We start from the raw sequence: 141,811 nt of genomic DNA on the forward strand, positions 1-141,811 counted from the left end.
ACAACAACAACAAGTCAAACTTTCACCTTCCCTGACTAAAAGCACAAATTAAAATTAATTGCACAAGCTCTACCATTCATGAAATGGATGTTCTTCTACGGCCACTCATCTGAATCCTTGCTTCCTACAAAGATTCTTTCATGCCATTAATCTGAACTTGCACTGCATATGCTCTTTCTTGTGAAGCACAACGAGACACACAAGACCCGGGATCTGCCACAGTTTGTTATCGAGTTTGTAATATGCAATTGTGGGAATGATTATAATATCACCAACTGGATTTCATCTGTCCCTGAACATTCAAACAAGCAAGCTGAAATGAACAGTGACAGGAAAATGTTCTTGTTTGCACACAAATACTTTAACAGCTAGCAATTTCAGAAGGAGGAAAGTAGGAGAAAAATAAGTTGAAGGACAAAGAAACTCACATACTAAATTCTACAGAGAAGTTAACTCTTAACGACAAAATCATTGAGGCTTTCAGGATGCCCTTGAGAGTGGGAAAAGCAACCTAAAGAGTTAATTCCCCCCTCTGTATCTCTCACCCAGCGACCACTACTTTGCATGCCTTTTAAGGCAGCCAGGAAATTATATTAATTTCTTTAATGTGTGCAAAGCCATAAGTTCTTTTTTTAATTATTATGATCAAAATATTGCTTAAAATTAAAGGCAGCTGCATTTGTTTCTGACGGATATCATAATTGCAATTGTAAATTGGGAAATGTAATGTTTCCTGGTGCTGCTGTGAGTAATGGTTCTGAAATCATTATAGATAGGTAGATATAAATAAACCAAGAGATCTATGGAAATAGAGCAAAAGCAAGCTAAAAAGGATAATTAGCAGAGTGAATAGGCACAGAGGAGTCCAGAGCTCAAAAAAAACTTACAAATTCTGTGGAGTTCTGCACCTGTATTTGTAGCATTTTGTAAAAGAAAAGAAAATTCCCTCCCCCCCACCCCAAAAGAGGAAAAAAACAAAACAGAGTAAGAATTAGTTTGAACTGGGGGTTTACTGTGAAGTTTCTTTGCTGTGATCTGTCTTTTATCCCCTGCGGAGAAACAAATTCCTCCCCGTGGCACACTCAAACGTGGATGCCACAGCTAGAGTCCTGTTACTTTGGATTTGTCCTACTCTTGGGCTTGATCCAGGGAAATACTTACACATTAGGTGTACTTCTCTGGCTTTCACTGGAGATGGGGAGAGGAAAAGTGAGTGGTCTCAGGGTTCCTTCGTTGCAGGTGATGAAAAAAGAAGCCGGCCCTTTCAAACTAGCACAGTGGAGGATGAGCTGCCCCTTTTCAACTACTGCTCCTGAAGTGAAGCTGGGTTAGAGCTCCTTACCCCAAGACTATTCCTAACCCCATCGGCTGTTACCATCTGAGAGTGGGTTCAAGTGACCTTAAACCCCAAAAGCATTTGTATTCCATATGGCAATGGAAGATCTGAATAGATTCAGAAAAGTCCTGAAACTCCCAGCAAGGTGCAGCTGAGCACCTTTTCGTATAGCTGCATGTCCTCCCGAAATATGGCAGTCCAATTCTGAATGGGTGTAAACCCAGAGTAATGCACTACAAATAAATTAAACCCATGAGGTAAAAGACAAAGACAGAAACAGCTGTAAAAAACGTGGCTTGTATTTGCCCAGGCCAACAATCACCTTGTTAGACAGCAGAGGAAAGAAAAAAAGGTGAAAACTAATGACAGTTTTAAAATCTTGGGCTGTTTTTTTTTTCTTTGGGGAAAGAAAAATAAAGGTTTGCTGGTACTGATGTCCTGACAACTGGAAAATGGCCAGCCTAACAGTGATATTTATCAGTAGCCCCTGAGATATAACAAGCAATCGTGCTCCAGCTGCTTTATCATCAATAAACAGGGATGGAATATTAGAAACAGTTTTGCAGGTTTTAGAAAGTGAACACTGCAGAAGGAGCAGTTTCAAACTGGAGACCTCAACCTGGGTTTCCTGGTCTGTTTAACTCAGTTGTTTAACAGCTCCAGGTGGTGTTGCAACGTAACTATATCATGAGAGCCATACTGAAAATAGCGGACTGAACTGATGACTCATTGAGTAGACAAACAGATGGAAATGGGAAAGCAGTCAACAGCTGTACAAGACCCTGGATCATCTCCAGATAGAAAGAAGCTATCGGTGGACCAGCTGACCACAGGGTTGGAATTGTTCCTGGCGCATGCAGAAAGAGGAGGATACAAAGATCAAATATGAATTTGAAGATACTTGCTAGAGGTAAAATTAAAGGCACAGGAAACTGCAAAAAACTGTGGAGCTCTGATACTCTGGGATAGATCAAATTTGGCTTCTATGGCTACGGCCACAAAATCTGCAAGCGCAAATAGGGCTGAAATCAGTTAACATCTGCTGAAGAAATACATGTTCTTGTACTTTTTTTTTTTTGCTCCTTACTTGGAGCAAAACCAAGGGCCAGAATTTGACTAGCCAGGTGAAATTCCAGGAGAAGCCAGTGCATCCCATAAAGCTGATTACCAAGAAACACTTTTCCTCTACTGATGGAAGTTGGAGGGGGGACAAAGTTAGACTCTTCTCAGGATTCATTAGGGAAATGAGGACCATTCTTTTTCTTCTTCACCTCATAGAATCTCCTTCTGTAAGGATCTTCTAGCAGCCAGAAATGACTTCAACAAGGACACTGACCGATGAAGAGTCTTAGTGGATTCTATAAACAGACATTTCGGTATTGATTTTCACATACACAAAGTAAGTGAATTAGATGCCAATTCTGTGTGAACTGAGCTGTTGTCTCTTGTATACTGTGTCTTACTATCTGTGTGAATAGGTGTACAAAACAATCGGTGCCCCTAAGGCGAAAGAGGTGGAGGGGAGGGAGTACCGCTACGGAATTGAAAAGGCTGCCCAGTCTAGTCCTCTGCTATTGTCAACAAGCCCCTTAGGGAAGGCCTTTCTTAAACTCATCAGGCTCCTACGTAAAACCATAGGGAAATGAACTCAAACTACCTGATCACCATGGTATTGATGTGCATAGATATAGAGTAAACTCAGACATCTTAGCACGAGGGTACCAGAAGAGTGAGAAAGTGGTCGGTATAAAGTGAGCAGTGTGAAACTGGGCTCCCCTTTGCTTCACTGGTCTTTTTTGCTTGCATGAATCCAACCGCATCTTATTCTTATGCTTGATAAAATGATAAAACAGACATCTAGGTTACAAGCATCACCGTCTTTGGGCTAGTCACAATGACCTTTCCCTTCCAGAGCTTCAAAACTACCGTTCAAGATAGTCATCCGTCTCTGGAAGATGGAAGACGGAAGACGGATACATTCCACTGCTGTATCCCTTCCTGTGCTGGCCACATTTGACAAGGGCAGACCCAAGAGCCGTGACAAATGACATGACCCCATGCCATAAAGCTCTTTCTCCTGCTCCAGTCTTCATCATCACCATCACCAAGAAGAGTTTAGACACTGAAGCCAGCCCTTGTTTAATCTTTTGCAGGCCTGTAATGGCTCTGAACCTCCTGTCTAACATCACTCAGCATGACTGTTTAATTACAGTAATTAGGGAGCGCTGTAGAAACCTGCGCAGTGCGAAGGAGGCACTGCACTCAGGAAATGGATTCTCTGTCAGTCGGGTCCATTAGGGGGTCAACGTGCCTGTCATTTCCATCTCCCGTGGCAGGCTATGCTCAAATCTGGAGAGCTTGGGAGACCTGTCTGAAACATGCTGGGCAAGACCTATGTCGTAGGCAGGGGATGTGTAACTTTTCATTACTTTCCCTCCCATTCCTATGACTTCTTTTACGTTCCAAGTTCAGTACCAGCAAAAGACCACTCCTGGATTACTCTTTAGAGGACGACAAGGATGTTCTTGGGTAGAGAGGTGTCCCTGGGAGAGATGGAGACACGGAGGTCTCCTCTCCTATCATCATCCCCAATGAGAGTGTGAGTGCTCATCATAACTCTGCCACTGAATAACAGGGAGTCCACGCAGAGATTAGGTGGGACTCTACAGCTGGTTTGGCTCTCTACCCTGGGAAAAGGCATATGGAGAACTAACATGGAAGAGAAACCGTGGGGTGGTATCAGGAAAGTCTCACCTCAAATGTCGGAGCCAGGATGGCCTTTCCTGTCCATGGCACGTTAAGGGAGGGATTGGAGCCTGCCCTCAAAGTAGATGTTGTGATGTCCTTTTGGGGAAGTATCTTACTCCTGATTATATCCAGCACCGAAACAGGTTGCCTTAAGTCAGGCAGTGTAAAATCATCACTGTCCTGGCTATGAGTGGCTTCCTGAGACTCACAGCAATTCTATAACAGATTTGAAGCCAGATCTCCTGAGTGCTAGCACAAACCTTTCCCTGCATCATCAAACACATCCTTTTCAGTCCTGATCCACCCTGGCACATAGCCCACCTGCAAGTATTCCCTTGGCTGCTCTAACTCCGATAGTCACACCTGGTCTTCCCTGAACTGTAACAAAATGCATTTCACAGTGGGCCTAAAACAAGGGTGTTGACCTTTCCGGTCCTTCTGTGGTTCAGAAACACCTTCCCTGCCTGGCGTGACATCCTTGTAAGAGCACATGCAGCTTTGTTCGCACTTCAGTAGATGATGCTGAGCATGGCCAAGGGACACGAATTAGAACCTGCCCCCAGCCAGGACAGAAATATTCCTAGTGCCATACCACTGCACTGAGGAAGTAGCTAGCACTCTGGCTCTAAGTTAATGAACCATAAATTCCAGCTTAATGAGTTTTATACTGAGGAGAATAATTAATGTAATTAGTACTGATATGAAAATGATGGTACTTGAGCCTGAATTACAAGGAGGGGGTTGCTGGGGAGGGAGGAAGCTTGGAGAAAGCTCATTCATTCTGTGGAGCTGTTCACCTAGAGAAACAGGGCTGGATACATTCCTGGCACATTTCAAAACCTCACCTCCCATCCGCCATAAAGAGAAAGAAAATAGAGCATGACACACTATAGCAAAAAAGGGATCTGCCATCCCGGATGGCAGCTGAGATGTGGAATCTTTAATGCAGCTCTTTCCTGTGCTGTCCTTTAATTTGCAGCTCCCCCACTCCACTCCATACTCGTGCTTTACTGTCTGCCCACCGCTGCCTCCACAGTGCCTATCTTCTGCTTTTGTATGAAAAGTTCTTCATAAAGGTGACTGGTTCCAAGGATGAAACAACAGCTCCTTTGCTATTTAAGTATTTTGATACAGATTTTATATATTTAGTGTGGTCCAAGAGGCAGTAACAGCAGTATTTTAATTTTTATATGTATAGATCTATTCTATATACACATTTCTACATTCTTCTGTGTAGACATAAAGTGACGCAGCAGGGAGTATCCTGTTCTGAGAGCAGCACTGGTCATAGCACGTTTGGTATTGGAGGAAGACGCGTAGAAGCTCATCATAAGTGCTGATCCTGCTCGCACACCTGATAGAGGTGGGGAAATAAGAAAAGCTGCAACGTGTGTGTCTCCAAGCATCTTTGTTTGAGCAGGCATCTCTTCCACCTTATCTGTGCAAAGTGTCTCTGATGTTAGCCCGGGTGTCTGTGTGCCTTTTCAGCTCAGATGAGGAAAGCTTTAGCTGCATGGCAGTGGGAGTCAGTACAAATTGCACATGTGTTATAAGCTGCCATGCAGTGGCAAATCCAGATTTTTCTCTCCCATTCTGAAAGCAAATACAGTCCCAGGGGAGACGATCAGCTACAGAAATACCGGATAAACTTGCCTTACCTTGTGCCAAGCTAGGATAATGTTGACAACCGTCTGCTTTCGCCATCCTGTGCTATTTCTTGAATCTCCAGGCTGCCCTGGACGGCTCTGTCCCTGAGGATGAGTCCTGGCTCTCCTTGGACCTTACTGAGAAACCAAGAGAAACGCTGGCGGTCCCAGCAAAGCTGGCTGTGGTTTTGGCGGCTTATCTCACACGTGCCAACCAATGGTTTCCGACAACACTGACCTTTGGCAGCTGCTTACCCTGGCTGCGTTCAACCTAGGTGTCGAGAGAGGGAGACCCTTCACGACCCCCAGTCCTGCGTCCTGCCATTTGCCGGCCCTGGTCTGCAGCTAAATTGTCCCCAAAGGTCTTTACCCAGGGGCAGAGGCTTTCGCCGTGTGCAGTGGAGCTGTTTTATTAAAAAATATCCCGGGGAGCTTTCATTCTCAGAGTTAGTGGCTTGTGTTAAAAATTCCCTAATTGCATATTGATCAAATCCGTCCGATTGGGCACCTTCTAAAGTGCTAGCTCTGTGTTCGGCTATACTGGATTTATGTGCAATTCCTCTCCCCGCACACTGCAAGCTCCGTGTGAGCAGGTGCATGCACAAATATGTGTGTATATACATATATATACATATTTCTTTATTTATTTATTTATTTATATACCCTCCATGACCTCCAAGGGGTTTTAGCACGCTTACCAGGTCACACAGGTGTCCATGGATTCGGGCCTCACCTATAGCAGGATTGCCAGGTGTTGGCCCCAGTAGGGGCATGTGAATGGCTGTTTTCATGGTGTGGTTAGCTCAGCTGAGTAGGGTGGCCCTGTGGGGCAGAGGGGACCAGGGGCCACAGCCACAGCTGCCTCTGGGATAAGATTTCAGGTGGGACTGTTTGGAGTCCCTTCCACCCCAAACCCCTGCTCAGGGGCCTCCTCTTAAAGGGAAAAGTGCCAAAAAGGGGAAAAAGCAGAGCCTGGCAGGGAAGGGGCAGTGTATACCCATAGATGGGGCCAGAAGTGCCCCCTGACTGCAGAAGGAGATCAGAGCACCTGCAAAAAAGCGAGGCTAGCGAGGTGGGTGCCTCCGAGGATGGCTTCACCTGCGCCTTCCCTGCATAGCCGCTGGCCCAGAGGACCGGCTGCTTATGGCTCTGTCCCAGCACTTACGGCAGGAGGATTGAAGGAGGCTTCCCAAAAAGGGAACAGGTAAAATGAATGGTGTGAAAGGGGCATCATAACTGTGTCCGTACTGCTCTGCAAGCAAAGCTGCAACGGTGATGCGTTCCGGTCATCGCCTTGCAGGGCACCTGAACGCCGCTCTTCAGCGTGTATTGAAGCTGCATGTCCCTGTCAGTGCTGTATCCAATGAGAAATGCAACATGAAACCCAGATTAATCTAGCGCTGAGGACAGCCATGGCAAACAGGGCAGAGCTTAGCCAGTAACTCCTGGGACCCAGGAGGAAGGCAGGGGGGCCTGTGCGTGTGCGTACATTTGGGGGTGTGCAAGGGACGATGCGCGTTGTGAGCAACTCATAAAGAAGCCAGTGCTGGGAACAGATCAAACACACAACTTTCACAGCCATGAGAAAAGTTATTATAATTCTTTAATTCACTTTTATTTGAGTGCTGTGATCAGTCTTTTCCATCTGCAAGAGCTCTCGTGTCCATGCCACCACCACGTGGAGCGGGAGCTAGGACATTTCACCCCAGTGAGCATGAAGAATGGCTTCATGTCTCACACCACTAAGACACAGAAATAAAACACCAGCTCCTCCCACATGCCACTAGCTCACCGGATGCATGATCACACTCAACCAGTTTCCTCTTCAACTTGTTCAGCAGTTCACCCCAAACAGTGCTACGGGGTGGCTCTGTTCCCAGGAAAGGTATCTTTTCAAACCCATCTGCACCATGGCAGGAGGGGAGCAGCTCTCATTAGCCGTGCTGCGGCAGGATTTCTGTGCCTTGATTTCTGCGCAGGCGGCCTTGTCACGGAGCAAGCTGGGGCTGAGCCCCTGGCAGCAGGTCCAGCAAAGCTTGGGAATAGCCACGAGGCAAGCGTTGTGCAAGCGTGTGGGAAGGGAGAGGGGAACGAGGGCCCTGAATCTGAACCGTTTCTAAACGCAGCTTTGTAAAACCAAAACAACTGACTTGAATCTCGCTCTCGCTCTTTCTTCAGGTAGGGTTTTTGTCCCTTCCCCTAAGGTTCACAAAGGAATTTGGCGGTATGTGGAGCCTCTCTTCTGCCGTTTTTAGGGGACCAGCCTTTTTGGTGCCAATTTTTTAGGAGCAGAGAGAACGTAAAGAGGCAAAGAGAAGCAAGATATTCCTAAGCTTAATATATCTGCTGGCATAAGTCACACGACTGCTTTCAGAGGCTGAATTCTGGCTTTTCTTGCTTTTTTCCTTTCTAAGGAAGATTGAAATCCTTCTGCTCTGCTGAAAAGCACAGCAAAACCCTTTGTGGCAGCTCAGATTCAGAGCTGCACAAAGCAACTGGAATTCCTCTGTCTCTCTGCCCTCCCCTTCCTCATCAGAGCACTGTCCCCCTGCCCCGCCAAGGATGGCAGAGGAAACCACCTCTGTTCTCTGCCTCCTCTAACAAACATTTTACCTAGCTTGTTTCCTCAGGCACCTGAAGACCTGACCATAGTCTGCTTTTCATTTACATTTTTAGATCTGTCTGAAACTGCACCAGGCAAAGGTTTCCAATCAAATCTACGTTAATTGCTGCCATCCTGGCAGCATCCTGCTATTACAGGCATGCAAGCAGGGAAATGCGTAACAGACTTTTGCTTGTTTTTTCTCCAGGGTTGATAGTGTTGGGCTGACTCCAGGATGTCAGAGACCCCTAGGTTTTCCAATAGCTTGTCACCTTTCCAAGCAGGGTGACCAAAGGCAGATTTAGCGGTACAAAATACAGTTTCTTTGCTGGGGTGAACGTGTTGACCATGGCTTTCAAAGCAAACCGAATTTCCAGCTCTGTGGTAAGCAGAAGGTACCCCATGGTGTGTTGAAAAGAAAGCAAGAGAGAGAAATACATTATTTGAATCAAGGTGTTGCACTGGAGTCCATTGGTGAAAGGAAATGCGTGGCTGAATTCTCTGGAGATGGACAGAGAAAATGTGCATCCATATGACTCCAGAAAGGGTTTGGTCAGTCAGGATCAAAAAGATGGCATTTCAAAAGTCAAGTTTAATGCCCTAAGGCTATGCCTGCAGAGTCTGCTGACCTCTCTGGAAATGAGAGTGCTCCATCCACTAGCACCTACTGAAAGCTGCTGTGCCAATTAGAGGTATTGGCAATTTAAGGTTGGCCAGGAAGCGCATCAGTGCCCTTTCATCCATACCTCACTGCAGGAAGCAGTGCCAGGTAACCTAGCTGATACAAGAACCTATCAGTCCAGCAGAAATCACCTCCCCGTATTGCTCAGCCGTTTCCCACCACAGAGAGGAAATCACATCATTGCGGCCAGCTACCATGCTGTCTCCGCAGAGCACAAAGTGGCAATGTGCACCAAGAAGCAGGGGAAGAGGGCTGGGAAGTGTGGGTTCTCCAAGCGTGCATTGTGTGGCAGGCAAGGGGGTCTGTGCGCGTGGCTTCATCCCCACAAAGTACTATATTGCCTAAGTGAAGTATAAATCTCTCTTTTATATACAGGTCTATTTATTAGCCTGCAGGGAATCCACGAGGTAGTGTGAACACAGATGTGCTTCTCTGTGCAGGAAGAGGAACAAGCAGGGTGAGTCTTGAGGCTACTCAGGGTGATGGGAACAAAGAAAGTGCATAGAACAACTATAGCTGCTTAGAATCAGATGTACAAAAATAAAACGGTGGCTCAGTCTGTGGCATGGCAGGAGCTGGGCTGATAGCATCCAACACGGTATTCATGCCTCCCCTTATGGAGAGGCTTTCATCATGACAATAGTTTCAATTCACATTTGTACTAGTAGAACTGAAACTTGGTTTGGTGTCTGAGCAGCAGGATAACGTGTGCTTCCCTTCTCTCCCTCCCACATGCACTTTGCTCAAACATCCTCATGGTCTCCAGCGTGATGTTAAGAGTGCAACACCTGCAGAATGCAAAATACCCAACCCAGGGCAAAGGAAAGTAAATGCCCTTTTGCCAGGAAGGCACATCCCCTTGTTCAGAACTGTCCCAGACTTCATCTCTTCTGTGCCATACCTGGGTGAAACAGATGAAGGTTATCCTTGAAACCAAGCTCTTTTACAGGATTTTCTTTCCTTTTCTCCTCTTCCTCTTCTTTGCTTTTATACACATGTGTATATACATATATGTGTATATCTATATTTATTTTTCCTCTAATACAAGTGAACACAAATGCGATGTGGAGATAAATTCTCATATCTAAAAGACTTTGTGGCTGCAGGAATGTACACTTTCGCATTTACGCACCCACACACATTCCAAATATCAAAAAAATTGTAGTCCTAAAACTAAGATGCTTTAAAAAAAGTTAAAAGGCCAGATTCCTCTGTTGGCTTTATCCTTCATTAAGAGCAAGAAGATTACCTGAAATCATGATTTATTCTTCATATTCTGCCTGAGTTCACTTTAAAATTCCAATCAGCAGATGCAAGGAAGAGCGGAGGGGAAGCTAGTGGGGGGTCACGTTAGGCTTTGAAAAGGAAAATTAGAGATAATATTTTTCTTTCTAATTTTTTTTCCACTTGAGTTTCACTTTATAAGAAAGTTATTGAAAGGAAGCTTTGTGTGACTGTATTGGCTTCAAAATAAGTCCCCGTGCCCTCTGGATTAAAAAGAGCAAATCTAAGAGATTGGGAATGGGAGCAGGAGAGAAAAAAAGAAAGAAACAAAACCCCTAAACCATGCCCTTCTTTCTATTCTTGGGTTAGTTTTGAGCATCTTTCATTATAAGCATCTTATTATTTGATTCAGCAGTCTTGGCTGTTTTGCTCTTCGTAAATGGGATTTGCTATCCCCACAGCCAAAGGGGAGGCGGTTTTCTCAAAAGAAGGGAGGAAAAAAGCTCTACAGAGTTGGATTTGGGCACTGGCTGGGCTTTAAAACTTCACACAAGGTGGAACAAGGGTTGTGAAGGGATCCACACCTGGCCGCAAACAGTGTAGAGATTGATACAGGGGAGCCTATGGACATTTAATCAGGTTGGGCATGTCCCATCCAACACAGGGCACCTGTCCACCCATATATGCATGCACGCACACAGCCAACTTGGTGCAGGGGGGCCAGCATGAGAAAAGAAAGATGCAAGAGCTGGATGAGACATGGGCAAAGGCAGAATGTTCCCTTGAGCGTTAGCAAGCCAGGCAGATACTTAACCTAATCATGTCAATTACAGTTGCACCAAAATTTAAAAAATAAATAAATAAAATAAGCAGTGGCAAAGGGGGGATTTAAAAGGCCTTGGTTGTTGAGCGACAGGGCCAGGAGAAGTGAAAAAAAAAGCTTCTTCATTTTGCTGTGTCGACACTTTAAACATACTGTTCCTTAGGACAGATGTAAGGAGCCCGAGAACCAGGTGGTGGGCAGCAGAAGGAGATGTCAGAATGATGAGGGTAAAGATCTTGCGGGAGATCTGACAAAGGGGTATAGACACGAGGGATCTTCTCCAGATATCGATCTTCGTGTGAGTAACAGCGGGTTAGGTAATCACTCGCATTCGATATCTCTGAGTGACACTTTCCAAAGTTCTGCAAGTAGAGACAAAAGTCAATGGATTAAAAACTCTGGAATCACTGGCCATAAAACATACAGCTCTTCAGCTTCTTGCTGAGGCACACGTATAACAAGTAGGATGGAAAATTAAATAGTTCTGCTTACTGCTTCAGAAAAATAGAAATGCAGGTGATGAGTCCTCATATTTCACCTTGGACTGTTTTTGTCAGTAAGAAATGTTTGTCTCACTTCCGGAAATATCCATTCTTCTAATTAATATGTATATAATTTTGCATTTTTTGCCCTAAACCTGTCAGTGCTATGACTCTCTCTAAATATAATAAACAGTGAGGTAAGAAATAACAGCTTGTTTTCAGTCTTCCTAAGTCTTCTACACTTTAGTTTTGAAAAATCAGGACTTGGGCGTATTGTTAATCTAATCCAGAATCATGCTCTTTTAAGCAAAGGACACATTCATCTGGCCAGGGACTTTGGAGGTAAAATAAATTGTTGTGTCTAATATGCATCTAGTATATATGCATGCATGTCCTAGACTTTGCTTGTGTGAGCAGTTCCACTGAAAGCCTTGGGACCAGTCTTATAAGTCAAATCAACTATGGACAATGTAAAGCACTTGCAAGATTGAGAGCAACCTGGGAACCCACAATCTTCCCTCTAATGGAGTTTATTCTAATGGATACTTTGCAAAATCTGATTCTCTCTCTTCAAGTGCCAAATGAAATGAAAAGCCCTTGGAGTCCAAAGTGCTTTGATTTCTATTGAGATAATTTTGCAGAGGTGCAGCAACCGATACTGAACAAACACTGCTTGTACCAGTGCAAAAATCGCAAAGACCCCTTTCCCCGGCAAAGCTCAGTGCAAACAGCAGCAACAGGAAGATCAGAGGCAATCTCTGCACGCGGGGTATGTCTATTTGAGCTGAGGGATGCAGAGCTCTCCCACAACCCAGGACTGTGGTTCCCCAGAGGGTGGCAGCAGATGGGAAGGATTCGTGCTTGCTCACAGACCATTTCTTCTGGCTTGAAGCCCTGTGAGATGACCCAAGCGGGAGGAATATCTAGTGAGGACAATACTCTATGTTCTTGTTGTTATTAAAGTCAATCCACACTCATGGACCCCCACCAAGGGCTAATCTCTTCTCTGAGAGACAGCAAATCCATTGGAATCATCTTTTATCTGTGTGGTTTGATTTGGTCTGGTTGAGGCAAGTAGTTTTCTTGAGTTCTTCCTTGTTCTCTTTCAAAATATGAGAAACAGTCTGTTCAGTGAGGAGGACAAGGAACTGGCCCTCAGGAGAAAAACCCTGAAGGAACACAACAATCCACTCTGCTTGTCTGCTGCCAGTTCTTGGATAAATATTTCACTAGGATGCTTAAAAAATCATATAGAAAACAAAGTGTCAATAATGATTTATTGATGATTCAGACTACTATAAGAGGCAGCAAGCAAGTTGGAGGGTTGCACAGTCTTGAGGCAGTTTCAGGAACAGCATATCTAGGAGCAATGAAGGCCACTAGAGGATGGAAATTTGTCTGAGCACCAGCAAAACAGATGCAATGCTAAGGTTAATCTGACTTTCCTTTTCCTCTCCTTGGCAGAACTGTGTACCCCACTGCTTAAGCTTTTAAAAGGCAATGATCTTGATCTGGGCAGATAGCAAAGGGTCACATAATAGACCCCAGTCTAGGTCCGTTCTATTTAGAATTGCCGTGCTGTTTTTTCTGAAATGCAGGTGGGTCAGGCCCACACCTGCCTCATGAGGTTTGTGTCTACTTCTTGTTTTTTAATTGCAAAATGAAAAGAAAAAGAGGGACTGTGTGGCATTACAGCTATTTAACTGAAACGACCCAAGCTAGGGAGCATAAGAAAGCTGGACTAACTCTACCTTAGCCCCTCTAATCATGTCCCAGCTGGTTCAGACAACCTTGACATACAGCTCTCCCATTCTTAGGAGGAAACTATATTTACACAAAAGGTTTAGGCCTTTACAGATTTGCCCTATACCAGACACAACTCTGGGATGGGAAAACTGGGCAGACTATGGCAACACAGGCTACAAGGATGGAGACAGTTATTCTCATACGGGTTTTATTGCATAAATAGGACCCATACCATAAAGGAAGAAGGGAACAAAGAGCAGCTGATGGCTGTTTCTGATTGTTCTAGCTGATGAAAAAGGATAAAGAAGAATTACCAAAACCCAAGGAAAGTCTAAGCCTGCCTAGAACGCCTGAGGTTTTTTCCCCATGTATAATCTGCTGTTACATAGATCTCAAACACAACTGTTCTCCTTTCCATGCTGAGGGTGAGGGGAAGTAATGGGCCTACTCTCCTCTTTTTTTTTCCTCCAGCTGTAGTCGTTAATGGACAGCTGAGCTTCCTGATTAAAGCTCACCTGAAAAGGAAGTTGCTGTAATGTTAGAACTCAAGCAAGGTGTAGCAGGCAGAAGGATCTCCTGTCCAGGTTAGTGTTCTATTTTCTATTAAGTTGGACAGTGGGAGAATGTGGTCTTTGGGCATGCTGTGGGAAAGCATAGGGCTTCACACTGGTATGAGGACTCAAAATAGGAAGAGAAAGGTCTGATAGGAAAGAAGAATTCTTAGGTAAAACGAGTAGGCACCTTGTGCAGACTGAGCTGGTTGTTAACATCTAGCAATGAAAGAAGTAGGAGGAGTTGTGAGATGCTATTTCATGGGTTGCTTCTTTGATAATACACTGGGTTAGCCACGTGCATTTTTTCTGTCTGTTTAGCTGTTAACATGGGCATGAAACAAGTGCAGCAGAGCTAGAGAAACTCAGGGCAGGTTTGTCAGCACTTTGATCTCGTTAGGTTAATACAAACAAACTTGCCTTTTCTGTCTGTGTTTTGTGCTCGCTTTTCACAGTTGGGAGTAGGGCCAGAGCAGGGCAGCTGGAGAATGCAAGCATAGGGGTCAAAGGAAGAGAGTTCCCTGTCTCCTCTCACCTGTCTTCAGCATGTGAAGCCAGAAGTCAGAGGGCTCTTGCTTTGTTCCCTGATCTTATTTCTAAGTGGTAAAAGGGAAGAGAACAAAATTGGCCTGATGTTTATTAACATATTTAACAGCCGATGCCCTTTGACTTCCTTCCCCAGTCCCACTGTGACTTTTCCCAAATCTAATTTATCTTTAACAAAGTTTGAAATTAAATTAGGGATAATGAGCTAATTAAATTGAACCGGCACACAATTCTGCCACCTTCCCCCACCTAACTTCTCCCTCTTGCTTTTGTTTCCAATGCGATTCCATACAGTTCTTCATTATCTGGGTTACATCCTCCCCCCTCAGTTTTATTTTCAAGAACCTGATTAAAGAGGATGTCAGCAATCTATCCATTTCAGACAGCCTGGCAAATTATCTTTAAATGGTCTTTATTTGATTAAATTAGAGAGCTTTCATTTTTGCTATGACTTGCTCTCAACTCTCTTCCATCTCCCTATGCTCTTGGCTCAAGTTTTTTTTTTTCTCCTCTTTTCTTTTTCTTTTAGTCTCTCCATACAACTAGGTATGCTACAAACAGCTTTCCCTCCAATCTGACCATATCCCATACTTTTGATCATCCCTAAATAATAATAAGAAATGGGCTAGAAGTGAAAAATTCCTTGTCAGGACCCTGAGGATTCATGTGCTCTATTCTCTGGAAAATCTGAAGACTATATAACATGGGAGAAATAGACAGATATTACTACAGAAGGCTCAGGTTTCTGATTTTGCTCAAAAGCCCAAGGGCCACTTAATAACCTTTTGTGTAGTTTAAACTTGTCTTTAGTCCTGCCACATGACTAATCACTAGAAATAGGCTATTTTTCTCCACTTGGCCAAATCCTAGGTAACAAACACAGTGCTCACGCTTGCGTGCTCACCTACTGTGTTAGTCTGGTCCCTGGCAGGGAAAAGCCCCTGCAGTTCAGAGCTATTCAGACTTTGGGTTGTCACTACCCTAACCCTCTCCATCAGCAGGTTTTGAATTCTGGAATTTGGCACAAGGTGATGGACAGAAAGAAGTAGTTTTGGTGAGTGACAGCAATAGAGGACTGTTATCCAGTGGACCAGTCAGTGGGGCTGATGGGGGAGTTGGGAGATAGAAAAAATCATGGACACCAAAAATAAGAAGCACTTCATCATGGTATTGGAGACTCAAATCTGCATCCTCTCCTGTCTGTTTCTAAACTTCCTGCTCTGCCTTTTCCTACTGCCGTTCATCTTTGAAGTATGGCAACAACTTTAGGTATTTCTTAGCATGCTCACGCTCTGTGTTTGGCACCTAGTCTATACAGGAGCTCCTGGAATAATCACTGTGCGAGGTAAAGAGTAAGCATTAACACATAGGGGATAGGTGGGGAGCAGAGGCCCTGAGGCAGCTTGCTCTTAGGAGTGATGGATTTTTGTGAGGACAAAACTGAGGGCAGATTGGACAGAAAGGGAGGCTTAGTTTTGGGTTGAGAAGAAGGAAAGATTGAGCATGAGGAAAGCTGAAATTCCCAAAATATAGGGCAGGAAGCTATGATGAGGGATGAACACACAGACTCATGCAAATACTATTTATGTAGGAAACTCGCTCATGAAGTTACATTCCTTCTTACCTCATACTTTAAACTCTTTATCTCTCGCTAACTGTATTTACTTACCTGTCCTCTGTTCCTAGAATATAAACTACTTCCTTCAGTTATCTTAATCATTTCCCTCCATGCTGTTTCTCCCCTCAGCCCTCCTCTCTACCCTTTCAGAATCAGGGCAGGATTGTTGTTCTCATCTTGCAGATTGGAAACTAATGAGGAGCCATCTTGGTTCTTTGCTTTGTTATTTCTCCTGTAAATTGGAAAGAATGGGCTATTGAACTGGGGGATTTCCAAGCAACTTTGATAGGAAGGAAATGTAGGAATCAAAGACTGAATCAAGGCTGTTATGACTAATGGTTCTCCAGTATCCTCAGTTCAAAATCTGCACCGAAGTTGCACCATATCTGTAAGTGGTGCAGATTTTAGGAATTTTACTGTGGCATTTGGAAAGCAGAGCTGGTTGCTGATTTGCTAGGATCTTGGAGTCTATCTCGTGGTTTCAGCTATTCTTCTTGTAACATGGGCAAAAAAATCCCCCCCAAAAAACTAAGAGCAGGAGGGTGGACGTGAAAGGGGAGGAAATAATTAAAAAGCATAAAAAAAAAAAAAAATCACCCTGATCTGTGGTTTATCTTAGCAGGGAGATTTTGTGGCGGTAAGATTACACCTTCAAAGCACCATATGACTGGCTTTATTTTCACTTCAGAGAGACTGGGAGGATTTCCAAATTTGGATTGGGAGGATTACTGTCCTTTCGCTGACAATAAAATCCTCCACCCCCAGGAGGACAAGGCGAGACCTCCCAAGGTGGATTAAGGAGTGCTTGCCTTGTTTATAGCAGTGGGAATGGCCTTCCAGTGCAGCCTGAGAAACTGTAAGGAAGGAGGGCTGAAAGGATAAGTGAAAGGCAGCTGCTTTCAACCATGGCTTCCTCTAGGCACTCCTGCTGCAGCAACAGGAGCATATGCTGGCAACCAACCCCTTCCTCATACCCCAGCCTGGACATGGTCCAAAGGTTGTGCTGCAGGCATGGCATATGAGTAGGGGCACTTAGAGCACAAGGATTCAGCATGCCCAGGAGCAAGGGCTGTTTGCTGCCCTGTGTGAGATAGCTTTGCTCAGAGGATCACAAGCCCATTAGTACAGCCACCTCCTACGCACCCCAGACCAGACTGGTGTTCATCTCAGCAGAGGAGCTTCTGGCTGAACAGTGCATGGGGATGAGATTTCATCTTGTATCTCTTAGCTTTTAGGAGGTTAGTAATGCCACTGCCCACTGGTGACAGGCAGGCAGGTGCCTGGTAGCTGACCAACACCTCTTTCCAGCAACAGACAGACTCCACAGCCAAACAGAGAGAAGAAAAACTGAACCAAACCAAAACTTACTGTCCACTCTCGCTCGTTACGTCTACGAAGACCTTGATCCTCATTCTGGGAGCAGGGATAGGTGAGATACCGCAAGAGAGAGAGGTTACCGTTTGGATCCGGGCCAGGCCTGCTGCAAACACTTACCTAGGAAGGCCTCTGCTATAGCAAGGGAACTACAGGGCTCCTTCCAACACAGGAAAGCCAGGGTTCACAGGGATAAAGGCAGACTGAACTATCTCATTGCGAACCTGCAACCTAGGCATCTCCACTCCAGTGCTACCCACCTGATGGCACTGATGTTTCTTGTCTGGAATGAAGCACTGCTTCAATAGGACTATCCAGTGGGACTTTTTTTTTTTTTTTTAAATAATAATTTCCCTCCTGCTCATCCTTTTGCACTGAGCTGTTCTCTTCCTTCCCAAGGATGCAATTCCCTGTCTTTTCTTGTCTTCTTTCCCCAAACCAGCCCTTCTCCATTCCTGAGCTACTGCCTCTCTCAGTAGTCCTTCTCTGACTTATGCTGGGCAGCCTGCGATTCAGTGACCTGCAAAGGACCCCAGCTCTCCCTCTGCTTTCTTCCTCATGTTCCTGTCTTTCTCTGTGCCTCTTTGTGGTGCGTGCATGAGTGGGGCTGTAGCCCTGTTAAGCCCATGGCCCCTTCCTCCCGTTTGAAAGGCAGCATGATCAAGGGGAAGGAGCAGGGGAGAAGCTGCAATCGCCACAAATTAGGGAGCACGCATGGACACTGAGCAAGGGAGAGCTGCAGCTGAGGAGGGAGCTGCCAGTGTCATTTCCTTGGCCAAAGGCTGTTGGTCTCACCCAACATATTGGCTGGTTTGGGGAGACACCTGGCACTAAGAATATTTGTCACTCTTGCATCAGCAGTGAGGGAGTAATCTGGTTAGGGTTTTAGCTTGAACAGGAGAGCCAGACTCCAAGCTGTGTGCAGTCCATGGTCTGGGATAAGCAGTTCTGCTTGCCTGCTCTCTTCACGCTTTTTGGTGTCTCTTCAGTCCAGGGAGCCCAGCTCCCCGTCATCAGCTATCGTGTATGCTCTAAGCCCTGTCTGAAGGTGAACCCTTTGCTACCAGACTTAGCTCCTCAGGCACTTGCTTATAGCTGTCTTGACTCCCAGCTGTGTGAACGTCTCACTGCCGCTCCATAGAATTTGACTATAAAGGAGTTACCTGTACCATGTACCTGTACCTTGCCCATCGAATCGTAATTACACAGGCCCTGTTAATTTGTTGACGCTTTTCTGAATCTTCATGTCGCTCAGATCCCTGTGATGCTTGAATGTGTCTGGCCATAAACCATGCTGCTCTAGTTGGAAATGCCAGCTGATCTTTCAAAGGGCGTCAAGGGATCTGGGAGCGTGCAGAGGCTGGAGTTCAGGTCATGAACTGCTGAGCCCAGCAGGACCCCATCTCCTGAATGGGTGGGAAAGGAGAGCTGCTTCCCTTTCAGCTAGGGAATTGGAGGCCTCTACGCTTCAATGCCCTAAAAAGGGTAAGGGAGTGTAAGTAAGCCTAAGGACCCTGCTTTCTTTTGCAAACACCAACCTGCTCCAAAGGGTCACTGGTAGCTAGAGATGAATTAAAACTACCTCCTGTCAGTTCAAATGGAAGCTGGGTCCTAACTGGTCCCTGCCACAGGGGCTGAGCTTAAAGGAGCTTGGGGATCCTGAAACAGAGCGGTCAGAGAAACACATGAACAAAGGAAGCAGTTAGGTCTGATCTGTGTTCTGAGATGGAGAGCGCCAGAGGAAATAATGTTTCTCCCTCTCACAAACGTCTAAACAGATGTTGTCTGTATCTGCTGCAGACAACACAATCTCCTTTTTTTGCACACACCATCCCTCTCTTACTGCCTCTTATTCACAGGCTCTTTTGGACGCAGGAACCTTTACACGTTCCCATATTCTCTCACGTACTCTCCCACCTTGTTCTTTCACACATACACATATGCTCCCTCTTATCTATAGTCTCTTTCACACACACGAGCTCTTTTCCACCCATGTGCTAACCCCCACATTTGCTTTTCCTCGCTCACATTTACACGCTTGGGGAGTGAGCAGCGAGAAGTTTTTCTCCTTTCTGAGCAGAGTGGCCAGAGAGGATACAGGAAGGGCAGAGAGCAGACCTTTGAACAAGGCAACAATTTTTTTCAAACCTTGGGTGCTTCCGCCCTCCTCCAAAATCCTGTTCTTCTGCTGGGCACGCTTTTTGGGGCAGTGCTCTGAGGACCCAGCTAAGCAGCCTGCCAACAGGACACTTGTTTTTCTTCAGTGTCCTGGCTATGCAGTTGGACTTGTCACTGTTTGCAGTCTATAAGGTGCAGCTCTGGCTGACAAGCCAGGCTGTGGCTTTTCCAGGTGTTAAGGTATTAAGTGCTCCCACCTTCTAGACAAACAACCAGCTCCATTCCTTTTTTGTCTTGCTGCTTTTATTTCCTCTCTCTGTGTATCCTGGGTTTTTAGTACCTTAGTACCTCTAGGCCTCTCATTGCTTTTTCTCATTCAGTCCCCTTCTCTTTGCCTCCCCTATGTGCACTAAAGAGCTAGGTTTTCTCTGGTCCATCCTCCTTTTCTGCTGACCCCAGAGAATACTTGGAAAGTTTCTTTTAACATCTCCTCGTGGTTTTTGTCCTCAGCTTCGGCACGTTGTCGTGATGTTGCTTTGCTTCAGGCTGCTAAGTCATACAAAAAGCCCCCCTAAACCAAATCCTACACCAAGAGCTGTACCTTCCAAACCCACCTCACTTCTTCCCATGCTGCCAGCCACACTGGCTGCAGAGGGGACCCCTGTCCAGAAACCAAGCTGTTATCTCTTTCCCCTCCCACATACCTCACCTCACTGCAGAAAGAAAAAGGAAAACTCTGCATAGAGCATGCACGGAAGGCAAGACAAAGGCATTCTTGTTGTCAGCACCACAAGGAGGATGGGGTAGCAAAGAGACCAGCAGTCACGGAGCAGCATGCAGGAGGGCAAAGGAGCTGCAGAGAGGACAGACTGGATTGCAAAGGAGCCATTCCACAAGAAGGGAAAGCGATGCAGGAGGGAAGCACTGACTTCAGAGGAACATACTGAGGAAGGCAGAGTGTGATCGTATACCTTGAGGCCAGAATCTGAGGGGAAAGGGCCTAGAATGACATGCGCTAGCGTAAGTTTGGCTGGATGGTTGCATACTCGACTAGGTCTCCGCCAGCATGGATGGAGGTCCGAGGACTGGGTGACGAGGCCAGAGCGGACGTGTCCAGCTCTGCATAGTGGACATCACAGTCCTTGTTGCCAGAGTTCTGGAGAGAAGAGACCAGCAAGGCAGTGGGGAAACAGAGGGGAGGAAGGGGAGGGGTGAGAGATGGGAAACAGGGGAGTGTGAACAGAGGATCCGTGCCAAAGGCAGGGGGGTGAGTGAATGAGATAGGAAAGGAGAAGGAGGAGTATGTGAAAGGAGGGGGAGAAAGAAGAAAAGGGTGAAAAGGGAAAGGAAGAAGAAACAGTTAAAAAGAGGGAGGGAGGTAATGAACAATCAGTCAGGTAAAATCCCAAATCAAAACCGAGGTCCTAAGGGCATTGCTCCCCAAATCCACCAATATTTGGCCCAGGTTGGCAGGACCCATAGCAATAGGGCCCCATCTCCCTGTTTCACTGGAGCTGCTCCCAGCACCGCCTTGCTTCTCTGGGTTTCCCATTAACCCCTCTGGGATCAGCATTTTCCTCAGTCAGGGCCTGTTTTAGGGGTTCAGAGCTCACAGGATGCCTGAGCCTCAGTCAATTTGGACTTGGGAACTTGGGGTTTCATCACAGCAGGCTGGAGGTGAATACAGGATTGGGGGGCATGAGTGCAAATCACGGGGAAGGCTCGAGTTCTAGGTGTTGGGAAGGAGATAACTAGAGAGGATGGTGTCAAAACTATAGCTCCAAGGGCAGGGTAATGCAGTGGTCAAACACGTTACTATATGACACTGAGATGACACTGTTTGCCAAAGAGTGCTACCTACCCCGGTCTGCCTCTGGCTGGGGTCCTTTCTCTAGCTAAACTGTTTTTGTTTTGACATACCACCCCAGTACCCCTGGTCGTTGCTAGAGACAGACTCCCAGCCGGGCAGGCTGCTGTTTTGCCCTAGAGTGGGGGCTGTAATGTTCTTAAATGCTACGCTTTTGCACAAGGCTTGACTGAACACTGTTACTGCAGATTAACTATGCAGCATGATTCTGTCATTGTGATAACGTCTACTAGATGCTAAAAGCATCCTTTGGCATGAGAATATTTATGGGTATTCCCTCTTCAAGTGGGCTTGTCAGCAGGAACTGCATGAATGGAATATTATCCAATTTGTCTGATCACTTCTATCCAGACACATCTCCCACGCTTTGCAAATAATAATGGCCAGAGAACCTTGGAAGGTAGGATGGCCTGAGCAATGAGCCCCCATTGCTCAGAGGGGAAAATAAGTCACCAGGAGAAGGAATGATGTTTTATCGGGAAAGCTGTGGTGGCAGTAGCGAAGGTGCAAGTGGGTACCCTGCCTATGCGCCCTGTAGACTTTCTGTAATACTCTTTTCTAAGCCTGGTTAGCAGCTATCTGGTGTGTCTGGCAAGCCTCTGAGAAAAGAGTTCTCTCTTCCACATGAAAGAGCTCTCCTATTTCTTCATCCTCTTTCCAAAATGGCTGCGACACATGGAAATTATGCAAAAGGTGATTAATTTGAGAATGTTTCTCCTCCCTTTGTAACTGTCCTCAGCCATGTACCAGCTGTGGCCCAGCCATTTTCACAAGTCTGTAACCCTGTAATGAGCTGTTTTAGTGTCTGTTGCTGGAAAGGGTTATTCAATGAGCAAGTCTCTCTGACTGCTGCTTTGTTCTGTGGCAGGGCTTAGCTCCCTGCTATGTGCCTCTCAGCCATGGTGAAGAGGGGAAATAGGAACATGACTCTAGCTGGTGTTCCCAGTACCGAATCCCCTTGTGGGTGCCCAGCCAGGCTAGACTTTGGAGAACTGTGTGGCTTAAAGTCAGTCTCTATCCTGCCCTTGAGGAGATGACCAGATGGCAGTGGCAAGTTCTCTGCATGAAAGCTGTATATCATATAGCCTCTGTGCTTCCTGGCTGGATCTGAACTAAGCATCTAGGGACATCAAAAAGAATTGGTAATGGCAACACCAGTCTCAAACCTAAACCTATGCTCTGTAGGACTCTTTCTCCCTAAACTTTATATGTCAATATCCTCTATAGCCTCAGAGAAAGACAGACCAAGCCTTTAGCTTTTCCTTCGTTTGATGTCCATTTTGCCTCTCTCCTGTCCAAAACAGTGCTTCCTTTCACCAGAGGTATTCTCTCCATGGAGTTTGCCTATGCTCTGCCACTCTTGGGCTTGCTCCTGCTCCCTGCTGCTTGTTTGGAACAAAATTTATTACAATATCAATAATGTGACTTGTATACAAGGTCTAGCACTGCCACATGCAAGCGCTCTGTGTAAATCATCAGCATTGGCATCTTGGTAATTGCCCTGTAAACTGGAAGGAATTATTTTGCTGTCTACAGCAATGAAACCTTCCCTTCCTCCTGTGCAAATGGGTTTCGGTGACACACACACATTAATTACACTTGTGCAAATGGGTGCTGGTGACACATACACTGATCACACTTCTGCTCCCACACACTCTTGTGCTTTCACCTTTCTTGCTTACTCTCCCTCTTGCACCCAAATACACAGTATCTATATGAAAAATGCATGCAGCCATGTGCACACAGGGCACACTGCTGCTCTCTTACAAGCGTACCTTACCTTTTATGCTCACAAACACGCATGCCATCACTCAGACATGCATACCACTTGTTGCTGTGTTTGGAAACACACACACACCTTCTCATCACATTCACTCCTGATTAGATACCCTCACATAAACCAAAACTTTTGCCCCAAAAGAGCTCAAAGACAAATGCTGCAGGCAACTCTCTCGCCCACATGCACACCTATGTGCCTGTGTGTGCCCACTGCAGTGGCCTTGCGCATTTCTGTGCTGTCAGCTTTGTTTGTTTTATTTTACCCACACTTTGCAACACATAAGCATACGTATTTGTTTATAGCCTCTGACACGAGGCCCGCTATTGCTCCACTGTGCAGGCATCCCACCCCTGCAGACATACCCCATCCTCTCCTCTTCATCTGCCAGCACACATCCACATACATCTGCACATATATACCTGCGCACCTGCCTCATGGATTCCTGCCTTCCTCTTCCACCTGCCTCCTTCCTTTTCTCCTGGCTCTCTCCCATTCCCCACTCCTTGCTCTTTGCCATCTCTAATCACTTTCTGACTCTCTTTTTACTGCTGTGAAATTGTCAACCCGAGGCAGTGGCTTTCATGCAGCCTTGTGATGAATCTAGTTTATTCCGAACTACGAGGTTTTGCACAACTTGTTTAAAGCTGAGTGCTCTCACCCCATCTTCCTGCAGAATCGGTTTCCTTCAACTCCCACCTTTTTCACCACTCCTCCCAGGTCAAATCTCCAGATGAAGTGCAAGGAGAACAAGAATATCCTGCTTTTCTGTTGAGCCTTTTCCCTTCAAAGGATCCCAGAACCATCTGCACAACAGAGCTGCTGCGTACATCTGCTTCTGGGGTACAACTTGATAAATGGGAGTGGGACTATATCAGAGCAAGGTCGGCAAAGAGCCAGTTAAGTTGAAGGGAGTGCATTGCCCTGCTCATCCTGGTACACGCCCATCTCTCTGGCTAGGGACTATGCAGGTCTAGCTTGGCTTGTTCACTCCCCTTAGCGTGATGTTGGAGTGCAGATGCAGGGTCTGAGCTGAGCGTGCAGTGTTTAGTAACCACCCCTGTCCATAGGGATGTTCCCTGGAGGTCTCCATGCAATTCTACCCAGCCAGACCCTCCTCAGCATCTCCTTTGCTAGTCATGCACTAGAATAGCCTGCTGCATGCTCAAAGGGTAGTGTGATTTAGTGGGGAAAGGGAGCAGGCCTTGTCTCTTTCCTGTGGCAAGAAGCCCAAGTGTGGTGCATGTGGATGATGGGGGAGCCTGATACCTTTTATAGGGACTATCAGCCAAGTCCTTGACCAGAGGACAAGTCCAACTGAGAGCTGTGCCAGACTTGTGCCAAGAGCAAGCACAGCTGTGGCAGTGGTGGGCAAGTCAGCCAGACACCTCATCCCTACCGTGAAGGCAGTTTCTTCATGGGCCGAGTGAAATGAGGGCTCCACAGTCCATCACCTCTTGGCTAAAATCTCCAGTAAGGAGCAGCGAACGCCAAGCATGGGACATGGAAATGCATCTTCTCCGAACAGGATTGAGAGGAGCAAACTCTGTTCCCATGGTTACTGAGCAGCTACCCAGCAGGCCCGATCTCACATCACTAACTCTGCCACTTAATTAACTGACTGCTCATTATTTCCCAAAATGAGCTGCCTCCATCCTCCTGCCTGCCTGAAATTCAGCCCTCAGATGCTCTCTGCAGAGCAGCCCGTCTGCTCCTAGCCTCCTATCTTTCATTTAAAACTCACCCACCACTCAGCATTGGAAGGAGCTAGAGGCAAGCCCCAGGACTGAGAGAGGGCTCTAAAGGGAAGTTTTTCTTTAGGAACATCAGCTGCCTTTCGGTAGGATAAAGTAAATAGGATCATATCAGCACAGCTCAGTGCAGAACTGTGTCTGGGCCTTTCCATTACTGATGCTTTGGGCATCTTTCTCACTGCAGACTTCTGCTAGCTAAAGGTTACTGGGCCCTGTCCTTCTATTGTCTGTGCAGGAATACACATGAAAGGGTCATACGAGCATGAACTGGAGAGAGGGGAGTAATTAGCTGTGTTCATAGAATAATACCAAGTATGGTCTGATATTTATACTCCTTTCCCAAATGAATGGGTGGACATTGCTGAGATCTAAAGGCACTAGGGCTGATATGCAGCTCTCTGAACCACTCCTCAGGGAGGAAGAGTTGGAGAAAGCCCTGCAGCACTTGCACTGGGGTCCTGCACCTTCCGTGTAGGATGGGGCAGCAGTCACACGCTGTAGGGTGAGGGAAAGAAAGGATGTGGTCCGAGGCCTGGAGAGAGAAGGCTTTCAGTTTTTTGCTCAATGGATTGCTCTAATCCTACTTGTACTATGTTTCCTATGCTTTTGCCCTTAGATATCTAACCTTTTTCTTGGGCAGCCTCAGTCTTTGAAAAACAACCTTTCCTGCATGGCTGCTAACATCTCTCCCTGACTCTTAATCTCCCTGCTGCTGTTGCCTTACGTTGGCATCTCCCTATTTGAGGCTGAACAAATCCAGACAAAACAAGAGGTTTTAGAGAATTTGTCGTCAGTTGAGAGTCAAACACTGGCACGCTCTGTGCTGCAGATGATTGCTTTGTGAAGCTGTCTCTGCAGTGCACGCTGCTCTTTGCAGCTGAAAGAAGCAGCTCTCAAACTCTAACGGGGGCTCAGTAGCGGGAGGTAAAGAGTGACCAGGCTTAGCTGTCATGTATAAGTAAAGATGAGACTACCACAGGTTCTGACTGTCCTCTGATAGAGAATTGGAATAAGCAGGGTATTTTAATGAGGAATGACCCATAAACCCACAGTTCTAGGACCTATGGAAACTGAGGGTCAAAAGGGCAAGGGCTGAAGTGGAGTGCATGGTACTTGAGTGGTAGTCTGAGACCAAATGACTGTGGAGTCTGCCTTCCTCTAGGAGAGGATGCTCCTGGACTGAGAAGGTTGCTTGTCTACTCCCAGAAGATGGTTGGGGTCACTTGTTTTGTAGGGTGAGAAATTCCATGTGAAAGGCAATGAGGCTGGTGGGTAACGGTGAGGTAAAGCAATGCTATTAGTACCCTGATCTCCTTACCAGTTTGTCAGAGTAGGGAGAGGGCTCACCGGCTCCCATGTCATAGTATGGAGTCTGCAGAGGGAGTTTTTGGATTTCCTCCTCGTATTTCATGTTGTCTAAGTGAACAACCTGTATTAGAGGAGACAGAAGAAGGATGAGGAGAGCAAGCACTATCCTTCTGCCACAATTTGGGGCAACATCTGCTTCAAGTGAAAACATCACTGTCAAGGGCAGTGCATCTTACCTTCTCCCTTGCTCCTACCATATTATTTGCTTCCTGTTTTCTATTTCATTCTCATGCTCCTCTGCTCACTACTACCACTCATAATATTCACAATGGTGAGGATGCTCGAAAAACCCTCACACCTAAGAGGCCATCTGAACAGCTCCTCATTCAGATTTCAGCCCCACTTGAAAGGGAGTAAACAGGATCCAAATTACAGCTTTAAATTAGTGCCAGTCTTTGGGAATTCTGGGCAGGAAGGTCCTAGCTTCCTGGCCTTCAAGCTTAGGCCATGGGCTTGTTTGTGCCTGCAAACCCTATGCTCCAAATTTCAGGCACTGTGGGCCCTGCTGGGAATCAGTTTTTTTTGCCAGAAGAAGGAGCTTGTAGCTAGACTGGGGAGACATACCTGGATATCTTCTGCAGTCAGATGGCTTTTCATCTCCTGTTTCCTCTTTGGTGGAGGGGCAGGTTTGTGGGATGGAGGCAAGTCAGTTCTGTAGGTAAAGAAGTGGCTGCTGATTAGAGAGCAAGAGAGAGAGAGGTCTGCTTGCTTTGGTGTGCCATGACAGTCAAGATCCTGCATGCATCAAAATCAATGACAAGATTTGATTGTCTGTCACTGAACTGTTGATATAGTCATGTAGATTATTTTCAGTAAACCCCTCATGCCCTCCCTTTCACCTCAATTAGAATTGTTAATAGAAATAAATGCCCTCCTAGTGTTCTGTTCATAATTCCAAGCAAATCTCCGTGTCATATTGCAGATCCTAAGGGTGAAGTTGGGATACCAGTTTCCTGGGGCTGTTTTGGAATGGCTCCAAATCATCCCATTGGTGAGGGCTCATTTTATGGCTGTGGGGTACCAGAAAGTGTCTGGCAGTGACTGTTATTAATCAGCAAGGCAATGTCACACCCAGTTTGGGAGCTTATCTGGAACGGGAGCTGATGCCACAGGCTTCCCACTAGGGGTCTGAATCTTGCTCATACACGTGCTATGCCACGCAGGGAGGTTTATCCTGGACTCCTAATCAGGGGATCAGATTTTGCCCCAAAGCATAAGGATTGGCAGCCATTACAATCTCCAGCCTCGAGAATGTCTCTGCGTGTTCTGCTCATAGGCACAGATGTGTCTAATCCTTTTACAATACTTACTAAAACTCTGATCTGCTAATTAACTGGCTTTCCCCCCTCCTTCCTCTCTGTACAAACTTCACCAGATCTTCTGACAGAGCTACTTTTCTTGGCAGTCCAATGTATTCCAAGGTGGGACCAGAACGTATAGGGGAAGGGTAAAATGGGACCCAAACCTCTGCAAAACGTTGACTTTATGACTCTAAAGAAAAGAAATGCTATTAACTTTCGGAGGCTTTGGAGCAGACTCCACAACAGAGGCAGCACCTCTGCAGACTAGGGCACCGTTGTACTTCTGTTCTCAGTTAAAGTGCCTCTTCCCTATGCCTGCCTGGAAGACCGTTGTGGGAAGTGGATTGTCTGCGTGCATCTCTATCATAGGGCTGATGCTGTTGATAGCACCACAAGGTGAAATTGCCTTTTTTTTTTTTTTTGGTGCCATTCTGTCTCTCCTCCTGTTTTTTCCCCCCATGTTCCTTTTCTCTCTCTCTCCTGCTATCCTCCAGTGCCTTCTCTCAAATGGGATTAAATGGAGCACAAAACGTGGCCAAGATGTACTAACAACAACGAGGTGGGGGTTAGGGAAGATAAAAGGTACTTCTAGCCTTTGGACTTTCAGCGCCTTTCCTATTGAGGTGGGAAGGGAGCAGGTGCCCTTGAAAAGGCAGTGACAAGAGTGGCATGGGGTTTTTCAGGAAGAGGCCAGGATGAACACTTCTGAAGAGGGTTCTATTCATGCTGCATGCGCTGAACTCCATGCCACCAAATTCTCTGACTAGGGTATGTGCTGTGCAGCGTGGGGCAGAGCAAAGCAAGTACCTCTCAGAGATCATCACCTCTCCCTACTCTGTTATTGTCAGAAGTCGTGTCTTCAAGCTGATGCCATATGTGAGAAATGGGAATGGTGGGTGGATATGAATCCTTTCTGGACTCTTTGGGATACCATCAGAGCTGCTCAGGTTTTGTCAGAGACCCCTCTCTGACAGAATCTAATTCAGCCTAATTCAAGAGCCTGAAGCCATCTCTCTGAAAAAAGGAGGATTAGGATCTTCTCGTACTGCTGGAGGTGCAAGTGGCCGCTCAGCACGGCCCCATCTATGTATGGCTTGAGATTGGGAGCAAAAACCAGGCCACAGGGAGAACAGGTGGAGAACTGAGGGGATGGCTGGAAGCTCACAGGGGCCCTGCTTTCCCATTTAGTTCTGATCTTAACCTTTCCCACTTGTTTAGGCAAGCTGGTTTAACCAGTCCAGGTTTGGTGGAAAACATCATCCTGGATCTCCCCAACCCTATCAGTGGGAACAAGAAGGGCCACTTGTGGGAAGGGGTTAATAGAGTATTTTTTCATCCTGCGCAGAACAGCTGCACAACATCAAGGATATATTACAGTGAAAGCATAATCTGAGTGAGCATCATAGTGCTTCAGTTTCCACTTAAGGCTTGTGATAAGAGTTCAAAAATAGGCAAGAGTAGGATGGAAAGCAGTAGAGGAGCCCTAAGGAGCAGAGCCAGAGGCATGAGCCAGAGGACGGTGGACAGGAAGAAACTGCAGGAAAACCAGGAAGTTTGTCTGTTTTTGCTGTGTGCCAGTGTCTCTGCTGTCCCATCTAATAGCACCTGTCTCATCAGTGCATGTACTTTCTATGAGCTTGGAGCTACTTACAAGTCGTCGTCTGCTTCAGTGCGGTTCTTTTGTTGCCGCCTGTAGACAATAAATACTGTGACAGCCACACCGATGATGAGAACTGCTGCAATGACACCTCCCACGATCCCAATAATGCCTCCTGGGGCGCCCTGAGGTAGTGGCTTATCTGCAACACAGAGGGAAACACAGAAGAGAGGGTTAGAGCATCGGACAACACCATGAACAAGGCACAAAGACCAGCAGAACCGGGGACTCATGGAGCAAACACGCCAGCCTGCTCTGAAACTGCCTCAGGTAGTCCTGTCTGCAGACAGCTTCACAGAGGGAGACAGCTCATGCTGAAATGCGGTAGTCAGAGCTCAAGAGGGACGGAAATCCTGGTTTACAATCGCAGCCCTATTGAAATGAAGGACAGCTTTGATCCTTGGCTTTTCTAAACTAGACATTGATAGCAAAGTCTAATTTATTGAAGTGGAGCAGAGGTGCGTGCATGTCAGTCCTAAACCTTACAAAACAGATGACCGGATTGTAGGATTTAGGGACAAGGAGGGGTTATATTGTATGTTCCATCTCCTGCTTGCCCCGTGGCTGGAGAGCTTTGTGACTTGGGCCAGCTCCTCTGTGACTAATGTGGACCTCATTCAAAGGAAACCTATCCCATGGACTTGATGGGAAAGCACTTTGAAACATACGATAAAAGGATTTAATTTGCTCTACCTTCCAACCTAATTAAACTTGAAAACTAGCTAATTGGTACTTTGTACTTACAGCTCTGGCAGTGATGAAAGGAGGAGATAATTGGAATAGAGGAAGAAGGAGGAGGAGCAGAAGGGAAAGAAATCCAGGGGAGGGGAGGGAGACAGGGATGAGGGGGAAAAGGTGCTTTGTGGAACTTGTCTGTCACAGCTAATTCTTGTACTTTCCTTAATGTACTGGCTATATGAACCTTATCTGGCAACAAATATAGCCTTGATTATTGTAGTGGTAGCCAGCAGCTCTGCTAAACTGCTCATCCCGAAGACGTTAAAATGATACCCCTTTTACATGTGTGCATGTATCTAAAATGTATCTGCACCCATTCCCACGTACTTTTTGGGGATGAACATCTGCAACTTATTTCCACCCTACGTCCATGGATTCAGCACTTTCTTAGCTTGAAGGCTGGACTCTCTACGATATTAAGTGCAAAGCACAACTGCAGAACTGACTGTGCTGAACCACTGCCAACAGACTATTCCCAGACCTTACCTTACCGCCAGCCTTTTTCACCTTTCAGATTTGCTGCTGTCATCCACGAGTGAACTGAGGTGTAGAAACATTTCCCAGGGAAATCCTCTCTCTCTAGTCAGTACTAACAAACTGCCCAGCAGAGAACTGGCATGTTTACCGTATCAGTACAAAACACTTGAACTCCTAGCATCATGGCGTGCAGCCCAACCAGTGAAGAATTTGCCCCGGACAGTCTTGACACTGATCTCCTATGCCTTTCCTGGAGATTTCTAGGTGAACCTGCCTTTTTCTTGCCTCGCAAGATACTTCCATCAGTTGGCATCCTGCAGCCAGCCTTCCCCTGTTCCTTAATTAAAAGCTCAGAGCTGTGTGTCATCAAGTGGCAGGATGCTGTAGTCATCAGAACGTGAGCCCCCTTCCCGCCTCCCCCATCGGTGGCAGTCACTTTTCTCTTTCCTTCTCCATAAGTCACAGTCTCTTGTAAATAATATTTCTGCCTTGAGACAGCTCACTTGCAGCCACGCACAAGCAGACAGCTGACATATTACAATCTGATCCCCAGGACTGTATTTGAGATTGTGGCAGGGATGGTGACTGTTGTTTTTAAAAAATAATCTGCCCCTAATGGCTCTTTAGATGGCAGGTAGCGAGCAGAGAACATCAGCCTCCTGCTACTGCTGTAAATCGGTATGCTTATTTTGGGGGACGGGGGTGGGCAGAAGGAGAAAGAGGGAAAGGGAATAAATAAAAACAAAATGAATCTCTGGGAACTCGAATAGGGCTGTATGGTAGCGAAAGGGGTCAGTAAGACTTAGGGTAAAATGCAGCCATCAGTTTGTAAATGAGAGAGGAAATATAGGGCACAGGGAAAAGACAGTAAGGTGATGAGGAAGGAATGGAGGAGAACAAGGAGAAATGCAAATGTTCTGGGGTGTCTATACTTCAGTATACTTTTCTTGTCAAATTCTTAAGATTACAATGTGAACTTCCCAGTGTTGGTACCCAGCCCGCTCCTTTGGCCGTCTGGCTCTGGCAGGGTGGTGTGACAAGGCAGTACTTTCACATAATGGCAAGTACCAAGCAGTGAGAAATCCCTGTGAAAACAAGCCCTTCCTCTACATGTGTAGCTCTTTCCCAGAGGACAGGCTGAGCCATGCTGCTACAGGTGTTGGGTACATCACTGAAGGAGTCCAGCCAGGTGGCTGTGAAAGCCAACAAGGGTGGGAGCTGATGGGAAGAGGGAAGGACAGGAGGTGAGGTAGATAAATGGGAATTGAAGGTCTGGGGAGTGCAAAAGAGGGCAGAGGACTATATATATGTGTGTGTGAGTACATATAAATGTTCATATCTGTATGAGAGAGACTATGTATGGATTATGATTGGACAGGAGAAGAGGAGTTAGCAAGAAGGGAAGGAGAAAGACCTTTCCTTCTGCTGTCTTTTTCACCATCCCTTTTTTTCCCCAGCCCTCTTTCATCTCTATCCCCAGCTTTTTACTTCCTCCATCTCCCCTTCCGGGGAAAGGGATGTGGCTGGTACTTTTTGGAGGACTGCTTACCCAAATGTCTTGAGATGCCTTCTGACAGCCACTGATCTGTCTAGGGTGCAGGGCTCACCTGCAACCTATTCGATTTCCTTCCCTCCTCTGCCTGCATTGCCTCTTGAACAGGCAAGATGAGGAGCACCAGCAATGCTTTTCTGAAGGGCAAGGTGGCTGCAAGAATGGGTGTTGTAAGTGAAACAAGAGGCACGAGGAAAGCTTCAGGACAAGATTTTAAGAACTGGCAGATGAGGATTTGGTGGCACTGACAGGGTTTTTGGGCAGCCCTGGAAAGATACTTGTAAGGCTTGTGAATCAGGATCAGAATAAATTGGCAGGACAGCCCAGGGGCCTCCAGACTGGAGTGGGAAAAGGCTTTTCCAATCAAGAATGCAAAACCCCTTGCTCTGTGTCACGCTTGGATAATTTAAAGCTCTCCAAAAAGTTAGTGTGAAGCATCTGGCAGTGAGGCAGGTACCAAGGAACCCAAAGGGGCTGAACACACAGCTCGGTCTCATCTGGATGCCTAAGGGCTGCTGGGAACTCTTGTTCCTGCTGGAAATGGAATTAACTCAAAGTATTACAAATAAGGAGTAGAGGAGGACACCCACCCCCAGTTACAATGCAGTTTGGTTCATTACTTCGTTCTTCCACAGCTCTTCTGGAGATGGATGCGGATACAGAAAAGGAAGAAAAGTAGTTATTTCTCCATAAAGCCTCCTTGCCAGTCACCTCATGGTGAGTGTTTGTGTTTCCAAAACTCTTTACCCAGTAAAAGTCTTTCTGTTTTAGAGATGGAGAGTAAGGCACAAGAGAAAGAAAGTATGAGCTATTCAATGGTAGAGTCAAAAAGGGAAAAGAGGGGTCCAGGACCCCCAGCTAGGCCATGGGGCCCTCAGCTTTATCCTGTACTCTAGGAGTTAAAGATCAGTAGATGAGGGAGAGTGGATATGCTGCTGGTCATGTTGTGTGATGAAATATATGAGGATGATGAGTCTTACTTGCCTAGTCAGAGCTGTCGGGACTGAAAAATGATAAAAAGCCAGTCACTGCCCTTCGTGAGTCAGGAGACTTAAAATAACCAGTCAAAACATTCTGTTAGAGCAGGACTTCTAGTTAACCTGCCTGTGAGGCAAGGTGAAGCACGTTCAACCAGAACCATGTGGCACAAAGTTGACCACACTGCCAATGAGATGAAAATACTTCCACTGACCAAATCAATTAGAACATTTTGTGAGGTCCTGACCCTGTATTTCACCGCTCCCAATGCTCAGTTAAATCACATTCAGCAATCCGGTGCTGTCAGTTGTTCACATCTTCCCCCCAAAAGTGAAGAATGGCCACTGGAAAGAGTGAATCCAGAGACGTGTCAGGCATGACCACTGTTCACAATTGGCACATAGTTTCACGACACAACCTGTGATGACAAACGCCCTTGTCCAAACAGCCACAGGCCTGATGGCTCCATTTACATTGATCGAGTTGTGGCTCAGATTTACTGCCTCGTCCATGCAAACAGCCATGGTAGCGTTTCAAACCACCATAACAAATGGACGGAGCTGTCCACACGCGCCATGCCCATGGGGTGAAATAGTGCAGCTGCAGAGCTCTATAGTAAATAATAACAGTGGAACAATGAAGGCTTTGGAGAACCAGCTCACAGGAGAGAGAAAGAGAGAGATGTTGCTAAAGGGAACTTGAAGTGAGGCAAAGATGGAGAAACTGGAAAGTCTCCAGAGGAGAGTATGCCAGAGCATAGGAAATGACTCAGATGTTCTTGGTATAGGGGGAGTGTTTTAGAGAATTTTGCGAAAAGAAAGGAAAGAAGAGGCAGCATCTGTGATACTTTTGGGAGTAAAGTCTCTTCTCTTAAAGCCACTTGTGTGGCTGGGACGTTTTCATCATGAAGGAGCCCAGCTGTTCTTAGGATCAAGACTTAAACTGGGTTTATTCCATCCCTTCTGAGGGTCTATGCCTGTGTGGGATGGATTTTTTTTTGTTGTTTTTTGTAAAGCTGGAGTCAGCCAGGCAATTCTGCATTTGCTGCAGTGTATGCAGGTGTGATATTCTGCCTGAGCAGGTGGAGAGGAGAGGGTCTGTGGAGTGTGGTCCTGCAGGAATTGCACAGAGAGCTGTGACGATAGGACAGAGGTGCTGGCAGGCAGGAAGGTTTCATTCACACGAGAGGGCTGGGTCCCAGACAGGTACTGCTGTCTTTGCACCCTGACTATCCACCATGTATTCAGCTGCCTCATAGAAAGCCTGAGCCCTGTTTAATTGCTGAGGCACTAACCTGCATCCTCCAGATAAATCTGCAAGCTGAATAGGCCTCTAGGCCCGGTTCACTGCAGCTCTGGGTAAAGCTAGTTTGCTCAAAGGGAACTGCATGCCTTTCTCCTGTCTTTGCCACCTCCTTATGTTAACCTCATCCCTCAGTATTTCCCAGATAACCAGCATAACAATACACAGCACCTCTGATAAACCATTTGCTCAAGGATCTGCCTGCATCTGTAACCAATTGCAAAGTAGGTCGCCTTCTCTTTTATCCCCTCCCCAAACAAAACAAATCCCCATCTACTTCATGGCTGGCTAGCCAAGGCACTCAGCAGTGTGCTGCCTTGCTCACAGATACACGGCAAATCAACGGGAAAGAATCAGGAAATCGTGATTCTTCTCCTTTCTTTATGCTGGTAGGTTTGAAGCTCTTCTAGCTGCCAGCTTTGCTAGAGTCAATGTTACCTTGGTGTTCAGTTGCATCTCTGTTCAGAGGCATGTAACCCTGCATGGCTAAAGCAGATTGTCCCAGTATAATGCCAGCTCAAAAAGAGCCTGCCCGTGACCTGGATCACCATCCTGATCCACTGAAAGGGGTTAGTGCTTCCTGGACTTTTTCTGCCTCCTTGAAACTTCAAGCAAGACAATGAGATCAGATGATACATATTTATAATACATCCCGCCTGACACATTCCAGGGAGCCTGAGACACGGCAAGTTCACAGAGCTAAATTAAACTGAGTTGAAAAGCTTGGCAGAACAAATACGTTTTCGGTTCGGTTTTTAAAGATGAGAGCAGGATTGGCTAATTCAAGACACATTTCAATAGCATACCTACCCCCTGGCACAAGCTGATTCAGAGCCTCATGACACCTTGTGTTTGCAAAGGGTTAATGAAATGCTGTTCCCAGGAGAGCCAGAGCTGTGTGCTGGTAGAGCTGATGGTCCAAAGGATAGGATGAGCAGCAGGGCTTGGAGGGGATCTTAGGTCTGAAGGAGGAGAGAGGGGGTCGGTTTCTCTGGGGGCAATTCCCTTCACTGTGTATCTCAAGTATATCCCTTGTAGTAACAGCTAAGTATCCAGAGAACAGAAGAGACCGAGAAGGGAAAGATGCTGCCTGGAAAGCTGAGCAAGGGGCTTGGCCTTGCTCCATTGATTTGCAAGTGCTCCCTGCACACTGGTATGGCACTGGACCATTACTGTGTGAGGCTAAAGTGCCATCCTGCTCCTTCAGCAGCTGTACTTCCTTCATCTGATCAAGGCTGAGCCCACCATTTTCATGCCCTTCCTTTTGCCCTGGCCTAAATGGGGGCTTCCGAAGTAAAGGAGAAAAGGGGGAGCACAACACCCAAGTCATCTCCCCGCTAAACACCGCTTGGACCTAGCTCCAGCTCAGCTCCTCACCCCAACTGTCAGTGCAAGTGGCCAGGCTGCAAACTAAGGCTTATGAGAGCATTTTTCATTCAGGAGAATCGGATCCTGTGACAGCACAAATCAATGCTCTATGGTCAGTTTGCAGCACCACTTAACCCCTGCAGTACCCAGAACCAGCTCCACTACCAGTTGTTCATCAGGTGACCCACAGTGGGAGAAAAGGGCGGAGTTAGACCTCAGCATGGGGAGAAGGGGAAAGTTTGATTAGCAAAGGTGGCTGGAAGGGATTTCTGAGCAAGAGGAGTATCTGGGCTTGACTTGGTGATGAAAGTGTAGTGAGAGCAGAGAGGTTCCAGCAGCTTTTCCCAGCTCTATCTCCCAGGAACTCCTCCAGCCACAGAATTAGCTCAGGACCTCTACTGCTAGCAAGAAAAGGTTGCTTCTGGTGTGTCAGCTGAGGAGTCGGAGACACAGCCAGCCAAGCGAAGGTTAAACGCCAAAGTGAAGGCAGAACTGCTATTCTGCCTCTGTGCCCTAATATAAGTCAGGAGGAATTTTAAAAGCCATCACAGCCTCTCCAGCCAGGGTATTTGTTGATGTAACTCTCATTTATGTAATTAGCTGCCACACACAAGTGCCAAGCCGTCGCTCTGAACCCAGCTTTGCTGTTGTGCTGGGTTCCTGCCTCGTGTCCTTGGAAATCCTACCCCATTGCCACACACACAGCCAGCTCACCCCAAGAGCCAGCATGGCGAAGGGCGGTTAAACAAACAAAAGTTCCTGACTGCTCTCGGGGTTGTCCTTCCTCTTCCTCCCACAAGTGGGAAGCCCTCATGACTCCCAAGCCCCTCTGGGAGTGACCTGATAATCCCCTCTAATTCTTCTCTGCCCAAGCCCAGACTACTGGGTATCCCCTGCACATAGAGCGCCTTCTGGGGTATGGGTTTCCCACAGTCTGGGCACTAATCATAGCGTCCCTTTAAGGCCATGCCCATCTTGTTTTTCCTCTACAATTTTTACTAGCCCAACTAGCACTTAAAGACTTTGCAAACCATTCGCCCGTCTCTGATGAGGTTTTGGGAGAGTTTGGCGGCATGCCGTGCAGAGCCAGCCCTCCCTAGGGCGCCTGCCTTTGAAGAGCGAACCCAACTGCATGGATGTGCTTGATGTTAGCAGAGATTTCACACACATTCCAGCAAGGGCAATTGCTTTGCCATTCACCAGTGGTGGGGGCAGCTCAGTTCTGCCCACTAATGACCAGCTTTCTCCCTTTTCTCTCTTGCATGTGAAGCAGAGGAGCCGTCCTTGGTTAAGTAGCTGCTGGCTGGAAAAGCATCAGCATGTCTGGAATGCAGCTTTAACCCCTAGTGACCTCCCCTTGCAATTCCTGCTTGAGTCTCCTCCAGTTGCCTCTAGTAGGGATGCAGCTTGGGTAATAGCAATAGGAACAGGATGTTAACCCCATGAGATCCAGCAGGGGCAAGGACGGAGTTTTGTGGACTATCTGTTGTAGTGGGAGCTCCACTGCCGAGCCCTCTTACTGGGTCAGGTTTTCTTCCACTTCTGAAGCAAACTGGAAACATGGTTTGATAGCTTAGGAAGGAAGCCTTTTCTCTGTATGAAAGGGCAGAGCTGGCTTAGCAAAGAAGTTACTGTGCAACAGAAAGAGACAGTTGTTCAGGCAGGTGCAACAGCAATGCATTATTTGCAGCAGTGAGCCCCTCTGTTTGCACACTGTGCATGCTACATTCCTGAGCTTTCTGACTCAGCCAAGAAGTGTCTACATTAACTCTGAATTCTGTTATGTTCCCATCTCTCTGTTGCATTCACTAGCTCTAGCCAAAGAGGGGAATGGACTTTGTTCCTGTTGGCTCTAGTCCATCTCTCCAAATCCAGCATATGCCTCATCCTGCCCTCTCTCCACCCTGCTTGGTCCACTCAACGGGCCCCAGGCATCCCTGGCTTCCCTGAATCAGGGGTTTTACAGCCCAGTGCAGCAGCCTGAAGAGTGCCCCAGCCTACTTTGGGGGAGAAGATGGGCCCTGGAGTTATCTGACATTTCCTCTGCCTCCCAGCCCTTAATTTTAGTTCTACTTCATTTCCTTGCAGCTCAGCAGAGTAATGAACAATCAAATCCCTTTGGTAATTTATTTCTTCTGCTGTAAAGTTTTGTGGAGGTGATGACACTTGAAATTGCCTCTCCTAGAGGAATGAAGGGCCAAATCCTGATCCTCATTACACCCAAGGGTGTCTCTCTGGATCTTGGGAGCCTGCTTTCACTGGCTAGAGCAGAGCCTGGCCCCTAATCCATGTTTAGCCAGAGATAGAGACTGGCTCCCTTGACGAGTCCATTAAGGTTATGCTATTACAAGCAGCCACCAAATGAATCCTGTCAAATAGAAGGTGTAGGGATTACAGCTCAGACCCTTATCATTTGTGTTAATAGAGCTAATTTGCTCAAAAATCTTCAGCAGCACTCATGCGAACATCTCGGTCTCGGCTTCACCATGTGCTCTGGGCCATACTTACCTCCTGTTGCCTCCAGGATGCTTCTGCTTACCCCAAGGGACAACTGTATGTTGGCTGTCCCCAAAGAATGAGATCAGTTCCCTGTTAGCATCTGTGCAGGGGCACTGATTGAGGTTAACTTCAGGCACAGGGTATGCAAAGAGGGAGAGAAGGAACGACTCTGCTTCTCTTTCCTGTGGCCAAAAGCGCATGAACAGTAGAGTGAACTGAAGTGTAGACAGGGCTACAGTGCTCTTATCTTCCATGGTAACCCACTCCCTGACCTGCTCCGGGGCCGCATGTGACTGGTAGGCAAGCACAGCCGCAAGAGGAGCTCGAGGCTGTTGTCCCGAGCAGGCTCTCTGCCATGTGGCACCATCCCTCTGTGCAGCCCTCTGTCTCTCCAGCAGCTTCCCAAAAATCCTTGAGATCCATTAAAGTCCAGACAAAAGAATGACGCTGCAGCCTCCCAGTGCACAGAGGGAGCTGTCAGCCCTTCTGGAGTGATGGGCTGTTTCTCCGTCCCTCAAGGGGCTGAAGGTTGACGTTAAACATGCATCTTCACAGGGAATCCAGGCTTTAGTTCCATGCAGGAAGGCAGCTGCCTCAGTGCCTTGTCGGAGCTGGGGGTCAGGCGTGCAACGGGAATGAAAGTGTGTGATATTCAGGTGGCCCTGACCTGGATAGCAGAGTCACTACTTCCCCTCATGCTCATTGCACATACCATTCCCATCCAACAGCTCTGAGGGTGCAAACCACTTCCCCTAAGTCAGAGCTGTCACTGCGCCAGCACTGACATAGCAAAAGCAGCTGCAGCCTTTCCCAACCGCCCTGTGTTCAATCCTGTTCCAGGAGAGGGACCGTGAGGCAGAAGGTAGCTCAGCTGTTATTTTCCTGAACCCTTTCCTGATTTCTCTCTTACTAATGGCAACAAAAGACTTCTATCACACCTTCCATCTTAGTCTCTGAAATGTCTTGCAGGTCTTAGAGAACAGTCGCTATCTTAGTGTGTAACCACCAATATTTATCCAAGTAACTTTATTCAGCTGGGTATCTGTCAGCTTGCAGATGGGGAAATAGTCACAGTCGGAGAGACTGGCTTGTCAGTGACACAAAAACCCAGAAGTCCAGGCTCCTGGACACCTGCTCTAGCCAAAGAATGATGCTTCTCTTACTAAACCAAAGAGAAGCCAAGAGTCCTGAACTGTACGAGTCCAGCAAGGAGCGGGGGGGAATGCAAGACTGACTTCCTTTCCCTGTGTTAGGAATGACTTGTAGGACCACTGATTTTTATTTGGTATTCCCATCTAAATAAGGAAGTGACTTCATAAAACATCCTGACAAAGATCTTCATAGATAGCCTGTACGTGTTAGTCTTACAATCAGTAAAACAACTTTGGTTCAAAAGTACTTCATTCAGTGACTATGAGTGGAAATTAGAAATGAACACAAGTTCTCTTCCCCCAACCCCAGCACAGATCAGATGGAAAAGCTGGAAAGAGAGGGATCAGCTGGTATGAAAGAGAAGGTACGAAGGACAGGCAGTTGATAAGGAAGCTGAAGATACCGTAAGGAATACAACAGGAATAAACAGAATAATTTCAATGCTATATAGGCCCTTTACCACATGGAGACGGTCAAGAGGGTAGAAATGATTCAGAAAAGGCAGAAGACTGTTGCTGATCTATCTCTGGAGAGCAGTAGAAATTTGTGTCTTCTGAGATGACAAACTAATTTCCAAATGTTTGAGGATGGCAAGACTGAGGAGTTTGCTGGAGGCCAAAATAAGCTAGTGTATGGGTTTAAAGACTCGGCCATGGAGACCTCTAACTCACTATGGTTAGTTTTTAGTACTTCTTGAAGTAGTAGGTTAAATTCTAGAACACTGCTCACAGGGAATGACCTGAAAACCTGTAGACTGATTTGCTGGCACCAAAGGAAAAGCTAACACAGGATCCAGTTAATAAAGAATTAAATGATAGGAATGTAATCAATGCCAGTCTACAAGGTTCCTGGGAAATGGATCTTGTCAATCAAACACAATGTCATTCCTTGCCTACTAAACCAGTCATCAAACTAAGTGCAGATATGGAATAGAAAATGGATTAAGAGTGGCTAACTGACAAGTTTCAGAAGCAGCTGTCAAGAGGGAATCTCTGTCAGTGGGCATGTTTCTTCCCAGAGTCTGCAAGGGGGGTGGTAGTGGACCTGATGCTACTCAGTGCTTTCATCAGCCACATGGGAATAATAACCACCTCAGTGCCTAAGTGATCCCTGGATGAAGCAGTGGTAAATTTGCAAAGGAGCTCATTAGAGACTAAAGCCACTGTGGCACAGCCGTTGCAATATTCTGTATCCCTGCTGAAGCACACATACTTTTAAAAGGGAGAGAGGATCAGGAAGAGAAAAATGGAAAAAATGCTTAGATGCAGCTTTTCAATAAGTCTGTTGAAAACGGGCCTTAAAGGGTATTCCTTAACAAGAAAGAAACAGGCGCTAACGTGAAGCAGAGAAACTGGAGAACAAGCAAGGGTTGGGCATTGAACATATAGCCTTGGTGCCTGCTTCAGCCAGGACTCCCCGAGCTGACCCGAGTCCCAAGGCCGTGCTGTAACCACCAGACAAGCCTTCCCCATCACTTAATCTCCCTCCCTGCTACCCTAATCCCCCACTGCGTATCAGCCTTTTGGGCTTGGCAGTCAGCTGGATACTGAGAGAGGGGAGGTGACCCCTCTTTCTGATAAGGGGAGGGTTGCAGACGGTAAGGAAAGAGCATCCTTGGGTGGAGAGAGAAGCCCTGATGCCTCCACGGAGTGCGTAGGACTGCACCCTTCCTGCAATGCTGAGAGCTGCCAGAGCCTTTCCTCTGGGCTCTGCTCTTCGTCATCATCATCTCCCTCTATCCTGTAGCTCAGGTAACACTTTCAAGGCAGGTCCTCCAAGCAAATTTTTAGGTCAGTTGTAATTGGGAAACCTCGCATGGAGCTATAAAACATCAGTTAATATGCTGGAACTATCTAGTTAAATGCCAATTATAAAACCCCATAAGCTCCTCAACTCAAATATATTAATAACATAATTAAACATTTATTGCTTATGCAAATTAAAAGTTAAGTTAATCGGACATCAATGAAACCCCAGGAAGTGACCATTTAAGTAACTAATTTCTATGTAATTATGATTCTCTCCTATTACAAAAGTCCCCACGCCATTAGATCTGGACTGCTCTGCAGTGTTTATTCGAGCCATTCAGACTCTGCGTTCCCACTCCAGTATCCATTCACAAGCCCAGACAGCTGCAGCGTTCATATGAGCAGCCGTGGACCTCGCACAGCTGGCAGCAGCTGGCTTGGGTGCTCCTTCTGCTTGTTGCTCCTCCTCCTCCCACCTCCTCCTTGGCTAAGCTGCATAGCCAGAATTAAGTCTTCTCCAGCCTCTGCAGATTCAGAGTGGGTAGAGAAAGGGAGATGGAAAGGCACCTGCTGGGGATGGGGGATGTGAGCGTGTTTGTATACATCCCATGGGCAGAACTGTGCGCTGATGAGCAATATGCGAATTTAGTCCTCACCTAGCCTTGTCATGGGTTCCCTGCACACCTTTACTCAAGTCGTTTCATTGCTCTGCGTCACCCCCGAAGGAAGGGCACTCTTTTGCACAGCAGGGAAAATGTGGACCTCGGAGGATGAGTGTTTCATGATAGGATGAGCTCCCTGGGTGGATAAAACTGTGTGCTAGCAGAAGACTACTGTTCATTACTATTGCAAAAAGGTAATTGGAAGGGCTTGGATCTACAGCAGGGCGAGATGAGGCCTGGAGATGGGAAATGAAATGTTTCATTCCTTGAAGGATGGAGACATTTACCATGGCGAGCAGAGTCTATGAGGCCAGGGCTATACGGATGGGTTCCCCCCCTCCAAGTGACAGGCAATCAGTTAAGCCTAGCAGGTGTGAAGTTGGCAATTTTATTTTCAAAACTGTAAGATAAACAGGATGGCTGGGGTTTGAGAGGAACAGAGAGGTAAAGGAGAAATTGAAACATTCAGGCACCTCTTTCCATGGGGCTAGCAGTAGTTCGGAGGCAGATGGATGGAGGGAAAGGGTTCACTCTGCATATCCCCAGATATACCAGCTGCTCAGGCACTAGGCTAGAAAAGAGCTTAACAACCAGGTATCTAATAAAGAGAAACCTCTTCTCCTTCCAAAGGATACTTCCTTTGATCTCGTAGGATTTAGCTAGCACTGAACTGCTCCTCCTGAGCTCATCAGCAAACTACAGAGCAGTGGTTTTTGCAAAGGGGCAGAAAGGTATCTAGTGCCTGTTCTTCACCCAAGCCATTTTCATCCCCAAATCCCACACAGTTCAGTCAAAAGCCCACATTTTTTCTTTGGGGATTTGGATTTGGTGCAGCAACCATGAAATCTATGGAGAAGGGAATGTCCATAACGCTCCTTGGACTGGGCTCAGTCAGGTTTGAGGCCAGAACATTCACCTCAACTGCTCAATCTAAGGGAGCAACTCCAATGGCTGGTAGCAATAATAATTATTATCTTTTGATAACTCATCCCCTGGAGAGTGATATAACATCTTGAACCTGTATTTAAAACATGTGCACATTTATCATGGTGTATATGCTTCTGCACAGCCATGTCTGACTCTCTGATTTCTGCTTGCCAATATGTAAAATTTTAGGAGTGCAACACACATCAATTTTTTTTTTTTTAATAAGTTGATCCTTGTTCTGCAAACATTGTGCAAGAGGAAGCCTGCATCTAAACAGGTCTGGGAAGGCTGTGAAGTGCTTTGCTTGGAGGAGGAGTCAAACAGCCCCCCTTCTCTTTCTGCCAGACCTAACTGAGGGCATCTGAGGCTCAACAGCACTTTTTCGTGTCACAGGGTCCCCTAGCTGTAATACATTTGCATAAAGCAATTTCCTCTAACAAGCACATTCATACAAATCAAACATAGGTTTGCAAATAATCTGAAAACATTAAGAAAAAAATTAATCAAATGTATTTGTTACTACAAACAATTCACCCAGCTCTATTCTAAACTGGCAGGTTTCTCTCACTTGTACTTTTCCAGTGATTCTGGACTAGCTCTAGGAGACTCAGTGGTACATTTGACCGGAGGTGCTCTGACTTGGACTTGCATATGCATTAGCGCTTACCTCTCAATGAATTCTAGACTGACAGTCAGATATTCCTGGACTGATGCTCTGTGACCTGACCTGCCTCCGGTGTCCTTACAGCTTCCAACACCTTCAAAGCCTCAGTTTGACATCTCCCAGGTACACGGCCTTTATCTGCCAGTTCAGTCTGCCATGCATGGGGATCCCTGGGGAGATCCACTGGATTCTGAGTGTTGGGCAAAGCCTTAATCCCAGCATACAGGAGATATCTCCTCCTCAGGTGTCTGTGCCCAGGAAGAGGTGATTCCTTGCTTGCACTTACCTATGTTTCACTCTCACTCGCTACAAATCCTACTTAGGCAGCATTAATCTGTGCGAGTGGAAATAAGCATAGCTGTATTGTAGTCAGAAAAGCTGGAAGTGTTTACACCAACTGGGAGCCCAGCTCTTTATCTGCATCATGGATAGTTCAGCCCTGGACTCTCAGGGCTGGATACTTCTCCCTCTTCTAGGGAGGTGAATCTCATGGTTTTCCCTCAGGGCTGGACTGGCCCTCTGCTGCTGGACCATGCTCAGAGCTGGGTGTACAGCCCAAGAGCAAACAGGATCCTCTCTTGCTCATCATCTCCTGCACTGATCTAGCTCCTCCACTGGCTAATTGCTGGCGCCTCCGCTGATTGACAGGGCTCTGAAGCTGCTTTCGTGGCCCACAGTGCTTGCCTGCAGAGATGTGGCTTTGAGAAGAGATCCAAGCCGTGCTGCCATTTTTCCATGGGCTACATGCATTACTGGCATTCCCGCCCCCAACATGTTTCTGTTTTGTTCCAGAGAAACACAATACTTAGGGGCACTGTATGGGAGTCAGGTCCCGATGTGTCCAGCTCTCTGCAACCTGAGCTGCCAAGAAGAGGCCCCGTGCAATGGGTTTTATCCATCATCGCTTAACTGTAAGACATGGCCTGGGAAATCAGCACAGTTTTTCCCTGGGGTGCATCCCAGCAGGACCGTGGGCAAAGGCAGCCCTTCCCGTCCTTCTTTCCCTCTTAGAGTCCTATCCCAGCTCTCCTGTGCTCTTTTTCTTTCCCCCCTTTCTCCCAAACTTGGTTTGCATGGCTGCACCAGCTGCTGCGAGTCCAGTTCGGTAGGATGCTGCCCCTCTGTATCGTGGTCTCTCCTAGGGCCGCTGACCTGACAGACAGCAGCTGAACAATGCTGTTCTGCCAACATCTGTTGTTACCAAGAGAGGCTGGCAGAAAAGGGAAGCTGAGGAGAGTGAAATATATGAACATGGAGATCCAGTCTGGGTGGTGGCTCAGGGCAGAGTCTTCCTGGCCTTTTCCCAATTTGCACCTGGAGGAAGCCTCCCCAATGCTATCTAAAACCCTTTCCAAAGTGATGTGTCCCAACAGATTCCCTCTTTGGCAGAGTGACAGGGAACTTGCTCCTTTTGTGTCATGAGGCTTGGAGGGAGTTTGTCAAGCAGCACGCAGTGCATTGATCATCCTACCCTGGTATCAAAGAGCTTCCTGCAGCTCTGGTGCATGCTCCATGCCTGCTTTGTTGCTGACAGGGAGTGCAGAGTCTGCACCAAACTGCTCCTTTCCAGCCTAATCCTGAACCCTTTCCTCTGTGTCCAGCTCATCTCTTCGTAAAGGAGATTGGTCCAAGTTCAGATTTGGGTCAGGATCCCACTCCCTCTGATGGCGAGTGCTGCATTTTGGTTCAAATCCATTGCTATTTCAAGGATGTTTTGCGATCCGAAAACAAACAGAATTAAAGCAACCAGAAAATCCAACAGCATCTGTCTTTATGGATTTACAAAGCCGCAATCTTACATGGCCGGGGGTGGACAAGAAGTCCCACAGGCTCAAAGCTTTGGAGTGAGTCTTTGCTGATCACTTGGAGAAAATTATTCTCCAGATCATCCATGTGCTGAAGTTGGGTGCAAAGATCCCTTCCCAGGAGCATTCTGCTCTCTAGGCCAGAGGCATGGCAAAGTGCCTGTTGACATCAGTGCAAGGAAGAGCATGCACACTTTCTCTGATCTCAAGCTTGCTTTCTCTCTCCCTCCCTTGCAAAAGAGTTGTCTGCCTTGATCCTTGGGAACAAGGCTTGCTTTGTAGCATATATTCACAGTCAGGACATTGGAGGAACGGCAAAAGGCAAACTGTTCTTCCCCTTGCAGGGGTTGGAAACTGAGATGCAGGGATGCAGTCTCACTGATCTTTCCTCCCAGAGGTCCCTTAGCATCCCTGCAGCATTTGCATGTCTTTGATGCATGATCGCCACAGTAGCCAAATGTTGCACAATAAGAACATCCTAACATCGTAGCATGTCAAACCAAAAGTGGGCCTAGCCCAGTATCCTGTCCCTGACAGCAGCTAATTACAGATACCTAGAGAAAACCTAAGAAGAGAGCAAGTGTGTATTGACACTTTTCCAATAGATCGTCCCATCTGCTATTTGTCTGCAGCTTAAGAACTTCCTGAGCTGGAGATAATGTCATAATGTTTAATAGCCTTTGATGGATTCTTCTTACATAGGTTTTTCTAAACTATTTTTAGCCCAGGTTAACTTTTGGTCTCAGCAGCATCCCATGACAAAGAATTCCACAGTTTACATGGATGGGGAAAAAAAAGAACTCCTTTCGTCAGCTTTGAATCTACTGTCCAAGAATTTCACAGAATACCACATAAGTCACTGGCAAAAAACAGTCAGCCGTTTCGTGTCCACCGTCTCCAGATCACTTATTGTTTCACAGATCTCTTAACCCTCAGCCTTCTACCTTCATCTGCAAGCAACTCCCATTACAAAATACTGCATATCGTGGCAACAGACCCAGGACTTTGGAAAGCAGATGCCATTTCTGCCAGTGTGACTCCCTCTAAAACCACCAGCCACAGGTTGCAGAATGACGCTGTCACAGATGCACAAAAAAGAGGAGAATGTTTCTTTTTTTAAAATTCTTTATTTATAAAAAAGTACATTTTTTTTTCCACAGCTGAGCCACTATTGTTTTTTATACAAGTAAAAGGAAGGGTGATGCAACACCCTGCCCACACAAATTATAACCATGAAAATGCCCCCCCTGGACCCCAAAACAAATTATTACAAAGGATGGAAAACAAAAAAACCCAAACAAAAATCATAAAAGTCTGTTACATTATTATTATTTTTATTTTTTATTTTTTACAAAAGCACTTACAACACAGATTACAAAAAAAAATGTGGGGTTGGGGTTGTTTGTCTGTCTGTAGTCCTTATTCCACAATGATAATTACAGCAAGAAGAAGAAAAAGAGAGATAAAATCACTGGAGTTAAGGAATCACACTTTTAAAAAAAATAAAAAACGCCAAAAAAAAAGAAAAAAACCCCAGATCCTCAATGAGAGTAGGTCCACAAGTGCCAGTTTATGCTAGTGGAGGATCTGACTCCATATGCTTATTACATTTACCCTCGAGTACGTAACATATGGAAAGTCACACTGGTCCAAAGTATGAACTCAACCCCCCCTAAGGCTTGGGTTTCCTTCCTTTGCAGGTGGACTGAATTCTTCTCCCTCGTCCCGCTGCAGAAGACCAGCACCATCTACCTCCAGCACCCCAGCCCTAGCTGTCCTCTCTGCAAGCTGCTGGCCTTCTCCTGGCTCCTCTGCCCAGCTGCCGCAGGACGGCCAGCCCTCGGAGCAGAGGTGGGCGAGTTTTAGGAGCGGTGGTGAGGCAGCATGTGGACCCAAGGCGGCTCACCCTCCCCTCCCTTACCGCAAGTTTTCCCCTGCCTCTCTCAAGGAGTTGCTCAAATCAACAACAAATTGCTTCAACTACAAAGGGGAGGGTAAGAGGGAGGATTTGTGAACCAGAGGAGGGTAAAGTGCTATCGAAAGCCACGGAGATTAAAGAGCAGGCATCAGTGCACACAGTGCTGGCAGTGTCCTCCTCTTACCACCAGGGACCACTGCCCGCAGCCCAGCAGAGCAAACAAAGACCCTGTAACTTTGGTGCTACAGCAGAAGTGGGAACTTTCCAGTGAATTTTAACCTGCTGGCCAAAGGCTTGCTCTCCTCGATCAGCTCACGCGAGCTCTTTGAGCGAAGCCCTCACATAGACTGCATGTTCAAAACCACGACGGTTCAAAGCTGTCTCTGCAGAACCTCCCTGGCTAGGAGAAGCCGAAACCAAAGTCTGCATCTCCAAACAGTCAAGCCTTTCTCAGGCGTTTCCAATAGCACCTCCTGTCCAGTTTGCACAGGGGTAGTGGAGTCTCTACCCATCACAAGTCAAATAGGAAATCATTAACCTTTTTTACCAGACAGCTCACCTGCAACATACCCTATTGCTTTTCCTCTTAGAAAATGTGGGCCTGGGATACCCCCCCCATCCTACCTCACCCATTTTTACATTATAATTACTTCTCAGTGCCTTGTGCAGCTGGCTAATGTGAGATATTTGCCCATCTCCTGTCTTTTTGAGCAACTGAGTGCTAAGCTGTGAGATGCCCTCCACTCTTTCAGCATAATGACCTGCAGCCCAAAACTCCAAAAATCTGTGCGCGTGTGCATGTATGTATGTGTGTGTGTATGAGAAAGAAACAGCAAAGGAGTCCAGCAGCCCTTGTTCTAATTGCATTCCTTTCTCTAATTGCTTAAAGATCAATCTTCTGAATCTCTCTCTCTAACCCTCCGTGATTTCTGCTGAACAGTTGTTTCTTTTTTGTCTCAACCTTTGGAAAATGGCTTGCTTTGTTTCTTATGTCTTTGCAATCAGTTTGGTGCTATCATTTGAGTTCGTATGATTTTTTTTTCCCAAAGAAATCTTATTTTTTTTTTAAATTTTTTTCCCCTGGCTGAATGAAATGATTTAACAAGAGGGAAAAAAAGATCTTGTAATTAAATTAGGGAAAATAACATCACTAGGGTGAATTGCAATGAATAATCCTAGACATAAGCCCTAGCAGGAAAACAGCTGGGGTGTTTTTGTACATTAACTACATGGTTATTTCGGGTTATGACACAGATGTGTCTGCTTCAGTACATCTCTCGTACAGGGGAGCAGCTAGGGGCTCGGCCCAAATTCACCTTCATTCAAATTTCCTTTAGTGGGCCATTTCCTGAGATGATGGTGAGAGCTGCAGTGATGTAATACAAGGGCTCAGATTGACCCAAGGCCACCTCTCTCTCGTCTACCTGTTCAGGCTTCCCCATCTACCTGTCTTAGTCTTGAAGTGCTACAGGTTTTGCCTCAAGTTGCCTTCCAGGATCAGGGTTTGGGAAGGGCAAAGAGAAAAGCACCGTGCTGATATGTCTCCTGCTGGCAAGAACCCAGTCAAGGGATCTGGACGAAGCACCTCCTTTCAAAGGGAGGCAAGGCAAATGTCCATGCCTCTGAGGCACTTTGCAAACACCCAGCCTCTAAGCAATGGACACTTCCCTGGGAGCACAGGGAGCGGTCCTTCCCCAGCAGAAAGCAAACTCACATACAACTAACGGGATATACAAGTTCAGTTCCAGCCTGAAGTGGGGCAATTTCCTGGATAGCAGCATTTTCCTAGCACCTAGCCTGAGAGAAGGCCAACTCTGTGCCCGCAGGCCTGAGAGATTATGGGAACGTGCTCCACCCTCACCCAAGGGATACCCAGGGGAGTCACCACACCATCATCCAGCTCCTGGACCTGGGCGTGAAGGGAAGGGTGCCGCAACAAACAGCTTTGATCTCCCAAAAGGCAGTTTCTGCTTGCTCTTTGTCAGGTCCAGCAAGGACACTTTACACCTCCTTAGCACCTCTGATCAAAGGGGAGTGGAGAAGCAGGGAATTTCCACTTAAGTCAGCCTGAGGGTCCCTTGGAGAGGTGGCCCAACTGGCCCAGACTGTGAGCACACCTATGTAGCTGTAAAAAGTGGGTCACTTAAAACTGGTGCCTTGACTCAAGTTGGCCAGCATCTGGCCCACCCAGAGAAAGTGAAGCACAGAGGGGCAAGTGACGCCGTCCCCAAGAAGCGGAACGAAGAGGAACAGATCCTTCCTCTCCCTGAGCTCTCAGTTGCCTGGTTGACAGCAGCATCAGGGTGAGTGCTGGGCAGACGCCAACCCTTTCACTCCCCTGCAACAGCTCCCAGGGAGCAGGATTTACACGGGCTTCAGTTTGGCATGCTTAATGAGCTCACTCTCCACATTCAGGTATAGACAGGTATCACCGTCTTCCTGATGCTAGTGGAAAAACTGATCTAATTACCTTCAAGGGCCCCCTCAGAGCAACTTAACCCAGAGAAGGGAGTGATACTGTTATTGTATCAAAGCAGCTCTCAGATGAAACATCAATCTAATTTTTTTTTCCACACATTTTTTCTCCTTCCTCACCGTAGCTTAAGGGCTAATCACTTGGCCAATTACCACTCCAAGAGTCTCTTGGCCAGTTAGCTGACCTTGCAAGGGACAGCCAGAAGCAAACCGCTGCACAGAGGTGGCATTTCTTTATGGCTATGGGGGGCAATTACGCTAGTGGTGTGATGCTGAAGGGCCTAGGGATGAGGAGGAGAGGGAAAGGACTACTGAACCTTGAACTTGCAGAGTACCTCACTTCTATGCCATGCAACACTAAGGATTCTTCCACTCCAGGCTTGCCCAGGTCCTGGGTGGAAAATAATCATTTGACCCTTCTTCTGAACCAAACTAATGAGCTAATGTGGCCGGGCTCCTTCCTAGACCTGGTGCACGGGGTTCCTGTCCCGTAGAGCAAAGAGTGTGATTTGGCACAAAGTACCCATATACAGGCTCTAGCTTGGAAGTACCATATTGCTCCTCTGCCTCCTCTTTTTCTCTGAGCCACACCGTTTTATGAGCCCCCTTATGGCTAACTACACAGACAGCACAGGAATGGGCAATGAATAAACTAAAGGTGACACATCTCAAAAAATGATACCTGTAAGTGCAAGGCTAACAACTACCAAAGCATGTTTCCTAGGCCGTCTTGTTCATGTTTCCTGCAAGCCATACCATAACTCAAAAACAGTCATGCTCATCCTGTCTTCCCCCAGCCCAGTTTGCACCATTTGCCAAGCTTTGCACCCTTAATCTTTAGCGGATGACTTCACTGTTGCCTGTGCCTCTGACTGGCAAAAGCCTAGGATTTGCCTACAGTCCCTACTGTGCTTCACCCATGCAAGCACACACTCACCTACTGGGTAGCTAACTTGTAGGCAGCTCTTATTTGTGTTTCAGATATACAAGATGCACTGCCTTATGCAGCCATCCCCCCATCAGAGCGTGCTATGGGACTGCTAGCACACACAACCTCATTTCACAATGGCATATTTGCACAAACAGACCATGGCATCTGCCACTTCCATTTGCTGCAAACAAGGAGTGCGATGGACAGTTGGAGGCTCTGTCACCAACTGGTCTCTAGAGGCTCTGCAGGGCTGGCAAGGAGCTGGGACATCCAGGTCTCCCTGCTGCAATGCTGTGCATTCAATGCAATTTGAGTTTTCCAGGTCAGATTAGTGGCCCCTGCCCATGACTAATGCAGAACATGAAAGAATTTCGGCTGGACCCTGAGGATTTTCTAAAAGGTTGGTTTTTTTTCCAAATCCATCCATCTCCTTGCAGCATGTATCTGCGCAGAGGAAAATTTGCAGAGAGGGTCTGTGCCACCAGATTTCCACCCTGAGCTTGATCTTGGGTCACCCAAAGTTTGGGCTTTGAGACTTTGTCACAGCCCTTTTTAGAGCCCAGTTATGAAATTCGAATCTAAAGGATTATTCAGTTGGGAGCAGAACTTTGGTAGGAGTCATTTCTGAACTACGAACTGTGCAGGATCTGCTGCATACCCCAGTGTTAGATTACAGCAAGTCATGGCTAAGGTACAGTGCTTAGCAATGCTGCTCTGCCCTGACCCAGATTACAGGGTTCATACTTTGGTGGTGGGGGAATTAAAGCCGTAGGTATGCTGTTTTCCAAGGCACGAGAGAGAAGTCATTCCCTCTGCAGGTTTACAACATCCCCTGTTGATCAGCCCCTACTAGTAATCAGAGAGACGGAGAAATGTTAGAAATTTCATTTTTTTCATTGGGGGGTTTGCTCGGAAGTTGGGCAGGAGGTGGAAAAATGAGATCTCCTAAATCCATACACTATGGGCTTTCACATTTGGAATAAGGATGAACTTGTCCGGCATGGTCTCTGATACTCCCATGCTCCTGGCAGCCGAGGACGGACACGGGAAGGTTCAGCCGTATTTCTTAAGGTCCAGCCCAAGAGATCCCATGGGAATCTCTGTCTGCCCTGGTTCAAGTGGATACAAAACAGCCTTCCTATGCTATTTGGCTCTTCTGCCAGAAACCAGGAAGCACAGAGGGCTGGCAGGAACAGCAGAAAGATTACAGTATAACAATCGGATTTCCCATTCCCTTACACCACTAACACAATAAACGCAAGCTACCAAACGTGGATGGCTCAGGCTGAGTTCGGTGTTGTCTGGCCAAAGCACTGCACACTAAAGGAAAGCATCGGGGGCTGCGTGGGTCAGAGGTCTGGCCTTGACTCATCTGCGTGGGTCTGACTCTCCACCCTCCCCTTTATAGCAGGATAACTGCTAGATGCTATGGAACAAAACCCAGCCGCTGGGTAAGGCAGGGGGAGAATTAGTGCTGCTATTTTTAGATGTGCATGATAATACAGCTCAGAAAACTGGGGATTTCTTTCCAAACAAAAGATTTATTTATACATCAAATTAAAACACACACACACACGCACACACACAAAAGAAGGGGGGGAAAAAAAAAACCCCAAGCCAGTGAATCTCATTCGGATACGGTCAGTGTCAGAGCGAGGGCCCTGGCGTCTGGAATCCCATTTATCCACAGAGCAGAGATAGCAGCAGTCCAAGCCTCCCCGTCACAGCGCAGTGGCAAGAGGGAAGGAGGATAAGATCAATGCCCCAGGCTCGCTCATTCCCGCCCTATCTGCCCAGGCTTTCCTTAGAAGAGGGATGGGATATGGGGAAAGTGGCAATCAGCACAGACTAAGCAAAACCTCTGACGGCTAGGGTTGTCGGCTAGGGTTGTCGCTAAAAGTTAGAGACAGCTGCCCCCATGCTCTGACCCTCCCCCCCCCCCAAAAAAGGTGTAAACACATGACAATTAAGCCTTAGTGGTACAATAAGACCTAGGGGCCTGATCCAGAGCCTAGTGAAACCCTCAAAGACGCTGGATTGTACCCTGGGAGAAACTGCCCGGCGAGGCTCTGTGGGCCAGAGCTGAAGGCTGTGAGTTTGTGGTATCTGCTGGTCCCCTTCCCTTGGCACCGGCAGCAAGGTGTGCGCAGCGGGCACAGCGCTGCGTGCCTAATACAGCAGACGTGCCAGCGTTACCTGCTCCGTGGCCAGCAACAGCAACAATAACAACGACAACAAAAAGAGCCAGCACTTCTCTGAACCATCACGGGGGAAAAAAAAATGTCAGCAATAAATACTCCTCTTCTTTCTTTTAAAACAACATTCAAACAACGACAGAAAATGAAAAGCCAGGATGTGATAAATTGTAGGAGGAAAATGGTAGCTCTGTTTCCCTGCCCTGCTATCAGCCCGTGCACCTGGGGTTTGTTCTGGGGCTTCTTCTCCCCCGTCTCTCCCCATTTTCCTTTTACTGAGTTATTAAAAACTGGGGGGGATCTCCCCAGGCGTGCAGTGGGCAATGGGAACGCTACCCAAACCCCATCGAAAACAAAGCAAGCAGGAAAAGAAAATTCAGTTCATCTCATAACGGCACCTAAGTTTCCTTCGCCATCAGCTTTTCTGGCCTCTGTCCTTCTACGGACAGCCCACCTGACCCCTTCCCAAGGTTAAAAAAAGAAGACAACAACATACAAACAAATTCCAGTGTTTTCGGGGGTGCAGAAGTGGCAGGAAGAAACTCGGGGAGGGAAGTGGGGCGGAAGGGCAGTCTGAGACGTGAAGACACAAACGGAGTGTAATATACAGGCTGGGCAACAGTCGTTAAAGCAAATAGGAACACCTAAGCCACCGACCAATACAAACACCACAGAAGGGGACGAAAGTCATCGGAGAAATTAAAAAGCAAAACCAAAACCGAGAAAATAATTACCCAACCTCCCACCTCCCCTTTCCCCTCCCTCTCCAAAAAAAAAAAAAAAAAAAAAAAGAGATCCGTAAGCAAAGCTGCCCTCCTTGCCCGCTCGGCCGCCGGCCCCGTCGCCTCCGAGCCGGGGCAGCAGGAGCGTCCGCAGTCTGTGCCGGGCGGCGGGGTGCGCGTGCGGGAGGGTGCGAGCGCGCGTGCAGTGTGGGGGCGAGCGGCCCGCGGCCCGGCTGGCCGGGGATGCAGGGGCAGCGGGAGGGCATCGCTTGCATGAGAGTGTGTGTGTGTGCGTGCGTGTGTGCATGTGTGTGTGTGTGTCGGTGGAGCAAGGGGGGGGGCCGAGCTACACGTACCACTCCTTTTTGGAAATAAAAGATCCGTCGTTCTGCGAGACCATGTTCTCCGCTATGTCTAGCTGCTCGGGGTCGTACTGGAAGCCGAGTGTCCTTTCGTCGTAAGGTTCGGGGTGGGCCTCTCCCTCGTCGACCGTGAAGTACGGCCGCTTTGCATCCTCCTCGTATTTGTTGGGGCCACCCAGCTTGCGCTCGCCTCCCGCATCCTCATCCTCGTCTTCGTAGGTGCTGCTGCCCAGCGGGCCCGGCTTCTTCTCGTCGTCCGAGTCGTCCGGGTACTGGAGGTTTTGGGCCATGGGGGGGTGATGCTGCGGGATGCCGGCCTTACTGTAGCCGTTGCCGTACACGTGCTTCTTTGTGCTGTAGTCACCCTTGAAGGTGTGACGCCGGCGCCGGAGCACCACCACGAGCACCACGGCCACCACCAGGACCAGCGAGACTCCTCCCACTATGCCCCCAATCACGGGTGTGGGGATGTTCGGCTGCACCACGGATTTGCGATCATCGTTTGGAGACGGGGTGTAGGGAAATTCTGGGTAGGAAAAGACAGATGGAAGGGGGAACAGTGTCAAACCATGCGGACTCGCGCCCGTGCTCGCGTTGCCCTTTTGTTTTGTTTTTTTTCTTTCGGGTGGAGGGGTGGGAAGATGAGGGTAAGGAACAGGGAAGGGAAAAGTCAGGGAAAGGGGAGAAGGGCTGCATCCTCACGGGGCAGCAGCGCGAGGGTGCTCCACGCAGCACGCCTTGCCAAGCCGCATGCAGGAGCCCAGCCGGACACAAGCGCCGTTTCCCTCCCCAGCCCGCCTGCTTTCTCCAGAAGCGCTCGGAGCCCATCCCTTGAGCCTGGACCCCTCTCCTTTTTCTTGGGCGGCGTTTCGGGTCCAGCTTGCCAGAGCGTGCCGCCAGCCCCGGCGGGGCTCCCCTCCCGGGCAAGCGGACCCAACGGCGGCTCCGAGCTCTCCGAGTCCGTCCCGCGCAAGTCCGCCCGCTCCGGTGCCTCCCGCAGCGTCGCAGCCCTGTCTGACCCCCCCCAGCCAGTCTAGCGCGGGTCAGAAGAAGGCAGCAGCCTGTCGTCGTCGGTCCCCCCCCAGCCCGCTCCCCGCACACCATGAATTATTTGCGGCTGCATGGCGCTGCTCAGGGCGGCCGCTTGCTGCCGAACCCGCGCGCCGAGCCGGCCGCGCGCTGAAGCACGTGGATACGGAGCTCCCGCCGTTGCCTTTTCTTCCGTCATGACTGTGCCCTGCGCAGTGCCACTGCTGATGCTTATCTGGTTCCTACAGATACCCTGACCTACTTAAAAATAAATAAATAACTAAAAAGGAGAGAAGAAAAGCAATGGGAAAGAAGCTCTCTTCTCTTTCATGCTGCTCAGCACACACGTTTCAGCACGGATAAAGTTTTATCCAGGACTTAAATCACCTTCCCGATGCTCCCTGGGCACAGCCACAGCCCCTGGCCAAGCCGCTTTCCTTCACCAGCTGCCTGTGCAGCGCCGGTGTCCGGGAGGCACTGAGCACGGCCCTGCGTTTGGACAGGGGATGCCTGGTGCTGAAGGGGTTGATCCTGCTCCCCCCAGCCGTCTCCAGCACTGCTGAGGGGAGGCCGTAGGGCCCATCCTGCATAGTGCTGGTCACATTTCATTAACAGGCCATGGGGTGCGGAGCACCTTCCCGGGGCAGGGGGGGGGGGTTGATGGAAGAGGGTTTGGATTGTGGCCAGGGGTCCCCAGGGTCCCCGCTGTGTCCTGGCCCTCCGTCCCCGGCTGCGGTCCAGGCCGTCCAAAGCAGCGTTTGCTGATGGGCAGTGGGGGAAGAGAGGGGGGCAGAAGCGGCAGCCGTGTGGGCAGGCAGCCCTCTGCTCCCGCTGCCCCCCACAGCCCGCCCCGGGACGTGCCCCTGCCATGCAAACATCCGAGACGCTGGGTCAGGCCTCGCGCTCCGTTACACGGGGGAAGATCGAGTTGCCTGGCCCGAGGAAGCTGCTCTGGACTGACCCGGCGGGGGCGGAGGCCAGCGCCCAACAGCATCGTATGACCAGCATGGGCTGCTCCGGCCACGCTCAAGCCTGCTCCGTGCCTGCCCTTGTGCACCTTGCTCGGACCACTTTTCCCACACCCCGAGGCCTGTCTCCCAGCCCTGCTCACGGCTGCAAGCTCTGACTGCTGCCCTGCAGCCTGCTGGCCCTGGCTTTTTACCCCCGCTGCTAAGGACGGACACAGGACGACGAGCGATCTCAGCACACCCGCCCAGAGCAGCAGCCGGGACGGGGCGATGGGGAGGGAGGGATGCAAAGGCAGCAAATTCACATGGGACATGAGGCAGGCTGCTTCCTGCCCCCTCTTCACAAGCCTGCGGGACTCTGCTGCTGGCAGCCAGGCGTCTTTTTGCAGATTTTGGGCAACAGTACTGAATTAGGAGTAATCGTTGGCCTGATCCTTGGGGCGTAAGGTTTTGCTTGTGCCTGCGAGCTGTTTCAAACCATTCCTGCCTTTCCTCAGAATCATCCCAGCAAACATCATCCTGGTTTCTGCAAGGCTGACTTGCCTTGAGCAAAAACTTGTGAGTCTGAAACGGGGCAAACAGCAGCAAAGTGGGCAAAAGAGGATGGGGGACAGGCAGATGGAGGGCACCCTCCCGCAGCCAGAAGGAGGAGAAAGAGACTACACCGGCAGGAGCCAGTGCTGCCAGGCTTTTCTGAACAGCAGAGGAGGTTGCTTTTGTGCACGGGAGCAGGGGTGCCAGCACCCCACGCTGAAAAGACCCAGCTGTGGCACGCATGCCAAGGGGGAGAGGGAGGCACGGGCTCCCTAACTGATCCTCCTCTGCCTCCCAGCTCTGGAAAACAGACAGATTGGAGAGGGGAGGTCTGTCCATAACTTCAAAAAGAGCTTGGCCCATTTTTCCATTAACAGCCCAGGTTGCAGGCATGAAATGAGGGGAAAAATGGTTTTCTACCTCTTGCATACATATATATATTTTTCGTGTCCTTTGTGCTGCTCGCCCCCAGGATAGCACTCGCCCACATGCCACCCCCTGCCACTGCCAACGCCGTGGACACGAAAATTAACACGCCACTGTGTTGGATTTCACACGTTGCTCAAGGAAGAAACTATTTTCTGCTCAGAGCCCATCCCCAACCTCCTCGCGGTGCCCCAGTTCCCATGCCAGAGAAGACAAAACCGAACTGTGGGAAGAGACAGAGGGAGAAACAAGTTGGGAAGATTGCAAGCTAGCAGCCAGTCACCCCGCTCCCTACCCAAATAGTTTGCTCTCCCCTCGTCCGCCCGCCGCGCTCCCCCAAAGCCTGGCGAAGCCAGGGGCTCTGGGGGCGCAGGAGGCGACAGGGAGAGAAAATGGATGAAAAGGAGGAGGTAGTGACCCAGAAAGCGGAGGGGAAGGCCGGCCAGGAGCGGGGAAGGGCACCCCCGGGCCACTGCCGCTGGATGGCGGTGCAGACCACCGCCGGCCCCCGAGCTCTGCCCTTCTCGCCTGCGAGCCCCAGCCCGAGCCCGGCCCAGCAAACCCAGCGGCGCCGGGGGCTGCACGCCAGGATGCGGGAGCATCCTCCACCTCCGCCCGACACCCGAGGCCTGGTAGCGGCTGCGAGACGGAGCCTGGCGCCCTACCAGCCGGGCCCGCTACCTCCTTCCTCCACTTTCAACCGCCAAGTTAATTAATGACTCGGGACAGGTCCGGTGCGCCTTTGCGCGCAGCCGCTGCTGCCGGCCTGACGAAGCGGGGTTTACCCCCTCTGCCCACCGAGTTTTGCGTCTGGGGTGTAAAAGAGATGGGAACTGCAGCCTGGGGGGAAAGGGGAAAGAGTGGGGAAACGGAAGAAAGGCTCCTCTTTTTGGTTTGGAGGGGTGTGTGAAATGCTTGCAAACCGGTGCGATGCCTGAGCAGCAGCGCCGAGCGCGCTGGGGGCCCCATGTGAAAAATCCATTAGGAAGAGTCTGGAGAGAATTAAAGCCACTGTGAAAAGTGGACTGAAGAAACAGGAGACAGCGCAGCGGAGGGAGGGGGAACAAGCTAGGCTTTAATGCCAGTATAAAGAGCTTCCCCCCCGCCGCCCCGCTACCCCCCTAGCCCTCATAAAAACAGGGAGTGCTGTATGAATAGGAATTAAAGCAGCAACACTATCTCTCGCCTGCCCCGCTCTGCCAGCTGTTGCATTCAGCCCGGCTTCCCGTCCCCGTGCCAAGAGCCAGACCTCTCAGGGCGGCAGCTGGGCGCACGGAGAGACGAGGGGTCGCCCTGAGCTTTGCTCTGGCACTGGGCCGAGGGCACGTTTTCCCTTTGATCCCTCCACGCGAGGCGGAGGGCTGCCAGGGCTCCTGCCTCGTCCCTGCCCCTCCACCCCAGGGAGACTGCGCTGGCGTCCCGCTGCCGGGGCTGCGGATAGGCAAGGTGTCTTCTAGAGGAGGGGACCTGCTTTATCTGGGGTGTTTTCACCCTCCTACCAGGGCACAACTGGGAGAGGCATTCCCAAAGCAGCAGGGCTGGCAGCAAGCAGGAGCGTAGCTGCGCTGCTGCTGCAGAGACAAACCAGGCCCTCCGCAGCACAAGGGTAGCTTCAAAAATATGTTTTTTTAAAATCACATTTCTATTTGAATGGCCGTTTTCCAATAAAAATGAGACCTATGCAGATCATGCTGCCTGTCCATCAGTCCCTCCTCTAACGCTTTTTTTGAACCTTGCTGGCCAATTTCAGTGTTGTCTGACAGAGGAAAAAAGAGCCAAAATTATCCCTGTCGTAAAGCTCCTGGACAGAACTGGGGTGGGACCTCTTGCAGAGGTGGCACCTAAACCTCATTATTAGACATCAGAGAACCCACACACAGACAAGAGGCAATTCCCAGGGCAGGAAGCGCCCAGATCAGAAACAACATGTTTTAACACACTGAATAATTCTTCTATGAGATGTAAATCCACAGGAAACCTCCTTTCAAAAATACCCTTCTGCTCAGCAAACTGCTTAGATATTTTACAAGATACTACTTCCTGTGGACACATTTTGTTGTTAAACCTGAGCCGCATTTCCGTCCTTTTCCCTTCAGTCAGAAGGGCCAAGCAAAAACCCGGCGCCAGCCAAGGTCCTCACAGGAGCCTGGGGCCTTGAGGAAAATGCCAAACTCCATGGGAGTTTGCAATGGGCTCTGCGATGGGCAGCTGGACCTTCCTGCCCTGCACCCTGCACCCTGCACCCTGCACCCTGCCCCTGCCCGGGGTGAGCGGCAGCTCCCAGCAGGAGCCTCCCTCCCGCGGCACTGGGCATTTGGCCCTGGATCAGGTTCAGCTGCCGCAGCCAAATGAGTCCCTGGGGATATGCGCCCTGCAAACTTAATTTTTATGAGATGCTCATCGGTGCCAGCTCCTGCCTAGGGCTGAAGACACCAGGAAAGCTGATGGGTCCGTGGAGCTTCCCCGCTCCCAGCTGCTCTCCGCAAACGCAGCAGCGATCGTTATTTCTTTTTAAGAGACAAGCGAGCTGATGGCACCCTTTCCATGCAAGTACCGTCCACAGCAAATCATCCCAGAAGTCTGACCCGCTCTGTTAGACAGACTCGTGCGTGGGCAGAGGCAGGGAGATGCCTCAGGGCTGTGAGGTGGGCAGCCCCGTAGTGCTGCTGTCCTCTCCGTTTGCACCTCTGCACGCCGGCCATGGCAGCGCTTGTGGAAACGGCCTCCCCTCTCCCTCCTGCCTTTCCCTTCCTTACGGTGGGATTTCTGCTGCCCTTGTACCGGAGGGAGGTGGGAGTGGGGAAGCGGAGGCAGTGGGGGCGGAAAAACCACTGGAAACTAATCCAGAAGTTTAGCAGCTGTTGCCGGCATTTCAGAGTGCGACGGCTTTTAGGCCAGATGCCAAATGTGTCTTAGGTTTTAATCTCTCTGTCAGGTCACCTATTGCTTGTCAATCAAATGCTGCTCCCGCAGGGGCCGTTGGCACAGATGCCATCAGGCAGGTTGCAGTAGACACTCCTACCAGAAATCTGGAAGAGGAGCATCAAATGGACATCCCCCCCCGCCCGAGACTTCCCCTTCTTTACCCCCTGCCCTACGTCTGCCTACCTAAAGGAGCATGGAGCGCTTGCTGGCGTGGCCCGGCTCGGGCTCGCCACCCGGCAGGTGGCCTGGCTTTGGGTGCACCTGCTAATGGGCTTGGGGTTTAAGGCTTCCCGGAAAGGCCTTTCCCTTGCGCTCGGAGCCTGCAACAAAAGGGCCTGCCTTCGCATGGCAGAGGGCTCCAGCAAGCCCCACGGGCTGTTTGCAATGACCTTGCTGCGATGAGATCACTGGTGGTGTGTAAATAACTCCGCTGCAAGCCAAGCAAACAGGGGGCAGCCGGCCTCCCCCCCCTCGCTCTCCCAACGCCTCCTCCCCTCGCTGCCTCGCAGCCGCAGCCTCTCGCTTGGCTCTGAACCAGCCTGCTTGCACGTCCCGAGCGGCTGCAGCCGCCCTCCTGCGAGCAAGGGCACAGGGCCTCCAGCCGGGACACCCACCCTCTCCCCAGCGCACACGTGCACGGTATCGCCTTGAAATCTGGGGGCTGCCGAGGTGGGGGTACACAAAGGGAGCAGCCGAAGGAGCCCTGCGTATCTCGGAGGGAAGGAACCCCTCCCGGGCCTCGGGAAACCGGTGGGAGCCCCGAAGCACAGCAGCTGATAGCAGTAGTCATGTCAGCACAGGCTTTGCTCCCAGCACTCTCCCAGCACCACTTAGCTCTAGCACTGTGGTTCTCCTTTGGCTTTGAAGTTTGCCTGCTGCTTGAAGGCCCGTGGGGAGAAGAGGTGTTTTAACATCTTTCTCCCTGTGCTCGCTCTGGCTGCAGCCAACTCACAAGTGCACGACTGCACGCACAGATGTTTAGGTGTACACATGGGCACAGGTGCAGGAGCATGTATGTGTACGCAGGTGCACACAAACACGTACAGCCAAACACATCTCCATAAATACATGCAAGTGCACGCATGCAAGTGCACTGATGCTCTTGCGTTCATGCATACAGGTACCTGGCTGTGCAGCAGGGCCCCTTGTGCAGCCACGCAGGCTGGGGACGCTCATTGGCGTGTGTGCCAGGAAACAGAGAGGGGTCATCCGCAGACGTGTGTATGCAGGTGACCACGTCTCTGTGCAGGCCTGCCGTGCAGCCGTGCAGACATGCAGGGACACGCGTGCAGGCCCGGGCAGTCTATAACCAGAGCCTTTTGTTGTGCCATCCAACCGCCTCTAATAAATAGTTACATGTCACACTACATGGCTTGGCTGCGACTAACAAAGGTCCTGCAAGGCCAGAGAAGCTATTACAGGAACAGATTGCAGGAATAAAATATTAAATTTCCACTTATCAATCTCTTTCATGTGCTATAACTCTAATAGTAGCGCTCAGCCTTCTCCCCGTGAACAAATCGCCCTCCCTGCCAGGAGGGGAGCTGAGCTAACCCTGTGGTCCTCCTCTCGGGGCCCGGGGCTGGGAGGAAGGATGCTGGGGTGGCAGGAGAGGGAGCGAAGGTCTGTGTGTGTGAGAAAGGCACCAGGGCAGGCAGCAGGGGGAAGGTCACTGCAGGATTTTCTCTGCATTAGCCGCCTTTCTTTTTTTTTTTCTCTCTCCCAAGGCTGGCTGCTCACTAGATTGAACTCCATTTATTGCATGCAGCTCTTGAAAGAGGTTTTGTGGTCCACTGACAATCCCTAAATTGCCTGCAAGACCCAAACAAATGTACCTGTAATAGCTGAGCGAGGCCGGCTGAGCCCTCCCCAGCCCTGGCCTAATCGGTCCTTAGGGGGAACTGAATAAACATTTTCAGATCCCATGAATTATTAAAAGGTTTTTTTTTTTAAACTTGGTGGAGCCCTGGCCTAACGAGTTGGCTGCTAATCCCTCCTAGCGTGGCAGCTGCTGGTGTGTCCCTCCTTCCCTCTCATTTAACCTCAGCCCCACAATTCAGACCTTTGGGAATACATTCAGATTACAGGCAGGCATCAGTCCAAACTCATTCCCTAGAAACCTTGCCAGCCCCCGCTGTCCTTGCCAGCGCCGGGCAGATCCCGTGCGACAACGATGCTCTCTCAGTCCGCTGAAAAACCGCCAGGAATGGGGAGATGTGCTGAGGCCCGGAGGGGTCTGTGCCCCACGCGGGAGGACCTGCGCAGCCGCTTGGGCTACGCGGCTAGCGTTGCGCTGAGACGGCTGCAACGACTGCAGGTGGCAGCAGGAAAGATGGAGGGAGGACTGTGCTGTTTGAGAGCGTGTGGCCTGACAGAGCAAGAGACAGCAGGAGGCTGCGCAGATAGAAAGACAGCTAGAAACGGATGTATGGGCTACAACGGAAACGTAAAATGAAACACTGCTAAAGAGAGCCTGCTCGTCCCTACGTCTTCTGCAATATCTGTGATGAATCCTACCTCTTTCTCCTAAACTGGGGACAGAGCTGGAGGCTTTTTCTCTCTGATCACTATTTCAAATGTGACCCAAGGTGCTCGTTATTGTCTTGGATGGTTTTCTATTGCTGATGGGAAGCAAGTCTGCTCAGTTTGTACCAGGCAGTTGTCTGCCCTGTCCCAGCAATACTATGCCTTTGGTGGGCAACTCACGTGAAGTGGCTAGTGGCTGAAGGGATTTGGGCCATGACCACCCCCCTGGCTTCTGGTGTTTCAGCGGCGCTGTGGCAGGGCAGACGCTCTGATGCTGGGCTGCGGCTGCTCTGAACAAAGGACTTCACCACTCATTGACTAGCAAATGAAAAATCCCCCGGAGAAAAGCGTATACGAGGAACAACTCAGCAGGCAAGGATCCAGGACAGGAGGTGTGAATTAAAGGCTTGCTACAGTGATAATAATCATAAATAAATACTTGATAATTAGCATCTAATTAGCACATCTCATCCATTGACCTCCAAGCACTTGGAAAGAGGAAAATTAGCCTGGTTTCCCTATGTTACGGAAGAGGGGAACTGGAGACAACGAGGATGACAAATGTTATTGCTAATTTCAGGAGGTCAGCTGCCCAGGCCTTGCTTTTAAGCTAGCTCAGCACTCACCACTGCAGGAGAGCAAGTGCAATGGGGTTGGAGGCTGGCTCTTCTGAGAGACCAGCTTCGTCTGTCTCAGGTTAGGCAACTCTTCAAGGAACAAGTCATCTCAGAGAGGTGGCCTGCTGTGAGAACGGCAAGCCCTGTGGTTTGCCCTCTGCTAGACAGCAAGAAGGTCTAACAGTCCTGGAACCGGTGCCCTGAGCCTTTCAGTGCTTGCACGCTGGCCGAGAGCTGACCCAGACTGCTCCTGGGTTTTGCCAAGCCCTGGGAGTGCAGAAAGCGCTGCTTCTTTTCACCACATCAGCTCTGTATTCCCCGTGCTTTGGGAAAGTCCTTAGTCAGCGGACTGCCTCATTACCCATCCGTCTGTGAGCTAGCGGCAGGGCAGCACCCGTGCTGTTTGTTGTATTTGCAGGAGCCAGTCGCTCTCCAGACCACGGTGGCTGCGCTCTCCCTGGAGAGAGCAGGTCCGGGGCTGCAGTCCCCGCGGTCCCCACCACGGGCCCAGCTGCGCCGTGGCCTTGTGCAGAGCATGGTTTGTGCTGCCTGCCCCCTCGACAACAGTCTCATTTTGGGGTGTACGGAGAGCCCCCAAAGGGAGTCAGCGCTGAGCCCCAATAGCACTGCTGGCCTGTTGGGAGTCCAAAGAAGAGCACTAGTGAGTCTTTCCAGCCACCATCAAGTCTCCCAGCCGTGAAGGGCTGCTCAGTTGGCGGCTCCTTGCTGTATCTGCCGTGAGCCTAGAGCCCACGACAGCGTGGCACCTTCCCTTCTGTGCCACCAGCTCACTGCTGCAAGAGATACCTCCATCTCTCTCAGGAGACCTAGTCGCTGCCTAGCTGTCCTTAGCCTACTAATGACAAGTGTCATTCTTTTTACCTCCTAGGAGTGGGGTAAGTTCTCCTTCCCTGCTCTCAAAGCACTGAGAGCCACTTCTTTTCTGTGGTGATGCCTTGCAATATCCCTTTGTCTCTCTGAAATCAGGCTATTGCCATATATTATTTCCTCCTTTTGACCCATTTCTTCACATCACTTCTCTTTCTGATAATACCTATGCATATCCACATATCTTTTTCTCCTTCCTGTGGCTACCCTGATTTGCAAGTAATCAAATCCTTTCCCTCTGTCCCATATGACATCACATAACATCACTTCCCTGTTGCCTGCATCTTGTGATGTTACTCTTTTCTGAAGTCCAAAGCTGTTCATGTCCTCACAGCCTGCCTCTGAGCAATTTGTGACAGCCAGGTTAGCAAGTGCACAAATAGAGGATTAGAAGGAGCACAAATGAGAAATCGTCTGTGTTGCCTAAAGTCAGAACCACAAAACACCTGAACAAATGACTCGTCCATCTCATGCTTTACCGCCTCAGTGGCAGTAAGCCCTTGTCCTATTCCTTTTCCTGCCTTCCAACAAATTTCTCCCTGACACTTCTTAGCTTTCAACAAGTCCAATGATCTCTGTGAATCCAAAGCAGAAAAGAAGACGGGGGAATGAGATCAAACGCATCTTGGTGTAAGACAGAAATAGAGAATAAGAGGAAAGGAGATAAAATTCAAGCCAAATGAGTCCAAAACCAACGCAAAACAAAGAACTTCACTGCACACTTTGCATCAAGAAACTCCCCACGCCTAGAAAGAGAGGCTGATGTTCATGACAGAAGAAGATACAACTAACTGGTAGTTTGTCAGCAGCTCACACTCCCCTCTCCCCAGCATCTCCTCCTCTCTCTTACAGTGTACACCAAGTTTTTTCCTACCTGTGACATTGACTTCCACCAAGCCTGACCGTGTACCGATGGCATTGGAGGCTTCACAGATGTAGGTGCCGGCCATGCTGTAGGAAACAGGCCCTTTAAAGTAGATGGTGTTGTTCTGGATTTCCACGCTCCCTGGCAGAGTCCCGTTTGGCCTAGGGGGGAAGAAAGATCATGGCTGACCCCAGAGATAGCACTCGGGGGGGTCGAGAAGCATTGTACAGTGACGGTGACATGTTGGCTCTGCTCTTGCCCTCAGGTAGGTCCAGAACACAGTGGTGCTGGCTGGAAAATACTCATTAATGTTGTAAGGCTTTAAACCAACCCCCTGCACTGCAGCATTACAGGAAAGAGTGGAGTGTCTTCAGGGTAAATTTGCTGTATGATGAGAATCAGGTTGTTTATATGGACCCTCCTCAAACTCTCTACTGTAGTGGCCCATAAACCACTGCTTCAGAGCAGTGAAGTGCTGAGAGCAACAGCAGCTTGGCTGTTCTGGTCAACTTGCATTTTAGTTTTTTTTAACCTTCTCTGTGATTACCAGGGACATTGAGGTATAGGGATCACACACAGCCCCTTGCATTTGGTTAAGGCAGTATGGAGAACTTTCAGTCTATATGTTCTCCCCTCTGTAGAAAAGATACTTGGAGCCTTAAAGCAGTTTGGTTCCCAGCACAGTCTCCAGATGGGTGGTAGCTTAGGGTGAGATGGCTACATCATTGTTTTGTTTCAGCTGGCTCACCTCTGGTAGGCTCATTTCAGAGCATTTCTCCATCCCTGACTTTCCATTTGATAGACAATGCAGGAATGAGACACCAGCTTGACCCTGCTTTGCTTCAGTTTCCTGCCCATGTAACTCTCCTGTGCAGCTGATCAGCCCGTGTTACCTGCAACTCTAGCCTGAGTAGAGCACTGCTGATTTACAGCCCTGCTGTCTCTGGCCTGCCCATGTCAGAGGAGTCAGATAAGTTTAAAACTGGAATAATGCAAAACTGAGTCTGGAGATGCACAGAATACATGAACAAAGGCAGATTTAAAAAAAAAAAAAGAGACTGTGTTAGGAAAAGGCACACATGGCCTGGTTATTCTTAATTACTGAAGCAAAGTAAAGTAATTACTTCTCTTAAGCAATTAAAAATTACTCGAGTAATTCTTTCCCCTCCTCCCAAGAAAAATGTTCACATATTGTCAGCAATTTGTAGGAAACAAAAGGGAATCATGGGGTATAATTATGTTTGTAGAGAAGTGCCTAACTGCACGTGTTTTACATGTCTATATATACACATAGGCACATACATGTAGCAAACACATTATTCAGAAAAAGGGGCATTCTTTCCCAGCTATACCCAGCCAGCAATCCCAAAGCTGATGGAAAAACAGAGTCTCCTAATGTTGGTCCTCTGAGTGAATCCACAAAGTCAAGGGCACATCTAGAAACTGAGCACCTTGTAAGATGAGGCGGTGGGATGCTACTGCTTCCTCTAACGACTCCCCTGACTATTGCTCATTACCATCCAAACGAGAGGAGAGGAAACAGGGGCTGCTTTTCACCTTCCAGGCAGGAGCAAACTGTCACCAGCAGCAATTGCTGCCTGACCCCCAGCAATGGAAAGAGGCATATATGAGTATGTGGGTAAACTGATAAGCCTGGCGGCTATTTCTCTGGCTGCCCAGCAGGGTCCTGCCAAGGGAATGGGGAATCGGTTTGACATTGTGCCACTAAAGTGGCACTGGGGGAAGGAGAAGATGGCCTTGGATCTTATTGCTGTTCCTTACCTCCTTGCACCACCTCCCCACTTGCCTAGGTGGTTGGCAGCTGTGCAATTATCTATCAGGTTTTCGTCCCGTCTCCTTGGTCCGCCTCTGCCTCCCAGGGCCCTGCTCACAGGCAGCCTGGGGCCAAGAACAGGAGAGCAGCAGCCTGGGCTGAAAGAGCCAGGAGGCAACTCTGTGCCCCAGCTTTTTCTTCCTCCTTTCTTTCCCTTCTCTTTTTCCTTCAGTCTCACCTCGTCTCACTCTCTCCTTCTTTCCTCTTCTTTCACGTCCTTTCCCCTTACCTCCAGCTACACTCCATCTACCCTTTCCATCCTCTCTCAGGTCAATAATCCTATATTCAGTCCTAACTGACCCACCAAGCATGCAGACAGCGAGAGGTTTGGGAATTGGATCGAAACGCTATTGGGCTTAGAAGCCTATACTTTTTAATTCTATGCTCTCTCTCCATTTTTCTCTTCTTTCTCCCCACAGCTCCTTCTCAAAGAGAAGTACTGTACTCCCAGCCTCTTAACTGTAAGTTAAGAAACCCTTGTCAGGACAGCAGGCTGAAGACAGACAGAGAGACTCACACACAGCTCACAGAAAATCAATAGGAAAACCCTTCTTTCTAGTGTTAAAAAAAAAAAAAATCAGTCACAAAAGCGCGTAGGAACTGACTTGGTGCCTGGCCTAAAGATGCACTGTTCCCAAGAATCATTTCCGCCAGAGCTGGATTCACTGGCATTGCAGTGTGTCACCTTGGTGTCCAAACTAAGTGTTGTACTCAGACCTGCAAAGTCCTGACTCCTGCTTCCCCTGCTGTGCTTAGAGACTAGCTGGTAACTCACTCTCTCTCCTGTCCTGGGTTACAGAAACATCACCTGGCACCTGTTTACCTTGTGCTTTGGCTCTCAGCCTGCCCTCAGCATCACTATCATCGCAGGAGCTGGATACCCCAAATGAGATCAGGGGCTGCTTGGGCCCCTGGCTGTCACTATACACAGTGCGAGCGCTTCTGCCACAGAGACTCTGGTGCTCAGGCACCCAGCAAGAGCCCTGCATATGGGGAATAGCAGAACAAAGGAATAAAGTGACCTGCCCAAAAACAGAGACAAAACCTGTCTTCCATCCCCCAGCTCCATCTCACAGGGCTCGTGTCAGCTCAGTTTGCCAGCCCTGCTACCCCAAAGTCGCCTAAACTGGCATCTCTTCTGCCTTGGGTGCTGCAAGGGGCATCTTTACCTCCAACGCTTTCCTGGCAATGTTGTGAGGAGAGCCCCCTTGGAGTTTTAACTACAACTGGCAGAACCAACGGAGGGAGAGAGCTAGAGAGGAGAACTTAAAAAAGGCAAGAAAAACAATCCTCTTCAGACTTGTATTGTGAACAGTTTGATCTGGGAAGTGAAATGAGAGAGAATATGCCTGGCTCCTTGAAAAGCCATTCTGAGAGCCTCTTTGTTGATGACAAATGCTAGCTGAAAAGCAGAAAGGATCCATTTGATCTTTTTTTTTTTTTAAGCTACATGAGTGCTTATAGAAAAAAGAAAGAGGGAGAGAGAACCACCTCAGGTTCCATCAATTCTCATCTGACTCCCCAGATACCTCTTGCTCACTTCTCAGTCCCTTTAGTGTATTCAGCCAAAAGCTGAAATCCTGGTGGAGCTAGAACTGCTTCTGTTTAATGTCTGACATGTAGGGATGACTGCTCCAAAGGGGAGCTCCTAGTTATAGCCAGGGCTGATTCCAGGGAAAGATTTTTTCAGATACAAAGGGGTTTTGCAGTATTTGAACCCCTCTAAGAAGGGAAAGTCCTGGCTCTTTTTCTAGGTCTGCTACTGAAGCACTTAGTGATTCTGGGCAAATCGTTCACCTTACCACATCTCAGCTGCCCCACGTTACCAGGGGAGAATATTATTCCAGTGGAACTGGATGATGCCATGGGGAAGAACCAGCTGAAGGGTAGGGGATAACCACTGTCTGTCCCAAGGCGAGGCGGCTGTGTGGGGCTCAAGCCAAACTCCAGTCCCAGTTGTGTCAGCTTGAGGCTGTGGGCCTCGCGGAACTGCTGATAAAGCCCATTCACTCAAAACAAGCCCGCTATCCCCAGTCACTGCAAACACTCCACGGCCTCCCTCGCCAACACTGGCTGCCCTCTGGATGCGGCTGGCAGGGGAGCAAGCCTGGGGTAGTGAGTTGTTTGGATCTGACAAGCTCAACTTCAGAGGATGGCCAGGAGTGGGTGAGCTGGAAAGGCCAAGGCTGAAGGGAAAGAGCTTCCTTGTTTGCAAATTTAGAAATTAGTTTCAATCCTGCTTGCAATGAAGGCTCCCTAACAGGGATGTGCCAGGGAACCAAAGCCAATTCTGAGCTTCTGGAAGAAGCACAGCTCCAGCCACTACAAGGGTCCGGCTCTCCTCTCACATGTGCAGGTTTCACCTTGGAGGGACACCACTAACAGTCATGGGACTGGGCTCTTAGTCTAAGGATGGACCAGAAGACGACTGAGGTTTCTACAGAGGTTCCTCGATCCTGGATGAAGATTAAGTGTGCTGCTGAGGGTAGGAGGACTGTAGACCACTTACAGCTTCCATTCATAGGTGTGAGCTGGGGGGTTGGCATCAGATTTGCATATCAGCTTTACATCCTTCCGATTGAGAAACCAGTTGCCATCAAAGCCCTCAATAGTGACTTCTGGCTCATCTGCAAGGGGAAGAAAAGGATAGAGAAAGCAGGACAGAAAAGGAGAGGAAAGTTATGGAAAAAGAAGGAGGAGGAATTAAATAGGAGGAGTTGAGGGGACAGGGATAGGAGAAGGAGAGGGATTGAAAGGTGGAAAAGATACAGGACAAGGAATATGAGAGAGGATGAATGAAAGAGGGAAGGGGAGGAACAAAATGACATAGCAAAGGCAGAGAGGGAAAGAAGGTGTGAGAAAGGGAAAGCATATGATTATTCCAAGGGATTGCTTCATTTTCAACTCCCCAGAAAAAGAGCAGCACCCAACGCAACCCCGCCACCCAAGCAGCATCCTCCCTTTAGAAAAAAATCCTCTTTGGCTGGGCTTTATCCTCTGCCCCGGGGATCAACAGCGGAGCATTGCTCTCCAGCCCTGCCCATGCTCACTTACACTGTACGTTGAGGGTCATGCTGTCAGTGAAGCGGTCCAGCTGATAATTCACCACGCACATGAGCTGCTGCCGATGGGCCTCCCGGCTTGGCACCAGCCGGTACCGGCTGATCACTGTGAAGGTCCCGTTGCTATTCCGAATCTCCTGAAACTCTGCTTCCCCTTTGAGCTTGGTATCCCAAGTGACAGTGCTGGGGGGCTTCCCATTAGAGGAGGTGCAAGTAGCCACCAAGATCTTTTCTGTCCTGCCAGACTTAGCAATAAGTGGTCGGGTGGTGCCCTCCATCCGATTTGTGGGTTTGGCTACAAGGAGGTGCAAGAAAGGAGGAGGAGGAGAAGAAAAGGGCACAAAAGGATGGTTAGAAAAACAATGCTATCCTCTCTGCTCCAACACAAGACACATCCGGCACCACTGAGCCTGTGACAGACCTTCTGGTCAATCCACAGCTGATGCAAATTGGGGGGAAAGAATGGTGGAGATACACTAGATGCAGTGCTACAGAATGGAGTCATACCTTTCCTTCCATAGGTTTTCAGCCCTATGTTAGAGAGGAACTCAAACTGGAGAACAAGTGAACCATGTAGACCTTGGATGGGGTCAATTCATAACCCTAACTCATACCCTAACTCATACCCCTAAACTCCATGGAGGAACTCTCCTTGTGCTTAGGATCTCTCTGGCATCTTTTACCTCTGTTCACCTGACAGGCACCAGCACATTAAGCCTCATCAAACTCTCGGAGAACAGATCATTGTTATTGCCCCTACCTTAAGAGTTTGGGAAACAGGAAGTGATGTTCCTGGGATAGCTCAGTGAACCAGAGAGTTAATCCAGTCACCCTGCTTTCCCTGTTCTGCACCTCCTTATGGTCAACTTGAAAGAGCATTGTAGGTAAAATGTATACCCAAAATTCACCTCTGCCCTGAGCTCCCAGGACATGAGTCTCAGACTCCACCAGATCTCTTTAACTGGAGGCAATGGTTCACAGTAAAAAGTCCGTCCAGTATCTTACCCAGCACAGTGAGGTTCAGTTGACTTTCCCGGTTGCCAGTTGGGAAGGTAGCAAACTCACAGATGTAAACTCCTTCATCCTCCAGCTCTAGCCGAGAGAGTTGAATGGTGCCATCTTTGAAGGAAGGGTTCCGGAAAGTTACCCGCTCTTTGTAGGGAGACAGGATGGAGACCCCCATGGCAGGGTTGTAGATGGCCACATTTTGCTTGGAGCCATTGGTGGCTTTCTGCCACGTGACCTGTGTGATCTTCACATTGGGGAGCAGATTGGTGAAGCTGCAGTGCAGGACCACATCTGACCCGATGAACCCCGAGACGGTGTCATTGACTAAGACAATCTGAGCTTGCAGCCCTGTAATGACACAGAAAGACATGAATATATTTCTGAGACAGCGCAAGAGAAGAAAAGAAAGCTTCTTCAATATCGGGCCCATGAACTCCTTTATTCTATGTGCTTCTTCCTATCATGGCTGATCAAAGAACAGTTTATGGCTACATCCTGAATTCCAGCTGCTCCACATGCGGATTAGGCTGCAAGACAGTGCTCATTTCTGGCATCATATTCATGACCTATTAACTAGAGATCCTCCTAGCCCCATGGCCCCAGGTCTCTGCCTTCCTGTTTTCTGAAGAGCTGTCAAGCCCCTGAGGACCAGCTGATGCATAGTCCTTATCTATAAAGACCATTTGGGCCAACAGCAACCCAGGATGCCAATCTGTGGCAGCCCTTATCAGGGCTGACTGGGCTCATTGCAGTACTTTCTGCAACTGCCCTGAACCAGGGATGATAAAGTCTTCTTTGCAACAACTAGCACCTTCATTCCTGTTGATAAACACCACCACCCGCTTCCACTCTTGATGTTCAATCTCACTGGACAACTCTTCATCATGACCATCCTCAGTGCTCTGGAGCCAGCTTAAGGTTCATGATCACCAACAGGCAGAAGACTGGACAAAGAATACTTCCTTTCCTTTTGCCTTCAACTTTGGAAGGCACTAAATCAGTTATTGTAAATATACAGAAAGCTTGTGTATCTGTAGCCATACAAAGGCACAGTCATTTATCAGCACAGCATGTACTAACATATGTTAACACACACTCAGACATCCATTTAATCCTTCTGGAGGTGCATCAGGAATTAAATGAGCTGCAAAGACCAAGCAGACTAGCAGACTGATTTCAGACTAGCAATAGCTCCTTACTAAGAGTAGGATTATGGCAGTGTCCATACACTCTGGATGATCTGCCTGCATAACCTAGATCTTTTGTATGTGATTGTGGCCCAGAAGTGGCTGTGTTTAGGAAACTTCCATCTTGATATGGTGGAGTAAAGATGAAAGGTGCTGGGGAAAAGTGATGGCTGGTTTTCACAACGGCTACTCTGTCTCAGTTGATTCCTCCCCCAACAACTGGAGAAAAATGTCTCTCACCAGACCAACCCTGAAATTCATCTATGGCTGCCGCTGTGTCTTGCCCTAATCTGTATGTTTAGAGCTAATGCTCTAGTAATTATATAGCCAGTATTTATAATACAATGGAGAAGCAAAGTGGTGAGAACAAGAAAAGCGGGTTTTGCTCACCCCTTCTGGCAGAATGTGAAATTGGATGTATTCTGGGAGACAGAAGAAAAGAAAGAGGAGGTAAAGGAAAAAGAAAAGATGTACAAAGAGTGAGGAAGATGAAAGCCTGATGAAAGAGAAAGAGTTTGCGGAAAGAAAAAGAAGGATGGCAAGAGAAGCAGGACAGCATCTTCTAAATGAGAGGAGACAGAACATTTCTGAAATGTCTCATTTCAGTGTGATGACATCTGTACTGTTGCTAATCACCCCTACCCTATTCTTCCAGTGGATGAACAGGACCGCTGAGTGCAAGGCTAACATTAACTCCTCAGTCTTGGCCCCCACAACCCCAGAGATGTGCATTGTGACTTCTACCCATGAACATGGGCAAGAGAAATCTCCTTCCTGCATTTTCACAGGCATACAAGTGTTGGAAAATGCAAGTCTTCTCGGCAAGCTTCCGTGTAGCCCCCTCACTCCATGTCTACCGTGCTCTGTCTGACCTCAGTGCTGACTTCTCATCTAAGCCTCTTCTTTCTCCCCTCCTCCTTCCCTCCATGTCAAGCCTGTGACCCTGAGGACAAGCCTCAACAATCCAGCGTGCCCCGAGACGCCATCAGCTGACCACAGTCAGCAGCAATCAAGACCGAAACTCAGCCTCTAGAGCTTTGTGTGGACTTGCCCCCTTCCTTGAGTCAAGCCCTGGTTTGCCCCACACCCTGCCGCTGGGGCTGGGTGCTGAGGAATGTTTTCAGCGCTGCTTACAGCCACAGCAAAGCACTAGTGCCCTCATGTGCTTGCATGCATGAAGCCTTCAGAAGCTGAGCTGACAGGGTAGCATGTTGCCAGTCACAATGTGGATAGGGCCAGTACTGCCATGAATAACGTCCTTTCTGAAAATGGAGAAAAGTGATGTTCCTGCTCTGAGGTAGTCACAGCTGGACTGTGTTTTCCCATGCTTCCTGGAGTCATTGGCCTCAGGAAAAGGATGTCCAGGCAGTAAGACACTGAGTAACACCTTTCTGAGACCAGTGTGGCCTGTGTGTAGGGGGACCTGCTGTTCCACAGTGGCCATCCTAAAGAAATGAGGGCACTGAGTGCAGAGTAGGGCTGGACTGGATAATGCTATGCTGGGATTTGAGGAAACAATGAGTAGACGGGGAGAGGGGAGATGTCTCCAACTTGCTTTGCAGCATACTCTGCTCCTTCTACTCTGGAAGTGAGAAAGCATCTTTCAGAGTTGCCCACACCTGCAGAGGAGAGCAACAGCTTTGCCAAGCAGTCTGGCTCTCAAGTGTTTAGAGCCTTACAAAGCATGTGGGAGCTTGCTGGAGAGCAAAAGCAATCACGTAGCAAAGGCCCTGGGAACAACCTGCCACCCGTCTCACGGCTGCCTGGCTGTAGGTGTGCTGAGCACTCCCTCTTTCTACCAAGGCTGGAGGAGAGCGGATTCATCAGCACTGATCCCCACCTCTTTCATGAAGGGCCCATGCCCTGGAGCAGAGCCTGCCTGGGGCCGGGGCGACGGCACAGCTGGCTCCGGTTCCATACAAGCTCTGTGACCCCCCACAGGCCTCAGCTGTTCCCTTTGAACCACACTTTCAAAATCCCAATAAAATAGGCCACATTTGCAATGGGTTGGGTTCCTGACAGCAGGAAGTTGTGGCCGTGTGCCTCCTCGCAGTGCCAGAAAAGCAGCAGACAGGACAAATAGCACGGAGGCGAAGGGAAGGAAAGCCACTGGGTCCCCCTCAGTCGCCTTTCCAGGGCAGCTGGGAGGACAGCAGTGCTTCTCCCTAATGAGGAGTGCAGACAGGGAACACTGCACCCAAAAGGCTATGCCAGGCTTAAGGCCAAGGGGATGGGCAGATAAGACATACTACTGAGATGAGGGTGTTTTCAGCCAGCCTGACAAAGACAGTGTATATCACAAGAGAGAGATGAGTCCCGTCCCTCACTTCACATGCCCCTTCTTTCGTTTTCACTCAGCTCTTTCATTTCACTGGATATTAATGAAAGATCCTTGTAAAAATCTGGTGATTTTCCTTGACCTTAAGCAGCAACAACAATTTCCAGTTCTACCCTCCTGTGCTTACCCTACTCCTGCCATGGGATCGATGCATCAATGCAGACTGTACTTGGACATACATTTGGAAAAAAAACAGACTTTATTGCTTGTGACCCTGACCCTGATCTCTAAGCATCAACTAGACTCCAGAATGGTCTTGCAGAACCCTCCTCTTCCCAGGTGCAAAGAGGCAGACTTTCGGCAAGGGAAGAAGCCAGTGCCAGTTGAGGACTGCTTGCCAACAATAAAATGCTGCCAAAGCTGGGATTCAGGCCCTTACATGTAGCGGATTTAACAAAAACACATTGCAAACTTTCTAGAGGCTTCAGGGGAAAAGAGGGGGAAAAAAAACAGCCGAAGAAATAACAGCAACAACAAAAAAACACACACTGTGCGGAAATCATGTTTCCTTTCCAGGTGACTGAATAACTCATGGCGCTTTTGCAAGATAGGATAAACTCCTTGAGTTCTGCTCCTCCAAACCTCCCATTAGGGAAAATCACGCACCCACTGCTCTTCTCCACATCACAGCAATAACACCCATATCTAAAGGGATGGTGAGGAAAGGGCACAGGCAGAGTAAAGGGGTTTTGCGAGTTGCTGGATCAGTTTCCCATGCTCCCAATGCTAAATCAGAAGCCGGGGGCAAACTGACTCCTGTTATGCTCTTGGGAGTGTTTGTTTGCAAGGTGACTGAGCTGGGATGGCTAGTCTTCCCTTGCCCCGTTACATGCTCAATAATTCATCAGGGCAAACGCAAAGATTATTGAGGGCAATAAGTGTGCAAGCCAGGGAGAGAGGAGAAAATAAAATCAATGATTAGCCTCTGCAGAGGCTTGGACATATTAAGCAGGGTGTGTGTGTGTGTGCATGTGCAGTGCCGGCATCTGCCTTGCTTTTTCTTTGCTCAATGATGTGTATGGTCAGTATGAGAGAGAGAAGGCTTGGGACATATTCTGCCATTTGCAGTTTCTATGCCAGATCTCCTGGTGACCACCAATCCACTCTGACCCCTCCCAGGGGGCAGCCAGCACACGAGGAAGGATTAGATGTATAAGTTAAAGCATGCCAAATTGAGATTTACTCATTAGGGTTTTTTGCTGTTATTGTTGGGATCTTTAGGTTTTTTTTTCCTAGTAAGGGCCAAAAGCAGTAAAAGAGGCTCAGCTGAGTGCCAAAGACATGTTGGTGCCAAGACCTCATTAGTGGAGACTTCTGGGATTCTACTTCTTCACCTTGGCCTCTGAAGTGGTTTGTGTTGATGCCTTTCCCCACGATCCCAAGCTCAGATATTTACTAGGTCGTGCAAGGCCTTGGGGGCACTGCGCAGAACTTGTGATGCCCTTCGGCACAGGCAGCAGGCTGGGAAGGAAGGTCTGGCCTCCCTGGGTGTGAGAGGTGCTGGAGAGGGAATGGAATAAGTATGAGGCTTGCCTGGATAAGCATCTCAGTGTCTTGGATGGGCATGTGCAGCCAGCAGACCTGGCATGGTGTGAGTGCTGGGTGAGGATGGAAAAAGGGACTTTAATTTATTCACTCAGATATGCCCATCACTCTCTGACCCCTACTGAAGCACCCCTGACCTCTATGGAGTCCTTGTTCCCTCAACCCTACTTCAACACACTTCTTGCATGATACCAACCACCACAGGCCCTCCCAAAAGTCCCTGGTCAGGACTGCTGTTCCCTTCACTGGACAGTTGCCGAGAAAGAGAAGAAAGAACATGCTGACCCTCAAGAGTTTCCAAAATGTACAAGAGCCTTTCAGTGCCTAAAGGAGACCAGCTCCTAGCTGTTGACTTGTACTAAGTGAGGGGCATAGGCAAGGAGGCAGAGAGAGGAGAGAACTGGGAGAAAAGTCATAGGAAAGACACTGTAGGAGTTGTGCCACTATCAACGAGCAATAAGCAATCGAGCCGACAGGACACAAAGGTTTTGAGGCCATTAGGTGCTGTCTGGTTTACTGCCTTCTCTCTCTCTTCCTCACGGCCACCAAGGTGCACTCAATACCCCAATGAAACAGAGCAGGAGCTGATTCAGCCTAGGCAGCTGGTGGCTCTTGAACCGGGAAACCCTTTCTCCTAAAAGCCCTGCAGGTGCTGTAACATTTAAGCTCCCACACTTGCAGAGTTCTTGCTTCCCCATACAGAAAGCTCTGGGAATGATCTTCAGGCACTAGTGAGCTCTGTCACAACAGCAAGCCTCCAATCAATGCCTCTTTGTTACAAGCCATGTGAACTCCACTCTGATTTGCACAACCTTGCCTCTGCTGAGCCTCTCACTGATTTCCCTCTCCTGTTCCCTGATACGCATCTCACCCCAAGGGCATTGAAACAGCCTTTGGCAGCAGTGTGATGAGCCACCCTTCGGTGTGGCAATATCATGGCTGATGCAAATGTCAGAGGAATCAGTCCTAATAGTTTTTGCATTGCCTAGAACTAAACTGAAGTGGATATGGAGAAGGTTGCAATAGCTGGACCTCACAAAAGGACAAAGCAACGCATCATGCTTCAATTTGCAAAAGACCCTACACAAAGCATCTGATTTTGAGACGGCCTCTTGCCGTGCACCTTGAGTGTGAGAAATCCTCTCCTATACTTCAGATGTCCAAAAACTTTCAATGAGGAGAAAAATGGGACGGAATAGGAGCTGAAAACTTCCTAGCTGGTACTTCTAAACTTTCCTTCTGAAATTTCTGAATTTCTGTTTCAAGACCTGCCTATTTTTAAGTGGAGATCACAGTCCGAAATGCAGCCCTCTTGGGGCAGAACACAGCTAGCCACCAACAGCCCAAAGGAACACCGCAGGTGTGTTAGGCAGGGTGGGAAATGGGAAAGAAGATCCCATTCGCATCAAAAACCAGCAGGGGAATTTCAGGTTGCAGAAAGCAAAGGTTTGAGTTGGCACGTGGCCAAGATGTTGGGGTTAATACCTCTCCTCTTGCCACATAGACTTTGTATTGCTTGCCAGGCATTCAAATCACTGCTCTGCTGTTCTTCCAAAAGAAGTGCCTGCCTCACCCCACTTAGTCAGTGGCTTGCAGCTGATTGCAAAGACAGAGTGCTCTCCAGTGACTCACCAACATCCACTTCCCGCAGCAGCGGACTTTCACTGGAGGTCTCATTGCCATACGCTGACTAAGTTCAACTCCACTTTGTGTGTGGCACTTAGACACCAAAGTGACTACAGTGAGAAGGCTGAGATTCCAGCACAAGGGGAGGGGGCACCAGAAAGATGAGGAGAGGGAAAGAGATGTGGCAAGATTACGGCTCCTTGGTGACACATCTGCCCGTGAGAGGTCTGAGGCAACATGGTCATCCAGCAGGAGGACATTATGTAAAACTGCAAGCCCAAGCATCCCTGCCCCCAGCAGAGAGCTGGGAGCTTTATGGGAGATGACAGGAGATGGCAGCATGCACAGTGGCCCATCTGGCTCTCATCCAAATCCCACTCAAAAAGAAAGAATAGGCTTGGCTCCGGCTTGCAAATGGAAAGCACAGGGTCTTTTACTCTAGGTCACTGGTTCATATCTACAGCCAACACACAGTAGTGACAGCAGAGCTGTTATTATCTGGGGACTGGTCAATGGCTTGTACGGAGCGAGAGCTCTAGCCTGCCCTTCATTGGCTGTCTGCTGGGAGAGGACAATGCAGATGCCTTTGGGCATCTTTGGGATATATATATCCCATCTGCTTTGGGATAAAGCAAGGTTGCCTTCTGCTCATGCAGTATTTCCTCTTTGGATAAACAGAGTGCAAAGCAGCCTCAGGAGCAACTTGAATGAAAGATCTTTCCCAGGGGTGTGATCTACTGATACTTCCCTTCCTCTCTGTTAAGGTTTAAAGAGTCTACTTACCGTGCAGTCAATGGGATTCACACAAAGGCCCTAACCAAAACCAAAGTCATATTTGTGGTAGGTGTTCTTCATCTAAATAGATGAAAGAAAAACAGAGGCCAGAGTAAGATCACCCACAGATAGACCAGCCAGTGCGTGGCAGACGTGAACACCGGACTGAACCCCTACTTCTTGCTATCTATGCTTCAGCCTTGCAAATAGACTCAGTTGCCGCCAGCCCCCTATTTCCCTAGGAAAAGAGTTGCAAACCAGAGGAGTGGGAAGCAAACAACCATGACTGCATTTGCTCCTAGCTTTCACTCTTTGCTCTAACTCTCCTGACTTTAGCATAGCTGCTTTGCTGCACCCCCAAGTCAAGGGGAGGGGAACATGCCCCATGGCAAAAGCAGGAAGGCTGGCAGAGCTGCGTTCTCGCTGGAAGTGCTGACCCAGCACTGGGAAAGGCCTTCCTGCAATAAAGCTATGAAATCCCATGCTCAGCAACAAAGCACAAAGGCTCCTCAGTCACTGCAGAGGAGCCGGCTCCCGTTGCCCGTCCCGCCCTGCAAGCATGTCAGCTAATCCTTCAGCAAGAGCTGCCAGTTCCCACACACCTGAGCAGCGAACCAGACTGCCCCTTGCCTCTATCTGACCTGCATCATGGCTCAGTACTTGGCCCACCTACCCACTGATGCATCCTGCCCCTCCTGGCCTTTTGGACTGGACTTCACTCCAGGTCTTCCCCTAGCTCTTTTCCCATTGTGCACCCTGACCTACCCCTGTTCACTGACTGGCTTCAGAAGACTCCTATCTCCTTTCCCCCATGAATTCATGCTACTCATTATTGCTAAGCTACATTGCCCTTTTGCCCTCTCTACTTGCCTCCGTAACGCAGAAGCAAACTGGAAGACATCCCTCAACCTGGTCTGCAGTGCTTGTTTCCCTGACTTGTCCTGCCTCAGTTTTAGCCCTACAAATATCCCCACCCCTCTTCTGTCTCTCCAACATGGTCTCCACATCCTAGCCCACTCACTTTCCCCTTTCCGTCCCTAGCCACTCATTCCTCTGGAGCAGCACCAGGATGAATGTGTCCAGGATCATAATTCTTCAAGAAGGAAAAGCTGGCAGGTGGCCATGCGAAGGGAAGGGGAGACAAAAGAACAAGAAAGCAAAGAATCTTCTTCCCCCAAGTTTTATCTCATTGCCCTTCTTCACTAAGGAAAATCCTGGGGTGCCCTTGCTTGCCAACTCTGACCTGTAAACAAGGGGGAAAGCTGAGCCTGGACGTGCCTGATGACCTGAGAAAAAGGACTAGATTTGGAGCCAATTCCTTTTTGGTGGTTGGGTGGGGAAGCCAGGGAAGAGAAGAATGGTACAGCTGGAAAATCAAGTCTGGAGGAGGAGAAAGAAACTGAAACATTGAACAGGGGGAGACTATTTTAACTGAAACTGTCCTGGGACCTTATCTTGATGGGCTGAGTCTCCAAATTTACATGAGCGTTTTCTCTGCCTTGCCTCTTTCTTAGCCTGCTGTGCTACCCTAGGATCTTGTTCAAAGAGTCCTGGTTCAGGAGTAAATATCCTCACTATTAGAGGTTTCCCGATGCCAAGGAGGAGGGGTTTAACGAAGAGCTGTGAAGAGGGGATCAAGATAGTAATCCATAGAGCGTCTCATTTCCAAAATGAAGGAATGTCAGTCTGAAGAGATTCAACAAAAAACAAAATAAACCTAATGGCAAAGAAAAGCAAATCCTTCCCTCCTTGCGCTGACAGCTCAGAGCGGGAGCGCAAAACGGGAGCTCACAGGGCTCATGCCTGGTGGTGACTCACTCGCCTCCACAATGGGAACACGACAAAGCCGAAACTCTGCTGACTCAGGCCTGACTTCAGCGCCAGGGTTAATGGCTGGCAGCCCCGTTTTCTACTGCCCCCAACTTCCTCACCACCCCCTTATTCCCCCTGTCCCCAGTCAAATCAAGCCTCTTTTATCAAAGGGGCAGATGCCTAGTTTCAGGAAATTACTAAAGAATACAAATGCCCTGTTCTTCTATCCAAGGTATGGTGAAAAAGGCACCCCTGCCAAACCATGCTGGTATTGACCAGGCCTGAAACTTGTTATGGAAAAGATCCCAGCTCCTACTTTCCTGTAGTTGAAATGGATGCTAACCAATCACAGCTTTCTGACTACAGTCTTGCTTCCCTCTTGCCCTTCCTCTCATTATCCTTTTGGTATGCAATTCATTGCTGGATATTCCACAATTTCCTTGAGCTAAAGAGAAATGTTTTCTACAATTTGTAAGTGGGGATGCCATGCTCTGTACTATTATATTTTATCCCAAGATAGAAACAATTTTTTTTTTTTTTTGTGATCAGAACAATGTGATAAAAGCTCTGGCAGCTCTTGACCCATTGGAGATAGTTTGGAGATGGAAACTAGAAAAAAATCTCTGAAAACATGAATGCAGTCATGGCACCCAACATGCAAAAGCCTGACACCCTTCACTGACCAACTGCTTGTGTTTTCTCTTGTTATGTGTTTTCTCTTGCCCTAGAGATATTTATGCAGGAAACCTGAAGAGACTGGATCTCCCAACTCATCTGGGTTATTTTAGGATTCCTGTCCATGAACAGCAGGCTATAAAGAACAGCGTGTATATATCAACAAAAAGTCAGTGCTCCTGCCTGACTTCCAGCATGCTGCTGCTCATTTTTCTTATCACAAAGTCCCCTTGCAGGGGACTAACTTTACAGACTCCTTCTCCCCTGGATTTATGATCTCCCCAGTGCAGAGTGACACCATGCTTCAATCCTACCTGGGCCCCACCTGTAGGAATAATGCTGCGTATTTATAGAAAGCTTCGCATCTTCAAAAGGCTTTTCAAACATTGACTAATTAATCCTCCAACACCCCGAGAGGCAGGAAAGCATTATTATCCCTGCTTTCAGGGATGGGGAAATCAGAGGTGCTAAATGACAAAGAAACGTGCCCAAGGCCACCCAGGCAACCAGTAGCAATCGCTCTTGAGTGGCTTGGGTTGGATGTGGGTCTCTGCATATCATGGTGACAACTCTCACCTGAGGAAGAGGTGTACAGTGATTCAGAGGCATTTGTGCTAAGGCCTCACAGCTACACCCCTCACTCATGCAAATAAAGAAGGTCACCCTCATTTTTATAGCTGAGGCACTGAGGCACAGAGAGGTTTCTGTTCACAAAGCCCAGAAGAGAACCTAAGTTTCCAGGTTACCCATGTTAACAGCTAGACTAGAGGTTCCCAAAATGTGGCTTGATCTGCACTCAGCAACGAACAAACAGGCTGTGACGAAACCTACCAAATTTTGTGTTAAGAGTTACGAACGTGCCACAAATAATGAGAGACATTGCAGTTGTCAGTGACCCACTGAAACCTCGAGCAAAGTCAGACTCACTGTTCCAGTCCCTGCTGCCCTGAGGCGCTGACATGCACTTCAGGTTTGCCTCACCACCGCTTGCTAAGGCTCAGCTGGCACCTCAGGGGTGCAGAGCGTTGCCAGACTGGTGGCTGCCACTGCTCCTGCCTGGGTTTGGATCTGGCATGGCCAGCTACGACACAGCAAGAATGTCACCTCTGCAAGGACAGAGATCAGAACCGGGCACGTTTGGCTGAACGGGGCTGCCTTTGACCTCGGGGCTCACCAGTTGCACAGCACCTGGAAGGGATGAGCAGGGGGCAGCTGGGAGAAAAATTCACTCCATGTTGGACGGTGATGCAGTGCTCCTATCTGTTAAAGTCGCAGCCTCCATCCAGGCTGTCTCGGGAATGATTGCTGAGCTCTGAAGGGGCTGCACAGGTGGGGGCTTAGCAGAGCCCGAGCTTGTAAGGCTCAGGACTGTAAACAAGTGACAGGACCACCCATCAAAGGCTGCCTGTGACGGCCCCAATCATGAGCATCTGTAAGGGGGGAGGAAGGCAATAAGTGAGGGTCACAGCCTGGTGGGTAGACCTCCCACAAGGGGTCATGCTCCCTGCTTCGTCCTGCCTGGTACGCACATAGGTCTGGGATTGATGGGGCAGCAGCTTTGTCTTTCTGGGGGTGATAAGTGAGACCAAGGCAGTTAGGTCCACCCACTCCTACCAGCCTGGAAAGGTGAGGGCAGCCAGTGAGGGCTGACTGCAGTGTAAAGACAGATAGCGTTTAGTCCAGAGCAGAGGACAAGTCAGGAGGAGCAAGAATTCAAAGTGGCTTGACCTCTGCAGAAAGAATACGATTTGTCCTGCAGGAAGGAGTTTACAAAATAGGAACCAGATCACAGCAAGGTTTGCTGTACATTCAAAAATGCCTGGCAGCTAGAGGTTCCCTTTCTTTCTGCTGGTTCTGATTTTTTGGGGGGAGGGGGAGCTGACTAGATCCAGGAGAGGAACCAGACATTGCTCGCAAGTCTGCAAAATGGTGGCAGGCTGAAGAAAGGAAAAGGTGGTGCAGAACAAGGGAGGAAGGGAAGGAACAAAAGAGAAAGGGAGAGAGGAGTGGAGCCTCCTGCTCCCTTCTAGGCAATAAAGAAACCTAAGCCCCTTGTCTCAGCAGGCTGGTTTGGGGTAGGGTTCAAAGCATCTCAGTCAAACCAGGGGCTCTGAAGGGGCTCTTAATCCGAGCAGGGATTTGCACCTCCTGGCACTATGCAACTCATTGCTCATTTCAATTCAGACACCTCCCAGGGGGAGCAAGGCTTGCCCTTTCTGGCAGGGTAAACAGGGATAGCTGGGGACTTAGACTTGCAAGTTTTATATATACTTAGTGAAACATGGCAGGCATTGAAACTTCCAGGCAGAGAAACTAGCAACATTTCCATGCCTTATTACCCGTTCCCTCGTGGAGGGAGGGGGCTTTGTGCTTCCAGCTAGCCCCAGGAGGATTTCAGGTTGTGAAATAGCTTTCAAGGGGATTTCATGTTAAATGTCACCCAGGAGGTGGCATGACTTGCTGTGCTGAGTCACTCATCAGGCATTTTATGGCCCTAGTACAAAGCCAACCTTGGTTTCATCCAGCAGCTCATCCTGGGAGGCATTTCAGCTATGCATCATCCAGAGTCTGATAGACTCACCAGCCAGGATTTACACCGGTTCACTGGTGCTTGGGCTGGTGTTACGTGGACAAGGGAGTCTCAGTACTGCTTTCTGCCCTAGTCTGGGGATGCTTGAACAGAAAGGCTGAGATCTCAACAGCTGTGGCAGGAATCATGGGTAGCTACATGGCCTGAATCCCTACGGCAGGCTTGAATCACAGATTTGCTCTAAATCTAACTGTTCCCAAAGTTTAGTTTCATGACGGAGACAAGCCAGAACCACAAGGCAATCAGTTTCCCATAAAGTTCCGCTAACAATCAGCAGGATGGAAGAGGTTCTGAGGCAACATCCCGTTTCCAGCCTTATGCTGGAAAAACCAGGCCCAGAGATTGAGGGTTAAATAGCTCGGCTGGTGCTAGCTGATGTGGTTCACTGACTTTCATCATCATTTTATTGACTTCCACTGAAACTGCCTCAGCATAGGCTCCCTGTTTCCTTCTTGCGCAGTTATAAGCCACATTCAAAAGTTTGGCTATGTGGAAGGGAACAGCAGGCTGCTCAGCTGGGCAGACGTATTTGCCTCTGCGCCGCTGGGGGAGAGCTCCAATAAGTCATCCTGGTCTTCAAATACCATGAGGTCAGCTGCTCTCTTGGGATTTCTGTGCGTTCAGTCCTAGCTGAAACTGGGGAGTGAGGAAGTTGCCGCAAAAATGGAAAGCATGTGAAAAGAATTAGAGCTAGTGGAAAATTTTCCAACACATCCTATTTTTCTGTTGGAAAGCGCCATTTAGTCCAAGCCAAAACTATCCACTGGAACGTGCTGATTTTGACAAAAATTAATAAAAAAATAAAAAGCCTTTTGATAAGGTCAAAATGTTTTGTGCTAACCTTGGAACAGAATGTTTCCTTTTTTGTGGAGGTTTTTTTTTTCCATTTTAAAACAAAGGGTTTTTTTTCATTTTAAAACTTACTTTTTCACTTTACAACAACTTTTTATTTTGGACTCTCTTTTCTCTTAAATGTTGCATTTTAAAATACTGACCAGTGCTGCATCCAGAATGAAATGCTTTGGTTGTAACGCAATGGAACACTTTAGATTACGCCAAACCAATGTTTTGAAATTTCATTTCTGTGAAAATTTTCAAATGCTAGTTTGTGTCAAAGCAGAAGGAAGGCTCATTTTGAAACACCCAGTGTCCCCACTGCAAGCTCATTCTGCATTTTACCATCTCTCCAGCTGACCTTTTTGATAGTTCTCACATCCAGAGAGAAAGCATCTCCTGTCTGCCTGTGAATCTGCCCACCTTCGTTTTCCACAATCCCCTCTGAGCAGTATCTAGCTCCATCTGGACTCATTTTGTAAAAGTGCCATCCCTCCCGTCCCCAAGTTAGGAGTTATGTGAGGCCTGAGATCAATGCGAACAGCCTTCTGATGTTAGCCAGGACACGGGCAGGGGAGGCTCTGGCTCTGCGCGGTGCCCCTGCTCCAGCGCCTGTCCCTCTAGATGCACCCTGTCTTCTCCTCACTGCCAACAGACAGATTTGCTCCCACCCTCCACCTGCGTGATGTGCCCACCTCCTCCTCCGTCTGCTGTTTGTGTCTTCCCACTCACTAACAGTGACAAGGGAGACTATTTAGAAGGACTCATGTTCTTTTCAGATAGGGCGGGGATGGGGGGAAGAAGAAAGAGGACACAAACCAGGCTATTACATTTTTTAGCAGGCAATATATGGACACAGTTCCTGCGGAAAATTCTACATTTGTAACGATAAGCTTTACCCAAACTTTACCCCAAAAATGTCAGCCAGCACTCTGGCAGGATGAAAAAAATAGAAAACAGAAAAGGTCCTTCAGTTTGCCAGCAGGACTTTTCTATTTTCCCCTTGGAAAGCAGAAAACAACTGGGCAAGATATCTCAGCACCTGGTTGCATAGTCTAAAGGCTGAGCACTTGGCTATCACATGCAGCATCTGCTCTTAGATATGCGGCTGGGAGCCTCTAGCCAGCCAAGTGTGAGCTTCCTCACAGCAGTGCCCCCAATGTCAGCCAGCATTTCAGCTCAATGACCTTCCTTGCGACAGTGTCCCATTGCTTCACACAACAGCAGGCCCCGTCTACCACTTCCCATCAGGTCTGGAGCAAGACTGGCCACTCCTGAACACCGCAGCACCGCACAGTCAGCGCTCAGCGCGGAAGTAGCCCTGTCCCCTGTCAGGGAAGCACATAAGGTCGGGATGGGTGGTGGCCTTTGAGCCAAAACACTGGAGGCCAGAGCTGGGGGACTCAAGGGATGTCATAGACCTCCTTGACCTACTAGGCCAGGTTCCAGAGCTTCTTTTTGGCTGAGGACCACGGACCCCACTGCACAACCATGGGGGGCACAGGAAGGAGGAGCAGAGCTAGTCCCTAGGAGACAAGAACAGTTTGCCTGGGGTCCTGGTGCTCCACAGACGGAGAGGACAAGCCTGGCCAGGGTTTGCTGTTTGGTCCCAAGATAACCGGCATCAGCTCCCCTTGGTGCTTCACCACGTCCTGCAGCTGGGGTATGGGTTCCCCAGTATCCCCTGCCCCAGAGTTGTCACCCATCGTGGGCTTGGGAGCTGTGCCTGAATTGCTCACAACCTGCACGGCAGCTCAGGTGTCACTCGTTTTCCACCTCTGCTCTAGAGCAGCCACTGCTTGAGCTAACAGCTGTTAAGAACCATTTTTACTTGTTGCTTAGGTATCGACATGATAGATGTATCACAGCTGGATGCCTGAGCACCTAAGCAGATGGATGGATGGATATAAACAGAAAAAGAGAGAAGGGGATAAAAAGTCCCATCTCAAATTTTGTAAAAAAATCACCAGAACAGTAGTAGGGAAAGGCTTCCAGAAATAAGCAGATGGCTATTGGATGAACGTAAATGAAAACAAAGAAACCAGGGAAAAGAGATTAAAGGGAGCTTCTTAATTTCTCTGATCCATAATTCCCCCATCAGGAAAACAGAGTTAGGGTCATCTGGATGCCATGAGCTGTTAGTGACTGTAAGGTACCTAGATACTTTTGTGGGGGGAGCCATGAGGTAGGCAGCGAAAAAGAAAGATAAGTATATAGATAAACGTCATTAACTCCTATTACTGTGTGTGTTAGAGAGTTCAAAGGGTCACTTTTCAGTTAAAGGTATGGGTCTCAGAGGCTGTGTTTGACAGCAGAGACTTGTCTGTAGAAACTCTGAGAGGAAACAAAGTTGGGAGGAAAGAAGAACCCGAGTTAAGGCATGTTCTCGCTTTGTGTGACTACACAAGAGAGCAGAGCAGGGCATATCCTCCTGGCACGGCACAGTGTCAAGCAGCAATAGATTAACTTGCTCATTAAAAATTTTCCAACTGGAAAGTGGTATGGCCATTCTGGTAAAAGACTCCACTTGCACTAAGCAGCCTGGTTGATCTAAGGAAGGTGAGTATCTCTACAAGGCACAGCCTTGTGCCTTCCTTGTCAATATACCCACAAGTTGGAGGGAAAGAAATAATCTTTCATTAAACCCAAAAGCTAAGTTTCTCCCTGGTTCTGGAAAGGCACCTTGGGACTCTCCTGTTTCTGACATCGACACAGCACCAAATCTGTGACAGTCATAGGGAATAGGTCTTTGGACTTGAACCCACCTTCTCGAGCCCATTGCCCACACACAAATCAATAGTGTGGTGGGCAGACCAGTCCACACTGGAATCAGCCATGGAGGAATGCCAAGGTGATGGATCTTGCATCTGAAATCATCCCATGCCTAGCCCCAGCAGAATACACACACAGTGAGAAGGAAGAAACGGAGCACCAGAGGATAAGAATGATGTGCCTCAAAAGGAAACGAAGAGACTTCATTTAGAAGAGTGACACACCTTCATCAAGAAAGATCCCATCAGAAAGAAATAACACCCCTGAAAGCAAAAATAATTTCCCCTTTGCTGAGTTGAAGGCACAATCTTATCCCCAAGGCTATTTTCAACCCTGCGGGCTATACATGTTGAACAAGCCGTAAGGAAAGGACTAGGTTTTTTGGCTGCAGATCTCCTTAAGCAAAGGAATCAGACAGGAAATCAATAGGCAGCCCAAAAGGAAGAGGAAGTTTACAGCCATCAGAAAAGCGAATGTGGCCTTTTCTCTCAGAGCTTCCATATCCCTTAGGAAAGCATAAGAGCTTATACACAAGCCTGCACAGCACCCTTTGGGAGTCTGGACCTCAGGCCTGACAACTCACCGGCATAGTGCGAATCTAAAGTAATTGCATTGTCTGCCCTGGGAATACTTCCGAAACACCTGGGATAACTGAGACTTAGGATCCAAATTCTCCCACTGTAGGATCTAAAAATCCTCTGCTCCTCCACCTCCTCCTCTCTAGCTAGGATTTGTTTTTTCTGTTCTTTTATGCTCTCTTTCTTTCCATTGTTCTCATCACGAAATCGAGACATTTGAATTTGTCTTCCTTCTCTATCTTGTGAAATCCTTGTATTCTCCAAGCCTACCTTGCAACTAAGGAGTTCTCCAGACAGACAGTGAGGCAAGGGTCCCTTGGGCATAAAGACAAGTTATCTGCAGGCAGCTGTTTGGGCTGCAGGGTTAAGCCATTTTAATTACCTAGAAGCACAGCACCAGCCAAAGAATCATCAATGTTTAAAACAAGCCCTGCTGTCCCAGTGGGGCTGGATTGTCTCAAGAAGGCTGCCTGCTGATCTTCTGCTAGATTAAATTCTTCTGTGAGAGCTGATCTACAGCTTTATGGCAATGGGGAGAACTTATTTCCTGAACCCTAGGGTCCATTGTTTGGTTTGGATCAATTCCTGTGATCCCAGAGCAGAGCAACTGCAACCCTCCCCTCTGGATTTCAATACCACCTGCAAAATCCCAAGTACTGTGACTTCAGTAGGGTTTGAAGTTGTCGCCTTACCATTCATATCATTGCAGAGAGGCAGACCCCAGCTCTAGAGTGTTAAGAGATCACAGTTTGCCTTCTAGGCTGGGTCATGCCTAGAAAAGGCCACTGATGGGCTGGAGAGAGTGGATTTAGCATTTAGCACAGTACCCATCCCTAAAACTGGCATACAGCTTGTTAAGAGTGGGTGGTTTTTTCCTTTCCAAAGCTCGACATGCTCCTTGACAAACTGATCAGACAAAAACAACCCAGAACCACATCCTGAACTTTCCAGTGTGTTTTCTAGTTGTTGTTTTTCGAAGTTCGAAGGATTCTGATCACCTTTATGCCTCGTGGCTGCCTCTGCAGTCCCAGTTCAGGTTGGCACCAGCTGTGGAAATGACTGAACAGCTATTCTCATACACACTGGCCTCACGTAACCTGGTGCCGGGCCAACTACTGCCACAGTGGCATGGTTCAGGACTAAATGGGAATGTGGGACTGAGCTTTGCAAGGGGACCCACTCCGTCATGGAGAGTGCAAGTCAAGCTTCCCTGTCGAGAATGATGATGTCGAGAGCTGTTGAAATCTGGATAGCTGCCACGCACCCAGCTCCAGGCAGCCCAGAGGACAGAGCCACAGCAGCCTGCCTCATTCTCTAATCTCCAGTCACTGCCCCATAGAAAAGAGGAGCTGCATGATGGAGCAGACATTTCTGGGAAATGCCTTTTAAATGACTGTTAGATCAAATAAGCAAGGAAGGCTACACTCTTAAACTGTCCCACTGCTGCAGCACAGATCTCCAGACCAGCCCCACAAAACATTGATCCTATCTCACCCAACTCAGCAGGTTGCTTGCATCTCTGAGCGCCATCTGCCTATCTGGGTCCATCTGTCCCCATCCTACCTAGCCCTACCCAGCTCCTAGTAGTCACCCTTAGCTTCTGGTCCCCTCATATCCGTGCCATCTTCCTCACATGCCCTCAACGTACCCAAGTGAAAGAAACTGGCGTCTAGGTGTGTTTATATGCGGGCAGAGGGAAGGGAAGGAGCAGGTCTTTCTCAAGAGACTAAGATGGGAGTCAGCCCTGGATGACAGCTTTTCGCAGTACAGGGATGGACAGTTCCCTGCTGGCTGTGTCGCCCTGGCCCTGTGAAGTCACATAAGGAGGTGGCAGTGTTTCTCATCGGGAGCTCAAATGCCCTTTAGGTGGCACATTGTTCACAAAGGTGCCCTGTGCCACCTGCCAAAGGCTTGCAGGAGGTGATGGAAAGTAGGCTGCATTGCCCAAATCCCCACTGTGTCCTCTCCTGCCTCCTTCCCAAGCACTGTGCGGAGCAGTTCAACTCCTGACCATGGGAATCCAGTGATTATCTCCACTACGTTCCCTGGGGTAAACCTGCCCCATCCCAGCTGGAAGAGGCTCTGCTGCACAGACCCCACATGGAGTTGCCCTGCTGAAAAGAGCAAGCCTTCTTGGCTCCCTGCTTCCTTCCTTTCTCTCTCCAAGTCTACAGGTACTGGGAAAGTCACTGTTTTGGTCCCACAGGACTCAGGGTCTCCAGCACGTTTCTGCTCCTCTCTCACTGCCATGTGGCAAGCCGCACCCTGACCTCTTCGAGCTCCAACTTGCTTTTCCAACTTTGACTGGTTATGGGCAGAACATGCTGGGGCCTGCCTCCTCCTCCCCATCCCTTTGAACATGACACGTAGGCAGCGAAGCACGCTGAATGCAGCTGCACACCACAGGATCCAGCCCTCAGATTTTCATGTGGAAAAACCACATATGCATGAGTCACCTGGATTCAGTAGAGACAGGGCCTGCAAATGTTCCTTTTCTCCTTTGGGACAGATTTCATCCCAAAGTGCCATGCCTTCCTCCTCTTTCCCCAATACCTACCACTAGCTCTTGGGAAGGATAGGTTTCTCTCTGCTAGGCTGTGCCATGCTTTAGGAGCGGGATCTCAGACATCAGGGCCTCCTGGGAAGGATAGAGAGCTGCACTTAGGAGCTGGCATCTGAGCCAGAGCTGCCAGTATGTTCACACGGCCAAGTGTCTCTCCCCAGGACAGGTGAGGGGGAGGCTTTTGTGCAGTCTGGTGTCCCTATTGTGAGAAAGGGGAAGGGGCGAAAAGACGGGGGTATCTGGTGCCACAGCACATAGAGCAGGCAGCAAGGCTCCCTGCAGAGCAGCCAACAAGTTGTGGAGGCCTGGCATGCATCAACAGCATGCAAAGGTGCCTGCGTCTGCTCAAGGGTTCTCCATCCTCAGAACAGACTACCTCCCTTTTTCCCCTTTTTGAGACCACCTCTCCTCTTCATCTGCACTATCATCCCATTCAGGCACTCTGACCCTTCCTTCCTCTGGGAATATAGCTGCTCTGCTGGTGACTCTCTAAGGGATGAGGCTGAACTGGGTCTAGGAAGGCTCAGAGGTTTCTGCCCCAGCACAGGAGAGGCTGTCTGAGATGCTAGCACAGAGAAGGGTGGATGAGGAAAAAGCATTTAGAGGAAGAGGAAGTACAGGCTGTATTGTATACACAGACACCGCCTTTCAGGGCTTGGTTGCTCTGACTTCCACAGCCCAGCTAGAAATTTCCCCCAAAGGCCATTTTCTCAGCTGAAGAGGTAACAGAGATCCAACATAAACAACCCACCACGCTTAGCACATGGGTAACTAGCCCGCCCCCACTGCTGCCTCTCTTCCCCCTCAATGGAATTGAAGCTAGTGCGACACAATGTTCAATTAGGTTAATGACTAAGCTTGGATTTTAATTGGGATTCCCTGGTTTACTGGTGTATCTCCTCCTTTTGTTTTACTCCTGGTGAGGGTTTCTAAAAGCTGTCCCTGCTAATGGCTCTGATATCAGAAAGGTCTTAAAGGATCTTTAATTGTATTTAATCATCAAGGTAATTAATGATCCTTGAGCAAAATGGAGATTGCATCTAGAGTAGTTCCAGTTTTGCCCTTCAGCGTCTGTTGTGTCTGGGCAGAGACAACCTGCAGAAACGTGGAGGGGGGGGGAAGCGGAGCGAAAGACAAAAGGAAAGCAGAGAGGGGAGAGGGAAGGAAAGAGAAAGGACTGAAAGGAAAGGTTAACAGCAGAGAAGGAGCTGAATGGAAAAGAGGGAAGAGGAGAAACAGAAACAGTCCTATTCCTTCTCATCACCTTTTGTGAGCACTGCCTTGTCTCATGGCAGGTTCACGTGGTGCAGGGGGAGCAGGTCCCTCCGCCATCTGTTCAAGGAGCACCACGATGTTACTCTGCCTTTCTTGACCCTTTACTTTTTGGCAGGTATAGTGCAGTAGAAAAGGCACAGCTTTTTCTTCCCACCCCACGCTACGTCATGGCCCAGCTCTAAGTGCAAAGAGCTGCTCCTTCCTCCCCTTTCTCCTCTCACTGCTTAGCTCTCACCCAGCCTCTTCCAAGAGTGCCCTTGGATGGCCTCAGCAGTGCAGTTTTGTTTATCCAGCTGTGGATGGAAGAGCTTGAAGGCTGCAGAGAGCTCTGAGTGGGTACGACAACGGGGCAAGCGGGAGGCTGGCGTCCCCGCCTGGAGACTAGACCCAGGAAGGGCACGGATCCGGCTGCGTGTGACGTAGCGGGTGGACTTGGCCCTAGGAGCTCAGAGGGTGCCTCAACAGCTGCTCAGTGCTCAGGCTCCAGCAAGTTGTTCTGGTAGGACAGAATCACCTGTTTCAGCCCTTCCCCATTTTCACTCTCTGTTTCCCTCTGGCATCATTTCGCGCCCCTTTTTGCAGGAAGATGTTTCCAAAGTTCAAAACCCAGAAGGGTAACCGGGGAGCGCGGGAGCAAGGGGAGCGACGGGCAGCAAGTTGCAACATGTCCCTGCTCTCCCAGGCCTCAACCCTGCAACTCTCCTCCCAGCTGAGGCCTGCAGCCAATGTCTCCGTCTCTCTCCCCGGAGCACAGACAAAGCCTGTCCAACCTGTAACTGGGCTGCCTGCTCCAACTTGCCCCAGAAATGCAGCTTCAGTTGGAAATGTCAGCAGGAAAGCAGAAGGGCCAGGGAGTCAGTCCCCATGGCTTGGGACCTACCAGACAAGGGCCATAACAAACAGAGTTGTGCAAAGGAGGGAGAGGTGCACATGTCGGCAGGAGGGGTCTGCACTGGCTTGTCGAGGAATGTACTCTGGCTCCCAGCCCTAATGACAGGGGATGGTTTAGTGCAGAAAAGCCATTGCACTTGTCCCCTCCAGCCTCAGCAAGGGTGGCCAGGCTAAACGCACAGCTGCTCTGGTGCAGGAACTGAGGAAAGCTGCAAAGGTTGAATGTGAACCAGAGGGACCAGGGGAGATTGGGGTGGGATGATATTCAGAACTGCGCAAGTCCCCTGCAGAGGAGAAATTCAGCTGTCAAAGCAGGATCCACCTAAGAGGTTTTTTTCTCTGGTGCTTGTTTGGGTGGGCTCTCTACTCTGGAGCAGAAGTGCAGAGCCCTGGAATGGTGCTGGAATGAGTCTACTTTTATACTGGCGTTGTAAATTAGCCCTAGTGTGTCTTCAGATGGGACCCGAATCAGCTCTGTGAGCTGCGACTTGCAGAGAAAAACTGTTGAGCTGGGCTTGCATTTCAAACTGGGCATAAACTGGGTTTGCAGATTTCCTCAAGCTTGGAGCAGCCTGAAGTAAAGGTTAGGGGATGGAAGGGCACAGTTCCCCTCCAGATATTGAAAGCCCAGTCCTTCCTGGAAACCTTTCAACCCATTACCCTGAGAAAGGGATAGCGCAGAGCTAGTCCTGACTGGGAACCTGCCCCTTCCCTGGTTGGAACAAGTCTCCTAACCAGGCAGGTTTCAGCTTGCTTGAGCCGTCAGCTTGGCGGCTCTCATTTCTAGTGGTTTTTCTCCTTTATTACCTACGTATCTGCCCCAGGGCTTGAGAAAAAGCTGCCTCCCCTTCTTTGTAGCATTAGCAAACATGCCAGTTCCACTTGGAATATTTCATGCACAGGCCCTTTTCTCCCACGCTCACTCCCTATCCGCCTTCTCCGTCCGGCGTTCGGCTACAGCTACTGTGTCAGCTTGTCAGGCTGCGTGCATCTAGGTGCTGGCAACCAGTGCGGGCAACCAGTGTGCCTATTTCCCTCTGCTCTTCCCCCTCAAACCATAGCAAAACTAAGAAAATAAGAGCACTAGATGTGAGATATGGGTAGAGGCAGAGAGCTGGGAGCTGCAGGGGAAGGGGTGCACCCAGAAACAGGGGACATGGAGAAAGCCAGCAGAAATGCATAGAGAACAGGAAGGGAGAAAGTTACAGGCTGGTTTGTGTCTGTCCACAGTGACGGGCTTTACGAAGGGTGGCACTGAAGTGTCGGCAGAAAGGAAGGTTGGAAAACTGGGAAGGGGATCTGGATACAGCGTGCAGCTGCAACATGCCATTGGGCTCAGCCATGCTCATATAAAAACTCCCCTCGCCGCAGGCAGATGAGGGTGTCTGTCTCTCTACCAAGACTCTGATCCTGGGAACTGCTAAGCTGATTTCAGCAGCAGGGAGGATCTGGATCAATCCTCTCCTCCCTCCTAACACATAAGATCAGGCTGCCTGATTGTGTCATTTATTCCCCTGTAAACAAAGCAGCCAAAAGAGAAACCCAGCCCATAAATGAGAAACCTTCCTAGAGAGACAGCTCCCTGCGGAGCAGCCGGGCAGAGTAGGAGGAGAGCGGGGCCAGTGGATTCCTGCAGTGACCTCATTCGCGATGGGAGCTGCCTTGGGCTGCAGCCCAGGGGAAGGCACGGGGCCTTCCTCTTCAGCAGAGGTGGCAAAGCCTGAGACGTGCCATTGCTGGGGTGCCAAGGTGAACATCGATATGTACATACTGTACACGCTGAGAGGACCTTCTCTAGGGCAGGCAACCCCTCAACCAAGCGAGGGGGTGATCTGGCAGATGGAGCAGGGGGGAACCTGGCCAATGCTGCTATGATTATGGGTATGTTGCGATCACAGGCAGGCCTCCCCTTTTGCTCTAGGCATAATGAAAATACAGCATTGTCCCCGTTGGCCATGTCCAGTTCATCACCTGCCCCCCATAAACCAAGAGCTGCCCTTTCCCGGGGATCCCCCTCTAGCAGGTCGTGCAGTCCTACTCACAACCTGCTCTGCCCTCCTGCTTTCCAGCCTGGTGAAGGAGGGAAGAGTGAGGGTGAGGCTGGCAGTGGTTTCTGTCATAACAACCGTGCCTCAGCCTCTTTCCCGGGTGTCCTCCCATGAACTTAGATGGGGTGGTGTTCCTCCAGTCCCCTCAAGGCAGGCCACCTGCAGGGACCTTAGCCACAACTCTGCAGAGAACACAGACAGCATTTCAGCCCCTGTGCTGCAGGGCAGGAGCTGATCACGGCTTGCCACGTCAGAGAGAAAATGCCCCTTCAAGGCATATTACTTACTGTCCAATTCTCCTACTGCTAATACCAACCACTTTTTCCTGGTTGAAAGGCAGGAGCTATGCTCAAAGCTCATATCTGCAGAAGCGAGGTCCAAATCCTGCTGCCTGTTAGCAACTAGGTTATTTCATATCCCATGAAAGACAGGCTTCAAAGAGCTCCTACAGCTCATACTATCCTTTTGGGATGCTGGCTGCGGTGCTGGGTGACTTGGTGAGCAAGCCCCACTGATGACTCTAACCATGATCAAACAGAGGCATTTATAGTTGTCCAGTTGTCACTAGACCACTGCCTCCTGTAAACAGATGTCTGCAGTGAAGGAGATGCCAGCATCCAAAGACCCAGGAGATCCTGATGCAAAAGAAGGAGGTGCTGGGCTAATCTATTTGCTTTCTTCAACCGGTGTTGCAGTTTCACTCTGATGTACCAAAAAGTAAAGCTCCAGCTGCCCTCCAGCTGTTTCTGGGAGCTAGGGCCGGCATGCTAGTGTCAGGGTCCTGAGCTTCAGCGCATGCTTAGTCAGAGCCGTATTGCACCAAGGAAAACCCAGGCTTCGCTTTGGAGCAGCTCAGCATAGCTGCGGTGCCAGAGCCTGCTGGCAGTGGCTCTGCCTTCTCTTACGGGGTAGAGTGTGGGGGAGGCAAGCCGTGCTGGAATGGCTCGCCTTGGGGTCTCCGCCAGCACAGTGATTTCCCTCTTGTGCACTGAGGGTAGCCGACAAAAAGCTAGCTGCAAAGCTCCCCCTCCATTGCTCAGCCGTCCTTCCCAGGGCTCCCTCTGGCAGGAAGGACAGGGAAGCAGAAAGCCAGGCTCAGAAACGCACACAAAGAGGCAGGAGGGGAGCAGAGGGGAGTGCAGTGACTGGGGAGAGAGCTAGGGGCAGAGCAGCACAGCCCCTGCCTTCCAGTGCAAAGGCATCTGCATTCAAAGGGCACATGCTCGCACCAGGCTGCGTGCTGCAGTCTGCAGCCCAAAGCTGCCTTTGGGTCCTCACTTCTTGCACTGTCCTCATGCCAGCCCTCCTCTGCTCACACTTTCCCTACTTCATTGTCCTCCATTAGGCCTGCCTTGCATTCTTCCTATCTCTTCCTTTTCCTTTTTCCCCCATCTCCAGGCACTGTTTTTTGCTCTGCCCTCCTGACACCTCTGCGCACAACAGCATTTTCCTTCTCTGCCAAAGAGAGTGAACTGGCAGATTTAGTCCAGCAAAAGTCAGCAATAAAGTACAGGGAGCCGGGTAGATGGGGAAAGCTGAGGAAGCTCACTTGACCCCATCTCACTGTAGAAACTTTTCCCTGCTGACCCTGCCTTGAAACATCTGCACTTAATAAACCCGAATGCAAAGACTTCCAGCAACTGAAAGCACCACGGAAGTAGTTTCTAGCCGCAACTCAGAAAAGAACTCACACTGCCCTTGTCAGCTACTCGCCACCGAGGAAGGATCGGACCCAAGTGTCCTTGCAGTATGCAGAGAGCTTGTTTGAAAACTCATCTCAGTGCACTGCCTTTGTTCTTTACAAGGGGAGAAACAGAGCAAAAGATCTTGAGCGAGGCAGAGAAGTCACTGACTGCGTGTGCAGCTTACACCATCAAATCTAAAGGTTCAAGTAGATTTTAGAGGTCCAAGCCCTGATATAGTTAATAAGATGATGAAGAACAAAATGAACCAAGAATTTTTGAAGGGATCAAATCCTGCTATGGGCTATAATCCATGTTCTAGCTAATAAGGGGCAAAACGTTTCTGTGATCCATTCTTGCACACCAAAAATGGATTGCATCCCCTTCCGTTCCCATTCCCCTTAGCCTCCTCATCAAGGTGCTCCTAAAGCTCTCTAGGAAAAGCAGTCATCTTCCAGCTTTCTGGTACCCTCCTAAACCAACTAAATCAAAGCATAGAGACATTTGGGGAACTGAAGCACTGTCCTTCAGTTACGTGAAGGGATCTGCGGACCTGTGTAGCTAGTGGAGATGTTGCTGAACTGTGCACTGAGGACAAATGGCTTTTTCATTGATAAAGTCAGCGGCTGAAGCCAGGGCATTCATCAGTACGTTGTAGCTTTTGGCATCCCAGGGGATGGCAGGATTCTGCCTATCCCAGTATTAAATAACATGTTAACAAGAGCAGAAGCCCAAGCTGGAGTGCAAGACTTTCCAGCAGCTGAAAGTACCACGTAAGCTGTTGCCAGATGCACTCAGGGGACTTCAGCTTTCAGAGTCAACACCTCCTTTGATGAATGGAGAGCAACTTCTCCTGCAGTGCAGACACCAGTTTGCAGCCAGTGCACTGACTTTGGGTGTCCTCTGCAATACCACCACCTCGGTCCCAGCTACGAACACCGCACTGGGAATTATATCCAGTGAGCGCAAGCCGCTGAGAGGGAGACGATGGTTTAGCTTCTGTCCACTCATTTGTGCTCTGCCTTATGTTCAGCTTTTTGAGCATGCCCAGCCTGAGTACCGGGGTGCCCAGCTTGCCCCGAGCAAGCTGCGGGCTTTGCTCTTCATTCCCCTCCGGAGGCTCTTCAGCCTCTGTGCCGCAGTAATATGACTTTTGGTACAGCGTCATTGATGTGTAGGAACCCAGGCAAGCAGATGAATCTTGGTGAGATGTTAATTAGCTCTGACATACTAATAAATTAATAAATCTCTCATTTATTCTCCAGATTTAATTTCCATTTAATTTCCCATCCCTGTGTTTTCTCTTCCTGTCATATAAACATTACTAAAAAATGCTGGAAGACCCAAGGAGTGACTGGGGGGGGAGGGGGAGGAGGAGGCTCCAGGAAAGGACAGTCTTTCACCCTGTACAGCTCTCTGAGCATCTCCAGAAAATGATGCCAAGCTACTGAAATGGCTTCTAAAGTTGCAGGAGCAGAAAGGTGAGAGGAGAAGAAATGCTGTGTGCACACAAGCAGCCCCCCTCATGGAAAAACACAGTTCACACTGTGCAGTACAGATGTCTTCATCTGAGTTGGCCGTCTGCACTAACTGGATGCGGTCAATGGGGAGAAAATTCTACCGCATAATTCACCCATTCTGCATAAGAAATGTACCTTAGGCTGGATGAATCGTAGCCTGAAAGTGCCTATTTATTTCCTTTGATACAAAGGAGTCTGGATGATTAGCTCCATATTCCCACTCAATGTGAAAGTGAGGCCTGCAGGAACCTGCCCCTAACGAATTCAGGCCTTTCTCACCCAACCTGGACTAGAGGGAGGGCTCTGCTCATTCACCAACATATCCAGCAATGCTTGCAGCAGTTGTTCGGGGGACCTCGGCCTGCCTTTCCTAAAGGGGCTACTGCTTTCGGTTGTCTACCTGGAGACTATTTCATGATAGTGCTTTTTTTTCCAGAAATGACTTGTGAAGTGTGGGCCTCTAAAGGTTTTAAACTGGACTCCACGAAGCACAAATCACAAAGGGGAACATCAGCCTAACTTACCTCCTCCTCCTCCAGAGTCTCCTTGGCAACACTCCCTCTTGCCCAAATTTCTAAGCAAAGTGCTTGCCTTTTCTCCTCTCCCTTTGCAAACCACCCCTCTGTGAAAACTGACACTGCCCGTGGATCAAATTTCTTACTCATCACTTAAGGATGATGCATTTCAGCCCAACGCTCAATCCGGCCTTTGTAAAAGGATGCTTGGCTTCTCTCTCCCACCCCCTGCTGCCCTCCTGAACTCCCAGCCTGTGAGACAGAGGCGTTGGTACCGCAGCTTTATTTATCGCAGGGGACGAATTAGTGACAGTCTGATGCTGCAGGGACCTGGGGATGTTTCCCATCTCAGCAAAGAGAGGCACCCAAGTGGAGCATCCATTTGGTGGTAGCAGGAAGGGGGAGAAAACTTAGGATCCTACTGTGATCCATCAAGTCCTTTCCATTATCAAGGAACACATCCCCATCTTATAGCCCTTGAATGACCCCCTGAACCTATGCACAGACCTGCCCTACTTTGCTGACAACTCCTTGCCGGTGAGGAAGTGAGCAAGAACAGAGGCAGAAAGGAGGTTCATCGCTAAAAAAAAATCTGTGGTCAGAGCAGGAATGAGATCAAGGTCATTACAGAAGTACTATTTGTAATCCCACGCTCCCTCTCAACCTGCTCTTCCTCTGCACCCCAACACCAGCAGGACGTTCCTCTGATGCAGGTCCGGGGCTAAGCCAAAGCGTTTTCTCCCCTTTGTCGCTGTACTGAAGCAGAGGCAAAACCCCCAAGGAGCGGACGGCTGCAACCTACGGCCATAATCCCGGCCACATAGCGTGAGGAAAAAAAAAACAACAGCAAAAGGCAGCCCTTCCCTGCCCCCCTTCTCCTCTTCCTGCGGATGTTTATGGCCTAACCTGCCCAGGTAGCGCGGCACCCAGCCTCCCTCCCTGCTCCGGGCAGCAGCATCGAGCGGCCTCCCCCTCCCATGCACCCGCGCCGGATCCGGATCCGGCCTCCCTCGCATGAAGAGCATCCTTGAGCGCGGCGGGGAAGGGGGAGAGGAAAGGCTGAAGCGCCGGCCCCGGCGTGTACAGGGGGAGGGGAGAGATAGGCTGGGAGGTTGTTTAATCACTGCTCCCGCCATGAGCAGGAACAAAGCGCCGGGGCCAGGAATTCAGAGCAACCAGCAGCATTTCTATGCTGATGAGAGCTCGGAGTTGGATCCCGCCGCCTGTGGCGAATTGGAGTGAAAGTCGAGGCTTGAAAGGATGCAACTTTTATGTCCGATGAGCGTCGCTGGGTTCCAACACCAATCCTTCTCCCCGAGTTTTATTTTTAATTGACTCCTACTAAGCCAAAGTGCATGCTCATCCGTTCCAAACGGAACAGCTGTTGAAACTGAAAATCAGCATCATAAAGTGTGGACGTACATACTTTGCGGTGCTCGCTTAGTACTCGATTCCCACACCTCAGCAGCCTGCCCGGAACAAAGGACGCCTTGGCAGAGCGTTAACCCCCTCCTGCATCTCGCGCCCCCCCCTCGCACCTGGGCAGAGAGGGCTGCTGGCTGCATCCTGCGCTGCCGAGCGGCACCTGCACACTGACGGATGTGGCAGTGCCAGGTGACAGACTGGGAAAGGTCTGTCCCACAGGACCTTCACAACCTGTGAGGGATCTTACCAGCTTCTCCTTTACATCTCTGTAGAGCCTGAGATTTAGGATACCAGCAATATAAATATTTATAGGAAAGACCATAAAATCTGTCCCAAACTGTGCAGAATTCCCAAATGCCCATGTTTTCTCCAATTAAGGGGACATAAGATCACCTTGCTAGGGCAGTAATGCGTACCAGCTGTGGCCTGTTTCTTTTCGGAAATGGAAAAAGCCTATTAATATCTTTATTTTCAGCCTGCTGGTGCCTAGGACAGTGCTTCTCTGCCCTGTGCAGAGTTCTGTTCTCTTGGCTTCAGATGGGCCACTGCATTTTGTACGGCCTGAACAACAGATCAAGGAGATTATGGGGCAACTGCTGATTCTTGATGGCGGAGTGTGTCTGGCGTGATCTGCCTGTCCCGGTCCACTTCCTTCCTAAAGGCAGGAAGAAGCAGGTGCTCAATGCCTTTTGGCAACTGTGAAACCCCAACGTAATGAGCCCCTGAACAGCACCCCATCCCTGATATTTGCCCTGCTCCCCATTTTGCCAGACAGCTCACAAAGGTAGCGACACTTGTGTCAACTCCGTGCTACAGCCCCAGCAGGGAGGCTTTTGATCGACAGGGTCAGAACCCAGGACTCTTTATCCTTTGCATAACTGTCCACCAACAGACCGGCACACAAAATCCTGTTCCTTCAAAAACAAGACCTGACAAGGCACTGGCCCCTGGAGGTGGACTGCTGGACTTCATGACCTAATACAGTCGCTGTTTTTCAGCGGGCATGATGTTCTGATCATCAGAAAACAGAGCTGACATGCTGGTGCTTGGTCCCTCCCGCAAATAAACCATCCCCTCCTACACAATGAAAACACCAGCTGGCTAAGTCTTGGCCATCCCACTGCTTGTTCTCAAGGGACGATAATCCACAGACCTTGCGTTGCAAAATATACTGGAGAACCCCCACGGACTGCTAGACTCCAACAGCAATCCAAAGTTGGCATGGAAATGTTGCAACCTGGAGCAATTGAGATCCAACCAGGGAGCTGCACAGAGCAGAGGAGCAAGAGCCATCAGCCTGGATTCAGCCCTGTGCTAACAGTGTTGCGGGGTCTGGCTGGCTCAGAGCATGGGCAGGGCTCACTCATATCTCCCTGGAAAAGGACCTTGCAGCCTGAGGTGAATAGAGGGGATAGCAAATTTCTAAGGCTGGCATGCCAGCTTCTATTCCAAATCAGAGGATGAACGGGACAACAGAAACTCCACCCGGACCAGGACAGACGGGATGCTGTTGATCAGCTAATGCTGCTGCTGGCTTGGCACAAGGAGCATTCACGGATACTTCTCTCAACATGTTACAGCTCCCACCTTTCAGTTTAGCAATAGGCCCCTCAAAAGCCTGCCTGCCTCTGCTGTTGTCTGACCTTGGTGTGAAGGTGTCTTTACGTGAAGAGAAGGAGAGCAAGGATCCAGATGGTCTGGCCAGGGATTCCAGCCATGGATGCCTGCTGCAAACCTTTCTGTAGGCGTCCAGAATTGCTAATGGGGGAATCAAAGCTCATCTTTTCTCCTCTAGGCATCTGCAGCAGGGTATCTACGCCAGTGGTTGTAAAGGGCCTGGATTCCTAGTATCAACAAAGCTGCAGGAAAGATTTCCCAAGAAAGCTAGCTTCTACTTCAGGAAAGTACTCAGGGGGAACAGTAGTCAGCCACGTGAACAGATGGGGTGGGAAACTGCAAGGAGGAACAGGAGAAGGGGGAGTGAGTACAGACAACACTTTGCTAGCATGTGTCAGCAGGACTTTTCTTTTAAGGAGTATTTCTCATCAGGGGACATGCTGAATGTCAAGTCATTTCAGATGCTTTGGCCTTTATTAAGGTGGTTCAGTGGGAACTGAGCTGTTTAGAAAACCTGCCACTGATCAGTGTGCTAGAATCTTAAAATAATTGACAATTAAAAGCTGACCCAGAGCTTTTGGCAAAGTCTAACGCTATCTGCTTAGCTCTAAAAACAGAAAATGCAATTTTTATTTGTTACCAACCAAACAAATCTACTTTCAGACCTCTGATTAAATATTAACTACTTTGCACAGACCACAAGCAAGATCCCCAGCTATTTATTGCTCCAAAGGCAGCTGCAGCACGAAACAAACAAAACAAACAAAACCAGCCAGGAATGAACGGTGTCATCCACATCAACAAGTTTCCCGTGTGCGTTTGAGTCAGCGTGAAGCCAGGAGGCATTTAAGATCACGTTTCACTGGGCTCAGCGCGCAGGGACCCAGCACGGTCGCTGCCTTTCTCTCCCAGGCCCACATGCCTCCCAGCACCTACCGCTCTTCCCTGCACCGCATGATTGAACTGACTACAGGCCCAAATGCATCGCCTAATGACGTCAGTGAGCTTCACTTTGGATCACACTGCAAAACCTCTGTGATGCCTGCAGAGCTAATATCACTTTGGGAGGGTAAGCTGGTGACTGCCTGATTTATCCCCCTTTCATCCCCTTTTCAAAGCCCAGCTTGGGACCAGCAGAGGCCTGACAATGCCATTTAGAGACATACAGACAGAGGTGAAGGATGCAAGAGGCACAGCGCCCGGTGGTGGGACTGTCTGAGAGATGCTCAGCCAGTGCTGCGAACCTGCAGCCACAGAGGACGACACGGTTGCCTGTGCGGAGCTTGCTGCAACGCTTGGCTCTGGGCAGGGACAGCAAAGGCAGAAGTGCAGGACTTCAGTGCGGTTGTTTCCAAACCGCCTGGCTTGCCCGCCTGGCAGCATGACGGTGGGCAGTCGGCGTGCAAGTCTGCTCGCTGCTGTCCCCCCAGCAGCTGCCACCACGGTGCCAGCCCATGAAGTGTGCCACTCTATGCAGCTGCCCCTTGGCGGGGTTTCTCATGGGCTTAGAGCTAAGCAAGGTCTGTGGGGAGCAGAGCTGCCCTCCTTGCGTGCCTCCACTCAGGAAGGTATTTGCAGGCTTCCACGGCTAAACCCTGGCTGAGGTGGGGCAGCCCGCAGCACCGGCTGGGGCTTGTCCCATTAAGCGGCTAGGTAACGTCAACACCCCTTGTACACTCGATGCCATCTTTGAAGGCTTTTCCCCAGGCTTCCCAGTGCCATTCGATGCCCTAGAGCAACAGGACAAAAGGTGATTGTTCCCCAACCTATTTCTAATTATTATTGGAAATAAAAAAGCAGCTGTGCTCCGATTTGGGCCCTGAGCCAGCCCTGGCGTCCCTCTCCCCTCCTGATTTCACAGGCATATGCTCGGGTTTCTGATGCACAGAGATCAAATAACCCATCACTCAGAAGTAAGATATTATCCCCTATTACCAATTCAATGCAAAGAGTGCTCATTTTCCCAGATTAAAAGGCAATTAAAGAACGTCACTTTTCAAGGGGAGAGGAAACTGAAAAGAGTTTTTTGTGGGGTTTCTGTTGGTCTCTGGCAAGGAGGCAATGTCCCCATCAGTGTTTTCTGTGAGTTCTTTTCAAACCACATTGATTTTGCTCAGAACAGTTGGGGATTCCTGTCTGCAGAGAAAAAGAGAACTACGAAAACAACAAAATCTCAACAACTCATGTACTATAATGGAAAAAAGAAGGAAATTTTACTTGCTGGAGGATCAACGGTGTTTGTTTAACTGAGCATTTGGTGTTTGGGGTTTCAGACCTGTCTCAGGGCAAGGGAGCCCCACTCTCAAGGTGAAGAGCAAGCTCAGAAAGCCGGGAGAAGCTTCAAGCCCAGAACATGCTGATCCCCCACCGCAGGGAGGGCAGAGCCAGCAGGAAAAGGGCATTTGTTCTGCAAACAAGCAGCAGGATGAGTGCTTGTAAATCACTAGTCACACGGGAGCAGGTGACATTTACTCCTGCTGCACTGAGATCTGGGACACTGGGAGAGGGAAAAAAGGTGGTTTTAAGCCATCTTGACACTCTTAAAGGCCATGCAAGCCTCTGATTTCTCCTGTCCGCTCCTAGATCAGGTCAGAGAAGCCTCAGGTCAGTACTCTGCTTCCCACAGCTCTCACTGGGCCTTGGGAAACCAAGGCTATCTTCAAGGCAGCACACCCCACCCTGGCCCCAAATGCCTCCTATTGCCCTCCCGAGCTGGCAGCAATGTCCAGAGACATCTCCAGTGCAGGGGTAAAGCCAGAGACTAGAAAGTCTCCTAGCAGGGACTGCAACCAGCACAGCAGGACTCCACCACAAAGGTAGACAGCGATAACTCACTTGATCAATCCCATTTCCCTGGACTTAGTGGGAACAAACAAAAAAGCCTCATCCTCCAAAATCCCAGGCTGCTTTTCCTGCAGGTATCGTACCCAAAAGGAGCTCTGTCTGTCGGCCTCCTCCCGCCTGTTACTGTTCTACTTGCTGCGGCGTCTCCGACATGCACACACCGCTCATAACCCCATTTTCATCAGTTAGCAATCAGCTGCAAGAACACACCTCCTGGCCGCTGTTTGCCATTCCCATGCAAGCCCCGCCACCGCCACCGCCACCGCCACGGCGAGCGGCCCGCTATTGTTTCCGCGTCAAGGGGTGTTTAGTTCCTGAAAGGAAGGTGTTGAGCACCCATCGGCTTCACTTGATAGGTAGATGACCTCCTGAGGGCCCTTCCAACCTGAATCATCCTGTTTCTAGGAGGAAGCTGAACCAGTACAAAAACACCTCTGTCAATCTGTCACTTTCTGTTCATTTCCTTTTCGTCTGTCACACATTAGCCCTGAGTCCTACTGTCTACAGGCAGATAGTTACTTACTGTTTCCTCTTTTGTTTGCTTTTTAAAGCCACTTCCATGTGAATTATATACAGACACGCACAGATACATGCAAACACACACAAATAGCAGGGAGCGATTTCCGTCAGGCGCAGTTTTTGATCCAGGCTTCTTTTAAAGGAGGAGAAAGGCCGGGAATAACTTGCTCTGACCAGTGACTCTTCACATTAAAACCAAGAGCGAAACGCACCCCGTCCTCCCCTCAGTCGCATACCCAGGCAGGGCAAGGGGATGTGCCCCGCGCTGCCGCCGCTCTTGCCTGCTGCGCCAAAGCAGAGGCTGGTGCGGAGGCGACGCAGAGGGCCAGCTCGCGCCCGACGGCAGCAGCTCTGAGCCTGTTCGCCGGTCCGCGCTCGCCCACCGGCCAACCTCTTTCCTTGCGACCGCAGTTTTTGCAGGGCGAGAGGAGGGGCCCAACCACACGGTCCAGCAAGCAAGAACCCCAGGTCTCGCTCCCGCACCCAGCCCGTCGGAAACCAGCCCCTGCCTGACATCCCGAACTCATCCCTGGCTCAGCACCGCACCACTGACGTGAGCAGAGGAAAAGGGAGAGCGCGGGAAGCTGGAGGAGCCTGGGGAGAGCACTGCCAGGCAGGGGCGCAGGGAGGAGGAAGGGAAGCAGCCTCCCCCAGCACAATCCCTCCCTCTCCCCTTCATTTCCGCCTGGGAAAAGGAAGACTTTTCCTTGCATATATATTTTTCTCTTTTTTCCCGGCATTCCCTTGCTCGCCGCTCGCTAAACCTCTGTCTCAAGCCACTCCGTCACCATGGCAACGGGCCGAAAAGGAACAGATGGTCCCGGCCAGCCAAATCCCAACTAAAGAGGGAGCGGAGCGCGGGGGAGCGGGGCAGGGGCTGCAGCCCCGGCCGGCCTCCGGCTGCAGCAAGGCACGGCGGACCTCCACCCCAGCCCAAGGGCATCTTGCCAGGCTGTGGGGTCACCGGCCAGCGCTTGGGGCTGCGGGGACCCGGCCGGAGCAAATCTTGAAGCCCCCTTTAGGTGAAGGGGCTGCGGAGAGAGGGGCGGCTGGTATGTCGGATTTATCGCTGCCCGCCTCCGGGAGAGGCCACGTTTGCTTGGACATCCGCACACACCGTCCGAACCTCCCGGCCACGGGACCAAGGGGTTTTGCAGCAGGCGGGCTCCGGGGCCAGACCTTCCCCGTGGCAAAGCGAGCGGGCGCCAGGCTCAGCCCGGCCGGGGGGCACAGGGGAGCCCGTCTCCCAGACGGAGCAGACGGGGGGCCAGGACTGGGGTGGGCGAAGATCAAACTCAAGCCGCTCATCTCCCTGGGGATTAAGTGCCAAGCCTGCCCTCCGCGGGGCTTCGGCTCAGACAAACAGCGCCCGAACCTTCCTGGAGGCACCCGCGACTCCTCTCGAGCGTTTGCGCCAGGCATGTCAAAGGCACCCGGGGCAAACAAGGTGCTTCGCAGGGACGCAGGCCTCTTCTCCCCTGGTTTTCAGAGGTAGCTGCAAGGCTGCTACAACTGGGCGTATTCAACCCCAGAGCTAGCTGCGTTTTGAGGGGCAACCACCCCTTAAAGTTTACAAAGCCATCTGGATACCTGCAAGGGGCAAAAGATGTCGAAAGGAGCCAAGAACCATTGTTGCAAGGAGGAAAGAAAGAAAGGAAGGAAGGAAGGAAGGAAGAAAAAAGAAAGAAAAAAGAAAGAAAAAGGCAGCTTTTCCATTAGAAACCTAAATTTCTCGCACAGGGTGTCTCAGCTGCTTAGGCCCATGTTCTCCCGAAAGACCTAAAGCGACGCTGGTTCCTGGCGGAGCCGTAACCACCGTTATCGCACCTTACTGAGCTCCAGCCAAGTCCGGTGTCCGCGGAGCGTGGCCGAGCTCGGCAGCCCTGTCCCCGGACCCGCAGGGGCCCGACAGCCGACGCCTGGGGCGCCTTCGTCCCACCTGGGGACGAAACCAGTACAGCTCGGGGCTGAAGGCCCAGCAGAGGCTGGGAACGGGGCAAAGCGGAAAGCATCCCGGGGAGAGGTGGTGCGGAGCAGAGCGCGGCAGCGGCGGGGTAAAACCTCCGCTGCTGAATCGCGGGCCCTTCTCCCAACCGTTGGTGGGGATGGCCGGGCTCCCTCCCGGTCCGGATGGGGGTTATTCGCAGCATCCCTTCGTCTGCACTCCCTCTTGGGATTTTTTTTTTTTTTCTGCTGGATTTTTGGTTTGGGCCCCTTTTTGAGGATCCCCCGTCAGCCCTCTCCTTGGCCTCACCTAAGAGAAGGGAGTTTGCAGCTACAGCATCCCCAGCAGCGCCCAGGGCTGGCGTGAAGGCCCTGGCCTGGCGTCACTCCAGCGCACGCAGCCCTTTCCTCCCCAGCCCGACGAGCCCGGGAAACCCACAGCTTTTCCCTGCAGAACAGGTTCGGCGCCGGGAGCGCCGAGCCCGCTTCCCACGCGTCCGCCCGCAAGCCCAGCCTGGCCCACACCCTCCCCCTGCCCCAATATCCTGAGCTTTTTTTTTTTTTTTTTTTTTTGCTTTCTTCCCTGATCAAAGCTGCCTCCCCTCCCTGTTTTACAAACATTATTCAGCTGCTAGATAAGGAGCTCTGGGGCGGCTCTTTATTAATCCCACTGGAGGCAGAGAGCAGGCGGAGAAAAAGGCCTCAGCGAGGCCAGGACAGAGACCAATGTTCCACGAAACACCTTCACCAAAGAGAGGGATTCCCCCCCCCCCCAAAAAAAAAGTCCCACGGGAGGCATGAGTAATAATTGATAATTATCGAACTTTAAACTTCTCCATTCCTCTTGCGGTCCTGACCAGGATTTTATAATAACCCACCCAGTCTGAAAGGCTCCCAGCCTGGTTTGCCCAGGTGTTTTTGGAGAAAACAGACATAGCGCTGAGGTGGGTCTTTGAAACCATGTAATGAATCTGGTGACAGATCAAGGGACCCAGGGGGATGCAGACAGACCTCCAGGCGGGCTGCATGCAGCCACTGAGCCGGCTGGTTTCTTGCTTTCACACCGAGCTGCAGCACCTCGACTCCAGGCCTGCAGGGAGATTGCATACGGGTCTCCTTGCCCTTCCTCGGTGTACCTTGCAGCTCCCTTGGCCACAAAAACAGATGGCTTTTTGTGGCATACACTTTCCTAGGAAAGGGTTTCCCCAGCCCAGGAATACCAGAGAGACACAGGCATGCGGCTAAAATCCTCATCTACCCAGGACATGGACTAGAAGGTTTTTACAGCATAAAGATGCTTGTTTAAATCCATCTGCTGTCAGAGGCAACTCGAGTGAGTACTGTGTTACGGCTCACACGTGAAACAAGTTTAATGGTTCACAGGGCCAGTGTTTGCATTGCAACCGCTCCCTTCTTATGGAAGGGCCACAGAGTTTTCAAAGTGCTTGGGCATTACTGCTGTCTGCATCCTACAGCGGGGAAACCTGACCACCGTCCACACCTCTCGCCAGCCTTCAACCCCCCTGCAGATATCGATTGGAAATCAGGAATAACCCCAGAGCAAAACTAGTGGAGTGAGACATAAACAGGCTTTTGCAATGCAAACAGGCAAGGAAACGAATGGACCACATTCACCCTCTTCCATTAAGTCCAAACTTCACAGCACAAACTCGGAGCAGAGGGAAACGGGGTCCGGTGTCTGCACTGACATATTTGTATATATATCTGTGTAAAACAATTTCTCGCATTCTAAGATCCCCGGACAGGGAGCAGCCTGATCTCGACTGCTATGAAAAATGACAAAATAAAGGGGAGTCACCTTTCCCCGCGCCCTGCAAACGGTCTCCTGCTTGTATAGAGTAACGTCTGCAAGATCAGTTGTGCAAGGCACCATGCAAACACAGGGCAATATGAGCAGAGCAGAGAGAGACTGTAACCAGCAGCCTTTGACAAGGAAAGACGCGCGAGGTGAAGTGAGCTGGCCAAGGATATTCTGGGGAGCCAGTGGCAAAGCCAAAAAAATGATGCCAGCACTTCTGAATTCAGCCCGTCTTTACCGTCACCTCCAGGCCACTCTTTCCCTTTAAGTTAAAGCTGATTCACACCTGGTGGAAACCAGTGTGAGGCAGCAGGTATTCCCATTTCCAACAAGCGTGAAGGGTACTCTGCAGCCACAGCAGCAGTTGGGGTGTCAAGAATAAAAAATATATATATATCTACAAAGAATGGTTTTAACCTTATATTTCCGAAAGTGAACGTAGAGCTAGCGAAAGGTCTCAGATCAATATAACAGCAAAACCGCAAATTGGAGTCCTCCCCTCAGCCACAGAAAGGGTACAGCTGAGACAGCATCTGTCCAAACAGCCTGCCCGCAGTCTCTGCCAGCGTGCCTCAGCTCTGACCTTGACGAGCTGCCTTGAAGTGCAAGAGGGAAACTCCCCTTTCCTCCTTCCTCTCCCCTTCCCTTGCAGCCCTTGGCTCTTGTCACCCAACTGGGAGATCACCGCTCGCTTACTTTGCTAGGATTCATTCTGTCTAGAGAAGAAGCTGAGTCCTGACAAACTCAGTCCGCACACACCCTGAGAAGGCACGCTCTATCATGCAGGTAGAAAGCAAGTTGTAAGGGGCTAAAGGGGATTTTGCAGCACAGATTTGGAGGCAAATCCAGCCCTAGAGAGAGCTTAGCTACCAGACTGGGTCTGGCATTTCAGACTGTGAGGTGCAAGTCCCTGTTCACATCCTCCCTTATAAACAAGCCTTTCTTCTCCTCTCCTGCCCCACAGCTGTACATGTACTCAGCCCCATGCCCCAGGGACCTTCAAAGATTGCATTATAGGTTCTCCCCATACAAAGTTTGGATCGATACAGCTGTCAGGCTTTGGCCACATTACCCCTGCTAATTGGAATTACAATAGGCAGACTGCAGCTTTCACTCCATCTCTCTGCTGCTTGTCATAACGTAATCAAAATTTCTCTTGCTCTCTCTTTATCACGGACCGTGACGGGAGCAGAGGCACTGGCAGCCACATGGCCTCCGGAGAATATAGGTTCCTGTGGATCAGACCGGAGCTGGGAAGCTTTGGCACAGCGGTGAGAAAGCTGCCCTCCCGCACGGGCCGCGCCGTGGTTCCCCGGGGGCATCGCGGGATGGCCTGGTGCTCACCGTGGCAGCCCCTGCTAGCACGCTGCCTTCCTCCCACATCTCAGATTTGGGATACCGGGCCACCTGCTGCCTGGCGTTGCACTGGACCCGCTCAAGAGCCTCCTGCCCGGAGGTGCTCGTCCACCCCCTCAAGAGCAGGAGATGCCTCCTGGCTTCTGGGTGCGCAACCGAACGGGGTGTCGCGGGATGAGCAACGCTGCAGGCACAGGGTGCTGACGGAAACTCAGCAGGAACGAGGCAAAGGCGGGTGCTCGGACAGGAAGCTGCTCCTTGCTTAGCCCTATTGCCAGCAATGCTGAGAGAGCGTCTGCAGGCTTCAGTTAGGACAGGATCCCTGCCGCACTAGGTGCCGTACGGAAAGGTCTCTGCTCCCCACTGCGCTGACTCACAAACTCCTGCCCGCGTCTTGCTCAGCGCTCCCTGCCTGCGCGCAGCAGCCCTGCCGGCGAGAGAGGCCATGCATGTCTCGCTCGCACCAGCTCCACGGGCCTGGCTAATTTACGGAGCCGAGATGATACATAGCGGGCAATAGATACAGCATTTGTGATTTGCTGATCATTATCAAACGGCAGTAACGCAGGGCTGCATTAACCAGGCAGGGGAAGCACTGGCAGCCCTGACCTACTCGGCTCCCCCGAGACCGGCCGTAAACAAAACTTAAATAATTAGAGTGCTTGGGCAGAGATGCAGCTTCTAAGTATTCTGAGGCTCACGCAAATAAAGCAAATAAATTCTTGGAAGGTGCCAGGCTGGATGGGGCAGAGGGAGGCTCATTTTCCACATCACTTGAGAGCAGCCGTTATAAATCTCACTGAAAGATGCACCTCCCCAGGCTAGCGATATTTTTAAACTCTGGGAGAGAGGGGAAAGAAAAAATACATTTTAGTATTTACACCACAGGCGAAAAGGGTATTTAAGAATCAGGATACATTTTGGAAGTCTGTTCCTGCCATACCAAGAAAGAAATAAAGAATTATCTTTCTGCAGTGTGATAGCTAGAAGTATTAGCCCTAGAAAATTCATTCCTACCACCACCCTTCTGTTGTAGGCTGGGAAATCAGACTCCCAGAAGGCCTGGCGGGGGGAAGCCAGGGGATAAAGGCTCTTTCACTGGCAAATTGTTGGTTCAGTTCCCAACTGACTCAGTAGCAAGCGCAGATAAGCTCCTCTGAACCCTGACGGGTGATTCCTGCACCGTCCCTGCTTACTGGGATAAGGTCCCAGAGGAGCCGAGAGCGCACGGCTCTAGCCGGGGCACGCTTGTGGGAACAGCAGTCTCGCTCTGCCGGGCCGGGAGTCCAAGCAGGTGACGGGACCGGAGGTGCAGGGAGCTGCTGAGGGCTCTCAGCCGAGGGACGTGTCCCGTCCCTGGAGTTAGAGCCGGGGCAGAGCCCCACGTGGTGCTTTGTTTGCTGCAGCAGCGCTTCCCAGGCTTTCTGTGTGGCAAGGCCACCGGAGCCCTGGGGCAGGGAAAACCCACGCATTGGCTTGGGCAGAGTTGCCAGCCCAGTTTTTCGTTTCTGCTGCTTTCGTGTTCCTCCGGTTGGTTTGTGCATTTCTGTCCGTGTGCGGTGTCGGGAGGGAGGTCAGCTTCTCTTTTGGCAGTTACCTAGCAAAGCATCTGCCGTGGCTGATTCCAGGTCAAGCAACCCTGCACAGGACCTTTCTGCCACAGGAGGTGTGATGAGGTGAGCGTTCTCAGCCTTGCTCTCAGTGGCTTCCCAGAGGACCCACAGATAACCTGAACTCTACCGGAGCCCTGTCTTCCTCTGCAGCCACGACAGCTTTCCTCCTGCTGAACTCAGTCCTGCTTCTAATTCCTCCTGGGACTTCGGGCACTGGGAACATTCCCCTTTTTACAAGCTGCGCTCTGTGCAAGCCTCTCTCCTTCCCATCCCTCCCACCCCTTGCCAGGGCTGCTGCCATCCTCCCAACAAGATCCTATTCAGCCCGAATCAAAGGGATATGTGAACACACCCATCAGACATCAGAGCACCAAGCAAATCCCAAAACAGCCTTACAGAGCATGCTGTAATCACTCCCTCGGCAAGGAGATCCCAGTTAGTCCTCCCCCATCTCTGGGTCCTTGTCACTGAAACGGAGCAGGAGAGAGACATTTGGCAAGCTCAGCCCTATCGCTCGTAAAAACCTCTTCACAAAGCTTACGCACAGAGAGCTCCTAGCCTCCCGCTACTCCCCTGCAAGCCCCTTCCCCCCTTTCAGTAGGCAGCAGATGTTCAGAGGATGCCACAGAGATGGCATTGCTGCTGAGGGCCCTGAAGGCCTGGGTCTTTTTCGCATCCCTGCCTGCAGCTGGCAGGCAGCACCTGGGCTGGGCAGCAAGAGGGGCTGCCGCAGATGTCACAAGCAATAGCAGCAGGTCCCCTTGCCCTCGACGCGCTCCTCTCCCTGCTCCCCCCGGAGAGCAGAGAAGCCATGCAAGCCAAGGAGCGCTGGCAGCAGGCTGAGCGTGCCTGCACAGGGGCAAACACCAGGACAGAAGTGGCAGCCGGGAACATGTGTGTTGATTCACGTGCTGGTGCACATGAATAGTCTTTCATAACCATGGCCTCAAAGAGAAAGGCAAGAAGCCTCTTCTAAAGCCTTTCGTAAGAAACCACGTGCTTTTCTAATATGACACAATGAGCACAGCACTTGGCTTTGAAGTCGTGACGATAGATGACCCAGAGATTTTGATCCAGTCGGAGGCTGCCCTTTCTTCTGCATCTATCACCCAGGTCTCAGCCCCTTGATATACAAAAATGAATTCATCATTCCAAGGTCAACCGAACAGATCTCCAGCGTGTCCGGCTGACAGACAGCACCCAGCAGCATTGCCAGGGGAGCCGAGGGGTCTCGCGTCCCAGGGAAACTGTGGCAGCTGAGGCCAATTAGAGCATGGCAAGGATGCTGCGATGATCCGCATCCCTGATCCTCGACATCCATACATGGGCACAGCCTCGGTTCTCGCCTGCATCCGAAAGGCACTGCTCCCTGCAGCTCGGGGTCCCGAGCCCCTGTGCTGCCTTCAGTTCTAGCCCCCCCTAACAAGCGTCGGTTCTCAAATGACGCAGGTCTTGGCTAACTGAGCAAGGTGACATCAGCAAGGGGGGCAGTATGGCAAGGGAATACTGTATGCTGTGACCTCCTTGGAGCAGGGGTGATCTTTTTCCTATGTGTATGTGCAGCCCCTAAACTGGCTGTGATTACACCCTCTCAGAACCACCATGATCCATACTGAACGTTTCCTCTAGCCTTGGCACCCCCAGGCTAGGATGGCTGTCAGCACAGGCATCCCGGGGAGGCTCTGGCTCCGCGCTGGCATGCGAGGGGGTCTCGGCTTTGATTATCTAGCCCAGGAGAAGTCAAAGTGTAAAGCCCATTAAATGCCTCTCAATGAGAAGAAAGCAGCCCTAACTTGCAGCTTAATTTTGCAGTGAAGCCAGAGTATTCCTGACTCCAAGCTTTCCTTGGAGGTTTAATGCGCCGGTGCCACTGTGCACCCCTCTCCTGCGCACCCCCAGCATTCACGCTGGTGGGCAAGCAGCACCGGGCTGTCCCTGGTGCCACGGTTGTGGCTCCTCAGTCGTGAGGAGCCCTGGAGCTTTAGCACGCCAGGACACCAGGACCAGCTCTTCCTTTCTAGTCCCTGCCCAGTGGGAAGCAGAGGAGATATTTCAAGGCAGGGGGAAGGTCCGGCACAGCTATGGGTTTGGGTTAGGGGGTGAGTTATGACTCCACAGCGTGCTGATAACTCACCCAGCCCCAGACTCTGGGTCCAGCTGGCACATTTGTTTGGGCTGGTCAAGGACAGAGCAGGGTTTGTTCCTCCCTTGCTGTTCTCCCCTGCCCTGAGCGTGATAGCGCATCTTGCAGGGCTGCATAACATTGAGGTTTCAAGCTGCTCTGCACAGAAACCTGGGGAAGACTGTGACAGAGACCCTGACCTTTCTCCTGCCCTATCCAGCTCTCTGTATTTGCCTCTCAGTAATCCCTGTCCATCATATTAAACTGTCCCACAGGTCTAAAACTTCTGCCCATCACGGATAGTTTGTGACCCCTGGCTTTCCTAGGACACTCAGCACAACATCCTCTAATGACAGGCCCCTGCTCAGCCTCTCGGGTCCTGCTAGCCTCTTCTACCCACTAACATATGATCCTGACCCCACAGCCAGAAACCTGCCCCAAGACTGCCCCCTTGGGTTGCCCTGCCTGGGGATGGCAAATATGGCAAAATAGCCATAGGAAAATAGCCTCTCAGCCAGTAAGCTCCTGGGTCCAGGGACTATTTTGCCAGTGGATAAGGAATGAAACCCATTCCTGTCAAATGAGGGACTCCCAATGCAGAAAGTGGATACAGAAATCCATGTTCCCCCTGGATTTGCCTGATGCAGCTACTGACCCAGCACAGCCTGTGCTGATACGCTGTGTCTTTAGCCTCGCACAGAAAACAAGGCTGTTTATGCTCTCAGGTGGCCACAGGGTGCTCGACTCCAGCCCCTCATGTCCCACACAGACAGGCCATTGTGCTTTGAACCACTCTCGCCTGTTACCAGAGGAGAAACGCTGGATGCTAGCCACAGCTGCAAGCTGCATGGACCCTCTGTCACTCCTAGCTGTGCCGCCGGATGCCTCACTGTCACAAGAGGGGGGAAATGGATCTTCCAGGGGAAGGGGAAAGTAGACTCAAGATCAGCCCAGTTATGGGATTTTCCCATGGAGAGAGGGAACTGCTGAGAATAGAGGTGGAGGCAGAGTCCTCTTCACTAACCAGGCCTGGGAGCACCTGCTGCTCAGAGGCGGGTGGCCCAGCTGGTGCCTGCTGCATCAAGGCAGTGATGTGATGTGCAGGTCCTTCTGTAACGTTCCTGCATGGTCGGGAGCAGGTGGAGCCAGTTTGCTGTTTGTGCTCCCTTTCTACAGTTAAAAAGGCAGATTGGTTGGGAGTGGGGAACACAAGGTCTCCCTCTCTCTTTTCTTTCTTGTGGGGACAAGGAGAGTCATGCAGATTGTGCCTCTCCTTAAGCTCTTCACCCTGTGCACCTGTAGGTCTAATGAAGATGCATGAGTGCTGCTGCATGCCAGCCTCAAACTGGACTGCCTCAAAGCCAGAGAGGGAAGGCTTGGAGCAGAAGGCAGAGTGGATAGTGCTCAGAAAGGCTTTCTTCCTACATCACAACAAGTAAAGTCAAAGGAGGGTTAGAAGCCTCCTGTAAAGACAGCTTTGGATGAGGGGAATGGAGAAGAGCTGCTCTATCAAGCTGGGTGAGTTTCTCCTTTCCATCCCCAGCACCCCATGGGGAAAGTGCAGAGCCAGGAGACTGCGGGCCAGACTCCTCTCTGGCTGCTGTCACCCCAGGCCTGTGCTAGGCAGGGCACAAGCAGCCTCCCTGGCCTGGGACCCGCTGCCCTCCTGGTGTGGGTGAAGAGCAAGGTGCTGGAGCTGTCTCTCTCCCTCTCATGCTCATAGCTGCTGTTCATCTGCCTTGGGATTGTTGCTGGAGCTTTTATGACAACAGCCCCTGTAAATGGCTGCATCAGCCCCCAGGGCAGGAAGAAAGAGCAGGTGGGCAGCAAGGTGTTAAACTCCCCATGCTTCTCTGGGTGCCCACAGAGGTAAGGGACAGATGACAGAACTGACTGCTGGGAATGATAGACTTTGTGCCTGTGACTTTCACTTCTGCTTTTTACTAGTGTGACAGAGGAGGCTGGAAGCCCAGGCCAATGAACCCAGCGCAGAGGCACGGTGGAAGGACAGAGGTGTACCTGGCTGGCTCCCAGGGGCTCTCATTCACAGAGGCTGTTCCCTCCTCCCCTGGATGATACTTCTGCATTTGAATAGCTTAGGAAGGAGTTTCTTCTCTGCTGCAGAGCTGAGAGCTTTTCTCTGAAAAGCTCTGAAACCTGACTGGGAGGGTATGTGCGTGTGGACCGTGTCTCATCCTAGCCCAAACCAAAACCTTTACTGAGAGAAGCAGAGAAAACTGGAAGGCAGGAGAATATCTGGGGCTCAGCAGCAGCCAGGAGGAAAGCAGGGGGATACGCTGTGAGAAGTCGCCTTCCTTAATTAACTAAGTTTTCACCTGAAACAATAGGCATTACAGAGCCCTCACCGCAGCCACCAAGAGCTGCGGATTCTCCGTGCTGGGATGGCTGTGCTCTGGTAATTAACACAACAGGTGTCTCAAATGCAAACTGGGTCCCAGCTCTGGCAGCACCAACTCACCCTGCATCAGAGTTGCCCTGATTTAATCTGATGTATAGGAAAAGTGAGACTATCTCTAGGGGTTGCTCAGACTGGAGTGCCTTTGTCCCCCTCCCTCCTCTTTTTCTTTTTCCCCTCCCCCCACTCTTTGCACCAATAAGCCTTGTTGGCTTGTGAAGACAAATACCAAGCAAGAGTCACTGCAACATCAAGCAATGATGTTGCAAGACACAAACCCTCACTCAGAGGCCCCGAGGACTGTATCTGTCCATCTGAGGACTTGCAGACTCATCCCTGCAGTATTCACCGGTAGCCTGGCTTCTGCTCTGCCAAAGCAACTTTGCAGCTGCCCAGTCATCTGTCCCCCTGCCTTGCCTGTCTGCTGGCGGGGCTGTCTAACTCCCCAGGGTGCAGAAGGTGGAAAAGAGCCTTGCCCCAGCTAGCAATGGGCCCGTCATTGCTGTGCCTCCCCCTTCCGAGGGGCTGTCCCTGCGCAGGACCCAGCACCCAGCCTTAGCTGCCCAAGCAGAGGGCAAGGGGCGCTGATAGTAGCGTAGGCGTGGGAAGCAGGTCACGGCAACCGGCTCTTCTGGTTCCCTTTGTGATTCAGCAGAGGTGTGAGCAGTGCCCAAAGGATCCTGCTGTTGCCTCCCTGTAAACCCGGCGTTGGGGCTGGTACAACGCAATGCAGCCCAGAGGAGGGGCGACCCAAGCCGAGAGGTGCCAGGCTCTGCCAGCGCTGGCGTGGGGTCAGCCGCGCGTGAGCGTTTGCCTTGCGCTGGATGTGCTAATGCTCCTCTTTCTGTGCCATCTTTGCAAAGGCATCCACGTGCATGGGGCCAGGAGCTCTTGGTTGATTAACGCTCCCAGTCCAGAGAGCAAATAGCATTAACCATGGTCGTTCCCGGGCTCTGACCAAAGGGCAAACAGCCTGCTGCTTGTGGGCTGAGCTGCCTCTCCTTACAGCCTGTCGCCTCACCCACACTGACAAACACATGAGCTCATACGTTCACGCCAGGTTAAAACTCCACGGGTCGGTTCCCCTGCAACAAGCAAGGTTTAAGGAGAAAATATCAGCAGAAGACACGCTTTGGCTTCCTGAAATAGCCTGATGTTGTTGTTTCTGAGTGGTGGGAGGAGATAGAGTAGGGGGAAGGAAAAATAACAACCAACTGCTCAAATCAGACTGAACAAAAACTATGACAACTTTTTGCCCTTTGGAAGCTGCTTCAGGATATTAAATCAGCTCCTTGGAGTACAAGAAGGACCAGATCCTGCAGTGGCTTTCCCAGCACACCAGCGAGCTCTCCTGTCTGCCCAAAAATGAACCCTCTCTCCAGCTGCAGCCAAGCTTGACCTAAGGCCTGTGGGTCACTACAGCTCTGCCAATGCTGCTTTCAAACGCTGCGATGGAAAAACCATGTGTCAAAGCTTCTAACACCTCTCCAGCTCTCCCCTGCTGAGGGTCTCAAAGCACTTTGCAAAGAAAGACTCGCAGGCCCCTCTGAGCCCGAGAAGTAGCCCAGCAATAGCAGACAGGAATTTGTCCCCAGACAGAGGGGGAGTGTTTGGAAATAGAGGCCCAGATCTCTGGCTGCGGGTCCAAACACAAGATGAATGCCTCTTCTCTGCGTGGCCGCATCTCAAGCGGTACCGAGTTCCATGTCGGGGAATAAACAGACAGATTGTTAAGACTTGTAAAGCATAAATTTATCCCCAAGTGTTCTTAACCTCTGAAGATCAGCTGCTGAGTATTTTTCATCCCCTTTACTACATGGCTTTTCAATAGGCCCTATTCATGTTAATATCTTGACGCTCTAATGCCATAGCCTGACTTGATACCTCGTTAATGGTTCCGAATGGGCAGGCAAGCAGATTTGCATGGAAGGCTGCAGGAACCCTGAACTGAATTCGTTCTGGATGACTGAGCCGATCACATTAAAGATAATTTGTAAAGCAGATTTTTATAAGGGACATCTTACAGCTTTTACAGCAGGGAACTTCTATTTTCTTATCAGGAAAAAAAAAAGCTAACATTGTCAGAAGGGGGAGGTAGTATACATGGATGGGAACAAAATGAAATGGCATTGATCAGATGGGCATGAAAGGTTTCCCAGAAAGCAGGTAGAGGATTCAAAGCGTCTCCTGTCTTCTTCTCATCCTTCCTGGGTGCTAGGTACAGAACTGCATCTTCCAACAAAGTCTGCAGCTACTAATTCACTTATAATAGAGGATCCTTCGTAATTCCCCTCTTCCCTTCTCCTTCATAAGCAAGCCTGTCTGCATTCAGAGCTTATGTATGGCTTGTCATATAAATACCCTCCGCTGCTGTTGGCACAACGCATTGCCAACTTGTGGAACTTCCTGCCTCAGTACGGCATCCAGGCCTGCCGTCTCGTAAGGACTGTCAGTCTGTTGTGTTTCTGTGCAGCACCTAGCACAGCACTGTGCTGGGCTTTCGCTGCAGCTCTGTGATATGCCTGCAGTACAAATAAGTGCACGAATGAATGGAATGACCGAATAAGTAACACAGATCCGCCATTCCTGCAAATGCATCCACTGCTGAACTGGTCCAGCTGCGAGTCTCACCCACACAGGCTTCAGGGTACTCGGAGATCACCGACAGGGGTTGGGAAGCAGTATGTTCCCAGAGAGTTGCAGAGCTGGCTGCACCCTTCGCTTGGCAAGACACCGTTAGGTGCACCAAAGGCTTATCCTGGCAGAGCTGTCAGCGGGATGGTGCAAGACAAATGACTGGGCTACTGCAGAGTGGCAGGAGACAAGATTGCCTGACTGCTGGCAGCAAAGCCTTGCAAATATCCAAAAATAGAATAAGTGGGGAACAAGAGTCTGCTTTAACAGGACAAGGTGAAATGCCAGGCTGCCCCTATGGTCACTGCCTATGTCTCTCTTTGGTGAAAGCAACTCCTACAGTGACTGGGGGCAGGGGTAAGGGGATTTATTCAGCACAGTCACCACAGCATCATTCCCCCTCCCCTGCCTTTTCCAGGGGTTTTGGGGAGGGTTTCCTGCAGCGAGCTGCCTGGTGGAGGGAGGAGAGGGAAGAAAGCCCAGGTGAAGAACTGCATGGAAAGTTTTGAGCCTCCTTGCAAGGAGCTCAGCCAGGCACCTGCCTGCAAACAGAGGAGCGCAGGGAGCCCGAGGCTGTCCCTTCCATTGCTGCTTTCTGCAGTGCACAGCACATCCCTTTGTCCTGCAAATACAGAGGCATAGCCAGACCTGCCTTCTCTTCACTCCGTAACCTTTCTCCTCTCACAAAGTCTCCCTAGTCTCATTATTTCCACCCCCCCCAACCCATGCCCCATTTCACCCCTGTCCTCTCCTCACCCACTGTAGCTGGCCCATTCAGTCGCTCTGCTTTGTCGAACTCCCATGCTTGGTCCAGACCATTCCCTGCTGTGCAGCCACGAAGGGACCCTGGGCCCTGGCATTCACTCTGATAGCCCAGACCTTGCCACCTGCAGCCACATCTCTGAATCACAGCCCAGCCAGCCAGACTGCCCTTCTAGGCTGCTGCCCCAGCCGGGTCAGAGGAGGAAAGGGAGGCAATTCCACCCTGCCTTCACTGCAACTTCTCTCCAGCTGCAGACCCCCTCCCTCTGCAGGCACAGACTGCCTCTTACCCATGCAGAAGGCTGGTGTCCTGGCTCGGGGTGGGGGGTGGCACATGAGCTTGCTGCCGTGCACCCCAGACCCCAGCCATCAGGAGCTTAGCCTCAAAAAGGCAAAAATCGCCTCCCAAATACATTTCCCAGTTCATTCATAAACACTGTAAGGCTAGATTGTTGGCCCCCTCCATGTGAATGTCTGACAGCCGGCTCTGGAAAGCCCTCCAGGATAACATTAATCCATTCTGCACTGGAGCAGCATAAGAGAGTCCCCCCTGACCAGGGCACTTTGCGAAGCAGGTCTCCTACCTGCTTCTAACAGCTGTACTAGAGCCTCGGGCTGGACCAAGCTCTGGCTTGGGGACACACGGGCTGTTCTGCCACCTCCAGGATAGATCCAATGAGCTGAGGACATGTCAGTCCAAATCTTTGTCCATCTCCTTACTAGGGATGGTTCAGAACCAGGCAAGCCAAGGACAAGGGGGTCTGAAACCTAGGAGCAGTCCAGCCCCTCTGCAAAAGAGCCTGAGGGAAGCACGTGTTGTGTGCGTGCGTGTGTAAGGGATGTTCGCGATGCTGGACAGCTGAAGCCACCCTCTCTCCTTCCCAAACATCTGTGCTCATTACCCAGCCTTGTGGCTCCCTTTCCCGGGAAGCCTGGCTGCTATGCCTCGCTAGACGTTGCTCGATCCAAAAAGCAAACAAACCGCCTCAGCTCCCAGGACGCCGGAGCCCACTGCCTGCAGCTGCTTCCAAAACAAACGATCGTGTTGTTCCTTTCCAAGCCAAGGATGAAATCGGCCCCGACTCTCTTCCACCCTCACGCAGATGCTTCCACACCTGCTCCAGGCTCGGGCGCGCACCCCCCAAAAAGCCGATGCCGCCCGTCCCCGCCGCTGGCAGCCCTTCCCGCGCCCCTTCCCCCCCTCTGCCCCCCGCAGCCCTTCCGGGAGGCTGCCCCGGCCCTGCAGCGCCCCAAACGCCGCCGCCGCCCGCCCCCCCCCCCGGGGGCACCGGCCGCCCGGCCGGCAGCTGCTCACCTGGAGAAAGCGCGGCCGCCAGGATGCAAACTCCGATAGTCCACCAAGATGCAGGGCAACTTGTCTGCAGCTGTGAAGCCATGAGAGTTCCTTAGCAGAAATGGGCAGGGGTCGGTCTGGCAGCGTCGCTGGGCGCCCCCCACCCACCCACCCTCCCTCCCCGCCCGCGGTGATGTTCAGGTCTGCTTAAGAAAAAAAAATGTAGGTGCAGGAGGATAAAGAGGTGGTGCGCCCTGCAGGCAAGCCGGGAGGAGCAAGGGCGGCCGGAGGAGAGCTTCGCACATCCGCAGGGTCCCTGGGGCTCGGCGGGGCGCGGGGCCGCTCTCCGCGGGCGCGGGGCGCTCCGGCCGGCTGCGGGCGCCGGGGCAGCGCGGCCGCCTTCCTCCGGGAGCGAGCAGGTCCGCAGAGCCGGGCGAGTGAGAAGGGGAGGGGAAAAGAGAAAAAAAAAATCTGCAAACAGCCAAAAAAAAAAAAAAAGGGGAAAGAAAAGAGGGGAAGGAGGAGGGAAAAAAAAAAAAAAACAGGCGAGGAAGAAGCCCTCCGCGGGCTGCTGCCGCCGCTGCGACGCGCGGCGGGTCCCGTGGCTCCGGCTGGCGGGGCTCGGCAGCCCCCGCCCGCTGCCCGCGCTCCGCGGCGCTCCGGGGGCGCGGGGAGCCCGGCGGCCGCTCAGGCTCAGGCGGCGGCGGCGGGAGCGGCGGCGGCGGCGGCGGCGGCGGCGGCGGGGCGGCTGCGGCGCTCCATGGCCGGGCGCGGGGCTGGGCGGGGGCGGCGGGGCGGGGGGCGCGGGCTGCCCGGGCTGCAGGGGCACGGCCGCCCGCTCGCACACACTCACTCACACACACACACACACACACACATGCACACACACGCGCGCACACACACACACGCGCACACGCACACACTCGCGGGCGGGGCGCGGCGCGGCGCTCGCCCTCTCTCCTCCGTGATGTCAGTGCCGAGCGGAGGGAGGGCGCAGCGTTAACTCTTTGCCTGCCCCAAGCCCCGCCGCCCGCCTCCCCGGGCTGGCTCTCGGCCCCCCCGGCTCTCGCTCCCTCGGCCGCGGGGTCCGGCCCGCGGGCAGGCCGTGCGGGGACGCGGCCCGAGCGCTCCGCACGGCTCCCGCCCCTCCCCACCCGCGGCTGAGGCTCCTTTTTCTGGGTCTCACTGGTGATGGTGGGAAGCCCGGGCCACGTCTGCTGGAAGTGGCAGCAGCCTACCCATTTAGTCATTGATATGACATCTAAAGGCACTTTACATAAACCACCGGTAAAATAGGAAGAGGTAGCGCCTGGAATCTCGCTTTACGCTCATAAATATTTTCGCATGTGGATCCTGAGTAATACATAACGTTGCCATGGGGCCTACCAAGCGCAGGACCGTGCTTTGAACCCATTCTGGGCGCCTAGAGAAGTGAGGGGATTCGGGATCAGCAGAAGGGCTGAAACCCTGGGGGAGGGAGGCGCTGGTGCTTTGTAACAGCCCTTATTGTGTGGACGCAGACACAGCCAGCTTTTGTGGACCTTTTGCTGAGGAGGTATTTAGCCTGCTAATGCCAGCTCCCGAGCTGCCCTGGCCTCAACAAGGATGCTGAACCCCAAACAAAGATGTGAGCAACAATGACAACAACCAACAACAAAGTCACGTTGATTTCAAGCTCCATTAGAAGAGCACAGGAACAAATCAATGCCTGGCAAGCAGAAAAGGACAGAATCAGTGGGGAAGGATACCACACATAGTGGAGAAGGGAAGGGGGGGGGGCAGCCAGCAGCTATAAAAAGATACCTCTAAGGACCCCTTCAGCAGTCTCCTCCTCCTTTTAATTCCTTTAGAAGTTAATTCCTGTTCAAGGGAAGGATGGGCAGCTCTGTAACAAAGCGGATTAGCCAGATACAAGGTTTGTTCTAAAATAACAAAAAGTTATTACGTAGTAATGAGGTTTAGTTAATAGATTCATGGACTTTAAGGCCAGTGGGATTCCTCTGGACATCCTGCTTGCGGAGCGGAGGCCGCAGAGTGTCACCCAGCGATTTCTGCTTCCTGCCTCTTCTGTAAAGCTGCAGCACAGAGCTTAGAAAGGCAAACCTCCGTCCTGGTGGGCAGGTGAGCAACGGAGAGGCCACAGCATCCTTGCAGTTGTTTCAGTGGTCGTTTTTCCTGTCCTTTGAGCGCCTATCTGGCTGGTTTCACCTTTAATCCAAAAAATCTCATTATTTCTTTTCCTGACTCCAGTGAAGAGATAGCTCCTATCAGAAATGACTTCGCTGGTCGAGGCTCTCTCAGCTGTGATCCAGTCCCCCACATTGCACTGTGTTCCAGCTTATATTTTCCCCAGTGTGGTACTCTCCCCATCTTCCCTTTAATGTATTGCCACTGGCACTTGAGTTAGCATCTGCTGAGATGGCTGGGGCAAGCCAGACTCAGTGCTATCGTCATAAGCTTTCTGCAAACCCAGGCAAAGACATTTTGAGCTGGCTACACTTACTCCACGTGTTCTGTGTTTCCTTCACAGGCCCAGCAGTTAGAGGTTTTCCTCAGTGGAAGGAAACAGAATAGCCCAAGCTGTGCGGATGCAGTTTGCCAGCCAGGTCTGCTCTCCCCCTTGACAACCCTTTGGTGCACTTCAGCGGCCATGGGGAACAACGATGGTTTGGCAAACACTGAAATTGCCCAAAGCCTTTCACTATTAGGGCTGGGAAGAGGAACGCTGTTCCTAGGGGCTTGCACGTAACCCAGAGCACACATGGCAAACGACATGCAATCCTCGCATGTTTTGTTGCAAGCTCAAACCTGCAATCAATTACAGAAAGAATAATTTGGGATTGCTAGATTTGGGGTATGTTTAGGATTTCCCTTCAAGAACTTGGGGAGATTTGATAGAGCCTTGGGCCTTGACCTCCCAAATCACAGACCTCAACCATTTGAGATAGAAATGTAAATCCATTAGCAGCAGCAACAGTAGACTGTTAGCCTTGGCGCATCAGGCCTAACTTATTGAGCCAGAATGTATTATTTTCATGATCCTGTGCAAAGCAAAACCCATCACATTTGGCACAGTTCTGGCTGTTAACTTCTAAGATTTATTACACAGTGCCATGGGGCCCCTGTTCTTCAGCTCTTTGTGAGTCCAAAATTTCCGTGAAGCCCAAAGGGACTTCTGCATGAGCAAAAAAGGCAGAAGTAGAATACTTTGGTTTACCAGTTTTTGTTCTTTCTGAGGGAGGAAGATCATAATATGTAACATATTTAATTGCATCATACTTTTTTTTATTGTGTGGGGGAGGTCTCTGTGTACATGTCCTTTGAGGGGCTAATGGGGCCAGCCTTTTGCTAAGCTATATCAGCTGGCTTAGTTGATTCTTTTGTTTCTTGTTTCTAACTCTCCTAGTAGTAGGTTTCGAAAGAGCATCCCAGCCAGAAAAGGGGATCAGGGGCCCTAACTCCTTTTAAGCTAGTAGGTGATATAGAATTATGTCATGGTGCCTGCAATGATAGGGAATGGGTTTCAAAGACTACCTGTCCTTTGCGCTCCTAGCACAGGAGCACATGCACCACTCTGAGGCTCAGAAACACCATTCAGAAATCTATAAAGATGTTCTACTAGGAACAAAGAGAGCAAAAGATAAAAAAAAAAAAAAACTAACTGCTGCTCTAAATAGTCCAAAGAACTGGACTATGAGGGAATCCCTCCTTCCCCAAAGAAAATCATTCCTAATACTACAGAGAAGTGACATTTACCCCTTCCGGATGTTCAGGGATGGCAAAAGCCTCATTTTAGATGGCAACTAGCCATAAGAACAGAGCTCTACAAGTTATACAAGCGACCTCTTCTGTCCCCCTCCGTGAAATCTGTTTTAGGCACAGATACTAGGAACGGTGCAGTGACTTGGCCAACACTTATATAAGTTGTCATGCTAATATAGTTCTTGAAATTGCAATTAAAGCATGAAACAACATTTGGCTGAAAAAAATAAAAGGTTTGCTTGTAGCCGAGCACTGTTTTGTCCACCCAGCATTCTGGCTATTCAGCCAGCACAAGAGTTTTCTGCTGATGCTGACACGTGAGGTAGCGTCTCTGCAACAACCCGCTGTAACAGGGCATTTCCCGTGCACCTCCCAGAACCCTTCAGAGTGGCTAACGTGGTCAAGCGTGGTCTTTCGGTCATGTGCAGAAGGACATAGGGTGGGCTTGGTCTATGCTCTGCAATGTCATGACTCTGGAGGACCAGAGTCTTTGCTACCTGGCCAATGTACATCTTCCCCCAGGGCCTGAGCAGTTTGCTTGGTTTGGAGGCAGGGCAAAATGGCTCAGCCAGATATTTGCAAACACAGCTCCTGTCGGTGGTGCGACACAACAGTACGCGCTCAGGAACGATGGGTCTGGGCTGATGGATAGGCCTCGAGGGATCACCTGGTTTCCATCTTCTGACCTACTGCCTGCGAAGAAGGAGGAAAAGTCACCCAGGAATTCCCCCACGCTGGTGAGCTCCGCTTCCTCGGCGGGTGCGTGAGGCTGTGCCTCCACTCCCCTCCTCGAGCAGGGGCTGCTTTCCAGTGCCTCCCTGCGCACACATGCTCTGGCACAGCCCTGGGACTTGAAAGGCGCAGTAGGAATGGATATCTTGTATTATTTTTTGCAGTTATGATTACCGGAGGGATTGGAAGGAGGGGAGAGGAGGAAGGAAGAAATTGCTCTTTACAGCATTCTGCAGTGGGTTTTTTTCAGCTGCTTTTGTTCAGTGAAGAGCCCACAGCAGAGGCCTGTCACTCTGAGCTGGGAGCGTGTTTGACACTCCCGTCTCCACCATGTACCTGTGGTGTATTTGCTGCAGTGCTGATTACATTAACTTCTGTGTTTATAAACATTTTGAATCAGTGCAGAAGGCTGTGCTGAACAGAATTTTAAAGCCAGCATCGGTTTTATTTTTGCTTTTTCATCTGTAAACACACAAAATGCCTCTGCAGTGCAGTCAACAATGAGGGATCAGAGGTGCAAAGGGCTTCCAGAGCTGATTCTCTGCTTGGCTTCGTTCCTGAGCTCTTCTGATACAGCCTCCTACATGCTTACATGAACACACATACGTATGCACACATACACACTGCACAGGCAGCAGACACTGTCAGATCGGAAAACACCATCCTTGGAGATGGCATTTCAGCGTTGATAGTCACTCCTGTCCTGCTGTTCTCTGGATAGCACCAGTAGTTGGAGATTAAATCAAACCTGAAGTGGAGAGCAAATTGCCTCCCAGTTAATGGAAGCCAATGCAAGTTCTGAGCAGTCTGCAAAGAGCAGCAGCTTCTCTCTGTCCTTCTCTGTCGAAGCGTTTGTAATGGCCTTGCTGCAATGTTAACTGAGTGCTTTAACCCGCTCAATCCCCACAGCACCCCCTTGCAAGGCAGGAAGTAAACCATAATCCTTATTATACAGGAAGAAGCCCAGGGAGATTAGGAATCCCAGCCCCATGGAAATCAGGGTGAGATCTGCCACTGGTTTTGGTGGGAAGCAACTACTCCTGGGAAGTGCCAGGCTGGTGCACTTGGTGAGCCCTGCCTTTTGGAAATGTCCAGCAATGGCTGATCTGAGTGCCTTTCCATCCAGTTAGCTGCAAAGTGGGGGTGAATGTGGGCTAGACAGGTCATGCGTGGGAGAGGCAGCTGCAGACACCAGGCATGTCTAGCTCTAACCACTGCACCGTGCAGGTCTTCGGTCTAGAGTTTTCTTCTTGGCTTTCTGCGCCAACCCACACCTTCCACTCCTGCCATCAACAGTACAGTTACTTCTGGGAGCTGTTTTTAATTTTGGGTCCTCTCTGAGCTAGGCAGAGGAAGGAATGGAGGCTCCACCTCTTGGCAGGTCAGGCAAAGGGTGGCAAACTCTTTTTTAGTGCTATTGAGGTCCATTCTGTCTGAGAGTTGCAAGACCACGGTGTACATCTGCCTGGGCAGACAATGCCGGGGCAAGAGCAGGGGTGTGTCTAACCCTGCCCTTCTCAAGGTAGGGACAATTTGGGCCTAGTTTGGATGGGTGAGGTGGAACTGGACAGATGCAAGCCCTTTGCATGGAAGGAGATTGCTCCTAGTGGAGCAGACAGCCTGAACTGCTGGCTAGGAAAAACACAGGCAAAACTGGCTCGTGCCGCTCTCTGAAATTCCCCACTGGAGCTGGAGAGCAGGCCCCAGCCACGGCTGCAGCAAGCACAACTGCCGAGCACCATCTAGTGTCAGCCGGGCCCGGCTGTGCGGCTGGGTGCCCCGAGGAGGCAGCGCCAGCCTGGGCAGGAGGCTCACTCGGTGGGACAAGCCGCTGGTCCAAAGGCAGAGAGAGAGGATGAAGGACACAGCCACTAACAGGCCAGGTCGCTCAGCTGCAATCAGTGCTGCCTTATGCCGGCTCTGGATGCGACCCCAAGTTGGGCTGTCTCATTCCCGCTCCCAGAGCTTTTCTCCAGCCTCAAGCTCAGGAAGCGCTGAGGCAGGGTTGTTCCCTGATGGATATCCTTCTCATGGTAGGGCCTGTGTGTACGTGAATGTATTTAACGTCAACAGAGAACAGTTGCTTTGGCAAAGCTGTTCAAATGCTTGATAGACAGTTATTGTTTCTCTTGAAGGAGCTGACATCTAAGAAGGAATTAAAAGGTCTGTTTTACTCATGCACACACAAACGCACAGGCTTGCACTTGGGATTGTGTGTGTATGCATATACATGCACAGAGGGCCAATGCTAGGCAGAAAATTAAACACAGCTTTCACCGAGATACAATGATGCAGAGAAAGAAAATATAGAGAGGAAATATAAAAATGAAATGAACAGAAACATTTCAGAGGATGTGTGTTCCTGGCATTGCTAACGAGGTCCTGCAAGGGAAATGTGCCTCTCTTCTGCTCCAGACTAGTCTCTCAGCTTCAGCCTCTGAGCTGATAAGCGCTCCAGCACTGGCACAGCTCACTCCGAGCGTGCACAAGCCTCAGCGGTTATTGTATTAGAAAATAACATGCATTATTGAACAGCACTGTAGTCCTGCCCTCCCTAGTGCCTTGGCAGTGCCCATGCATGGCGGGGAAGACAGGACACAGAGTCCCAGACCAATACACAGAATAGCCTCTTGACTGAAGGTTTTAGAAGCTGCTGTGCAGCCAGCCGTGAGGGAAAACCACACAGAGGATTTCTTCTGAACTGGACATTCGCTGAAATGCTCTGGTCCAGATTTGAATCAAGATCAGATCTTGCTGTAAATTTCCAAGTGCAGATAAGCCCTTTGCTTTTGCTAGTTGGACAAATAGGCTTCTTTTCTTGCAGAAGCTCTGCTGGGACCTGATCTCAGGATCACGGAGCGAGAAGTCAAGAGGTTTGCAGGCCTGTCTCATTTACAGGCTGTCAAGGCAATAGCATAAATGTGTACATTTGATGCTGCAGCGGTGGAGTTGCTGTTGTGAATGTGGAGGGGTCAGACTAGATGAACTTCCTCCTGTCACGAAGTACCTCTGGAGTGACTCCGGTGCATTAACTTTAGTGAACCTGGAGCAAATCCAGCACAGCCATGGGAATCTGCAGTGCAAATCTGGGGTGGCTTTAGCTGAGTTGCTGCTATGAACACAGAGTAGCCCCAGTTGGCCTCACGTAGAGCCCCAAACAGCACGGGGGTTCCCTCCAGCTCTGTGCCAGCATGGCTGAACACAGGTAGCCCAGGGCATGATCCTGGATGGTGCAGCTACTCAGCTGCAAGCCTTATTAAAATCCACATCCGGATGGGGAAACGTTTCTGCTGCACAAGCAATTTCCCCGTTAAATCCTTGCCACTTGCATCGAGCAAAGTCTGTCCTCTCTCCCGTCCTCTTTCAAGCAGGCCGTTAATTTCCGGTTGTCAGCGACAAGCCGTTTCTCTGCAAGCAGGGCCCTCTCCCCCCTCCACCAGGCGAGCAGGCGTCAGCCTTGTCAGCATCGCAATCGGCCACGGGAATCAACACATCCCGGTGATGCTGATTTATCGCCCTCTAGGTTGTCAGCATAAATACTTGATAAATACAGATATGAATAATACAGCCTGAGTTTACCTTGTTGGCATTAATGAATCTCCTGTTGGTGAGCAGGGGGGGGCACTACGGCTAGGCTGTGCGTGCAGTGGAGGTCTCTTGTGCATGCTGTTCCGCTTTGCCAGGGAAAGCAAGAGGTTTTACTCCACACAGCGCTTTAGTGAACCTTTTAATAATCCCCTTTGCAGCCAATATTGTAAATGCCAAACTGTGCCTGCCTGATGTCTCTTCAGAGGCATTCTGCTGCAGTCTGAGGAGTGAGCTGTGTGAATCTGGGGGGACTCCAAGGGAAGTGTTTCCATCAACCTGGAGTAGCTGCAGTGGGGCCAGCGGGAGGACAGTAATGCTCTCTCTCAGAGGACAAACCTCTCGCCATGGGCCAGTTTCCTCCTCCTGTCTGAAGCTCTAACGGGAGCAGTCTTTCTCCTCCATCCATGAACTTTCTCTTCCTCCTGTAGATGCTGGAGTGAAGAGGTCATCTTCCTTGTGCTGAACTCCTAGGACATCGGGCGGATCTTTCCAAAGACGCTGGGTAGGGAAGCTTTGTCTTTCTCCCTGGGACGGCTGCTGGCCTGGCGCTGAGGAACGGCATTTGGCCTGTGGCAGGTCTCTCCGGGCTTTCACTCAGCCGGCCAGAGAGCCAGGCTCTGCCTGCTCTTTCCTGCTAGCTGGTATTTGTGTGATGGGAAAAGATAATAGAAAAAAATTGGTAGATGTCTGTTCTCTATGGGAAATCGCAGCCTTCCATGAGGGGAAAAGGATTCACGCAGGCCTGGGACGTGGGGAAGCCGGGTTTATTTGCTCTGCCACAAGCACCTTACTCCTAGTGCTTGGGGGTAATGCGGCAGTAAATATACTTCAGATGAAGAGCTGTGAGACCTTGCCATCCTGGGCACCCAATAAGAACTGTAGGCTGACTTAATGAGTCATCTCTCCCCAAGCAGGGAGAAAAATGTCACATTGCATTTTTGTTTGCAAATTTTTGAATGTGTAGTTTGAGCTCCCAACATAAATGAGCTCACAGTGGAAACTGTTGGAAGGGCTGAAATTTCCATGGCTGTTTTTTCGGTTGAGATTTAGTGATATTTCTGGGTTCCCAAACCCCCTCTCAAGGAGTGACAACTCACACAGCATCTCTGTTGAGTCTCATGGTAGCAGAATTCACTGTGTCTCCCACAGATCTGGAAGGAGGAGGAGGTAGAAATCTTCTACCAGCAGAAATAGACTCCTGAATTCAGCCTGTAGTTCTGGCATGTATTTTCCTGTGTAAACTTTTCTGTGCTGTTCAAGGCCAGATAGGGCTCAGTTATTTTTCCTGATGCAGACTATTGCCATCAGAATTTACTTTGCAGCAGAGCTACCAACTCCTATCTGCTCTGCTAGTCTCTCTGAGCACCTAAATCTAGATCCGCATCTGAGTCTTCATCATTTCATGCCTCAGTTTACCACCAGACAGCATGTTGCAGCTAATGGAGAAGTCTGAAGGCCAAAAGCCATTAGCGTTTGCAACATGCTCAGCCAGAGCTTGGATAAGTGAATTGATGATTTCTGTCTGAAGCACTATGGGAAATTGGACCTCTTTAGACGTGACATGTTGTGAGATGGATAATAGCAGGGACAAGCCGTTAAGGGCTTTCTGTCCTTCTGTGGGCGGTAAAGGTATCTTTTATCTTTCAAGATAACCTGAGAGAAGTGGCGCTATGGGATCACGCTATTTGTCAAGTCATTTTTTTTAAATGTATTTAAATACTTTCACAGTGTCTATTAACGAAACTTCGGTGACCCTGGGGCTCCTGAGGGAATCCATCCGCATCTAAGTGATGGAAAATGAACTCATTAATGGCTCAGGCCTGTTCAGTCAATATAGGAAATCGATCCCCAGTGATGAAGGACTGTATGGGAAGGGGCTTGGCTAAGGGGGTTTTATCCTCCGGATGGGCAGAGGTGGGTGGGTAGGCAGGGAGCATAGAGCTGTGACTGATGAAGAGGATTGGATGAACTGGGAACATGCCTCATTTTTGCTGCTAACTGCAGAGATTAGTAGAGCTTGCCAAACTGACGTACTTGTGCCTGAAGGACATGTGGCCATCACTAAGAGCAGGTTGGAAAGCCATGCAACAGGTAACTGGGTGCTCTAGAAAGTGCTTGGGAGCAGAAGATCACATCTGGGTACCTGGCAATCTGCTTCAGGAAATGGGAATTGACCTGTGTGGCTTTGGAGATCCATTCTTCTTCCTTGAGGGAGAAAGTATGCAGGTAGGAAGGAGAATGACCAGATAAAAGAGGGGAAAAAGGGAAGAGAAAGCATTTGGGAATGTGGCGCAAAAAGCTGGTGTGCAATCCTCCTGCACGTGCCATCTGTGCCCTGGTGAAACTGTGTGGGGTCTTTTAATAGCGCTCATCTGCCCTTGCGTCCCTCATGCAGGGCAAAACAAGTACCATCGAGATGGGAACAGAGCCTCAGACAGCGTAAATTGGTCTTATTCTGCTGGCTTCCACAGGGTGATGCTGATTTTCATTACAGAGGCGGATGGCCCAGCGAGATCAAAACAGCAGGGCTGACTATACTTTTACTCAGGGTCCCTTTACACTCCCCCCAGCTTTGAGGGGGATTGCCCTGTTTTAAAGCAGCTGAAACTTCAGGGAGGGTATGAAAAAGGCAAGTTTGGAAACGTGAGCAAAACCTTTGCGGTGCTGAAGCAGCTTTGGATGTCTGCAAAATGCTTGGAGATCTGCAGCAGCCAGTTGCCAAAGATGGGCAGTTTTATTACGACGTGATTGGTGCTATGCCCTTCAATGATTCACATATCCAATGGGTCAGATCCTCAGCGACAAAAGCTGGGAGAGGTAAAGTGATTTACATCCACCAAAGACTAGCTGCAGCAAAGCCATATTATACCATTTGATGAAGTCTGCTCTCTCTCTGCTTGCCCTTAGTCACTAAAATCTGCTTCATTAACAAACTCTCCCTAATCATTGCTCCTGAGCAGTAGAGCGCTTTGCCCACTGGGGCTCTGCATGAAGCTGTTGCCCAGGGACTGTTCCAGGGAGCGCAGCGCATGCTGCAAGCTTCTTTAATGACTTTGCTTCTCCTTAGCAAGTTGTTGGAGGATATGGAGCAGTGATTCTGCAAAGCTTGCTGAGCTAGGAGTCCCTTATGAGTGGCTGGATGTTAGCTGGGAATCTTCTCACTACCTGAACAATGAAACATTTTTCTTCTCTAAAGAGGTAGAGTTTTTTTAGCTAAAAGCCTTTTTGCAAAGTCAGAAAGTGAAGACTAAGGCGCTAGTGAAGGTGATACTTCAGATTTAAAGAATGTCCCAGAAAGAGTTTAGAGGTCTTTAAGGAATTCACTTTTGTGCTAGGATTTGGCTGTGAATTTCTGCAAAAAGTGCTTCCAGGAAATACAGTTTCCTGGTCTGGAAGCAATTAGATTTTGGCTACACCATGCAGGAGGAAAAGCTAGGTATAAAAAAGAGCAAATTCAGACCTGGAAATGTGATCAGAATACACGAGCAAATGCTCTGGGAAATCCTTCCTTCCCTACTGAATTGTGGCAGGATAGCGATGGGTAGAGAGATGGACAGAGAAAAGGGAGCTATAGAAAGAGAAGGGAGGGAGGAAGACAAACAAGTGAGATAGAGAAAGAAAAAAGTAGGAAGGGAGGGAGCTGTAGCAGCAAGGGAGGTGGTGAGGAGGACTGAAGATGGAGAAAGATGCTTCCAGGGAATTTGACACCAGGAATGCCGAGGCAGCGGGATTCATCATTAGTAATTATCATTCTGCTAAAGGCAGTTAGAGGAGCAGGAATGAAATGTATCGGGGAGAGGTTAGGAACAGCAGTTTTAATTATGAGGACAAGCGATCACAAGCACTGAGCACATAAGCATCTAGACCCATCCTGCTGGCAGCTGCAAACGCTGAGCAGCTCATTTCCCAGCTGACGGGGGGCTGGGGACAGCGGTGCCCAGCCTGGGGACAGACACCCTCCTTTGCACGCCAGGGCTGGGTGAGAGCAAAGCACAGCTCCAGCTCTCCTTTCCTCCCAGATCCTTTACCCCAGACAGCATCTTTCCCCCTTCGGTGACATGGTTCTCCGCAAAGGGCCCTGCAGAGAGGCCAGCCCCTATTTGGCGGCAGGCATGTCTGGTACCCACCAGGCCCAGCACACAGAGATTGCTGTTACTTGTGGGTGGAGGAGGCAAAGGAAGAAAGTCCTCAGCCTTATAGGGAGCGCCTATGTGATGCATCACCCCTGGCTAGGCTCAGCTAGCGGCCGTTGATGCTCTCTGCCTCTGTGAGCTGTGCTGGCAGAACAGAGAGGGACCAGCGCCCAGTGTGGCAATGCTGCTTGAAAAGTATAATTTAAGCCATTCTATTCTGATCCTGGCGAGGAGCCATTTGTTTGAGACGTAAGAGTCTCCCCCATACAGCCCTTTGCAGCAGCATTTTTGCCATGGGGAGCCACGCACTCCGCTAAGGTGCTGGGGGAGCAGTGAAGCTGTGAGGAGCAACCCAGTCTAGCATTATCCTGTGGGCGGCTTGTTTTTCATTCCTCCTACCCTCTCGATGATGATGAGGCCTATTTTTCTCCCCTTCCTTGTGCAGAAATAGCTTACATTTGTCATAAATCACCTCGGCTGCAGATGGTGAGTCACTGGTTGATCAAAGGCAAGACCCTCTTCTAGGTCTGTGGGGAAGAGCTGATGCCTCAGCAAATTGTTAAGAGTTGACGATAAAGAGAGTTTCCTTTGTATTTAAACAGGAAACTTAACCTTCCCCCTCCCTTCTCCTCCATGCTCCCTAGCTTGTCTAGTCTGAATCTCAATTTGAGTGACATGAATGGAGGTACCTGATTTAGGATCCTTGTTCTAGACACCCTGGGCCACAGGCGGTAGCTTCCTGCCCTAACCGAGAACCTTGAGAGCAGCAAGCTCACGGGGGATACACATGAGTGAGCGTGTGGATGAAAAAGGGCATACAAAGTGTCAGGCAATGAGATAAGAAATGCAGAGTCCAACAGGATCAGCATCAGCTAGGCACGAGCTTGGCTTGAGCTGGGGCAGCAGGGACAGAAGCTGGGGTACTGGATGGGATGGACCACAGGCTCATGACATAATTGCATGAATCAGGACCCAAGCTGTAGCTATTGCAGGATGGGAGGAGGTGGCACTGAGTAGGAAGACTCACTTAGATGAGACAAGAAGCTGTAATATTGCAGTGAGGAGGGACTAAGCCTGAGCCCATGTACCAGCTGTCATGACTAACGCGTCCTGCTCAGGGAGAGTACTGGGTTACGCAGAGGCAGAGGATGACATGACAACTGCCAAAGGAATGAAAAAAGACCCTAAATTGTTCTTCTACACTACATGCTCCTTTTCTCTCCACACCCCTTCCATGTCTCAAGCTGGCCTTTCTGGGAAGGGAAGGATCAATGGCTCTTGAGTCAGAGACTCAGTTGAAAGCTGAGCAGATGAAGGGTTTGCCATCTGTGAACAAGTTGTTCTGATTGAATTAGGGAACATTTAACATTTACAGATAATTAGAAACAGCCACCCATTACAAAGGGAGTGAGTGGCAGCAGGGAAAAGGGAAGCTCTTGAGAGGAGATTGGAAGCTCCTTGACACACCAGCCAGGGGAGCTTTTCAGAGGCAACTTCTGAGTGTTCCCAAAAGCTTTGCGCTCATTACATCCCCAGATCTTGGGAGCTAACTACCTATCTGTGTCTTTCTTCCATTTTCTACATTATTTTTTAACTGCTTTTTGCCTTTTCCTCCCAGCCAATGCTCAGCCAGCTGCCTTCCTGGGAGACTTTAAGAGGATGCCCTTTGGTCCTGCGCTGGGCTGTGAAGTGAAGGGAAAGGAAATGCACCGCTCTTGGCCTGGAACTGAGACATGCAGCCATGGGGGGAAACCTCTTTGAACAGGCAGGTTCCTACACTGTCCTGCTCCGGGCTCCTCTCTCTGCAGGCTGCTGCCCAGGCGAGGGGAGCAGCGAGGCCCTGCATGCTGTGCCCCCCGCGGGCTGCTCATAGCGGGGCTTTGGAGTCCTGCAGGGCCAGAGAGAGGGAGCATCGGGGCTCAGGGGACAGACCGCTGGCGGGACTCACTTGACATACCAGCTTCCTCTCCCCTGACTTTTGAGATGAGTATAGACGTCTTTGTCCTGGCTTTCCTGTTGTCTCTGCAGGATATACCTGGACATAAAGCTGGTTAGCATTTTGTCAAACTAACTTTATTACCTAGAAATGAAATACGGTTGGAACAGAAAAGTAAGAATTTTTGGTTACAGCTTTCAAAAAAAAAAAAAAAAAGTTAAACATGTGGAATACTCTCTTTGCTATTCAAAAATAGCTTCCCACTTAGAATTGTCTCTTTTTTATCTTATGTTTGTTTAATGTGTTTTTACATCAACAATATTAAGAAAAGCATGTTTCTCATTCTTTTCTTTTGAGAAAAAAATAAGCTAGTGAAAATTTAAAATTCCCTCAAACACAAAAAGAGATGATTTCTTTCCAAAATTTCCTCTGAAAAATAACTGGCATTTCTCAAGCAGCTCGAGCAGTAATTGCACTTACATCAGTGACGGTAATTGCATTGCGTCTGCTGCAAAGAGTTACCCGAGAGGTGAAATCCGAAAGCTACAGCTGTCCCTTCCACTGGAAAAAGCCTCCGTGCTGGCACTTGGGGACTCGACTCGACCCCTGCTCCCCGTAGCAAGGCGACTCCGCGAGCCGAGGCGGCTGCATTCGCTGCCCCATCCCCGCCGGGACTTCTGCACCTTGCACTTCCCATGCCAACACTGATACAGCCCTCAGCAGCTCCCCTCCTCCCTGCAGAGGATCTGCTTGTCCTGCGCCGGGCCATCATCTTCCCGCAGGCAGTGAAGAGGATTCGACTGGGCAATAAATACGTGTATGTGTTTGTGGGAAGGTGGTTGTCTCCAGCTTCCAGAGAGGCTGCCACCCTCCTGAGCCTGCCTCGGAGCAACAGGGGTTACGTTTGTGATAAATGGCAAAGGAACCACTAAGGACTCCTGTCACTGTGATTTATGTCACGGAGCAGCATTAACAGAGTGAGGCCAGACTCGTCTCTCCCATTGAGATGGAGGGACGTGGCTGCCAGCGGGCTGGCAACAGCTCCCCAAGGCCTGGACAGGTGAAGCCGAGGGGAAGGGGAGAAGTGGGAAGCTGGTGTGAGCAGATGGAGGAACTGCAGAGTTAAAAGGGGGCTGGAGAGGGGAGAAGGACTAGCTCCGGGACAGGGTGCCCATGTCTGCAGGAGGCCAGCTCAGCCCTGCAGAGCCGAGGACAGGAGTGGGGCAAGAGCGTGAGGTAGGCTGTGCAGGGCACCCTCGGCTCGTTGAAGGGCTTGAGCTGCATACATTTTTCTGCCCTTGCAGGACTGATTTTGGGTGATGAGTCCCGCTACAAGGAAAGGCTTATTTAACGGTTGCAAAGCCTCAGCTGATATGGCAATAGCATCTTTTTTTGGCTGTGCCCCAGTGCCAGGGTATGGGTGAAGGCCTTTCTAAGCAATCCTAATGCAGGTACCTACCTAGCAGTCATGTTCTGAGGGGACACTTCTCAAAGCTTGGGAAGATTCAGCTGCAGCAAACCAAAGAGCTTATGGATTACACAAAGATAATATTCAACTTCCTTATAGTTATTCGGAGGAAGTATATAGGTGATGAGGATTTTCCACAGGGCAAAGAATACCTGAAATAGTGACTGGGAGAATGGAAACGAGAAACCACAGATGCAGCTTTCTGCATGACTTGCATCCTAGCTTTGTCTCCCTTGTTTACCAGGGCTGTCCCTAGGGGGCAATCTGTAGGCCCCTGGCAGTGACCTAGTGGCATCTCATTACAACTACAAGCATACGTGGTGAAGAAGGGGTTGCCTGGGGAAGTGGTGGGCTATGGTTGAAGAGAGACGGTTCTGCCTTACAAGACTTTGGTCACTGGGAAATACAATTCCAGTCCCCTGCACTGGCATCAGCCTTGTGTAAGAGGGAAGGGAGAGATCTCTAATCTAGCTGTATCCTTTCTTAGACAGTCACACTGAATGCAAAAGAATCGCTGCAGACTGCTCACCCTACACAACCCCGTACCACTGCCAATAATCCCTCTCCCACTGCTGGTGGGGAAGAAGAGGGTATGGAGGGCTGCCCCGTGCCATCGGAGGCAGAGGACGCTGGGGGGATCTGCACGTGCCCGCGTCCTGGCTAGGAGCATGAGTAAATGCCTCCAAGGGGGTGTCAGACACAGTTACAGTGACACATGATATTTATAACAAAGTGTGGGGGAAGGTGTCACATCCTATTACGCCGATGCTCCAGCACCAGAGACTCAGGGACACAGTGCAGAGTGGGACGCGGTGAGGGGTGGCAGGGAGGAAGACATGCTCGCTCTGAAAATATTGGTTCTTCCCCAGAGTCCTGGCAGCGTGGCACACCGCGCCAGGGGTTTCCCGGGACGTGGAGGTGGAAGGGGATGCCTTTCTTACAGCCGTCAGCATGCACGCTCGCATCAGCCAGCCCCGTCACCTGACTCCTGCACTCCTGCGCCTGCCCCTGTCCTGCTTTCCAAGGGGTGGTAGAGCCCAGTGATTAGAGAAGGGGTGTGTGAGAAAGAACCACTAAAGCCAAATCCTCTCTTGGAGAAGTGTCTGCCTGCAATGCATACACATGTAACGCTTTAACATATCTCAGAGCTTGGGTGTGTGGTGGATAAAATGGTAAAAACAAACAAACAAACAAACAGATATTTCCAGTGTCCTTAAACACTGGCTGCGGATGGACATATCCCACTTGGTTCTGCATCAGTGCAAGGAAGTTGGCGTAGGAGCTTAACCTTGAGATAGACTTTTTCTTACCAGGCTAACATTAAGTACTGTAATCTTACAAATAATCAGTTCTTTAGAGAAGGCTGGGCTGGGTCATTGCAAGCATCTGGGATTGCCCAGCTCCCTCCGCTAAAGGATGAGGCTCTGAAAGTACCAAGCTCTTTCGAGCTGCTGCAATGAGCAGGCCAAGAAGCAGAAAGCTGAAGCCAAGGATCAAGTCCCAGAGCAGTGGTTTTCCCACGCGGTTGGAGGAAGCCTGGATCCAAATGCAGAAACACCCTCGCACGTGGTATCGAGAGCAGTGAAGCTTGCACACACACAAGCACACTTGTATGCAGCAGTCTCCTGCTCTTTCCCACTGCCCTGGCAGTGGCATGGTAAAACAGTGATGCAACGTTGCATGGTGATCACAGCCCTCACCAGCCTCCGGGGGCTAATTGCCTGGGACTAACTTTTGCCAGCTGTCATTTCTCCCTCGCTGCTAACATGCAACCGTCTCCTGAGAGAGCAGCTGGTACACGGGCAGCCCGTTCGTGCCTGGAGCCTGCTGCTTCTCCGCTGCTCTCTGGTTAAAGTATTTTTTGTGGATCTGCTGGTAAGTGAGCCCCATCCCCGTGGTGGCGAACGGAGCAGATGTCCACGTTCGGGGGAGCACACGTGCAGGCAGCCTTCTGCCTTTGCACACCCTGCAGCAGGCTGCTTGCTTAGAGCCCTTCCCTCTCTGCCTTGCTCTTTCCTCTGTGGCTTGCTCAACACAGAAGTCAGCCACGCTGCCCGATAGCCCTTCGTGGGCCCGTTCCAGCCTCTGCCCACCCCACACTAGCCCAGCTTTCCCCCTCTTCTCTCCCCCATGCAGACAGCCCTGCTATTTGCTTTTTGGTGTTTCAGCTGCTCAGTGCCCGCAGGGATTGATGTCCTTCCCCAGGGCAATCTGAGGCCAGCTCTAGCGCTGCAGCTCTATCCAGAAGTGGAGACCTCATCCCTGCCAGCACGTCAGTGCCAGCTTTCATTCTCGTGGGAGCGCCGCTCTGCCTGCTCCCACTCGAGCGCCAGCGTGGGTACGTGTGACCTTGGCCCCTTTGCTTGCCCTTCGGAGGCCGCCTCCAAGCACCCGCCGGGCTGAAGCCTCCGGGCCCTGAGTGGAAGTGGCAGCAGCAGCAGCTGCAGGAGGGAGGTGCGGGCTCTCCTGCAGCTGGCTGCGGGGAAGCCTTCCTTGGGAAAGGCATCCGGCTCCTGCCCGCCTTGCAGTGCGGGCTTGCACGTGTGCATTACAGGAGGAAGTGGCTGTTCATTTTCCTAGGGAAATGAACACTCTTGACCTCAGCCCTAGACTGAGCCAGCCCTGAACTGCCACGGGCTGTGCTCACCGGCCACCGAGCGTGGCAATGATCAGCAAGCCGACATGTGAGATGCCCTCATTAGGATACCGCTCAGACTGGGGCTCATTAACTTGAGGCATGCAAATCTTGACATGTGGAAAGTGCGAGGAGGGTGGACAGGGGCACAGGCGGCCCTGGCAGGGTGAAGTGCTGTAGCTCCTTAGATGGTACGGTCCTTGACAGCACTGCTGTCGGTGCTGCTTGTAGCTTTGGGCCTCTTCTGGAAGAAAACGGGGCTAATGGAGCAGCTGGAAGCATGCAGGTCTCACTGAGACCAGGGTGGAGGAAAGAGTGAGGCTGATGCTGGTGTATGGCTACACGGGGACAGGCATTTGCTCAGAGTAGACCTTTTGTGTACTGCGTTCGTGGAGGGATCACAGAGGGGCACAACGGAGTACAGAAAGTGGCTGAGTCCCTGCACACCATCTGCATACGTGGGTGATACTGGACTGCCCTGGTTGTATTTATGCCAAAGTCTGAGTGCAGACATCATGCCCACGTGGTGCGATGGGCTGAGGAGTGATGGCATGTGCGTGGCTGTAAGGCATCACATCTTTCTGCATCCTGGTCTGCAGACGTGTTTGTCCTCAGGTCCCTAACGTGTCACATGTTAGTTAGCGATCACATGAAAGCTGAGCATTTGGTTCGGAGGTCCCTGAATATGTGCGTGGGTTAGCCTGCTGTGTGTGCCTAACACATGCATTTATTTCATAAGGCAAATTCTGCCGTGTGCATATTCATGTGTGTGTCTGCTTGCCGCACACCCAGCCCTGACTTGGGGCCCGTCAGCTGTATGCCCGCAGGAGCGGCATGACGCAGCCAGCCCTGTAACGTGGCTCCTGTTCCCTTGGCTACATAGGCAGTTTAAAGGAGGTCGTCCTTCTCCCGTTACAGCCTGTGACTAAGGCAGCCTGGCATTTACCCAGGATTTACTTGGACACTCTAGATCCAGCTGCATACTTTTTTTTTTTTGGTTTGTTTTTTGTCTGACTTCATGCCCTTTTGGTGATTGCTTATAACCCCGGCACAGAGAAGGGACCAATCCTTGCTCCTTTCAGGGGAAGGAGAATCACGCAGCATCCACTAGATGCAGGCAGACCAAAAAGAGAACAAGCAAAGAAAAAGCTCCATGCTTTTAGCTGTCCTGGAAATTGTACATTCTTTGTGCAATCCCTTTGAATTTTCAGGGCAAGGTTTATTTTCTCCTTCCTCATTACAGCAGAGTTTCCAGTGTTCCTGTATGTTTGGAACAGCCCGGATTAACTGTGCATCCTCAGCCTCTGATTAGCTCTATTTGCTGTGTTGTTATTGACCTAGGCAAGAAAGAAACTAGGTCAAGCCAGGCTGATGAGGCTAGATCTGGTTCTGTAATATAAATCAGTACGAACGAGGCCATCCGTTCGCTGAGCCATCAAAGCACGCTCTGGGGTGGGTCGCCTCCAAAGTGTCCAGGGGACATAATTAGGAACTTTCCCAAGCTGTCAATCAGAAGTGCAGCGTGGTTTAGAGGCAGCGGGAGGGCAGATGCTTTTAGAAGCTGCTCTTTGTTTGGGTGGTGAGGGGTATCTCACAGGGATGGCTGCAAACAGAAATGCCTCCTGCCTGTCTGGGACTCCTGCACGAAGTCTCTCCACGCAGAGAGGACGGAGGCAGCTGAGAGAAGCCTGTAGGACTGAGATTAGGATTTCTTACAGGAGCAGGAGGGGAGGACAGACACTTTTACCCCTCTCCCTTGCTAACAAACCTCATTGATGGAAGGGATAATGGCTTTTGCCATGCACAGCCAAGTGCCATACAGCACTGAGAAGCTGTTTAGACTGTCTGCCCCTGGTAGTGCTGACTCTCCTCTAAGTGTTGTCGCTCCTGGTTTGGTTGGGATCAACTTGTGACCCAATCTGCTGCTGCTGAGCTAGTCATCCTGCCCTGGGGAGAAAGGAGGAGGGAAGGTCTGCGAGAGGCTGGTTTCAGATGTACTAAAAAACCCTTCCATCACCATATAAAAGCTCTTTGCAGAGAGACTTGGGTGTCTGGTGCTAAAAGTTTCCAGGACAGGAAGCAGGGAGCAGCCTCAGCTGGTCTTGTCTTCGGTCTGTCACATGCTCGGCGTGAGATGTCACATAGCATTAGCATCACTTTCGGTGGGGCGGAGGTGGCTGGCAGTCTTGCTGTGACAGCTGAGGACTCACAGAGCCACCCTGCGAGGAGGAGGCAAGGCAGCAGCATGGGAAAGCAGAGCAGGCTGAATCCCAGGTAGGTTGTGGTGGAGTAGCAGGGGACTCAGATAGGGCGTACCAGGGGTAGAGGAGGCTGGTGGCAAGAGGCAGTGTCTGTGGAGAAGGTCACCCAGATGTGAAAAGCCAGCTGGGACCTGCTTTTCGGGAAGCAGGTGGTTTGGGCCCTGACACATCCGCCCAGGGTGGACTCAGCGGTGATAACAGGTCAGGATGTTCTCAGTGTACGGAGCGAGGCAGAGGTCTCAGCACCAGCCAAAATCTTTGAGGATCCTTTCTAGGTGCCAGGTCACAAAAGCCTCGTTCTTCTCCCCCATGAATATGTGCAGTCCTTTCCAGCTTAGCAGGATGTGTTGCAAGTTACAGTGAGCGAACATCTTTAATGTGAGTACAAGGATGCTGCCGGAAGCAGAACCCCACCAAACCCAAGCTGAGTCGGCCTCCAAGGAGACAACACTGCCCAGTTCAGTCTGAAAGATGCCGCCTTCCCTGGGTGAAGCCCAGGGAGCACAGAGGGTGCCTCTCTCGCGGGGTAGGAGCCAGCATGGGCATCTCTGCTTGGGCCTCTTCCAGACCTGCCTCTCCTGGCTGAGCACAGCAGCAGCCCCGTGTGAGTGATGGTCCCAGCTTCCCGGACACATTTACATTCCCTTTGTATGCTGCTGTTGCCTTCCCTTCTTTATAGCTGTGATTTACTGACGTCACAGGCGCTGCATCATGGAATTGAATTTACGGGAGGCTGCATTTATGATTAGAGAAATGAACCCTTCACCACTTCATGCTGGCTCCCCCCGCTGCCTTTTCTGCACGCACACGCACATATGCACCTCCCTTTGCTCCACACTAGAGCAACGGACGGAGAAGAGGGGCCTTGGGCAACCCGAGTTCGCAGAGGGTATCTGCTTGTATGACTGCAGATAGAAATGAAAGTACAAGGGGAAGGGTGTACTCTGGGCTTAGGCAAAGGCCTGGGCATGCAGGGCTCCCAGACTCTCTACGTCTGCAAGCTGGTGTAGCCCATGTGTGGGCTACACCACACGTGTGAAGCAGGACTCCTGGGCTCTGCACGCACCTCTAGGAGGAGGAGTGGGTTGCAGCAGCAGCCCGTGAAGCAGGGCTCCCGAGTTCTTTGTTTCATATTAACAATCCTGTTAACAGTGATGGGTTCCTACTTTTGGGTGACTTCCAAAGCGTTCCCAGCAGGCATTCCTCAACCTCTCCATCTCCTGTCCCTCCCCCCAAAACTTTGCCCTCTCTCCAGCTGAACTGCTTTAAAAATTGAAAGATTGGTAAGCCAAACAAAGAAGGAAGGGAGTCAGAAACGAGAGAGAATTT

General features: G+C 50.1%; 2 protein-coding genes across 2 annotated transcripts; both read right to left on the reverse strand.

Annotated features, from left to right (window-relative positions):
• Positions 1-7,322: 7,322 nt before the first annotated feature.
• On the reverse strand, positions 7,323-33,489 carry LOC104143525 (uncharacterized). Its single transcript, XM_068916449.1, has 8 exons — positions 33,384-33,489; positions 29,215-29,362; positions 26,827-26,914; positions 26,213-26,323; positions 22,313-22,483; positions 20,468-20,629; positions 17,373-17,417; positions 7,323-11,423 (listed from the first exon to the last, which is right to left on the reverse strand). The coding sequence occupies exons 1-8, from the start codon at positions 33,487-33,489 to the stop codon at positions 11,205-11,207; spliced, it is 1,050 nt and encodes a 349-aa protein (XP_068772550.1). The 3' UTR covers positions 7,323-11,204.
• A 12,916-nt stretch (positions 33,490-46,405) lies between these two features.
• LOC104143524 (nectin-1-like) lies at positions 46,406-120,117 on the reverse strand. The gene is made up of 6 exons (XM_068916715.1): positions 119,989-120,117; positions 70,375-70,725; positions 69,362-69,664; positions 68,817-68,934; positions 64,483-64,634; positions 46,406-54,221 (listed from the first exon to the last, which is right to left on the reverse strand). The coding sequence occupies exons 1-6, from the start codon at positions 120,068-120,070 to the stop codon at positions 53,680-53,682; spliced, it is 1,548 nt and encodes a 515-aa protein (XP_068772816.1). The 5' UTR covers positions 120,071-120,117; the 3' UTR covers positions 46,406-53,679.
• Positions 120,118-141,811: the final 21,694 nt, after the last annotated feature.

Source organism: Struthio camelus, chromosome 22 (genome assembly GCF_040807025.1).
Source record: "Struthio camelus isolate bStrCam1 chromosome 22, bStrCam1.hap1, whole genome shotgun sequence".
Taxonomy (NCBI): Eukaryota; Metazoa; Chordata; class Aves; order Struthioniformes; family Struthionidae; genus Struthio; species Struthio camelus.

What these genes read in the sequence shown, in the direction of transcription:
- LOC104143525 (XM_068916449.1), bottom strand. Translation starts at nt 33,489, where the DNA reads ATGGCTGTTTGCATGGACGAGGCAGTAAATCTGAGCCACAACTCGATC. An exon ending in TGACTGCAGAAGATATCCAG is followed by an intron (nt 26,324 to 26,826) that starts GTATGTCTCCCC and finishes CCTCTAATACAG; the next exon opens with GTTGTTCACTTAGACAACAT. An exon ending in CCTCAGATTCTGGCCTCAAG is followed by an intron (nt 17,418 to 20,467) that starts GTATACGATCAC and finishes CCCTGCTCCCAG; the next exon opens with AATGAGGATCAAGGTCTTCG.
- LOC104143524 (XM_068916715.1), bottom strand. Translation starts at nt 120,070, where the DNA reads ATGGCTTCACAGCTGCAGACAAGTTGCCCTGCATCTTGGTGGACTATC. An exon ending in CATGACCCTCAACGTACAGT is followed by an intron (nt 68,935 to 69,361) that starts GTAAGTGAGCAT and finishes TTCCCCTTGCAG; the next exon opens with ATGAGCCAGAAGTCACTATT. An exon ending in CACACCTATGAATGGAAGCT is followed by an intron (nt 64,635 to 68,816) that starts GTAAGTGGTCTA and finishes CTTCCCCCCTAG; the next exon opens with GCCAAACGGGACTCTGCCAG.